We start from the raw sequence: 115413 nt of genomic DNA, 5'->3' as shown, positions 1-115413 counted from the left end.
ATATCCAAACTCATTGATAGCTCGATAAATATATTTGTTAGTGTTGATGTTGTTCATCCGTTTAGAGAGCTCTTACCCCTCCTAACTTCAGATGAACATTCTCCTACATTTTCTTCTTTTGTGGTTGTGTTTTTGATTCACATCCTTATAGTTAAAAAAAAAATCTCTGCAATGTTTCAATTATGTTTTATTGCTTCTACACCCACTTATTTTGATTCTTACTTAGGATAGCCTACTCTTCTTGGAATTAGTCTCTATTATTTATCCTCCAAGTAGATCATTTCCTTTCTCTTAATCTTTATTGCTTTTCCCCATTTCCTCTGCATTTTGCAGACTGCTAGAGTTTATCCTTCATGTCAGTGATTCAATTTTCTGGTCATTTAGTTTTTTATTGCCTCCAATTCAGATGATTTTAATCTTACCATTAATATAGTACTTTCCTTGCCCTCCTTCTAGCCCTTTCATCTTATTTTCTTCTTATGGTTTTCTACTCCTATTTCATAGAAGCTTTGTTTATTGAAGGTGCTAAACAGTTTTCTAAAATTTTCTTCTGGGATTTGCTGAACGTCATTTTTATTGTTACATTCTTCCACTGAATTTTTAAGATGTTATTTCTGTTCCTGTGACTCTCCACGAGGGTTTTAGCTGTCCCTTGTCAGGCTTCACCTTCCCCACTTGGTTCTGCACAAAGAGAGAACTAACTACAGGGCCAGATGAGTGGGTGGATTGCCCAGCTCCACTTTTCATCAATAGATGAAAAACAGTAGAGTAGGTGGCTGTAATAGCTCATGATCCAATTTCCAGTGTCCAGTAGGAACACCGGTTATGATTTTCAGCAGAACTTTTTCTTCATGTAAGATCTTACTTGGAACTCTGACATAAAAAATCTATAGAAGCTTGATTTAAGTGAGGGATAAGGGCTCTGAATATCACTTGTCATATGCTTCTTGCCCTAAGGGAGATTTTCTCTTACTTCTCAGTTCCTGGCTCTCTGACGGGTTCAATTGACGGAATAAATGAGAATTGCAAACCCTCATCAGGTACCACTGTGAAGATTTCTTTGCTCTTTCTTTTTGTCAAAGCATTGACCTTGGGACCTCAGCCCTCTAAAATTCTCCATACCATCTCTCTCTCTCTCTTTTGCCCACCCCCAAACTCCCTGCCCTCCTTTCTGCGATTTGCAGTCTTTGGATGGATGTAGAACATACGGTGTTGTGGGGTGTGGGAAATCAGGCTCCTCAGAATACAGCCTCCTGGTGTTCTGAAATGTCTATCTGATGGCGTGGGTGTTGCAGAACTCCTAAAGGGTAGAAAACAGAGGTTGCTCAAGATTCTTTCTGCCTTCTTTTTAGAAAACAGGGATACTCTATTTCATGGATGAAGCAAGATTTGTCACCATTTTTTTTCTCTGTCTTACTCTATTAGTCCTAAATTTGGTGAAAATTCTTCCCAAATTCAGTTTAAGGTTATCCTTCAGGCAATGTAAGCTGTGGAAGTTTTCTGCACCTTCACAAATATTTTGGTGCAATATTGGGGGTAGGGGTTGGTATGAGGTTGCTTGCTTGTATTTAAAGCTGCAAGTTCCAGGGATCATTTCATGATTCATCTGGGGACCGTAGGATTGACTGCTCCTGACCTATCTATCGAGTGGTCTTGTATTTACACTTAAATTTTTCTTTATTTTAAAATTTCATCCTTTAAGATGTTGACTTCTTTTTGTTTGTAAGATATTCAATAGTGTATCATTATGATTTATATTGGGAGTATATGTTCAGACATTTTTACCAATAGAGGTAGTTGCGATTAAAACATCATGGGGGGGCTTCCCTGGTGGCGCAGTGGTTGAGAGTCCGCCTGCCGATGCAGGGGACACGGGTTCGTGCCCCGGTCCGGGAAGATCCCACATGCCGCGGAGCGGCTGGGCTTGTGAGCCATGGCCGCTGAGCCTGCGCGTCCGGAGCCTGTGCTCCGCAATGGGAGAGGCCACAACTGCGAGAGGCCCGTGTACTGGAAAAAAAAAAAAAAAAAAATCATGGGGAAAAAAACCACAGAGACCACCAGTCTCTAAGATACTCTGGCACACCTGGCCCTGGAGGTTTAAATGTCCCCCTCTGTCCCTTCTTCATCACTCCCTAGGGGCTCAGGTCCAGGAGAAGGCGAAGAGGCCTCCTGGGCAGCAAGCCTCCCCCACTAGACTCCCAGCCTGGCTCTGTCCCCACCCAGGACTCAGACACAGGTGTGAGGGTCCTCTTTCTCTACAGTTTGCTACACCCATGACCTTGCTTTAGGATATTTTGTTCTGTTCCAGAGCCCAACAAAGTCAGCATTTAGCTAATGAGCACCATATTACTGAGAATGTAAAAGACTCCATTGTTTCTCCCACTTTATGGAGGAAGGTGGCTTCCTGAGGTAAATTAAATTGCGGAAGGAGTCATAATAACCAATTGCTTTACAATAAGCAACACTTTATGCCAGTCGGGCATAGGATGGGGCACAGGGAAAATATTACACAGTATATTTTTCTTCAACTTAAGTCTTTTATGGAAAAAAAAAGTGTCTTAAAGCTTTAAAGTATTCAAGCTATGAACTCTGAACAGTTCTAAAATGCTTCCCTGCATTCTTCCTCATCTTCTTTGAATATCTTTGGAAGAGACGCAAGTGTGAGGGAACTGGAAAAAGGAAAACAGTCCTATCAGGATGGTTAAATATGGCTCTTTGCCCTGCTAGGGTAGATAGTTCAGAGGAGATCACAGAATCTGGCAGTGAAAAAAGGGCAAGGATTCCAAAGAGTAGGAAGCCACTAACTAGGAAGGGAGACTTAGAAAATCCTGGCAGGGTGAGGGTAAAAATTCAAACAGCACAGAAGGGAATCAGTGATGTATGTTCCATAACTGTCAAACTCAGATATATGTACAAATATTCATATATAATGTTTACCTTCAAATCAGGTCTTTCATAAAAAAATGGCGGAAAATGCTTCTATATAAGGTGTTCAAACTATCAACCCTAAACAGTTTTCAGAAGGTACCCTGAATCCTCCTTTTCTTATCTTCTTTGAATACTTTTAGAAAAGAAGCCATTTTTTAAGTAAACCACAACTAGGTAAGGCAACTGATGAAATTTTTAAAAACCAGGACAATGAAAGCCTGTCCCATAGACATTTCATAAATATTTATTTAGATACCGATTTGCAAATTAAAACTACAGTGCTCTTTTTGCAGTTTGATTCTTTTCTCTCAACAGTATACTTTGGGCATCTTTCCATATTAGTTCCTGGAAATTGGTAGCATTATTGTTAATTGCTACATTGTGTTAGATTGTAGGGATGCGCTGTAATTTGTTTGACACAACCAATGGATGTTTTAGTGTTTCCATTTGGTTTTCTGTCACAGTCAAAAAACAAACGTCATTTTGTGTCTTTGCACACAAGTGGGAGTCCTTCTGTAAGATAAACTTGTAGGAGTGAAAACACTGGGTCAAAAGCTATACAGAGGGTGGGATTTCAGGATAAAGCCTTAATACTTCTTCAGCAGCTCCAAGTGAGAAGCGGGAAAAGGATCAGGACGCCTCAGCCCTGTCCCTTCATTCCAGGTACTCTTGAACCCACTCCAAACAGGGCTTCACCAAAGGTCTGGGTTTGCGTAACCCCGAGAGCAGACCCTAAGGCAAGTATTTAAGTGCAAGTAGTTTATTTGGGAGGTGATCTCAGGATATACAAGTAGGGGAATGGGTAAGGGAGACAGGAAACAAAGGCTGTGTTATCAAACCATTTCCCACTGTGGGCAGCTGGGGTTCAACCCTGCTGGGAAACACGAGGAAAGAGTATGGAATACATCCCAGAGATACCCCAACCATGGAACACGGAAGCTGGTGTACTTATCCATTATGGCTATGCCCTGTCTTTGGTTGAGAAGTGAATCAAGGGGCATTAAGTATCTGGCTCTTCCAACCTGTCCTGGGTCGAGGTCAAGTGCGTCCCTGTAGCCGGCAGAGAGCTGCAGACGTTTGGAGTAATCGGGCGCTGTGTAGACATGAGTGCCAGGAGGGTGCAGGCAAGGCGATGACAGCGTCTGCTTCATCATTTCTGAGAAAGCGTCACGATTCCCAAACAGAACTAAAAACTCCTACTTAGTGGAAGAAATCAGAAACCCACTGATGTTTGCTAAGATGGACACATGCCCTATTTGGCTTGGCAGCATCTAAAACCCCTTTCTTTGGGGAGAGACTCCTTTATGCTACAGTTCCCGGAGGGAGGCTGAACCCCCTTTCCACCATGAAAGCCCAAATGGGGAATGTTTCTACCCTGCCTGCTGTGTTTGCAACAGATGAGTGGTGCAAAGATTCAGGGACCGTCAGGAACAATTCACGGTGGCAGTAGCTAGGTTAAGAATCCAGCAGCATGATGAGTCTTCAGGAGAGCAGAGCTGGCAAAGTGTAGTAACCAGACTTTTCCCCGTTTCATCCCCAGCCATCCTACCTCCATCGGTTTCTCCCAATTTTCCAAGCCTACTTCTCTAATGCAAACATCAATTCTTGGAGCTCCCCAATGGCTTTCGAATAACACAACAGAAACAGAGTTTATGTTGTTAGCAATAAAGAAGCTTAACTCCTGTCTGTAATCATTTCTCCCCCACCCCGAACATTTTCTCACAAAACTATCCATGCAAACAGACAAATAACTATTTTGAATATTACACACCAGACTACTGGGCAGTGGTCATAGACATCAGGAGGACTCTCCATCAATGGCAAACTGGCTAAAGCCCTATAGCTGATTGCTGGAGTCACGGGTAGGGGGGGAAAAAAAAGATAATGGAGGATATCTAACTGCTCTTAGGGTGGTCCACTGCTTGTTAGATGTCACCTTCCCTAACTAAAGACAGAAGACACCCCGTCACCAACCTCAGCATAGGTGCAGCTTTCTAGGTACTCAGGTGAAATAAAACTGGTGTCCTACAAAGGAATGAAAACCAGGCTTGTATCAGAATTTTTCTCAACAATACAATACAGCAGAAGACAGTGGAGTGAAACTGTCGATGTTTTGAGGAAAGAAAGCTCACAGCCATTTAAAGCAGAGAAGCCAAGTCCCCAGCAGGTACTGATGCACCTATGGAAGAAGTTCCAATGGAAAAAGGACAAGAAATATCTAACACTTAAAACTGTAAAGAAGATATAGCCTGAAGACTGCAAAAAATTTTTTTAAATTAACCAAGAAACTGGAAAAGACACCAGTTACTGCTGAGAATGGAATTGGTGTTCTGGAAAATCAAGTGAGGGAAGCAGCACACATACCCAGAGACCCAAAACAAAACAAAACAAAAAAACCCCCCACATAAATGCAAATCATGGGTACAAGATAAGGTTCATAAAGGGTAGCTCTGGGAGATGTGGTGTGCATACCACAGGAGATCCTTAAGGCAAAAGGCATAGAAGGAGAAAAATAATAATTAAGGAAATAATAAAAGAAAACAATCGGCTATAGAAAAACTTGCAATTTTAGAACTAAAGGCTCATCAACTTTCAGCTTTGCACAAAGAACTCCAAACTCATCATACCCTGGTGAAGTTTCTCAGATTTGAGGTTAAAGAGAAAATCCCACATGTTTCTAGGCACATAGAAATCTTACTTACAAAGGAAAATGACCAGACTGGTATTAAACTTCTCATCTGCAGCAGTGGAAACTTAGAAGGCAGTGAAACAGTGATCCTAGATTTTGAAAGAAAAGGACTACATTCCAAGAATCCTACAACTTGTCATTTATGTGTAAAGACTATTTTTTCTGGATATGCGAGGACTCAGAAATACACTCGTGTTTTCTGGGAGAAAGGACTACGGAAAGTACTCTAGGTTAAATTTAAATCAGAAATAAAGATTGTAAGCTATGGTAAGATGAAAAGTACAAAAACATTTGGGAACAAGAGCACTGTAACCTTTATGGTTGAACCTAAAATCAAATGATGACGAGGGCTTTTGATATCAGTGTTAAATGTTAAGAAAGATGGGAAGGAGTAAAAGCTTTGGATTGAGGTTTACATAGAGGAATGTCAACAAGAGTTTCATTTGGGAGATCTCTGATTAGAGGAATAGAGGTTTAAGTTTCTTTGGAAAAAAATTAAAAGTTAATGCCATTGGAGTTAAATTCTCCTACCAAATGACTACAAAAAAAAAAAAGAGGAAAACGAAGCCAATAAAATGTGTGTATCTCTATGTGCATAAGTGTGTATATGATTGATGGGATAAACAGCAAAATATTAACAATTGATGGTAGGTTTATGGGTAACATTTCTTTTTCAATTTATAAAAACAATGGAACAATTAAATTCTATGTGTGGAGGCAGGACAAGTTTTGCACCCCTTAAGTACGAGGGATCTGTTTTCATTTGCCAGGACACTTTTGGGGACTACCTCTCTCCAGTTCCACACTCCTATTCCCTGATCCACATGGTTGGGTGCAACTGATCCCGGGCAATCAGATGGCTCTGCCCTCCTGGCAGTTGGTTCAGGGATGGGTATAAGATCCATGAATATGTGACTTTATGACTCAGAATGCACATAATAATCTAGCTCTTTTATCTGAAGTAGCATGATGTCATCGTTGCCTAGTTTAGAATGAAGCCATGTCAGAGTAAATCAGTGAGGAGAGAGAAGGAAAGAGAGAACAGACGGAGCTAAGAAGACCGAAAGGGACACACAAAGACAAGCTTGACTCTCTCTACCCTGCCAGTTTACTCCTTAGGCTCCCCAGTTGTTTAAATCCATACTTTTTTTTTTTTTTTTAACTTAAGATAATTAGCGTTGGTTTCTGTCACTGTTAACTAAAAGAAACCTGACTAAGGCAATGTCCCAGCCCCTAAAAGTTCAGGATATGTTACTAACTTGACCTGTCTGGGTTTATTTTAATCAAGAATGCTTTCCCTTGCCAGCATGATATGATTTTAGCCCAAGATAATTTTTTTTTTTTTAATGAAAGCAACGGCCATCCTCATTCTCCTTATGTATAAAAAATCTGAGGGGGCTCCTCCTCTTATCATTATCTTTGTTCTGCCAAAGAGTGTTGTTTTGGGATGGTTCCACTGCCCTCCTCAAGCCCTAAATCTTCATCTGCGTTTCCTAAATTGAGACTCTTGTTCATAGAAAATCTGCCCCCACTCTCACTGTTCCACCTCATAATCCCCTCTCACTTTCTCCCCTGCTCACTAAACTCCAGATACGACGTGGGTTTTTTGGGGTTTTTTCTATCATGATCTCAAAAGTGCCAAACTTTTCCCCGACCCCAGAGCCTTCGTCCTTGCTGTTCCCCCTGCCTGGAACTTTCCTTCTTCTGAGATCCTCTCCTTCCTGCACTTGGCTGCCTCTTCATGTGTCAGCTTGAATATTACTCGTGATATTCCTTCTTCCTATTTCCAGGACAATCTAATCTAAGATCTGACATCAACTTTCATTTTACCTTTTACTTTTCTTTCACAGCATTGATCACAAAGCATAATTACATGGTTAGCTGTATTTCTGCTATCATGTGTCTAATATCTCTTCCTTTCCCTAGACAACAAGTCCTGTGATGGCAGTGGCAGGGTCTGTTTCATTCAGGGCTCTATCCCCAGTATCTAGAACAGTGCCTGACACATAGTTGGCCCTCCCTAGATGGTTGGTGAATGGATGAGTGCAGGCTAATGACCAGCCATTAATACATTGGACAGTTCCTGGAACACAGTCACAAAGAGGCCTGCTTTCAGGAACAGGGCATCTCTTATAAGGCTTGCCAATGAGACGCTGCATAGATTAATGGCCTTTACACTGACTTCAGTCCAACAATAAAAAAAGAATCAGGAAGGAGTGTTTCCAGGAACAGCCTAGAGTCTGGAGAGCAAATGGATGGCATGGACCTGGGGAAGGTTCTGTTTTCCCATCCGTCTCTTGTAGACTTCGGCCAGGACTCACTTGCATCCTCTGTACAGAGTGTTTCAGGGCCACTGTTCAACCAGATTAACTGGGAAATTCCTGGCACAAACTTGTTTTCATACCAGGAGAGGGTATCCATCAAATTCTGAGGATGTATTAGAAACATCTAAGCAGCAAAGTTGGAGAAACTTCCTAACGAAGGTGTTAGACTCTCAGATCAGAAGGGAAGGGAGTGCTTTTAATATTAGAACCAAGGTTTTCCATTTTTTGAGCATTTTACAAATTATTTCTCAAATATAGACTAATGCCAGAGCGAGGGATTTAGACTCAGCAAGGTCTGGGTTTGAATCGAGACCTGCCAGTTACTAGCTATGTGACCCAAAGCAAGTTACTTAACCTCTCTGGGCCTTGGGGTTTTTGTCTTTTTCCTTCCAAAATGGAGGAAGGAATAATATAATATCAGGAATAATATCAGAACCTACCACGTAGGGTTACAGTTCATGAGTGGGCATTAAAACGTCATAATCAAAGCAAAGCACCTAGCATAATCCCGGCACCTAACGATCCCCCAATACTGGTTAGCTATTGTTATCTCATTGTTATTGCTGTTCTTGTAAAAGTAGGTAAAACATCTAGAATGGTGGTTAACTGGCACATAGCAAATAGCAGTTGACTACTGTGATTCTTTGGGGTTCATCAAAGGTGGTATTCAAATAGTTAACTACTCTGGCACCAGCCAATCAGAGGGAGGCTAAGCATTTACCTTTTGGTGGCTGGATTTGTGGGAGGCGAGGGGCAGGCTACCATGGGTCAGGGGAGGGCAGGGATGGCTGTGGTGGGGGGGGTCATTTTAGGGGATCTGGGCAGTGGCTATTTACCAAACAGTTCAGAAATATTTCTGCATTTAACCCACAGGGTGGCAAATCAGCTCACAATCAGCCCTGGAGCTGGGACTGAGTTAGATCTCGCAGGGGATCTCAACCCGCAGGCACTGCTGACTCTCGCCCAGTTAGAAAATCACCTCTGAACACTCACTCACACCTCTAGGGTCATCACCCGTCCAGCCTCTGGACCCTTCTTGGTTCACTACCCGCACAGGAAACATCATCTCCCTCCACACCCAGCGACCTGTAGCCTCAGCGACACCTCCACCATCGCACTTTGGCAGGGACTGGCCTCTCCCTGGAAACACTTCCCAGTCCTCAAGGCTCCCTCCATGTTCCCCTCTCTCCCCGCCCCCCATACCAGGCCGAGTAAGAACCAGCCCCTCCCTCATTTGCGACACAGCAGCCTTCTCACTGCCCTTGTCTGCCATCCCCTAAACCCAGCGTGAGGCCCTCAGGGGCCCTGAATGTTCACCCCATTTCCCACTCTCCAGCAGGGCTGCCAGACCCTCCAATGGTCAGAGGCCTTAGGGCTGGAACTGTCTTCCCACCCCCAGCTGACTCTGATCTGGGAAATGGCTGGTCTCTATTTTGAGCAGAGGGACGTGTCACACCTCGGGGCCAGGACATCTCCCCCCTTGCCAAAACACCACAGTCCTAGAGTGCTTAGCCAAAGACTTTTCAGTTCCGGTCTGCAAAAGCTGTCAGGACCTTTCAAGTTGCTTAAAACCTCTGAGCCTCCAACAAGTAAATCTTATTTTCCCTTTCTTCCCCACCGTTGGCTATATATAGCTCCACATACAATAGCAAACCTTGGAGGGCTGAACCCTTGGACAGGCTTGGTCTATTGTCTTAACACCCTCCCACATGCAGCCACAAGCCACAGCCACCCAACTGGGAACTGCCTGCAGGGAGGGGTCCACAAAGAGAGTGAGGGAACCAGTCCAGCCACTTCAAGCCCCACATGTCCTGGTGCTGCTGCTTCTTTGCTGGGTAATTTTGGAGAGTTGACTTGAGATCTCTGAGCCTCAGTTTTCTAAACCGTCAAAATATTGTAAATTTGCTGGGAGGGTCAAAAGGATTACTGTACATATTTGTCAAGAATCAAACTCAAGCCTGGCGTTATGGTGGTTGCTAAATAAATACTTGCTGTTAGACTTGTGGATGCCAAGTGGTGGGGTGTAGAGGGATGGAGTGGGAGTTTGGGGTTAGCAGATGCAAACTATTATATATAGGATGGATAAACAATGAGGACCTACTGTACAGCACAGGGAACAATATCCAATATCCTGTGCTAAACCATAATGGAAAAGAATATGAAAAAGAATATATGCATGTATAACTGAGTCACTTTGCTATATAGCAGAAATTAATATTTAACACTGTAAATCAACTATACTTCTGTAAAAAAATACTTGCTCTAAGTTATGTTTATCTGGTAACTATTTGAAATCTCTGGCTGCTTGGGCAATTGAGAAAAATGTCTTTTTCTGTCACTCACAAACACAGCACACTCACAGATACATGCTTAGAAAAGGCTATATGCTCCTCATCTTTCTAAATGTTTCACCCTTATCTTTTGATGGGCTATCATTAAGCTCGTTCCTAACATTCATGGACCAAAAGGCAGAGTATTAAGGGAGGTCCGTATACTATGGGCCTATATATTAAACAGCTTTATTGAGGTATAATTAACACAATAAACTCCACAGGATAGGTTCTGACATAGGCATACACCCATGGAACCACAATCACATAGTGAAAACATCTAATACTCCCCAAAGATTTCCGCCCTTTATAGTTCCACCATCCTATACCTCCCGCTCCACCCCCCACCATTCTCAGGCAACCGCTGTTCTGCTTTCTGCCAAAATGGATTAATTTGCCTTTTTCTTAAATTTATTTTTATTATTTATTTATTTTGCGGTACACGGTCCTCTCACTGCTGTGGCCTCTCCTGTTGCGGAGCACAGGCTCCGGACACGCAGGCTCAGTGGCCATGGCTCACGGGCCCAGCCGCTCCGCGGCGTGTGGGATCTTCCCGGACCGGGGCACGAACCCGTGTCCCCTGCATCGGCAGGCGGACTCTCAACCACTGCGCCACCAGGGAAGCCCCTGCCTTTGCTTTTTAGAGTTTTATATAAAAATGGAACTATATAGTATGTACCCCTTTTGTTAGGCTTCTCCAGCCAAGCATAATTATTTTGAAGTTCATCCATGTTGATTCAGGTACCAATAATATTTCGTTCCCTTTTATTGCTGAGTAGTATTCTACTGTACGGATATAACAGATTGTTTATCCATTAAACTGTTTGTGAATATTTGAGTTGTTTCCTGTTCTGGGCTATTTCAAATGAAAGTTCCAGGAATATTCATGTATAAGATTTTGTTTCTATATATGCTTTCTTTTCTCTTGAGTAAATACCTAGTAGTGGAAGGCCTGGATCATATGATTTGTATATGTTTAGCTTTTTTAAGAAACTGCCTAACTCTTTTCCTGCTGGAGTGGCCGTACCATTTCACATCCCCATCAGCAGTGCATGAGTGTTCCATTTCCTTCCCATCTTTGCCAACACTTGGAATGGTCAGGCTTTTTCATTCTAGCCATTCTAACAAATGTGTAATGATAGCTTACTGTGGTTTTGTTTTTTGTTTGTTTGTTTGTTTTTTTGCGATACACGGGCCTCTCACTGTTGTGGCCTCTCCCATTGTGGAACACAGGCTCCGGACGCACAGGCTCAGCGGCCATGGCTCATGGGCCCAGCCGCTCCGCGGCATGTGGGATCTTCCCGGACCGGGGCACGAACCCGTGTCCCCCGCATCGGCAGGCGGACTCTCAACCACTGCACCACCAGGGATGCCCTTACTGTGGTTTTAATTGCATTTCCCTAAAGATTCATGATGTTGAGGATATTTTTCCATGTGTTTGTTTGCCATCCACATATCTTCTTTGGTGAGCTGTCCAAATCTTTGGCCTATTTAAAATAAAATGACCTTGTTTTCTTATTACTGAGTTTTAAGGGTTCGTTTATAGTCTGTACACAAGCCCTTTATCGGGTACATGATTAGCCAAGATTTTACTTTCAGTCCATGGTTTTCTTATTCTCTTAACAGCATCTTTCAAAGAGCAGTTTTAAATCTTCATGAAGTTCAATTGATGAGTTTTTTCTTTTATGAAGTATGCTTTTTGCTCTCATATCTAAGAAACCTTTGCCGAACTCAAGGTCAAAAATATTTCCTCCTAAAAGTTTTATGGTTTTTAGATTTTACTATGATCCATCATTAGTTAGCTTTTAAAAGTAATTCCATTTTGTATATGGTGAGAGGAATGGCTCAAACTTTTTTTTGGGGAGGGCATATGGATAACCAGTTATTTCAGCCTCATTCATTGAGAAGACTACCACCTTCTCCACTGAACTTTGCAACTTCGTGGAGAATCAGTTGTCTTTATATGCATGGGTCTATTTTTGGAGTCTCTGTCTTGTTCCATTGACCTATTTGTCCATCTTGATGCCAATATCACGCTGTTTTAACTATTGCCATCTTAATGTCAGGTAGTGTTAGTGCTCTAGTTTTATTCTTCCTTTTTAAAGTTGTTTTGGCTACTCTAGGTCCTTTACTTTTTATATGAATTAAAAAAAATCAGATTATCAACAAAAAATCCAGCTGGGATTTTGACTGGGAGAGTATTGACTCTATAGAACAATTTGGAGGGAATTGACAGCAACATCGAATCTTTTGAGCCATGAACAACGTATGTTTCTCCATTTAGTTAGGTTTTCTTTAATTTGTCTCAGCACCGTTTTACAGTTTTCTGTCTATGGATCTTGCACATATTATATTCATCCCGAAGTATTTCATAAATTTTGTTGCTATTGTAAATGGTATTTTCGAAAATTTCAATTTCAGTCGTTTATTGCTGTAGATGAAAATACAATTGATTTTTGTATGCTGATCTTGTATCCTGTAACCTTGCTAAAATCACTTATTAGTTCTAGGAGCTTTTTGTATATTCCATTGGATTTTCTACATAGACAATTGTGTCATTGGCCAATAAGAACAGGTTCACTTCTTTCTGAATTGGATAACTTATTTCTCTTGACTTATTGCATTGAGTAGGACCTTCAGTGTAATATTAAATAAAAGTGATGAGAGTGGACATTCCTGTTTGGTTCTTCATCTTAGAGGGGGGAACCATTCAGTCTTTGACATTTAGGTATGATGTTGGATATAGGTCTTTTATAGATCCCCATTATCAGGTTGAGGACGTTCCCTGCTGTTCCTAGGTTGCTGAGTTTCTTTAAAAAATCAGGAATGGATATTGGATTTTTGAATGCCTTTTCTGTATCCACTGCTATGATTTCACGTGTGTTTATGTATCTGTGTGTGTGCATGTGTATGTATGTGTATACGTATTTTTTTAGCTTGTTAATATAGTGAACTATATGCTAGTTAACCAACTATATGAAGGTTAAACAAACCTTCCATTTCTGGGATAAACCCTATTTAGTCATGATATTTTATCCCTTTTATAGATTGTTCGATTCTGCTAAGATTTTGTTTAGAATTTTTACATCTATCTATGTTCATGGGGTATGCCGGTCTGTTGTTTTCTAATAATGAGTTTTTCTGGTGTAGTATTAGAGTGATGCTATCAACATAAAAATAAATTGGCTTCTCCTTGGGTGGGGTCTGTTCTTGGGAGGATATCCTGAGAAAAAGGCCCACATAGACCCTGGAAGACCATCAGGGCCCTTCTGGCAGGTGATTTTGGTATTCCAGTCACCTAGAGTATGATCTAGAAGAGTCCTGGGGATGCATTTTCCCTTGGTTCTTCAACAATTCTTTCTTGCCTCGTGGAGAGCCTTGCAGACAAGGCTCTTTAAAGCCCTAGGCATAGGGCAGGGGCCGTTTTTGCCCAGGTCTAAGGTACACCACCTCCAAGAAGTCTTCTGGAATCCTGACTAGCCATCATCTGGAACCTTTGCCCACTTTGAATCTCACCCCCCTCCCACTGTCCTCTGTGAATCGTGCAGGTAAAGACACTCTCTGAGGAGTGTTCAACTTCTCCTTGCTACCGCCTCCTCCCCAACAGCCTTGAGACACGCACAAGGCTCTCATCTGAAAGCCCAACAATAAAACAAAGCTCTCCTCACTCCTGAAGGCCCTCACCACCCTTGCTTCCTCTCTCCTTTCACAGCCCAACTTCCAGAAAGAACGTAACACCCTCACTCTGTCCACATAGCCTATTCACCTCTCAATAAACATGACCGACTCTCATCCTCATCACTCTTGCCAAGGTCACCAACGAACTCCTTGTTGCCAGTCACTTGGGAGCCCTTCTCTGCTTGACTCTTCAGGGCCTTTGGTGCTGTTAGCTACCTCTCCATCTTGATTCCTCTTCTGTTGGTTTCTCTAACAGCCTGGTCTTCCTCCTGCCTCCCTGGCTTTTGCTTCTTCCACAGACTCCTACATACTGGTGCTCCCCTGAGATCTAGACTCTCTTCTCAGACTGATCACCTAGTTCCAGATGACTTACCCCATCCCCATCAGGAGCTACATACATTTGCTCAGGTTGTAAACTGCTCAGCTCCAGAGAGCCCCATTCACATTGTGGTCATTCTGAAAGGCAATGCCCAGATTTGAAGTATGCACAACATGGCCATGTGGCTTCCCTGCTTGTCCACGGTCCAAACATAACACTTGACATCCTACAGAACAATGGTCTATTACATCTCTTGACTGTGAGGCTTTTGAAGGCTGAATTCACCTCTTAATCATGTCTGAGGGGCCTGGCACACTGTAGATGATTTTAAGGGTGTGTCCACCACCCAATCCCAGCCAGTGTAGATCTCTCCACTGACAAGGGCCACCATGCTATAAGTGTGGGGCTGTACTTCCTTTAGACAATGTGTCCTTTTGGACTAGAGGAAAAGATTGTTTGCTAACCCTCCTCTCACCAGACACTCCCATTCTTTGAGCTGATACCAGCTGTGAATCTTACTCTACCTCTCTGAGCGTCAGTTTGCTCATCCAGAAAATATGGTCTACCTTGTAGTCTAAGGCAAGGATTATTGAGGCAAAGATGTCAAAACCACCCCTGCCTTTGGGCGCCTTCACTCTACCGCAGAGCACCCAGGATGATAGCTCTGGCTAAAACCTACCCCAGGAAAATTGTTTCCTATTGATCATAAAGGGCATCTAAAAGAGAAACGGAGCCAAAACCCTGGGAAGTGTGTTCTGCCTTAGCCCCTGGTAGCTCCCAATGTCAATTCTATTCCTGCTTGTTAGTATTATTTAGTTATTCATTCAACCACTCATTCAACAAATGTTGAGTGCGTGCTACTGCCAGGTGCTGTTGGCAGGCATTGGGAGATGGGGATCACATGTTAGACAGATATGGTCCCTGCCCTCATGACACTGCACTCTGCCACACTTGGAAACGTCTGGGTTTACTTAGGCGTGAACTTGCTAGTACAGGAAATACACAGGCTGATTAGACAAAGAGTAAGGGGTGGGGAACGGGGATGCGGAGAGTAGAGAGATGGCTCTTTAGACAGCGTGTATACAGAAGGGCCCTCTGAAGAGGTGGCATATGAGCTGAGTATTAGAGGCGAGCTTGTAGGGTGGGGAGATCTCTGAGAAAGAATGAAGGAGGTAGAAAGGGCATGCTTGAAGAACTAGAGGAGGCAATGTGGTTTTACAACAAAACAAGGGAAGAGGAGAGTGGCACGAGGTACTATGAGAAAGGCACGAAGGCAACAGAGCAGCCAGCAAAATGAAGTCTGGGTGGGATTCTAAGGATGAGAGGAGGTGTGTCAGGGTTCTGAGCGGGAATGAGTATCCTCTGCTTTAGGGTTTACAAAGATGGGGGATTTCTTACTGTCCAGGGACATTTGCCCACCAGGGGGAGCACCTGGAAGGCAGCCGCGGAGTCCTCCCCTTTCTGCTGGCCAGTTCTCATTCCTCAACCTGGCTCAAGGCACCACAGCCAGGGCTGGCTCAGATCAGGGGCTGGGAATGGATAGAAGTGAACGTTGGCAATTGCTTTGGTAAATGCTTAGCGAGCCTACCGCGTGCCTGGCCTGAATGAAGCGCATTATTACAGTGTATCTTCCCAGGCCTCCATCCGGTAAATACTATTAGTAGGCCATTTTTGGATGGCGACACGGCAATTACAATTTTAAATGTGTATCTTAGCCCAGCAATTCCACTTCTGGGAATTTATCCTCAAGATGTATTTGTCTCTGTTCGTGAAGAGGCTTGGGCAAACATGTTCACTGGAACAGTATTTGTAAACTGGTGCAGAAAACAGAAACAACTTCAATGTCCAGTCCTACAAGGAGAATGGCAAAATAAATCATAGTTCATGTTCTCTTGGGGAACTATTATAAATAATGAGATCTCCCCAGATGCTGTTGTGGGAACATCTCCCAGACACACGGTGAAGTTTCCCACAAAGCTGGTGCAGTACAGTCCTATCATATAAAGCAAAACAGAGCCGTAACCCAAACAAAGCTATGTGTTTTTATTTACTACTATATGTAAGTTTACAGAAAGAGGACTAGAAGTAGGCACAACAAACTTTTAAAAAATAGCTGTCACCTCTGGGGAGGGGTTTGTATTGGTAGCCGGGAATATGTCAAGTATAGCTTTTATTGCCTGTAATGGTTTTAATTTTTCATGTGGTTTTTGTTTCATACAGCATGAATATAAAAAACAGTGCAGGGACTTCCCTGGTGGCACAGTGGTTAAAAATACGCCTGCCAATGCAGGGGACACGGGTTCGAGCCCTGGTCCGGGAAGATCCCACATGCCGTGGAGCAACTAAGCCCCTGAGCCACAACTACTGAGCCTGTGTGCCACAACTACTGAAGCCCACGCGCCTAGACCCCGTGCTCTGCCACAAGAGAAGCCACCGCAATGAGAAGCCCGCACACCACAACAAAGACCCAATGCAGCCAAAACTAAATAAATTTATAAAAAAACTAAAACAAAAGCAACAAAACAAAACAAAACAGTGCAAAGTGTGAGTTTGAAGTCACATAGCTAGGAAGTAGGGGGAGCTGGGCTTCAACTCAGGTTGGTGGCAGCACGGTTTCTTACATAATGGGTTTCTACTGTCCTCACTCACTCATTCACTCACTGCATGTTTACTGAGTGTCTACTGTGGACCTGGCACTCTGCTAGGTACAGGGAAAGAGTAAAGAGCAAAATGATAGATCTGTCTAGTGGAGCTTACTAATTATCTGAAATATTTAAAAAGACAGATTCTACAGATAATTCTTCCCCTTTCCTGAGAGTCCAAACTTTGGTTGTGTTCCTGAATAAGTCTGTCACTTTTTGTAATTTCTAATGTTTCAGTTATTTAGCTCTGAGTCTCAGTTTATTCATGTGCAAAATGGGCCATCATTAACAACCTCACCGAGTTTTTCTGGCCATTAAATGAGGAAAATGCTTAAGCCAGAGCTTCGTACCTGGTGTGTGCTCAATAAACTGAGACATGGTTATCCTTGAGGTCTCAGCCCCTGTGTTAGCAATTTATGGTAAGGTCTCCATCTAGCTTCCGAACCCTCCAAAAGAAAAGAAGTGGAGACAAAGGGGTGGGGTGGGGGAAAGGAAAAACAAGTCATGCTACTTTATCCTAGACATGGATTTTCTCCTGAGCTATGGGCCTTTAAACTCTTGGGCCTGTGGGCCCCATCTCGGCTTTCTCCTGGACTTCGAAACCCTGATTAATTCACCCACCTTCCCATGCAAAAAGCACTTGCTGACTACAAATTCTGTGTCCCCAGGGCCCAGCTCAACGCCTGACACGGAGCTAAAACAACCTGGCCTCAGCCCTTGGCAAGCTCAGAGACTGCTCATGGGTTATTTTATGGTTCCGTCCTCCCGCCACGGATTTCCGGCCCTTTCCGTGGTGCCAATAGAAGGGCGGGTGTGCGGGGCTGAGAGGCCTCCCTACGCCTGGGACAAGCTCTCAGGCACGGAGCTGGGGGCAGGGAAGGACAGGGTGACGCAAACCACTTGGGGGCGTGGCGCAGATGCAGCCCAGCCCCTCCTCGTCACTCCTTAAGCCTTTAGAGGTTAGGATCACTACTAGCTATCCGGGTTGGCTTTAGCTGAAGCGGTTACTCAGTTCCATTGGACTTTCTGATTCCTATATTGGGGTGTGAGACCCGTGGGTGCTTTCTCACCCTTTTGTCTACTGAATTAAAAATCCTTTGATGGCTGGATGGAGTGCATGGAATGGGTCACTCTTGGGTTCCAAGTCAGTCTGGTCCTAGATGACCGACTGACCAACATCTACTACAAGGTCGGATAGGTGCCGGCAAAAAAAAAAAAAAAAAGAAGAAATGCACGCCACTAGAGATTTACAGTCAAGGTCTGAGTCCCCGGACCTTGAGGCCGTGGTGTGGATTATGGATATCCTACATATACAAGTACAAACAAAACGCCTCTGCAACTTTAATACAATCACTGCCATTTATCTTATCCTTGCCGACTTTTTTTCTGTGTGTGCTTCGGTCAGTGGACCACATAGTGAGATCTCCCGTTCCTTACACCTCAGCTGGCCCTCCCTTGCAACTAAAGCGGTTGTACTCCCATGGAACGATGCCCGTGGATGGCTGCGCATCTCCCTCCCAATTAAAAGATCTCTGCCCTTATCTTTCCTCCACCTGGTTTCCATCATGATCTCCAGACATTGTACGTGACTTGGTTTAATGTGGGGTTGAGCCGCACTCAGGTAGGACCTTCGACCTTCGTAGTATCTGCCCCATCTAGCACTTTGTAGGCCAGATTGAGCGCACAGACGCACACAAGTATTTTTGAGATGAAATGCCTGGAAGTGGAGTTGCTTTCTTCAGGGCTTTAGATACGTGCTACCTTCCGGAAAGGCCGGTTGGTATGAGGGTCCTTCGTTCTTGGGGAAGGAAATCCCAGCGACCCCGGGGGAGGAGGAGACAGCGCGCTGGGGGAAGGAGGCCAGGGGCACGGAAAGGGTCTCCTGGAGGCACTCTCAAGCTACATTTCCGACTCTCCTCTCGGCTCTGAAGGATGGGGACCGCGCACCAGCCGACCTTGCCTTCCACCCGCCTTGGCGCGCCTTGGATCACGCCACCATGTATCCCGCTTTCAAGTCTTCTCGGGGCCGCTGCCCCCACCCCCTCACCTCACACTGCTCAGCCCGCAGGCTTGGTTCAGGCCTGGGGCTCCCAGCACCTCCCTTCAGCCTGTGGGTGACCCAGGCAGAGAGAACCCTTGGAACCGCGCACCCTCGGGCGATGGGTGACCAAGCCTCGTGTGGTCCCCTGATGCCCCTCAAGCTGGTGGGTACGAAGAAAGCTGAGGCTCGTGCACCCCTTCTTCTCCCCACCAGATCGGCAGCAGGATCCTGAAAGAGGACTGGGAACAGCGGACAGCCCGAAAGCAAACACTCCTCGTCTGGGGGAAAATAGTCCTGGCGCAGAAAGAGGAGCTTCCCTCTCTTCTCCCATTCACCCACCCACCAACCACAGGACCTTGAACCATGCAAGGGGGAGAAACTGAGTGAGAGGGGAACTGGTGCGCTAGGTCCAGCTTGGAAGCTGAGCTATTAGCTGTGACGGGGGAGGGGGGGAGGGATTAAACTGGACCTTATTCAATCCTTATTTTCTAAATTTACCTGAAGAACACAAATTACTTAACTAAAACAAAACAAACCAGCAAACCCTTACTGCCATGCTTCAGAGGACTCACCCCCAACAGTCATCACAAGAGGATCTTGTTAAAACCTCACATTCCTGGGCTGCACCTCAGGCAGCCGAATCAGGATCATTCAGTGGTGCTCTGGAGTCTGCATTTTTAAAGAACTCTAGGAGAATTATTTCATACCTCCTCCCCAACTGATGGCCCCGTCTTATACTTCATAAAATAAGTTCACGTACACCCAGGAGAATTTCCTCACTTTCCTGCCACCAGAGCCATGTCTCCGTTTCCTAGCATAGTTCTTGGCATGCAACAAGCATCCGATATATATCAATTGAAAGAATGAACGTTCAGAGGGATAATCCCACCCCCTCTTCTCAGGGAGGTGTTAACTTTCCCTATTTCCTCAGGCCAGGGAAATCCCTTTGCTTTCCAGAAGTGGATGTTTAGGCTCCAAAAAACTGATGCATTCAATTGAGAAAACAAACAAACTCTGTATTGCTCTCCCTGGCAGGTGTTGGTGAACCACTACATAGACATCTTGAGAGAGGGCTGAGCCAGATCTCATCAAAATCATAAAGTCAGTGGCTTCCTTTTAAGAATGTTGTTTTTGCATATTTGCATGATGATACCAACACGGCTGGAAACTGGGGGATTCATGCTGGGTTCCAGATGAGGCTGGCAGGACCTTCGTCTGCTTCCTGCTCAACCTGACCTGACCCCCTGGGGAAACAACCTTTGCCTTTGGAGCCCAAAGCAGAGAAGACAGAGAACCAGACACCACTTCTCTGCCAGCCCTGAGCTGCTTTCCCAGCAGATGTGGCCATTTATCTAACAGTGCTTCTCAAACTCTGCCCTGCATCAGAATCACCTGGGAGGCTTGTTCAAATTGCTGGCTCCATCCCAAGTTTCGAATCCAATAGGTCTGAGGTGGGGTCCCCCAGATTTTCATTTCTGACCAGTTCACAGGTGTTGCTGCTGTGACTACACTTCCCATGACTACGAGTTTAGGAACTTTCGTCTATGGCAGTTCTTCCAAATCTGATGGGACATTTGCCACTCAAAGTGTAACCCCCAGTCAAGTAGCATTAGTGTCACCTGGAAACTTATTTGAAATGCAGAATCTGAGCTTCCATCTTAGAACAATTAAATCAGAGTCCTCATTTTAACAAGTCCGAGAAGAACCGACCCGGGGTGTGTGTTAAATATGCTAATTCCTGGTCTTCTCCAGGACCAGCTGAAACAGAATCTCACAGGGTAGGGTGTGGAAATCTGCATCTGTAACAGGGTCCCTAGGGGGTTCTTAGGCAGGGCAGTGGTAGAGAACCATTGCTCTGCACATTAAAATCACCAGGGGAGGTCTTGAAACTACTGAGGCCCTGATTCCCTTAAAACTAACTAAAATCTGAATCTCTGACAATGAGGTCTAGCCTTTGGGATTTTAAAAAGTCCCTCAGGGTTCTAACAGGCAGCATAATTGAGAACCACTGGTCTTGGGTCCCTGCTGGATGTATGGGTTCCCCTTGGCTACCCAAAGTAGTGGTTAGAAGAGCTTTGAGTCAGAGTTGGGTCGGAATCCAAGAGAATGTGTCCTAGCGTTCAAATTATTATGGTTGGCATGGGGTGGGGGCGCGGGTTGGAGGAGCTCCAGGGCCCTTTGTGATCCAATTTCCCTCTTACTAGCCGGCTCTGCAGCCACCTGTGGCTACAATAGGATAGAAACTTGCAGGCTGTTAAGAACGTTAAAATGCAAAGGTGGGCACTTGTTCCGAGAAGCCCCTGTGAACACGCACAGGCCCAGCTGATGGGCATCATAATTTGACAGTCAAGTGTAGTTCCACTGTGTGTGGGTGCCCTTGGGGTGACAGCTAACCCACCAGGGGGGGTGCCCTAGAACATGTGAGGAGGGGGTGTGGCCAACCCAAGGTAGTTCTCTACCCCCAGCTCTCAGCAGGTCTCTTGTGGGTCTGGGACAGTTTTAGAGGCAGGGGATCACCCCACTTCCAGAGGAAGGGCCGTGACCTGCCCGGTGGGGCTTCACAGAGCCTGGTCCTGAAGCCCAGCCCCAGAGACCCCCATCTTGGTCCAGGACACAGGCTTTTCACGGAGCGAGGGCAACTCAGAGGCCCCCGTAGATGCTGAGTAGAGAAAATGAAACTAAACTCAGGCTTATCACCAAACATGATTTTCCTATGGTTGAAAATACAGTTAGAAAGTTGATCAAAGGGTTTTTCGTTTTAATCGTTTACCCGTTTAAATGCCTATGTTAGTTTCCATTGCCCTGTAACCAGTTACTGCAAACTCAGTGGCTTAAAACAACACGAACTATCTCGCGGTTCTATGAGAATTCCGGGTGGGCATGCCTGGATTCTCTGCTCAGGGTCCCCTGGGCTGAACTGACAGTGTCAGTGGGCTCTTACCTGGAGGCTCTGGAGAAGAATTGGGTTCTATGCTCATTTAGGTAGTGGCCGTTGAGGGTCTGAGGGCCCCATTTCCCTGCTGGCTGTCCGTGGGTCTGCTCCCTGCTCCTAGAGCCGCCTGTGTGCTTTCTCACTTGGTCCCCTCCATCCTCAAAGCAGTAACCCCGCATGGAGTACTCCTCACGCTGCAAACTTCTGACTGACTCTTCTACCGCCAGCTGGAGAAAGTCTGCTTTTAAATAAGGGGCATGTGATTTACATTGGACCCACCTGGATAATCTCCCTTTGGCCATCAAGGGAGTGAGGAGGTCAAGTAGGCCGTCATATAATTTGGCCTACCACAATGCCTGTTTTATCTTGAAACTTATTAGTAATTTATTTGGGCACAATAAAGGAGGATTACAGCATGTGATGTATGCTCACATTTTCCTCAAAGACAAAATCTGGAAGAATCTGTGGCAATAACTTAACAAAGACTATCACTGGTTGTTAGAGTTATAAGTCATCTTTACTTTTTCTTTCTGCTTCTCTATATTTTCTGAACCTTTTGCAAGGAGGAAGTGTTAATTTTACAAAAGGGAAAAAGTTATCTTCAAAAGCAAAGACATCTGACTCTATTAGATGTTAAAAGATACTAAATTAACACAAATTTAAGTGGTGTGATACAGGGACAAGCACAGATATGTGGATCAAAGGAACAGAAAAATGTGGTCGAGACGTAAGCTGATACCAATAATCAAATGTATCTCCAAGAAGGCAAAACAAAATGTTGGGGAAGGAAGGAACTGCTGGCTTCCTGGGGATGAGATAAAAATTTGGAGGTGAAATTCCCAATCTTAGACTAAATCAAATTCAAATTGGATTGAAAAGTTAACACGAAAATGATAGACATATTAGGAAATACAACTAAATGTACAACTAAGACCTAAAGCTAAACATAAGGTTAGAAAGATGAAAAAGGGCTTTTGTTTTTAATCATCCACTGGTGTAAATTCCATAATCTCCAAAAATGGTTGATAAATACCTTCAAAGATCTATTTTCTGTAGGGGGTATTCCTCCTAGATGAATGTCTCAAGTATGTAAACTATAAACCACAAATAAAGGTGTTTCCACATTACTCAGGTACGCAGGGGTTCCCACCAGTGTGGATTCTCCCATGTTGCAAACTGTTTAGGTTCTGAGTAAAGGTCTTCCCACACTCCTGACACCCGCAGGATTTCTCACCAGTGTGTGTTTGCAGGTTTGCCCAGGTGGGCTGCTCTGTGAATGCTCTCTGAAGGCCTTTCCACATCACACCGGGTTACGACTTCTCTCTTGCTGTCAAGCTGCTACTGTCCCACTGAGGGACAGCCACGATGCCCTGTTGTAGGCTCATAAACGGGTTGCGCTTTGATGGCCTACTCATTCTATATCTATTGACGACCTACTGTGTATCTAAGCTAGATGCTTTGGGGCAGAAGACTTGCTTGCCGCACCAAGAAGCGTGCAGTGCTGTGGAATTCAGGCCCGTATGAAAGTGTTTAGAATAGGACTCAAGGGGGAGTGGTCATCAAAACTGTGTTGTAGGTCCCTGTGCATTCCTCTGAGGAAAGGATCCCCAGTTTTTGTCAGGAGTCCCTGGTTTATGGAAGATTAGGAATCCCTGCTCTAGGCTGGAAGTTACTAGGATCTGAATGAAGGTGTTTCTTCTCCAAGTTGTGCTGGGATTGGAAGCTGCATCTTGGCACTTCACAGGCTGTTCTTCCTTCGTTCTCAGGCACGTTTGGAGGAGCTGCATGACCGAAGAACTGAGGTCACAGGGTGCTTACACATTGGTCCTGTGTTCACTCTCCTCCCCCACCACGGTGGGACTGACCTTCTCCTCCACTTCCGTCATCCTCACGTCTGGGAGCCCGACTGAGAGCTGTCATCAGGGAAAGGGCCCTGCGTACAGATGGCTTCCTTGAACTTGAATTATGTATGAGCTGCTGCCAAGAAGCCACAGGGACTCACTGGCCCCCCTGACAGTGGAGAGAGTAGTTTTCCATCTGTTCATTTAAAAACTCATTTCCACCCAAATAAGGATATTTAAAGGATATTTAATTCTCCTCTCTCTCTCTCTGCTGCTCCCAAATCTCAGACCTTCTTCCTTGTAACAGAACTGGAGGAAGAGGATCCTGGAAAGGGGGAGTAACTCTCTGAGCATGAAACTTCCTCCCCAAAGTTGTTAGAAGGTCAGGTCACCTGCTTGAGACGAAGTTACTTGTTCTGTGGTGTGATTTTTTTTTTTTTTTGGCTGCACCATGCGGTGTGGGATCTCAGTTCCGTGACTAGAGATCGAACCCGTGCCCCCTGCATTGGGAGCGGGGAGTCTCCTGCGGTGTGATTAAGTAGCCATATGTCTGTTCTCTGGACCCAGATGTTTTCCCTGACCTGGGGCCTGGTGATCCATGGGTGTGCTCTCTCAGGGAGTCTTCTTAGCCAAAGTGGACTGAAGCTGCCTCGGGGACAGGGATGCCCACAAGGCCACCATCTGCTTTTCTGGAAGAGACCTGAGGAGGGTGCTGGATGCAGGCTTCCTCCAACCTACATCCATGAGAGCCCCCCAGAAGGATACCCCAACTGTCTAGGAAGCCTCCTCTTCCTTTTCAGAGAGCAACAGGGCCCGCCATGTTGAATGAAGGGACCATTTGTGCTCTGGAAACCAGGCTCTGGGGTGACACCATTTGAATACTTACTGTGTGCCAGGCCCTGTGCTAGGCGCTGGGACCTGGGGGTGGGACAGAGTCCCTCCCTCACAGCAGATCACTCGCTAGCAGGGGAAGCCGAAAAGGAAGTTAGGGAATTACTCCAAATAAGTTATTAGGGCTGTGATAATGGATTCACACGGAATGGAGGGAGGGGTTTCTGATCCAGGCATAAAGGATGAGGTTGAACAAATAGATTATTTCTGAACAAAGAGATTATTTCCAGTTTTTCATTTACTTACAGGCTTATCAGTCCTTGAAAACGACATCCCTTCAAGCACTCAAACCAGAAAATGCACCCTTCTCACCCCTCTTTCCCTCTCACTCCAGATTCAAGTCCTCTTGCCGAGGTTACTGATGACATTCATGTGGCCAAATCCAGTGGGCACACCAGTCATTTAAAACGGTTGTTGCTCCCTCCTTCTTGAAAGGCTCTCCTCTGGTGACTTCCAGGCCTCCTCACATACCTTCTCAATCCCTTTGGCTGCTTTCTCTCCCTCCGCCAAACCTCTAAACGCTGGAGCAGCCCCAGGCTCTGTCCGAGGCACTGTCCTCTCTCCGTATTCTCTCGCTAGGTGATCTCACCCAGTCAGTGTTTTTGAACAGCACCTACAGCATTTGATGACGCCCAAACACCCCATCTCAGGCCTGACCTCTTCCCTGAGCTCTAAAGGCCTTTCTGACATCCCACTTGGATGTTGAACGACTTCTCCAATGTAAAATATACAAAGCAGAACCCTCACTTTTCTTCTACTGGAAGCTTCTCCCCCATTCATTTCTGGGTATACACCCAAAAGAATTGAAAGCAGGACTCAGATATCTGTCCACCCACATTCATAGCAGCATTCTTCACAACAGCCAGAAGGTAGAAGCAATCCAACTGTCCACTGATGAATGAATGAAAAAAGAAAATGTGGTATATACACAATGGAATATTATTCAGCCTTGAAAACGAAGGAAACTCTGACACGTGCTACGATGAGGATAAAGCTCGAAGACATTATGCTAAGTGAAATAAGTTGGTCACAAAAGGAAAAAACGCTGTACGATTCTGTTTATATGAAGTACCTAGTGTAGTCAAATTCATAAAGACAAAAGGTCGAACAGTGGTTACCAGGGGCCGGGGGAAAGGGAGAATGAGGAATTCGTGTCAACGGATATAGTTTCAGTTTTGAAAGATGAAAAGAATCCTGGAGATGGGTCGTACAACAGTGTGAATGTACTTAATGCCATTGGACTGTCCACTTAAAAATGGTTAAAATGGTAAACTCCATGCTATGTCTACTTTACCACAATAAAAGAAATCTGATCATGGCGCAGCTCTCCCAGCTATAGCCCACTGTGGCTCCTGTCAGAAAGGTAATGTCTAAAATCCTTACTGCAGCCCACGAGGCCAGGCATGGTCGGATCCCAGATATCTATCTCAGCAGAGGAATTTCCTCTCCTCTCCCCACTCTGGCCACACAAATATCTCCAGCACGTGCCTTGGAGACTTTATGCACTTCATGTTCTTTCAGCCCAAATTCTCTTCCCCAGCCCTTCATTCTTCAGGTCTCAGTGTCAACTCTACCGCCCCTGTCACGCAAGGAGCTCCGTTGCCTGGGGTACAGATGGTTCTGTGGAACCCGCCCCCGGCAGGCCAGAGCTGGAAGTTTCCTGTGGGGCAACCAGACCTCAGCTGCTGTCTTCCTCCCCACCCAGAGTCCTCCCCCAACCCAGGAATAGGTGTGGAGTGCAAGGTATCTGTGCCTGAGGCTCCGTCTTGGGCCGCTCAGGCCATTGGAGGGGTGTGTGTGTAGAGGGTTGTACCAGACTCCCACAGCCACTCCGCTTCTTCTCTGAACTGGTTCAATCTGGGATTTGAACAAAGGATCCCGTGGAGCGGGTGTGTTCCTTTCCTCGCCAGGCAGGGAAGGCCAGGGAGGTGGCCCCATCTGACTTTTCAGGACAGGGCACCGCGCCCAACCCTCATTCTGTGGCCTTCTTTCCTGGCTTTAGAAAGATTTCTGAGCACAATATTCCGGGCAGCTCCTCTCAGACCATGACACTGAATTATGGTTTCAAGCACAGAGGTATTTTCCTCTGCATGAGAAATCCTTCTCCTCTCCCTTCTTTGCTGACATCCATGTGTCTGGGGTGTCCATGACTGGTGCTGACCCCACTCCTGGCTCCCCAGCAGCACGTAAACAAGCTACGGTCTAGGCTGTGCAAGCAGAGCTCAGGCCTGCCGGGACTTCTCAGGAGGCCACCCATGTCCTGCTGGCCTGGGGCTGCCAGGGCTCCTCCTCAATGGACATTGGGGTGGGTGGGACACAAGGGATGGTTGAGTGTAGGGTTTGTGCGCCAGCCTCTTCCTATTCTGTGACCTGGCAAACTACCTTACCCCTTTAACCTTCCATTTCGACAGCAGTAAAATAGAGATTCTACAAGTACCTACTCATTTCACAGAAGGACTGATGTAAGAAATAGAAAAGATAATGCATTTAGGAGCATAGCCCAATGCAGTGGCCCTGGCGCCATCACTGAGCTGGCCTCTGTGTGGGAAACGCACACCCTAGCCTGGAAGGCCCTGGGGCCCCAGTGCTGAGGGTCTTTGTGGTCCTCTCTAGCCCAGAGGCCTGGGAGCCCAAGAGTGACAGCAGGGAGCGAAGGGAACGAAGCAGAGCCCCTTTCCCTTCTCCTTCGCCTTCCTTTACCCGGCTGGCGCTCAGCAGGCACTGCTCAGAGAGGCCTGGGCAACCTCCTGGCTTGGGCTGCTCTCTGACCTTCTGATGCAACATAGGGCAGCACACCGCTTCCTCCAGCGATCACCCCTCCCTGGAGACATCCAGTGGCCGACCCCTTGGCCCTGGGCGTCCATCCTCAGATGGCAGCACCTAATGCTTTGCCTGAGTCTCCAGGAAAAACAGGGGTGGGGATGTTTAGGACCCCAAAAGGGAATTCAATCCTCTTTGGCTGGGAGGGGGAGGCAGGGCCATGACTGTGCATGCTTCTCAGTCACAAGGAGGACTCTCCAGCTGAAAGGATGGATGGAGCCCCCCGTATTGGGGAGGCTGGGGTAGGGACAGTGCTGGGGTCACAGGGACAGATGGAGGGGCTTTGGCATTTTTAAGGAAATGTGTGGTGATTTTTGTTTTCAATGAAAGAATCTTTAGAAGTTATACTAATCACCTCTTTGTGTTCTGATGGCATCCTGTAGAGTCCAGGCGTGTGCAATTCTGGGTGCTCAAAGAGCAGCACTTCTAGGGGGAGCAGGGCATCCCAGGCAGCCCAAGCCTATACGAGCCCCTGGGGGCGGGGAGCCAGGCAGAGTGGTGGGAAAGTGGCGGGAGCGTGCAGAAGGCTAAACCTCACCTCTTGGGACGTCTCCGGAGCCCCCCGCAGCCTGACCTCCACCCCTCCAGGTCAGCTCCCTCAACTCCTCTTACCTCCTCCCACATCCAGGAGCTCCTGGGTGTCCCTTCCTCCAGCCCCCACGTGCTCAGATTCCTTCCTGTCACAGAACCACGGTGCTGTCCTTCTGAGTCCACGTGGCTGGGCAGGCAGCACTGCCATTAGCTGACGAATGAGTCTCTTCCCCATGAGAACAGGGCCATGTCTGCTCCCCAAGGCCTAACACTCACATCTGAGGAATGGATGGATGAACGATTGTATCGGATGCCGTGTTAACGGCTGTCTTTCCCCAGACCGGAAGCCCCACCAGGGAGGGGCTGTCTGCTGCGCCACTGCTCTATTCCCGGCGGCACCATCTTTGCGTAGTTGGTCCCCTAAGTGAAATGAGTTCTCAGACAGCCTTGGCAGTGATGTGGGGGAAGGCGGGGCGTCCCAGTCTCCAGGAAAGGGGGCTGCCTGTGGGAAAGACACTAACAAAAGGCTCTCAGCTACAGTGATCCTGAGCAGCTCCAGACAGCGTGATAAGAATAAGGATACTTAATGCTGTGCCGAGTGCTTTACAAGAATCATGTCCCTTCATCCTCGCGACGGACCTATGAAGCTGATGCTATGGTCTTCCCTACAGACCATCCCTCAGGGCTTCTCGCCTAGCTGCTCCTGGTGGAATTTCCGTGGAAGGCACATCACAGCCCCAAGAAACAGAAACCCAACCCTGTAAAATACCCAAGCCAGCACACAGTTCCCATCCACAGCGGCACAGGTTTCTTTGGTTTTATTATTACAGACACACCATGTCTCTACCACAACCGGGGAAGCCTGAGCTCTGGGTGCCCTACCTACCCTCTCTTTTCTACCTGGACAGGTCACACAGACGGGTCCAAGCCACATGTGGGTGCGAGAAATGTTTGACAGAGCAGTTCAACTCATAGCTTATAAGGATGCCATTTCTACTTCTCCAACTGTGAAAGAGCTCTACAGAAACAGTGCCACGACACCCCCGTGATGCTGGATTGCTTGATTCATGTTTTGTGAGCTTCAGAAACTTTGGCTCCCTTTTCCAGAGTAAGTAGCATAGGCAGGAAGTTCCACATTTGGGACAGGTCCTTCCTGGAAGTGAATGTCAGGCAGTGACATCCAGGTCTCTGCATGCAATGGGCTAACAGTGTCGTTTAGGGGGCAAAAATTAAAAGTCTCTCTCTCTCCCTCCTCCCTCCACCCTCCCAAGGCTCAGATCTCATTACGGTGTACATTATGGCCCAGGTACATTGAAGTGTGATATTTGGTTTCTAAAACATTCAGTCTCTTTGGCAAACTGAGAGAAACTGGTGGGGAAATGCTGAAATGCATTCCTCCTGCGGTCCTTCGCACTAATGCTTCATCCTCTCTAATAACCGCTGGTAGACAGGGGCTGAAAGAGAGAGATGTGAAAGGTGAAAAAGTTGCAGGCTTCCCATGTCTGTCTAGGATACTGTCAGAATCACGAGCATGAGGGCCAAGCAGCCTTCTTCTGCCATCCTCTCCTGCACAGAGCAGGTGCTTTCTGGCTTGTGAAACTTCGTATCTTACTAAGTGATGTTCTGAACCGGGATTTTCTACGTCTACCAGCTTGGGGCCACGACCTCATCATGGGCTCCTGCCAAGCCCCTGTGCAATATTCCCAGGTTCTCAAACCTAAAGACTCATATCAACCCTAAAAAGGTTGGCACTCTTATTATCTCCATCTTAGGGAGAAGGAAACTAGGTGTTCTGTGTCTGACCCCAACGGCCATGTTTTATTGCACCATGATGTTTAGCTATAGACAGCAGATGGCAGGTTTGGGCCTGCTTGGGGGTAAGACCCAAACAAGTCTACAAGGACTTCAAACCCAGACCACACTTACCTAGTTTCACAGAGCTCTGGGTAGCCTGAAATAAAACACAAGGTGTCAAGTTTTCTAGTGGATGTAATACCTACACCTGCTCATGGCAGTGGCTTTGCCCATTGCCATCCTTGCTCAGAAAAAAATGGTGGGGATGGGGGCTTCCCTGGTGGTGCAGTGGTTGAGAATCTGCCTGCTAATGCAGGGGACACGGGTTCGAGCCCTGGTCTGGGAGGATCCCACATGCCACGGAGCGACTAGGCCCGTGAGCCACAACTGCTGAGCCTGCGCGTCTGGAGCCTGTGCTCCGCAACAAGAGAGGTCACAATAGTGAGAGGCCCGCACACTGCAATGAAGAGGGGACCCCGCTCGCCACAACTAGAGAAAGCCCTCGCACAGAAATGAAGACCCAATACAGCAAAAATAAATAAATTAATTAATAAACTCCTACCCCCAACATCTTCTTAAAAAAAAAAAAAAATGGTGGGAATGAGGAAGAGGAAGGGGAATGTGGAACTGCTGGGCCCCGGGGAGCCAGTCGTGGCAGCCCCAAGTGATGATGCGCTAGCCCCAACCAAGGGGGCTCTGAGGCGGACATTGCTGGGATGCCCCGAAGTCGGGCTTCCCCCCAGACTATCCACTGGAGCTTGCGGAGCTGGGACCGCACAGGGGGTGGCTCTCAGGAATAGGAACTCTGGGCCAAGAACCCTCCTCAAGGGGCGCGAAGGAGAGCCCTATGTCCAAAAGTAAAGGGACGTATTCCAGCTCCATACCTCTGGTTTAAAGACTACCTCCAGCAGGCTCTTCTGTGGGAATGCAAACCTTCTGTAACATGACCCGTATTCCCAAGGGGCTCCACCTGACCTGAAGGGAGCCTGAGTGGGACCCCTGGGCCCTGGGCAAGCTGGGGAATGGGAGGAAAAGCACAGAAAGTCCGAGAGGTTCTGAGAGGGAGGTGGCGCTGAGGCAAGGAAGGGAGGTGCCCCACACAGACAGGGCCCTGGATCCGGCACCCACACCTCTGCCCAGCAGGGCCCCAGCACTGGCCATGGCGGGCTGCATCACAGAAAACAGAAGAGTGACTCGGAGCCCAGGCTCAGGGCAGGCCAGTCCGCTGTAAGGAAAATTCAAGATGGAGTGCCCTTCTCGGTCATCTGGATTCCAGAGCTGTGTCCGTTCTCACCAGCTACGGCTTCCCCATGCACTGAGGCTCAGACGCCTCGCTTGGAAGGCCTCGGCTGTCGCCCACAAAGGAAGCCGGGGCTGCCTGGGTTCTTTTCTCCAAACTCCACACGGGCCAGGGCTAAGGATGCCCCATGGGAGTGGAGAGAAATTACAGGAGAGCCCTGGGAGGACAGCCAAGGAAGACAGGAGCCCAAGCACAGGACCCAAGGCTGTTCAGGGCCGGGGCCAGCATAGGCAGGCATCTTACCCTGGAGAACGCGGATGCCTGTCTGAAGATTTCAAGCGCAGAGTCTGCGAGCTCGTCCCCCCGTTCCTGAGGTCTGTTGGCTGCAGATAAAAGGAAAGGCAGCTTCAATGAGAGAGAAATAATTAGTGTGTCATTCATAACCACCAGGACTGAGGGGGCACTGTTGGGTTTTCTGGCTTACATTCTCAGACGAAGTCTTCCTTTATAACTTTCCATAACTCGTGGTGGAATTTGGCCCGTGGGGAGAGAGCTCAAAGAAAGGTGAATGCACAGGTTGAGGAGAGAGGCTAGGCTCCAGTGCAGCTTTGCTGGAGGTAAAGAGAGCTCACCCAGGGCGGGATGCTGCAGGAGGGGTGCTTTGACCCGTGTTCACAGCGTTCACATGTAACAAACAACTGGGCTCTGTTCGAACAGGGCTAGGACAGCCGGGCAATTCAGCAAAGAGAAATCTGTCCTTGAGCTGCTGGGTGTAGTGCCTTTGAACCAAGAGTTCCTAAGTTACTTTTCAACCAGACCCAGCAATGCCGTCCACAGATGCTCAGTCCACACATCCCACATCATTCTCATCTTTGCTTACAGCAGGGTTTCTATCGAGCACCAACGGCTGTGTGTCGAGAAGGGCCAGCAGCAGGATGAGCGGGGACGTGGTTCTTTAGGGCCTTACCCGGAGGCTGCAGGACACTGGAGATGGCGTGGACCACGCCATTGGTGGCCATGATGTCAACTTCAGTAACAGGCTCCTTATTGACATTCACCACATTGTTTTTCTGGGAGAAAAAGAGACAGCAATTGTTGAACACCAAGCACGTTTCCCTTATCCATTCTTAAACCCAGCAAATGTTTACTGAGCACTTCCGGATGCCAGACCCTGTGCTAAGTGCTGGGGATACTCTGGTGACTGGAACAGACGCTGTCAGCTACAGACCTTCGGTCTGGGAGACTCAATTTCATCCTTGTGTGGACCCAGCATGTTGCAATTTACAAAATGCTCTTTTGTGTGATTCCCTTATCCTCACAGCAGCGCGTGGTGAGGAGGTCGATATTATGGCCTCCTTTAAGCTGAGCAGGTGGGGCAGCTGGGAACAGAAGCCAGGCGTCCAGCTCCGGGTGAAGGGCTCTTTCCACTTTTCCTCCATGCCTGGCTTCAGAGTTTCTCACAGGGTAAATCTGTCTCAGGCTTTCCTGAACGACCCAAGGGAGAAGGGGGAACTGGAGCCTGAGACCGACAGGACCCTGACATCCCAGACTAGGAGCTGGGAGATTCTCAGGTGACCTGCAGAAGTCAAACAAGTCATGCCATCCCTGCCTGCCTTCCCGTGCTCCCGGGAGAAGCTGGTGAGCACAGGGATGGCTGGAGGCCAGGACAGAGGCACAGGGAGCAGAAGCTGAGCCAGCCACATGCTGCAAGGGTGGTCCCTCCACAGGGTGTCAGTGGCCTTGGCTGGTACAGCCAGGGAGGCCACAGGCAGCTTCGCAGAGCTGGGCTGCCTATCTGTTCCCTCTCTTCAAGGTAGGGACCCTCGGAGGCAGCTCCAAAGTGGAATGTGCAGAGTAAGGGAAGGTTCACAGAACAAGCATCAGAAGAAAAGGCCTCCTGGGTTGGTCTGGTTCATGGTACGGCTCAGTGAACCCCTGGACTTGGGGGGGGATAGAGTGGGAAGGGGACTGGGAATTGATCTTTCAAGGCTTGTAAGTAACCGTCATTTCCTTAAGGAAAGGGAGATTTAATAGCTTCTCCCAGATGCCAATCAGATGCTTTATTCCCCTGAAGATCTGGAAGTTCTTATTCCGGTCTAACCACAATCTCCCTTGATTTCCCTGAAGACTCTTTTTCTTTTCCTTTCCTTTTTTGTTTTTTGCAGTACGCGGGCCTCTCACTGCTGTGGCCTCTCCCGTTGTGGAGCACAGGCTCTGGACGCGCAGGCTCAGCGGCCATGGCTCATGGGCCCAGCCGCTCTGCAGCACGTGGGATCCTACCGGACCGGGGCACGAACCCGTGTCCCCTGCATCGGCAGGCGGACTCTCAACCACTGCGCCACCAAGGAAGCCCCTTCTTTTTTCTTTTCTTTCCTTTTTTCTTCTCTTTTCTTTCAAAATACACTCAGAGATTCAAGATGCTTCTTAAACACAGAGTGTGTGTCTAATGCCATCCTAGGGACGAGATGTGCCCTAAATCCCAGTGGTAGGGCACGGCCAGCCTTTTAATTGTTCAACGTACTCACCGAGCTGACTTCCAACTTGTCGCCTTGGAGAGACTTCAGCCGCACCAGGGCCCCGATGCCTCCGCTAACCAGGATTTCATCGCCAACGTGGTATTTCAGGATGTTGGCAAGCTCCTTGGCGTTGCCTGCAGGTTTGTGGGAAAAGAAAGCAGAGTTAATCCTAAGGCTGGTAACTGGTGTGGTCAGGGAGGGCCCAAAGGAGAAGATGTAAGCAGTCACCCCCGAGATGGAGGACCCCCTGCCCAGGTAATAAGCACTTATTGAGCACCTACTGTGTGCTCTGCCCTCCGACCCACCATGTGCATAATGGTCAGGGAAACAAGGCATATGGCCGTGGCCATGACTCTACCTGTGCACTGGATGGGCTGCTAGGTTAAGTACATGCTTCTGTGATGCTGAGAAGGAGTTAATCTGTACTCTTCTGTGAGTATGACTCATGTTTCCATGACTAAATAGTTGCTTGGAAAGCCAGGGGCCTTTACAGCACTGGCATGTGAGACATCTCATCATCAACATGGCTCCCAACAGTTATAACACAGTAGTGAAATATTTACACATTCTGCCCACAAATGCATATTTTGAGACGGCTGTTTCCTGAAGGGAGAACTTAAAAGAGTCGACAGCTGCGGTCTGGAGGAGCTATGGAGCCGATGAGGTCAGGGCCGAAGGGGAGATCCCTCCACAGCGTCCCTCCTTGTCACGTCTCAGCATTCCTTCCGGCCCACATCAGCTCCTCCACCCACTGCAGAAAGCAGCCAATTACTCGTAAAGGTGCACAGGCAGTCCCCAAATTAAGAGTGGGAGGCAATCTTAAGGCTGCCAGCTGCCCTCTCCTCTGCATCGAGGCTGCCCCTGATACTCATGTTACCAGCCAAATGGCTGGGCATCCCCAGGGCTTATGGACGGCTATTTCCAGCAACTTGAAACTGAGAACAGAGGAAGCTTTAAAGTATTTTGGGGAGTTCACTTGGTTATGGACGAATCCACATGAGTGCCACGGGATGGAGGCACCAGGTACAAAGGGATTTCCAGACATCCACAGCTTGGAGCTGGCAAGAGTTTCCCTTCCACAAAAATACGGCCTGGAGGTACTGAGCCAAGCCAGCCCCCAGGAGGGGAGAGGTCTCCTTCTTCTGAGATCTCTAACATCTGGATCGACCTCTAACACGGGGGACGGGCTCCATGCTCCAGGCGTGCTGGGGTCTAATCCTGCCCACAGGCCTGAGGGAGGGCGTGTAGGGGGAGCTTTGCCCAATCCCTCCCTCAGCTCCCGCACAGATGAAAATGAAAGGCAAGCCAAGCAGGCTTGGGACACCTGGGGAATATTCCGTTCCTCCTGAACAGAGAGAGAATGGCAAGTTTATGTCCAGGATGAATGTCTCCCCTCTCCTCAGGAACATACGTCAGCACCACAGACACAGGCATTCACTTAGCAATAGCGAAAATTAAACAGGACACAAATTTGGTTCACAGCTACCCGAGCTTTTTGTTCTGTACTCCAGAGCGGGAAGGGAGGTGTAGACGATTTGGGTCCCAAGGCTTAGCCAAGATCCTTCCTCCTCCTCCTCAGACTCACCCTTCTGCACTGGGTGGATGCGTCGTTCACAGGCATGCGTCAGAGTAAACACCGCAGGCCCATCCTACCTCCGCACCATCATAGCCATTATCCCATTATTGATGGGGGACATGTGCCCAGCATTGTTGGCAATGCTCATTTAATCCTTATTAACACTCTGAGCAAGGTACTCTTACCACCCCCATTTTACTAATGGGAAAACCGAGGCCCAGGGAGGTTAAGCAACCTGCAAGAGGTCACTCAGCTGGTATACGCCAGAGCCAGGGTTTGGTCTGCTTTCAGGTAATCTGGAAGCCCAAGCTCTTCACCACTAGATTGTCTCTCAAACATACTCAACATAATTGCTCAGGGCCTTGAGGAGCTTCTCGGTAAAGCTTTCATCCCGAGGTACATGTGATGCAGGTAAATGGCTTCATGAGCAGGTTCTCACAGGTCCACAGGGGAAGCCATGCCTTGTTGACTGGGCTGGTGGTCATCTACCCTCAATTCCCTTCTACTCTTCTCTGGCTTGTTCACTGCCCGGGGAAGCTGACCACCGGGAAGTGCATCATCCAGGCTCCCTCACCCTCCTGCGATCAGCTGCCACGCGGCCGCTGAAGGAGGCCAAGGCACCCAGTGGCCTCCTTGCCGTGGTTCTGACAGCAGCTGTTTGTGGCTCTAGCCACGGTGCTATACCCCCCCTCCTAGGGTCTCCCCGGACCGGCCCTCCCCCCACCATCCCCTGCCCCCAGCTCCCCCAGGCCTGGAGCGGTAAACACTGGGTACCATCACCCTTTGCTGGTTCCTTTAACCCTGCCCACACCTCTGCAAATAGTCTTGTCATTAAATTCCTTACAGTCAAACCCTTCATAATGTGCCAACTGTTTCCTGCTGAAACCCTGACCGATACAGTTACTTTAGAGAAGTTGAAAAATGTACTTAGGTTGCTCTTTACCCAAGAGTTTGTTCAGCTCTCCCGGTGGCAAGGCTTGGAAGGCTTCATTGGTAGGGGCGAAGACCGTGTAGACCCCTTCCCGGTTGAGGGTCTCGGTCAGCCCCGCAGACTGGATGGCGGCTACCAGCATGCTGCGGATACATACACGGAAAAGGTCACCTCCCTCTGTGTGTGTGAGAGGGGGTTGTCATTTGCCCAAACACCGCACCGCTGCGGGTAGGTGGAGCCCAGAGCACTGGCATTCACACCCCTTGCTGGTTTCCGTACAGACAGGAAACGATTCCTTTCTGCATCTTCTCTCCATAGATGCTAAGCTCAGTTAAAAGCCAGAAGTCAGTGGCCAGAGGCGGAAGGAGGTAGGGAGAGGTCAGTGCCATGGCTGACCCAGAGACTGACTGAGCCCCAGGGACCGAGGGATGTGATTCCGGGGAGTGGGGGTGGGGCAGAGGGTGGGCGGTCTCCTAGGCTCTCGTGCAGATGGCTGAATTCAGCGACAGGAAATGCTCGATGCCACGGCACCCAGTGGTGAGTGAGCAAGCCAGAAATGGAGAGAGCGAGGCAAGAAAACAAAGGGACATCAGGAGCCTGAGAAGGAAGGAAACTTCAGGGGCAGTAAGCAGACACGACACAGAGTGAGGCTCATCACGCGCGCAAAGCCAGGTGTGCTCAGCTCCCCTGGGACTTTAAAAGGAGAGCAGGATGTTTCCCTTGCCCTTCAGGAATACAGGTGCAGCCCCCTCCCTGTTCCCACGGGTGTGAGGATTACCCTCCCAGAAGCGACCCTTCTTCTCAACCTAAGTTTTCAAGGTGACCCTCGTCCTTTCCGAATCCCTGGCTTGGGAGATCACACGGGCGCAGGGCCAGTGTTCACTGGAGCCTCGAGGAAGTGGGGAGCTCGACAGACAGCTGAGGCCACCGTCCTGCCCCAGCACGGCCACTTGCAGAAGCACCGCCCTGGGATGGGGCCGGTTACCTGAAGCGACTGTCTCCCTTCAGCACGTCCATGACGGTGCCCACTGGGGGGGTCAGCACCCGGTCCATGGTGAACAGGGTCCCGTACCTGCCCCTCTTGTCGTGGGCGGCGATGCAGCTGTTCTCAATGCACAGGCTCTGTACAAAAGAGGGGCAGAGAGAGGCCAGGTTACCCCCCAACCCAAAGCAGGGCCCTCCCGATTTGTTCAGGGCATGTCCTGATGGCTTCATCCACAGAGATCAGTGAATATATACGGGGCTGCAGCGTCAAGACTAGGATAAAAGCATGTGTTTCCTCCAGGAAAGAAGAAAATAAAAATGGCGTTCCTTAAAGAAAGAAGAGCTATAGAGGCCCCAATAAATGTACAGAGAGGGCCCATAATGGGATTATTACGTGACACGAGAGGGCCATTGACAATGATCAAATAAAGAGATCGAGTCTCTTCATTTATTTATTTAACAAACGACAACCGTCTTTAGCCAAATGGTGCTGGCTGGTCCCGAGCCAGGGCTATGTTGTGTTGTACTTCCTATTTGATATTCCAGGGTAACTACTGGGTTTGAAGAGAGAGAAGAAACAGGAGAAGAGGGAAGAGAAGCTTCTGGACCAAGGAGGGCTGAGTGTAGCTCCTGCTTATTGAACACTTTTTTTTTTTTTTTTTTTAACACGAATATAGCTTGCATTTCTTGGAGCTGAGACAAGGAAAGAGCACGATTGAGGACCCAGAACTTACATTACGGTAAACAAAAACTCTCAGTTTTTTGCCGCCCAGAGTTTCTAGGATCTGTCCGTGGTACAGATACTTGGAGGCCAGCTGATCTTTAATCATGTGGCTCAGAAGCAAATTCTTCAATCGGGCATCAACTGGAGGGGTTCCATCTGCAAGAGGAGGTGCGGTCAGGTCCAGACAATGCAGCAGAAAGCCCGTCCCTCCTTCCATTTGGAAATAGAAATTGAGAAATCAAGCAAGGCTGCCAATATTCCTTAACATCTGGCATCTTCTGAGAATTAAAAAAAAAAAAAAAAAGTCTAGATAATCAAGGGTGTTTGGAATTTTGCCCTAAGAGGGAGGGGTAGGCACGGACACAACTTGGCCCTTCTCTGCCTTCCCCATGGCCATGGCTCAGCTGTATCCTCACTCTGACCTCCTGACTATCACATTGGCAACTGACCCCGCAAATAAAAAGACAAGGGAGTGCTCTGCTCTCCCAACAGATGCACACTCTTGAATTCTGAGGACAAGACTGCATCCTCTGCTCTACCAAATGAAATGGCAGGGCCTCTTCACTTTCTGGTGAAGTCACATCTGCTTTTGGCTGAGCTGGGTGGAAGCACGAATGGTCCACGGGGAGCTGTGAATTGGGGAGGGTGCTGTGGAGGTGACAGCGGTGGGGCAGCTGTCCCCAGAGACAAACGCACAGGGATGCCTTCCCCACGATACCTTTGAAGACAGAATTCATGGGGGCCAGGAGAGTCAATCGCTCAGTTCCAGAGAGATGAGTGCCAAGGCCAGCTTGTCTGAAAAGGTCAACGGCTGTGGAAACGTCAGACTCTGCAGCCAACTCAAATAGCGTCTTAGCTATAAGGAAGGAGAAAGTGGGCTCAAAAGTTAGAAGTACTGTTTTCATTTATCATTCGTCCATCCCAGAGCATGACATACGTCAGCAGGCATGTCATCTCTTGAGTCAACAACCCCTCTAAACACTGCTGGGGCACAGCGGGTTTGTGTCATCAGGGGAATGGTCACCCAGAAAACCTCACCGGTTGGGGAAGTGAGGTGAGGCTCAGTTGGGCAGAGGGCCTCTGTCCCAGCCCTTGGTCAGGGTCCTGTCCAATGCTGGGGAGGAAGAAAGCATTTGTCTGTGTCATGGCTTCTGAAGAGTTGACAATGCCAGTGACCACACCCACAGAAAGTGTTCTTCTGGGTTTGTTTTTTCCTATGAAATTCCCTCACTCGTTAGCAGTAGAACTGCCTGGAAATCCAGGATGGGGTAAGGATGCTGAAGGGGACCCAAGCCAAAGTCCATTCAGTCATTTTTCCCTGGGTCAGTGACCCTGGGATCCTTGGGCATGATTGAGAAGGCAAACGCTCTGAAGTCAGCAAATGGCCCTCTGCGCCCAACCAGCGCGGGCAGATCTTCTGAAAGGCTTCCGTGATTGAGTCGCTCCCTCCCCAGACACCTCCAATGGCTCTCCCCTGCCCACAAGGTAACGCCTGGACTCCCAGGCCTGCAGCTCAAGACTCTCCAAAATCTGGCTGCAACCTGCCAGGTGCCCAGGCTGTCTCTCCTGGAAGGCTGTGAGCTGGGTGCAGACAGGGAAGCGGCTCCCAAGATCCCCAAATTCCCCCAGCCGCGCCACCGTGGACGGCACAGGGGACAGCAGACCCGGCAGGCCCGAGGCCCCCGAGGCCTGGATCACCTGAGTCTGGAATGAGCAGCTCGTCGATGAAGTGGATCACACCGTTGGTGGCCACGACGTCTTTGTTGGAGATGATGGGCTTCCCGTTGATGGTGAGCGTGTCCCCGCTGCAGCCCACCTCCAGCGTGGTGCCCTCCAGGGTCTCCAAGGACAGCCCCGCCACGATGGCTTCAGCACACATGGCCGACTTCAGGATGTGGTTGTTTAGTAGGTCTGGGGGCCGAACAGGACACAGGTCAAGTCAGTGCCAGCCGGGCTGACCTGAGGCGCCAGTTCGCCGCCTGCCCTGGCTAGGATTCCATTCTCTCCGAGGCTAATAATCAGACGAGCCTGGGGTACCACGTGGCCTGGATCCTCCTCTTTCTCTCCTCCTCCTAGCCTCTAAAACTAGTTGGGCTCCGTGCAGTCTACCTGAGTTTGAATCCCAGCTCGGCCACTTAGCAGCTGTGGGACCCTGGGCGAGTCACTGAGCCTCTCTGAGTCTCAACTTCCTCATCGGTCAAGTGGAGATAAGCACAGCATTCATCTCCTAGGGCTGATTGTAAGGATGACGTGAAACTCTGAGTGTGAGCACCCAGCACAGCGGCTGACGACAGAGTAAACGCCCAACAAGTGCTCGTGATTAGCTTCTTAGTACCTGAACTTCAGGGTGAATTCTCTTATTTGTATCTGAACTTCCCAGATAGGGGGAAAACTCAAATGAGTTTACCTTGGGATTTTTTTTTTATCTACGACCTTTATGAAAATGTAAAGTGTGGTAGAAAAAGATGAAAACTGTAGCAAATGAAAGTTCTGAATTATTTATACATTTTATTTGTTTTTGTTCATTTTACCCCAAGGGTCTACTTAGTTGTCAGGGCCTGTTAGAGGTTGGGGACGGTGATCAGTAAGACATGGTCTCTGCGGCCCCATTCACTCCACCCGTAAATCATAGAATCGTTTAATTACTTGCCCAAGTGCTGCTTTAGGGACAGGGCAGGGGCTGGGGGCGCTGAGGCTGCAGGAGCAGTGGAGGGGACGTGCCCCAGTCCCAGCCAGGCAGAGCCGTTCCGGGACTGTCACTCACCAGGGTCCCCGGGGCCCTTTGTCTTGCGTGCTCACCACGGAGGCGAGTTCCAATGTGTCCTGAGTGTGGGAACCAAAACCGCACTGTCACAGGCAGGAGGAAGCTCTGAGGCCCCGCAGAAGTGCTGAGGGCCTTGAAGGCCAGTGCTGACCCGATTCAGCCGGTGGGGAAGACAAAGGACGGCAAGACTGCGGTGGGAATGAGGCCTTTGGGGATTTAGTTTCTCAGGGAAGGAAGCTGAAGACCGGGGGTGGGGAGGTGGGTGACCTGCCAGGGCCCCTCGGAGGGTGAGCCAGGCCAGGGCTGGAAGCCAGCCTGCGAACGGGCACTTCTCGTCCATCTGCCGACCCGCTAGCAACCAGGAGGCTGTCAGGTGGACCGTGGCCGCCCGCCCTCCAGCCTGCAGTGGCAGCCCCACACACAGCTCCCTCGCTTTGAGCAAACAGCTTAAAGTGGGAAAAGGCAGATGTGCAAAAGGGATACACTTGGGGTGTTTTTTTCACTTTATAATAAGGTGTTCTGATAGCTACAAAGATAAAAATGTGCCCCGTACAAAACATGTTTTAGGGGGAAAACAGCTCTAACTAAAAAGCTAAAATGCTGAGATGCACCCAAGTCTCATCTCCTCGGAAGCCTTCAGGATCCTCAGGCTGCGGATGCCCATCTCTGCCCTCATCCCTGTGACCTTGGGAGTATCTCTGAGTACTACGCTCAGCACATCAGATCCCCAGTGACCCGTTTTTAAGCCTGTTACACCAACGAGGTTTAAACTTCCTTGACTGTACCATGCTCACTTTTGCGGCCTGGGTTCCTGGCACCACAATATCTGGACATAAGAGATCCCCATCTGTGCTTTCAGAAATGTGCCCTTTCCCAGCCCTGCATAGCTGCAAGGAGAACGTTTTACATTTATGGGGTGTCTGAAATGCATTAGGCATTTCGAAGGTGGGTTTAAATAGATTCAAAAGAAATGAAGTCATCCCTGGATTATATTTGGGAGGAATAAGTGTGATTGGAGGGTTGGAGTGCGCAGGGGACCTGGGGCCTACTCCCCTTTGAAGGGGACCCAGGGACCCGCAAGCAGCATATCAGTGGTCCTGGAGTTGGGGAGCTGGGGTGGCAGAGCCTGGCCTCCCTTCCTAATCTCCCTCACATGCCCTCACATGGTCCTTCCCTCTCCTCCAGCAATAATCGATGCTCCTCCTAACTTATCAGCTCACTGAGAAGGTTAGGAAGGACTCAGCAATGAAGAGTCAAGAGTTGACTGTTTCGGGTTTTTCATTGTAATTTTGGATTATACCTGAGGCCCCCGGCCAGACACAGGAAGAGTTCAAGGGTCAACATGATGATTCCATTTCGAGGATGCCAGCACCTGCCACCCCCTCCCCACACCTCCAAGCTACTGCCCACTCCGGCAGCCTCACTCTAGCTTTGATCATTTGGGCCTTTAACTCTTCCAGACTCTGGCCACAGCTTGCTTTGGACCTCCAGCTCGACCTCCCTCCTCAGCCCAGCTGTGTCCCTAGAAAAAGCCTGCTGGATTCCTCACCCGCCCCTCTGACCAGCGCTCTGCTGTGGCCTCTGCAGAGATACAGTCAGTTGGGCGCAATGGGACAGGACGGCAAGCAGCGTGTCTATCTTGGACAAGAGCAGGCCTTGGCCTTAGTCTGGCCACTCCAATGACGCGGCAGCAGAAGCCCAGGGGTGCTCACCTCTCAGGGCCTCTGGGTCCCCCAGGATCCGGTTCAAGGTCTCAGCAGGGATTTTCTCGAAGGCCTCATTGGTCGGAGCCAAGAGTGTGTACTGGCCGTCACCTTCGAGCAGGGTGTTGAGCCCCGATGCAGCCACAGCAGCCTGTGGGGAGGGGAGAAGATGCAGCGTTCCCTGAAGGCTCTGGGCACGCATGGTCTCACCAGTGCTCCTCTGGAGGGATCCAGACTTCTGTAGAAGCCCTGGATGAAAAGATAGGCTGAACCAAGGCTTACATCTTCCCACGGCCTCCAGGAGCCTTGCCAGCCTGAGCTCCGCCCACTCTGACCACCTCTTAGCTGCTGCCCTGCCTTTCTCCTTTCCACCCCGGGGCTGTTGTCCTGCTGTTCCCTCTGCCCTTCCCCCCTTCTTTGCTTCTCTGATTCCTATTTGTTCCTTGGGCCTTGACGAAAATGTCATTTCTCTAGGTAGTCAACTTGCTGTTGCCCAGCCCCTGCCCCTGCCCCCAGATGAAAATGAGTCTATTAGACACACTTGTACAGCTTGCTGTCCTTCTCACATCGTGCAATTCAATCGTTACTGGCGATAATTATTTGTGTGGGCTCCGTGAGCATAAGGATGACATAACCCCTTCTCTACAGAGCAGGAAAATGATCTTCTAAAAGCATCCGGCTGCTCCCAGGATGAGACACACTCCTCGCAGGGTCTGCAAGGCCCTGTAGGATCGGGCCTCACCAGCCTGGCCACTCCCGCCTCACCTGTTGGCTGCCTAGTACTCTTCACTCAGCCCTGCAGGCCTCCTTCCTGCTCATCCTGCTTCGGAGCCTTACTCTCCATCTCCCTTCTGCCAGCTCAGCTCTTGCCCCTGTGTCTTGTATAACTGGTCATTTCCAATATTCAGGCCTCAGCTGAAAGGTCACCTCTTCCAGACAGACCCTTCCCGGACCAGCTGGTCCCCATGGGCCTCCTCTGCTCACCACTTACTGCCTGACTTCACAGCACTTAGCATGACCTGTGACTGCCTTGTATGTTTCTTGTCTGTGTCCCCCAGAAGAATACCAGTGCCAGTGGGGACAGAGCTTTGTCTTGTTCTCCTCTATTCCTCGGGCACACAGAGCACACCTGGGAAGCAGCAGGTGCTTAACGAGTATGTGTTAGCAGAAGGACAGATGGGCATTCGGAAGAGCCAAAGGGAAGAAAAAAGGAAGGAATATGTACCAAACCTAAACAGTAAGAGGACGTTACTCAGTGGGGACCAGCTGCTATAAATCAAAAGCTGTGCCACCAACTTTGTGGGAACATTGTCCCCCTGCAGACCCCTGACCTTTGAGTGACCCGGAAGGAAAGCATGGGAAGAGCTTAGAGGGCAGGTTCCCTAGGGCCCTCCAGAGCCACTTCCTAAGGACACCTGAGTGCCAGCCCAGCGCGGGGATGTTTGTCTCTCTGTGTTGGCGATCTCCAGGGGAAGAAGCATCCCACGCCCACTTGGTATCCTTTGTGGTCAGGAAGTTCTCCTTGAATCGGGGCAAAAACCCTGACAGGGCAGCCTGTGCTAACTTCCTCTGAGCGGCCGGTGCCAAGAGGAAGGCCCATTTGCCACCCCAGTAGTAAGATAAATGCCTGCTGGGCAGGGGGGCAGGAACAGCATTCTGGGGCCCCAGAGCAGGCAGAACTCAGGCCAGAAGTCTAATCCCAGACTCCGTGTCTGTGTCTATACTTGTGTCCTCTCTGATGGTCAGGGCTCCAAGGAAACAGGGGTATGGCTACATCAGGGGTCCCATGGTGGGGTCGTGTGATCCAGAAGATCATGCAGGCTGAAAGGCCATTTATCTAGTCCCACACGAGAGAACCAGCAACTGGGAGGAAGGGCCCTACCACCGCTGGAACCCACAGTGCATGCCCAGGCAGCCGTCCTGCTGCAGCCACCGCCTCTGAGCTTCCCAGGGGAGTCAAGGAAGGGAAAGTAAATAGGAGACCAGCAGGGGGAAGTTCCCAGCAGGGAATTATGTCTCCTTGGGGTCAAGGTGACAGCCTGATTAGTGGACTCGCCATGTTCATGGGAATTTCAAGGAACTTCCTCCATGTCACCTAAGCGCCCACGAACATGGAGACATCCTCCACCCCTCCCGCAGAAGAAGGCCCTGTTGGGAGGTGGTGGGTCCCCAGCTGGGCCTCCCCCGGGACAGTCCCTCACCCGAAGGGTCTCGAAGGTGTCCTCGATCTCGATGATCTGCTGGATGTTGTTGGAGATGGTGGAGATGACCTTATCAATGAGGTGCACCACACCATTGGTCGCATGGTGGTCGGCTTTCAGCAGCCGAGCACAGTTGACAGTCACAATCTGCCCAGAGAAGGAGCAAGAGTGAGCAGTTAACACCTCGGAGGCACAGCCTCGAAGGCCCAGGCAGGGAAAACACAGGACAGAATGCGGCTTCCACGAGCGGCGGAGAAGCAGGTGCTGGAGGCAGATGACTATGCACAGCTGACCTCACCCGCGGGACACCACCCGAGAAGCCAGCCCCACATGTGGACCGGGCGCGGGCTCAGCGGGGGCACGGGGCAGAGCTGTGGAAGCGGGATGCCCTACCCCGTTGGGATAGTGGTGGATTTGGATGTTGGAATTCTGGTACATGGAGGTGAGGGCCATGCCATGTTTCAGCTCGTCCGTCAGGACCCGTCTGTCCACCATGTGGTAGCGGAGGGCGTTGAGCAGCTCGATGTTAACGTTGCTCACCAGTGAGTCCAGTACTTCCTAGGAGGAGGGTCAGCGCGGCAGTGAGGGGGCTGCAGGCCCCATGTTCAACAGAGGGGTCCCTGCCACCCTGGGAAAGGTTCCCCGGGGACCCCCATTCTGCCAAGGACCCCCACCCGTGAGCATCAACGTCTGTCTGGACACTTAAATGGATGGGGCATTGGAAGCCACCTGGGGAGGCTTATTTTAGCTCAAGTGCCATGGTTTTATCTGAGGGCTTAAGGAAGACATTTCCTGAGACAGTGGGAAATCACTAGAGAGTCTCAGTAAGAGCGTCCCCAGTATGGGTCCCCGGGCAGAAGGAGGTCATCTCACAGCTGGCAAGGAAGCCCAGGCCTCGTTGCTGGGGGCGAAGATGGTGAAGCTGCCAGGCCCTTCCATCTCGGGCCTCAGCTTCTCCGTGCGGTCCGTGTACAGCTGAGAGGTGGTAGCACCAACGACTCCGAGGGTCTCGTACAAGTTGGAGAGCGGCAGGGCTGCAGGGGCAGAGGACAGAGCGGGAATGGCCTGTGGGATGCCCTTCCAACCAGACCATACCCTTGTCTGAGATGGGATGGCACACCCGCTGGAGAAGGCCAGAGAGCCTGCTGTCGGGGAGCCCAAAAGGCTGGTCACGTGCTTCTTAGAACAACTCCACAGGCCAAGTGCCTCCCTACTTGAACTCAACTGATTGGTCATTCTTAATCATTTTTAACTAAAGCAGAGTAAAGCTTTTGTTCATAGACATTTAGATAACACAGGTGGGAACATACACCGGAAACAGATATCCAGTTACAAGCTAGACTTACGGATCTATCTAGCTGTTTTTGAAACTGGTTGCCTAATGGCCTCCACCAGAATGAAACAGATCTTGGAAGTACTTTAGGTATTTATAAGTAATAAAATGTTATTTCCTGAAAGTAGCCGGAAGCTCAGGAGGCCCTTCCCCTCACACAGGGAGCTTCGTGTTCCTTTTAAAGGGCCTGAAACTAAGGCCCAGAGGCTGGGTCCCACCTTCCAGGTCATCTCCTTCCCCATCCCACGTTTCCCACCTGTCCTGCCACTTAAGTCAGGAAGGCCCCAGCTCCAGCCCATGCCGACCACACCCCTTTCGTGACCATGGCACCAACCAAATCACCCCCTTCCTTTTAAGTCTCACTCTCACATTCTCAACTAACGAAATAGCGAAGATTTCAAAGTTAAAACAAACAAAAAAAATCCTCCTCTGTACAGTCCCCAGGGGTGTGTGGGACTAAAGGAAAGGATCTAGGAAATTCTCAGGTACCACGTTGTCTGTGGACCTGCATGGCCATCGTGGGACCCTACGAGCTCCATTGGGATGGCTTCCGACAGAGTGAGGTGGGGTGGCCTGGTGTTCCCAGCCCAGCCGGAGACCAGGCCCACGCCATCCACTCTCCAGCAGGGCTGATGAGAAATGCTGGATGTGTTTAGAATCACTCCCAGCCAGAGACAGCAAGGCCAGAAGCCTGTGCCTGGTGCAGGGGGCACAGGCAGGTCAGGATCGGAGTCTGTTCCCCCAGCGTGTTAGACAGTCGGCTTGTACAGGAAGGAGCAGCGCAGGAAACCCGCTGTTTCCAGCTTCCATCCTCTGGCCCTGTCATGGAGCCCCATCCCTTGGACCCCCATTCCGACTCTGCTGCCCTTCACGTGGGTGCTCCTCTCTCCCTCCTTCCTTTCCATCCGTGCCAACAGGCAAGGCTTATTCACCTGCTGGACAGCCCTTCTCTCCCGGGACCTTCTCATATCCGGGACAGCACTCGTAGCTGATGACTCTGTAACGAGACACACACGTGTGTTAGGCAGGACTTCCCTCCCGCTCCCGTGCCATCAGCCCTCGCTCTGGGAAGGGACACGATGGGGCACATAGCCTGCTCTCAGAGGAGACCACACGCTCGGTCATCTTTGTGCCTTTCGTTGGCAAGAAGCTTGTCACGCCTCTTCAGCTTTGTACAAGGTGCCCAGCAGTCGCCATCACCTACAGCAATGCAACCGGGATACAGTCAGAGGATGGTGGCAGCATATCCGCGGTGGCATTAGAAAACATCCTCACCAAAAATGTATCTCCAACACAATTCATGGGGAACCCAGTGGGCAGCATTCCCGAGAGGCAGCAGGGAGGAGACGAAGGAGCCCTGGGCCATTCTGGCTCTGAGTCTGCCACTAACTAAACCAGACCACGCCAGTCAGTCCCGTCTCCTCTCTGGGCCTCAGTTTCTTCATCTGTAAGATGTATGCATGTAGTGTGCAATGGTCATTGGATTAAACAGCCCATGGTCTTCTGGTTCTCTGACGTACTAACCAAGAAGGGTAGTGTATTGTATATATGATCAAGTTTTTCTCAATCTTCACGATCACACTTTAAAATAAAAACAGAGCCCCTTTTTTTTTTTATCAAGACGCTTGTTCTTCTGTTTCTTTAAATTAAAAACAAAGTTTTTATCAATGAAAACATTATATAGTTTCAAAATCTACATAGGATTCTATAGTAAAATGCTCCCCATCCACCCTCACCCCTCAACCATCTCCTTGTCCTTCCAGGAGGCAACTGGTTGCCAGTTTGTGAGATTCTTTGTATTTGGATGAACAAGTCTGGCCGTTTATGGTTTTAAACTTTGAAGTCATTTGGCAGAAAACCTTAAAGCCTCCTCTTCTAACTCAGACTGGTCCACTGTGGAACACTCACCACCTCCTGGAGGTCTGAAACGCAAAGCTTCAGCTAAAACATCCTGGTGAGACCCAGAAGACTGAGAATTTCCAAGAAGGTCACAAGGAAGGAAGCGTTCTAGGAAAGACTTGCTTCATAGCAAACCCCCTGTCCCGTCGAATGCCACCCCTGCACCAGCGGCGTGAGCACAGCCCCTCCTCGGAAGCCCTGGAACCAGAAGCCAACAGCCCTGTCCTGCCCCTTCCTTTCTTTCACATGGATGTGCCCTTCAGGACAGGAGAGAACTCAGCCTTGAATTGCAGCGGCTTTACCACAGAACCGCTCACCGCGGCCACTCACAGGGTGTGTAATGACATCACCAGAAGAGAAGCAGGCAGATCAGACAGAAGTCTGGACTTTGGAGGGGGGGAAGGTGCTCTCAGTGAGCCCAGGACATTCTGCTCTTACTAATTCCACTGGAGTTGTCTCAGGGAAGCCCGGGTGAGTCATGTGAAGATGAAGCCTGGCTCATCTGTTATCCACGCTTCATCTTCTTTTAACTCATCTTTCAGAGACAGATTCGTTAGGATTCTCAGGCTGCTAGGGAGCTGTGGGTGTCACTGTGCCAGAAATGAGCCCCCAGGACATTTCTGAGGAGTGACACCATGCACATTCTTCTCTGCCCTGCTCTCTCCATCCTCCTGATTTCCTCTTCCCCCTTCTCTCCCAGCCTTCCTCCCAGCCTTTTCCTTTCTAACCTTTCAGCCCTATTTAAAAGGGTTAAACAGGCTGGTGGTCTCAGGACTGATCTTGACCAACCCACGGTTTTCTCTTTGAAAACCAGTCATCTCCTGCAGCAAACGTGAGATCTGACTGACACACAACCTTTCAAAGGCAACAGGATGTAACTAAACAGTATTAGAATCAGGAGACTAGGCTTGTCATCCATCAATACCTAGCAGGGTGGCCTTGAAAGTCCATTTCTCTCTCTGGGTCTCAGCTTCCTGATCTTTTGTAAAATAAGGTGAAGCTAAAGTAGATGACCTCTAAGGTTACTTCCAATTTCACACTCACAATTCCAGCCAATGGGATTATTTCTAGGGGGTAGAGAAGCACTTTTTCAAAGTAGGATATGTCTGCCAGCTTCTCGTAGCTAAACTAGGGAGAGCCGCAAGCCTTGGGCCCATAGGACCGGGAACATGCATGCGTGGAATCTCAGGCTTTCTCTGATAAATGCCAGGGCTCTATGGCTGGGGTTGAGGAAGTGGGATTTGGTCAAGCCCCCCAAAGCTTAGCTTCTTTCTAAAAGTGCCTGGTGACCTTCCCTGGAGTTGGAGAAGCACAGTTGGAGGGGGGATCTTCTCCTTCATCATCTCTGGGGTCCCCCATGCACGTGGTGCTGACACTCCATGCCTTGGAGCCCCCAGCCAAAGACTTTTCTGGCCAAAGACCCTTCTTCCAGGGTGTCAGCGTCTGAGTTCCATCCTACAAAGCCACAAGAGAGCTCAATAGCTCAGGGGGCCTCACCAGGAACTCCCTGAGGACAACAGAAAGTCAGCCCCCCAAGTGTGAACTTACTGGTTCCTGTGGCCACGTGTGTGTGGAGGCGGGGAGAGATGGGGAGAATGACAGGAGAAACGGAGGCTGCCGGGCAGGGGAGCAGGGACAGACGTAAGCAGGGACGTCTCCGCGTGCAGAAGGAAATGCAGAATGGAATCAGAGCTGAAAGGGCTCTGGGGGCAAAGGGGTTTCTTAGGATCACAGCTGGGGAGGGGCAGATCTAGGACTCTTCCCACATTTCAGCAAGTCCAGACACTTTTCTGTTGCTCTTGACAGTGCACACGTTTGGGGGAAAGTGGACTGATTTGGAAAGTCTGACATCAAAAGGACACAGGTGGTCTCTCCGATGTGATCAGAGCTAACCCCTGTCAGCACTCACTGCCCCTTCTCTCCAGGTGGGCTTTCTGTACCTGTGTCCCACAGAGGCTGGACGTGGGGGGACACACCACCCCCTGCAGGGGCTCAGCCCCCTAGCCAAAGGCTTTTTCCTGGTTAGCTTTTCCTAATCCTCTCACCCTGCTGGCCTGTCCCTCCTCTTCCCTTGTGCTACCCATATTCTGGCATCCCCGGCACTCTCTAGGGGCATGGGGTGACCCACGCCTCTCACCCTCAGCCTGGTAGCCTTATGGGTTGAAACGCTTCCACAGCTGGCTGTTACCCTGCTCAACTATCCCAGCAATACCAGGTCTTTTCAGAAGCAGCCTGCCTGGCCCTGGAGAAGCAGAGGGCAGCTGTAAATTGCAGACCAAGAAGACAGCCCATTGAGGTGATCCTGACCAAACCCTTCAGGACTCACACGCCCTTTTCTCAGCCCCGTGTGCCACCTTCCTTGGGCTCTGGCCCTGGGGAGAACACACATGCTGTGGGGAGACGGGCCCCTGGGGCAATCACAGAGTCGTGGTTCTGACGGAGAGGTTCATCTCTCCAGGATGAACGCAGGAAAGGATGGACACAGGGAGCCCCCATCTGTGCCTCCCTGGTTCCCTGGCTTCCCTGCACAGAGAGAACCAATCTGCTGGTCTCTGGATCGGATCTTATCAGCAAAAGCTGCTCTGATTAAAGCCTCCTGGCTTCTCCTTGGCCTGACGCAGTCCAAAACCTTAGAAAAAGTATATCCTCTAGGGTAATGAGACATGAATTTTCTTATTCCAACTTCCCAGGTCAGAAGAGCAATTTGAGGAAGAAAGTCAGAGAAGGTGCCTGACTTAGAAGGGCGTTTGAAAGAGGCAGGGGTGGGGTGCAAGAGGTAGTGTCAATCCAAGGCCTAAAGAATTGAAATAGAGTCTCAAAGCTCTCCTCCATTCCCCTCCAAAGTTTTACTCATGACTGGATAGAGAGAGAAGCATTGGTTTTTCTCTCCCCAAAATAATTTTTCAAGGAGGTAATATAATAAGTTAAAACAATCACTCTCTCCCAAGCATGCTTCACAATGTTGGCCGCTGTGACGGCTGTAAACACCTAGGGATTAAGCTGACTCTGAAGCAGTGCGGTAAGGAATGGAGCCTGAGAGCCAGCTTCCTGTGACCGAAGGTAAACCATCCAGTGTGTCATGATTTCCAAGGGAATCACTGAACAAACACAGACTGACGTGGTCTAGACAGGCGCCTGCCTGGATGGGTTCATTTTCCGCACTCAGCTGAGCTCTCTTAAGCCTCCCAGGAGAAAATGAAAATCTTGAGCCCCCTGGTAAAAAAAGGGCTTGTTTTAACCTGTCTACCACTAAAGACTCCACCACTATCCCATTCACCAGGGCCCAGCTTGGCGAGTAATGAGACGGAACCTTGGGAAAATACACTTAAATTTTTTGGTGACGTCTGTTTGCACATGGTTTGTGAGGGTATTTGGGTGGGGAGGGCTCCTGGATGCTGGCTGTGTCTCCTCAGTTCCCACGCTCTCCACCTGACTAGGGAGGGAGTCCCCTTGCAACAGGGGTTCTCAATGACCACCAAGCTGTGGGTGAGCAACCAGGAAAAGGTTGGTGGCTCTGGGCCAAAGGGCCTCTATTCATCCCGAGGAGGCCTTCTCCCTGGGACTTAGAGTCACAGGTTTTAGGGCTGAAGAGAGAGATCTGGGGTAGTTGACCCAGGCGCTCCAGGGCTGCTCACTTGGGCTCCCCCCATGTCACCAAAACTAGCTTCTGGGCTTGGTTCTCCCCCGCGGGCAGCATGTAGAATAACTGGACCTCTCCCACTTACCAGCGGATGACTTTGAGCAGGTTGCTAAGGCTTTCTGAGCCCCAGTCTTCCCCTCTGTAAATGGGCGAATGATCACACTGATCTTAAGGGATGATTGTGAGAACTGAACAAGCTAACCTATGAAAAGCACTTACCAGCTACTTGATATTAGTTACTAAGCACTCAGTTGCGGAGCTTCTTCCTAAAAAATTCCAGGTATAAACTTCAAATTGAAGTTAGGTTAATAACTTCATTGAAAGCCGTGCCCTGCAGGAGACCACTGATCAAATCACATGTAATAAATTCCCCATAACACAGCTGTGAAAGTTAATAGATAGGGTCCATTGTGGTTAGAACAAATCATCACAAATTTAGTGACTTAAAACCACAAAATTTATCTTACAATTCTGGATGTTAGAGTCAGAATTTGGCCTTACGAGGCTAAAACCAAAGGCTGTATTCCTTCCAGAGGTCCTAGGGGAGAACCTACTCCTTGTCTTCTCCAGTTCTAGAGGCTGCCTGCATTTCTTGGCTTGTGGTCACATCACTCCAACTTCAGTTTTCATTGTCATATCTCCTTCTCTGACTCTGACCCTCCTGCTTTCCTCTTACAAGGACCCTTATGATTATATTAGACTCATCAGATAATTCAGGATAATCACCTGCCCCCCCACCCCCTCCAAGATCCTTAACTTAACCATATCCACAAAGTCTCTTTTCCTTTGTAAGGTAACATATTCACAGGTTCAGGGGTGAGGATGTAGACAGCTTTAGGGGGTCATTATTCTGCCTACCATAGGGTCTTACCCCAAATGGTACATGGGTTCATATAAATACTCAACAGAACAAGATTCCCTGTCAGCTAAGCTGACTCCTAGGAGTCTACAGAATGGGAGAGAACCTTCAGGAAGCACTGCACAACAGAGGTGTTTGGCATATGTCAAACCTGAGTTATTTCAGAGCAGGTTAGCCACGCGGTCCCAGGGGGCTGCACAGGGAATATGAAACAGGGAAGGAGGTGCTGGTGTGGGTCTGAGGATAGCTTGTCACCCCTAGATGGCTTCTCACCATCCTCTTCTTTTTCCTCTTGGGACCGAGGCTGTGGGATACAGGAGAGGGAGGAAAGGAAGGCTCTTCCTCAGCTTCACTGCAGATGTCCCTGGGTGCCCTGCCCGAATGAGATCTACAGGTAACAGCTCTGCCAAATGATGGAAAATCTCGACCATACACCAGCTGGCTTTGGTAGAAGTGAAATGTCTAAACTTGAAGGCAGTGCTGAAGAAGTATTAATATTTCAGCCCTTGGGCAAAGCAATGCTTGCTACTAGAGAAGGGGGAATGTCCTGCCAGCTCATCTTGGCTACTGTGCTTGTGAATTGCGTTGCTTGTGAAACAACGTTAAGCCTTTTGGAATGGGCAGCTGCCACCCCTACCTGCTAGCTCCTGCGCTGGCCCTCCCTGTGCCACACTGAGGATGCCTGAGCTCCTGCTGTGATTCATTACATTCCCATGATGTCAGCTCTGACTTGGCTGTTAAATGGACCTCCCTCTTGCCGGGGCTTCTACAAAGAAGGCCTGTCAGAGGCAGCCAGGCTTCCTGAGCACAATTTCCTGCACCATTGCTTCAGCTGCTGTATGTAAAAATGTTATGGTTACTGATCATCACCGAGGACTGAAATGACCCTCTTTGCTTGATTAGCTGTTGTATCACACTGGTGCTCTTTAGGATCTGAAGTTAAATGAATTTCTAAGTAATAAAATTCACTCAAGTCACTAAATAGGGGCCCACTGGTAACTACTTCCTATAATAAAATCCATGCATCAGGCTTGACAAACAGCACCAAGACTTTTTTCGGTAATACAGAAAAGCTATCGTCTAAAGATGTTGGATGCGGTGGCCTGATGGGAGTGCTGAGTGCTGAATGTGGCCATTCCCCTCCCTCCCTCTGTGGAGGTGGAGTCGGGGCCTCACTGCAGCAGACATTTGGCTCCAGGCTCCTGGGTCTCTGTGTGACCTCACCCGGCAAAGCCTTCATCCCTTGGTCCTGTACTTAGTGCCAATTATCTGCTTTCAAGTTCAAATTCTCCTGTGGGTCCTGGGCCCCCTGGTGACCTTTGCTGTCGTGCATCCCAGTGCACACCTCTGCTCCAGCCTCTTCCCTGGAGTCACGCTAGGAAGATCCCCACTGCCCAGGCTGATCACATGCTGAGAATGCCCTCTTTGCTCCAACCACAACCATGCTTGCGGTTTCCCAGTCTGGTCATCTCCCAAATAAATGCACCAAGGGACCCACTGTCACCAGGATGACATCAACTCCAGCCAGCAGAACCCTCTCCTCTCCTGACCAGCTATGGCACTGAATTCCCGGTGCCCAGATGGCAGCCCCTTCATGGGTCTTAATCCCGGGCACAAGCGAACTACAAGGCTGCTCCTTCTCAGCTCTCTCGGGGACAGTGGAGATGAATCCAACCGCTTCCCCTTTCCCTCCCTGAGTTCTCTGGATTTCTCCCCGGTCAGCTTCACCTTCCTGACACTGCACGCAATGTTCCAGGAAGGGACCTTTTTATCTTGGATCGTGAAGTTTTTTTTTTTTTTATCAACTCATGATTTTCTGTCCCCATTTCCTCTTTTTTTTATTATTATTATTATTATTTTTTTTTTTTGCGGTACACGGGCCTCTCACTGCCGTGGCCTCTCCCGTTGCGGAGCACAGGCTCCGGACGCACAGGCTCAGCGGCCATGGCTCACGGGCCCAGCCGCTCCGTGGCATGTGGGATCCCCCCGGACCGGGGCACGAACCCATGTCCCCTGCATCGGCAGGCAGATTCTCAACCACTGCGCCACCAGGGAAGCCCCCCATTTCCTCTTTTTTAAGCTGCCGAAAGCAACAGAACATCGCAGAGTTGTAAGTGCAGGTCATCCCCTCTGGCTTTGTAAGACCAGCTCAGTGGCTGGGACTGGGCCCTGGGCTCTGCTTGGCCCTGCTCTACACCTCCATTTCCCCACCCACACCTACCTGTCTATTCCTTCCCACAGTGCCTGGGCTCCCCTGTGCTCACTGGTGCTGCACCATTACATCTTAATGACCCCTTATCAAGAACATTTGGCCAACATACAGCTGTGCCGCCTGCACCCGTCCTGGCACATCAGTGGAGAAGCGTGCAGGTACCGAGAGCCAATAAGCCAAGGTGGCTCATCACCCACAACAGCATCAACCTGGGAACTGCTGGGGAATATTCCCAAGCTACTGTTAACTAGTCAGACAAATGCTTCAACACGCGCCACGCTGAAATACCATGGCCAATGCCACCCTGTTACCAGCTTGACATCCTAAGTGGGTCCCATTTCTAGGGAAACCAGAAAGAACAAAAAGGTGGCATCTTGAAACCCAGGGCTCTGAGATGCTTGATACCAGGGCTTTGGTCATCTTCCAAGAAGCAATTATGTGAGGCCTGGCTCTGTGTTTAATTAAGTAATTAATTGCTTATTTTAGTAGATAATATACACACATGGGAAAAGTCAAAGAGTACTGAAGGTTTTCTTCTTTTTTTTTTAACTTGGGTTCCAGGTAAGGACATGTGGTATATTATTTGCATAATCTCTTTTTGTCCACAGCAGCAAGAATTCTAGCTGGGGGTTTGTTTGCTCCCTAAACCTGGGAGGTGGGTCCTCTTAGCTCACTCAACTCTTGCCTTTGTGGCTGGGCTTGGTCAAGTGGGGAACCAATTGTCATGGCCCTGCCCTTGACAGGCTCCCAGGGAGCTACTGGTCTCTCCCCACCTCTGCCCTGATCTACAATTTCCCTGATCCATACTAGAGTTGATAACTGTGTTAAGACACAGTCAGGGTCACAAGTTGGGATATTTATTTCCAGGTACATCTCAAGGAAAGAGCGTTTTCCCTTCCTTCAGTTAGAGGAGACATCTGCTCAAAAGCAAGTCACAAGCAATACATTTAAAAATCCCTAACATGGGGAAGGCTTCAAGATCATGGCTTAGCATCTCTTAATCCTCTCATTACACAGATGAGAAGAAGGTCCGTTCCTCACAAGTGGCTCAGGGAGTTATGCACATCTTCCTGTCTGTAGGAGAGAGCCAGCTTTGAGATCTTTTGATGGTTGGTGCCAAAATAGATTAGCTTTCCCCGGAATTCTGTTAGAACACGCAGACCGCAGGGCAGTTGGGGTGAATGCCGTCTCCCTCCGTGCTGATTGTGTTGACAGAGGCACCAGCAAGGCCTCCCGTAACCACAGGTGTCCACACCCCCCGTGTCTCACTTCCGTTTGAGGGGCTGAGATTTGCAAATAACAGCAGATGGCATTTACTGAGCACTTACTATGCGCCAGGTACCTAATTTAGCCTCTTCTGTGCATTATTTCATTCAATCCTCATAACAATCACATAAGGTAGTCCTACTGTTATTCCCACTTTACAGATGAGGCAACTGAGGATTCCAAAGGTGAAGCCACCTGCCCAGGTAAGTGGCAGAGCCAGCCCTTGAATCAGGGAGTCTGAGCCTGTGTTCTTAATATGCTACGCTGTCTTATTATGTGCATATTTCTAGGCGCTCTAAGTCTTTTGGATTGCAGAGCAGGAACCGGGTATAAGTTCACCAATGGGCTTTCTTTCCCAGAGTCAGAGGCTGATGGCTTCTCCACTGAATATTTGTGTTTGTATCACTTAGTGAGGATTAGGAAGCACACACACACACACACACACACACACACACACACACACGCGCGCACACATACCCACACCATGTTTCATGTTTCTTGCAATCCCAAGTCAGCCCTGAAAAATGTATCCAAGTATTGTCAGGAGCCTTAAAAATGAAAAACAAAATTGGCCAGCCTACAAAAAACACCACTCCCAAGCACACAGTCCCCTGACATGTTTGCACACGCATCTTCATGGCTCCAGAAGGCTGGCCCACGCCCAGCGGCAACTGCAGCCCGTGCACATCGAGGGCAGCCTCCCCAGCGGCTGGCGGTCTCGGGGAGTTCCAGATACTCACGTGGATTTGCCGCAGATCTTTCTCTGGTACCACTGCTTGCAGTTGGTGAAGTACTTCTTGTTGGTGCCGATGAGCTTCTGCACAGCGCACACGTTGGGGCTGAAAACAGAAGCTGCCGTGTTAGCAAGATGGTCAGCATGTCCACCCACCTCCACATCCTTCCCACCACGTGGGCCCTCCTGGGTCACCAGAATGTTCTAGATTTGGAGAAGATACAGTCATTTCGGTCTTGGTTCCAGGGGCTGGCTTGGGGGTTACATTCTGGCCCTCATGACCTAGATTTCCAGCATCCCCCTGAAAATATCCCCCCCCACCGATTTAAAAATTGTCCAAGTATATCTCATACAGTGATGTAATTTCATTTAAGCATTCTTCTTTGACACAGACATTTGGTAAGTGTAACTACAAACATCTTAAAAATTTTAGACTCCGTGTTATAGATGGAGAATATCAGCTAAGTAAAAGTGGTGTGCTTGCTAAGAACAGCAGCTTAGAGAGGCCCCCCAGCCTTCCTCTGCACCTCTCCTCCACACTGAGCCCAAACATCCACAGGCTTTAACCTGGCCTCCCTGTGGGCATTGCTGGTCCCGTGGTCATGAGGTCCGGGCCCCAGCACCTCCCAGGCAACTCCACACACAGACATCCTCTGCGTCCCTAGGCAGTTGCCTGGCTCCCAAACACGGCCTATCTGAAGCGTCCACCCTGGAAACTAGGGGGCACGGCCAGCTGCTGTCAGGACCTTGGAAGGAGATGCTCACTCACTGAACTCAGTCGTTTATTACTTAGGCCCCGGCTTGCATCCCACTCCCCGCAGAAAACCCTCTTCCAGTGCCCCAGGTGACACACTTCCGTCCACCTCTGACCGGTGATACAGCCCTTGTTTGACGCTGGCTACCAAACAGAACCCAAAACTGATCAGGGCGTGTATGTCTTCTCTTCAATTACCCTCCAAAGAACCCTCAGGGCAGGTGTGCTGCCTTGTTCTTCCTTTCACGTTCTAGATGCGGCTGAGCACCGGATCAGGTGCAGAGGGGCTTGGACTGACCTGCTCCCAGGAGCACCCAGCTCAGAAGCATCCTGAGCAACCCTGCGCAAACACCCAGGTTCTGCTGAGAAGTCTGCTTTCCCACAGACGTGGGCTTTTGTCTTTGCGTATTTTACCCAGTGTACCAAGTTCTGACCCAAACCATGCTCAGGCCAAGTGGTGGCAGGGCAGTTACTGGGAGCCCCTGGGGAAGGAGGCAGCTGTGGCTGTGTGGTGACAAGTGGGAGGCAGTCTTCCTGAGCCGGAGGCAGGCAGTTCACCTGGCTGAATCACAAGCCAGAGAAAAGCAAAGCGGAGAGACTACGGGCTTTCACAGAACCTCTATGCCCAGAGAACCTCAGCTATCAGTTCTAAATATCATTTCCTCTGATACCTTACAAATATAATCAATCGTCATCATTTGAGATGCATGGTGTTTTTCGGGAAGACACTGATACCGCGGTGAGGGCAGCACCTGCTGTCCCCGTCACATGGCTACAGGAACTTGGTCAATTCTCAAATACTCAGAGTCAGATTATTGGGTGGGAGAGCACACTGACCCTTTACCTCTCTGCCCTGTCTCTTCTACCACCTGGATGTCACCTCTTGTCCAGTTCGTGGTTCAGCAGGCAAAGGTGAGTGGGCCAAGGAAGCCCAGTAAATATTAGTGAGTTACTGTTAAGAACCTGAGGGTGAGAGAAGCTGAGGCTAGAGAGGAAACCGCAGGCCAGCAGGGAGAACAGCCCTTATCCCCTTGCTCCTGGCTGGGTCTGACCAAATCCCCACAGCCTCCAGAGGATTTTTACAGAAGCCAACTTGCTTCTCAGTTTGCTGCTCGGCATTCATAGGTTACAGCAGTCCCAGATAACCCTGAGAGAGTCCCCGCTGGCCACACTCCAGCCATAGGTGTTGTTTATTGCTGTACAGTTTCAGAAGTTCTTCTGTCTGACCAAGCAGGAAACAATTACTGTTGATGAATTCCCTGCAACTTTCCGTAGGCGTTTGGCAAAATCTTCAGTGTCTCTTGTGGATGTGGCTCCAACATTCCTCCGCGGAGTGAGTTTCCACTGCTGCTGCCCTTTGAGACAGGAGCGGAGGCTGGGGGTCTCTGTGACGCACTCCCTCTCACATCGGGGTGGGAGGGGTGGGCTGTGTACACAGGAAATTTATGCTGAAGTTTAATCAAAATGAGCACCCCATTTCTGGGCCTTCTACCTCAAGCACAACAGCTCTGCTGTTCAACTTGGATTTGAAAATCAACTGCTTCAGAAAATTCAGTCCAGTTTTGGTTGTTGATATTTGGAAGTGTGACTGCATTTTTACTTCTCTTTCAGTACTGTTTTTTTCCTTCCCTATAGCAACACAGATAACAGCTGGGAGTCAAGAGACCACATCATAGTCACTAGTTTCCCAACATATTTCTGTGTTTGGACTAAGTCACTCCACCTCACTAAGCCACAGTTTCTCCATCTGTAAAATGGGAACGCACGCTACAGAGCTCACTGTGTTGCGGTAAGGATGAAAGCAAAAGTGGTGACGGTGATAAAGGGTGAGCAGGGCCTGCTTATTATTTCTTCCTTCACGTCATGTGAAGCACGCATACATTTCCTTTAAAAAAGAGCTTACCTCTCCCTTCCCACCAGATCTCACTTTAAAAGGTGGCGGGAGTTTGAACAAGGTTATCCATTTTGCACAGGGTGCCACCCCCAGGGGCAAAGTCAGGCAGCCCTGTGAGGTTTTCAGGGACAGTTAGATCAGAGTAAACGCAACTGTGTCTGCAACTGTTTGTCACAGTTCACCTGCCTGTGTGTCCAGACTTTATTGGGGGAGGGTGCACACCAGGGACTGCTTAGGCCATCCTGTCCATCACAGATCACTATAGGCCTTTCCAACTGCACTGCAAGCAGCTAATCAAGAGGATTAGCCTGCAGGGGTGGGGGGAGGGTGGGGAGGGAGGAAACTGATCTAACGTCTGAACTTTATAATAAAGAGCGTTTGCATTTAAAAAAGAAAAAGAAAACCTATTTTCCAGCTGGTCTGTGGCTTTTCTGGGCTTTGACAGGAAGGAGGCCTGCTGCAGAGGTGGCTCCTGCTAGAACCCTGTCAACACCATTGGGGAAGCTTCACTGCAGAGCGCACAGAGCCACCATTCCGGGTAACAGTGCTGCAGGGCATGCTATTGGGGCTCTCTCTTGCCTTAGTGCCTAAGAAGATACAGCAGGAACAGAAACCTCCCAGGAGGACCGCAGCACCCAAACAGGACATGCTCCATTGGTAAGAAAGGCAGAGGGACAATGGAGAGCTGGGCAGAGACAATGACAATGCCAGGTGCTCACATTTTGCCTTTATGCCTCTTCTCCCCCTCGTCTTTCTGCCCTGTCCCCTCACCCTTCTGAACCCGGCCTAAGTCAAAGGGGCAGCTTTCACTTCCCGAAAGACCCCGGGACACCCCCTGCGCTCTCCTCTCTCTTCCAGGGTGCTGAGGCTGCAGCATCGCCTGGACGGCTTTCACTCTGCAGAGGGGTCAGACTCACTCCCACCAGTCCCCCCACAGCCCTGGGCACCTGAAAGGCCAAGTAAGGCCGCAAGGCCACACACAGGCAGAGGGTACAAGGATGCAGAGGGGTCAGACTCACTCCCACCAGTCCCCCCACAGCCCTGGGCACCTGAAAGGCCAAGTAAGGCCACAAGGCCACACACAGGCAGAGGGTACAAGGATGACTGCTCCCAAGGAGGGGGCGCTTTGAAGGGCGGGGAGCCAAGGCTTTGTAAAGCCCTATGGAGACAACTCTGATCACTTCCAACGGAGTTTTGATCTGAGTACAGATCTGCCCGGTCACATGGTGGTCTGGGAACCACCTGGGAGCAAATGCCAGACCCAATGGCATTTGGGCTGTGACACGACTATCCACATACAGTTCTACCTAGTTGTGAAAAAGGGAGGCGGTGCACCCAGGTAGGCTGGAAGCTGCAGCAAAGCCTGGCTATGTGTGAAGCGGGAGGGCCTAGTTTGGGATGTAGAAACACTGCCCACCCCTGCCTGCGTCTGGGCCAGGGTCTTTACCAGGTCAGACCTTTTGCCTGGGTTTGCCCCCTAAAACCAACACATCTTCAGTGTCTCAAAGGAATATCTGCAATGATAATGTCCCAAATTTACAAACCCAGCCAGTGTTTTAAGACCGATTCCAATCCCAGCTCCAGTACATACTGAAGGTCCGTGGGGAAGTGGTGTGTCCCCTCCAGACTGTTTCCCCATCTGTACAATGTGTGCGAGGCTCAGCACACTCTCCTGCTCTTCATCTACCCAGGGAGCAGATGCCGCACTGCCCTTGCTGCGCCTGGAGAGCAGTGTCTGGGGCCAGGTCGCGGGTATAGGCCTGGACAGGTGAACAGGAGCCTGGGGGCCTTGGTTGCTGCCAGCTTGTGTGGCCCCAGCGACACATCTGAAGGTGCTGGACTGGAATCTGTGCCCTGCTGGGTGGGCTCCCTCTCTGCCCTGGCCACCTTCCCACGGTGATTCGGGGCAGAGAGCTGCCAAGCGCTCTCCGCTGGGAGAAGCTCAAAGCCCGGGATCCCTCTCACGCTCTTGGCCTGAGTTGGGGTGACGGGTCAGCTCTCCCATCCGCTTCCTCTACACAGTGCCTTCTGCTGACTTTCCTCCATCGTCCCCGCCTCCCTCCCTCCACCTCCTGCAGGGCTGGTCCCTCGGAGCGTCCCACACAGCCTGCTTTAGGCTCGGGCTTTGTCTCCGGCGCCCCCAGCCCCGCTCCGACGGCCCCGACGCCCAGTTCCTCCGCCCCCCATGGGGGCGCCCTCTTACCCGTGCTGCCGACCCCGGAGGCGGCTGTGTTGCAGCACCAGCTGGTAGGGAGATTTGGCGGGGCTCGCTGGCGTGGCGGCGGGGCCCAGGGCCAGTGCCAGGGCGAGGGGCAGTAGCTGCCCGAGGAGCGCCATGGAGCGAGAGGCGTCGCGGAGCGGGCGGTCGAGCGCTGCGGGAGTGCGAGTGCCGTCGCCGCCGGCAGGTTAAGTAAGCGGAGCGCAGGGAGCCGCCCGAGGGGCGGGGAGCGGGCGGAGGGCGGGCTGCGGACGCCCCGCCCAGCCCAAGATAGTTCACAACTAGCCCCTCTCTCCCGTGCTCCCCAGCGTCCACCAACGGGCCTACGGGGCCTCACTCCTTCACTCCCTCCTCGAGGTCTGCAGGGTCCTGAGCCCGAACATGCCTCAGCGGTCTCAGGCCATGCTGATTCCCACAATATTCTACCCATCACACTTGCCTCTGCATTCCACACGCACCCCTCTCCTCCCCCAGCTTGCTAACTTTAAGATGGATAGGGAGTAAATCTTTTGATTGACAGTATATATATATATATATGTATATATGTATATATATGGCAGGTTTTGTTAGACTCCAAGCTACTCTTGGAAACCGTGGAGAAGGGTGGGGTCCGCCACCTTGGTACACGCTCATTGTCTTTTTTTTTTTTTTTTTTACATATTTATTAGAGTATAATTGCTTTACAATGGTGTGTTAGTTTCTGCTTTATAACAAAGTGAATCAGTTATACATATACATATGTTCTCATATCTCTTCCCTCTTGCGTCTACCTCCCTCCCACCCTCCCTATCCCACCCCTCCAGGCGGTCACAAAGCACCGAGCTGATCTCCCTGTGCTATGTGGCTGCTTCCCACTAGCTATCTACCTTATATTTGGTAGTGTATATATGTCCATGCCTCTCTCTCGCTTTGTCACAGCTTACCCTTCCCCCTCCCCATATCCTCAAGTCCATTCTCTAGTAGGTCTGCGTCTTTATTCCTGTCTTACCCCTTGGTTCTTCATGACATTTTTTTTTCTTAAATTCCATATATCTGTGTTAGCATACGGTATTTGTCTTTCTCTTTCTGACTTACTTCACTCTGTATGACAGACTCTAGGTCTATCCACCTCATTACAAATAGCTCAATTTCCTTTCTTTTTATGGCTGAGTAATATTCCATTGTATATATGTGCCACATCTTCTTTATCCATTCATCCGATGATGGACACTTAGGTTGTTTCCATCTCCGGGCTATTGTAAATAGAGCTGCAATGAACATTTTGGTACATGACACTTTTTGAATTATGGTTTTCTCAGGGTATATGCCCAGTAGTGGGATTGCTGGGTCATATGGTGGTTCTATTTGTAATCTTTTAAGGAACCTCCATACTGTTCTCCATAGTGGCTGTACCAATTCACATTCCCACCAGCAGTGCAAAGAGTGTTCCCTTTTCTCCACACCCTCTCCAGCATTTATTGTTTCTAGATTTTTTGATGATGGCCATTCTGACTGGTGTGAGATGATATCTCATTGTAGTTTTGATTTGCATTTCTCTAATGATTAATGATGTTGAGCATTCTTTCATGTGTTTGTTGGCAGGCTGTATATCTTCTTTGGAGAAATGTCTCTGTTCATAAACATCTGTATAGCACTAAGTGTGAGAAAGATGCTGCAAAAAGATAGCAAAGACAAGATTTTTGCCCTGGAGGAGCTCAGAGCAAGTAAACAAATAGTCACCTGGCAGGAAGATAAGTATTCACTCAAGCACCTATTAATCGCCCACCAATTACCTGGCGCTGCTAGCCTGGGGAGACAAAGATGGATGCGTGAGTGAGATCCAGGCTCTTTCTGAAAAAGTTCACAGGCCGGAGACCCGCGGGCCAGAAAACAAGCTGCTATGGGGAGGGGCAGCTGGGGCCTTGCGAGCCTCGAGGAAGCACCGGCCTGACAGGAGGTGGCACCTGCTCTAGGCTGGAAGGGTGAGAAGGAGTTAGCCAGGCAAAGTGAGGGCGTTCTGGGCCCTCAAAGTGTCCGGCTGGCTGAAGCACGGGGAGGCAGAGTCAAGGAGAGAGAGAAGGGAAGGCATGTCACAGGACCCAGACCCAAGCTAAGAGTCCTGCAGATGACGGAGAAGCAGGCCAGGGGCAGGAGCAGGCTAGGAGAGGATAACATAAAATAAGCAAGACTGGAGGCAGGAAGGTCAGGTGACCAGGAGGGGACCAAGAGCTTGCTCCGCGGAAGTGGAGGTGGGCGTGAAGAAGGGTGGCACACCAGGAGGTGTCTAGGAGGTAACAGACTCGGCAGAACATGGAGGCTGTACCCAGAGAGTGGCGGGGGGGCGGGGAGGAGCCAGGGATATCTAAGGTGCTATTGGCAGGGGCATGGAGGGAGGAGCAGATTTGCCGCAAGAGGGTCAGTGGTTTTGGACATACTGACTTTAAGTGCTTGCGACTCATCCAGCTGTCTTGTGGGCAGTTGTATGTAAAGATCTGGGGCTCCATCGAGGATCCTGGGATGGAGATCCAAACATGGGAGTCCGCCTTAGCTGTAGGCAGCTGAAGGCATGGGAGCGGATGGATTCTCTGGTTGGGCGTGTGGAGCAAGAGGTGGGTGATGACAGATGATGGAGAGGAGGCATGGCAGAGAGCAGCCAGCAAGGAGGTGAAGCAGTGCTGACAGAGAGCAGGAGGCAATGGGCAGCCCCAGAAGGAGGGGGCTGTGAGCAGCGAGTACCGCCGCTCACAGACCTGAAGCTTATCTGCTTTGTGGGAAACAGACAGGCGCTGGGGACTTGGCTATGGGAGCAGGAGGGCGAAGCCAGATGATGGTGGTTTGATGAAGTGATGGCGCCATAGAGAGTGTGGACGATTCTTCCAAGAAGATTATCTGAGAAAGGAAGGGGAGAGTCAGTGTGGAAGACAGGGGACACAGTCTACAGAGGCCTCGACATGCTAGGACATTGCTGGAAAGGAGGGAGGGAGGAGGGGATCATCAGAGTGAGGGGAAGGGAAGCAAGAAGAGGCTGGAGCAGAGCAGTTTGGGGCTGGAGGAGGGGCAGAGCGCAGAGGGAGCAAAAGCCATTGAGGGCCTGAGCTGGGAGTGTGGCGGAGGGAGAGGAGAGGGCGGTTCAGGTTTCAGGGAGAGTTCAGTGGTAGCATGGACTAGACTGGGAAACCTGAGGGCATGGAGGGAAGCGGGTTGGGGAGTCAGGGACAACCTCAGGGTCTCTAGCTGGGATGATCAGATGCAGGACGGGCACGATGGGCACGCTGCGCTGGTGAAGGTGCACGTTGGGTTGCCCGTGGGGAGGGAGGCATGACTCCAGGTGCGTTCGTATCATGCCTGACAAGACAGCCACGTTTCCGGGTGGAGATGTGCAGGAGGGTGCTGCCTTTGAAGGTCTGAAGTTCAGGGGAGGTGTGAGCACTGAAGATGCGGATTGGAGTCATCACACTAGCAGGTGGTGGCTAAAGCCCTGGACTTGGGCAGTCTCCCTCTGGCGCGTGTGTTGGAGAACAGGAGGAGGAGATGGCAGGCCCTGGGGAGCACCCATCTGGAGGGATTGAGGGGAAACAGAGCAGGAACCCTGACAGAACCGAGGCCCAGGGAGACCCTGAGAGGCCACAGGAGAGGAGGATTTCAGAGAGCCACCATCACTGCCAGGTGGGGCAGAGGATCCAAGCTGAACCCTATCACTGTGCGGTTCCTAGACTGCGGCTGGCTCTCAGGAAACCAAAGACCACAAGACTACGGAATGTCTTCTGGAACATTCTAATCCCAGCTTGTACCTTCCTCATTGAAGACTAGGGGATGTTCTGGGGTGGTTTTGACCTTGGGGAGAGCCAGGTCCTTCCCTGATCCCCTTGCTTGTTCCTCTCCTCCCATCTCCCCTGGAGGGAGGGTTGGGACAGTCCCTCCCCTGGCTAGCTGTGGGGCGCTGCTTCCCGGGCTGGGACTTCTGCCACTTTGGGGGAGATGATCCCTTTGCCTGTCTCTGTTCAGATGGGGCTCATTCTGCTGGCTGGTGAGGACTGTCAAACACATACTTCAGTCTGGAATGAGTGGACTTTCCTGGAAACAACTTTCTGAGGGAGGAGGATGCCTCTCCAGTGGCTTTAAGTTCAGCATTCAGGCGCCTGGGATTTAGCTCCACTTTATCTATGAGTCCTTTTTCCTCACTGTAGGGTTTATCATTTTCTTTTTTTTCTGGAGCCTCAAGAAGAAAAGCCAGGGGATAGGAAGAACTGTTTTGATGATTTCCACATCAAAAATCTTATCTGCTGGCTTTGTTCTCAGACAGTGCTCGTGCAAAGAAAGAGGTGTCTTTGGCAATGACTACTCAGTGAGTCAAGGTGGACGGCTGCTAAGATCATGAGCTGGAAAGCTGGGCTGAGGTCTAAGAACACAGCAGCCTCCATGGATTGTCTAGTCTAAGCTGCTGTAAAATAACTCCTTTATAAAATCGAGGTGGTCCCGACCAGAGGGGTAGGGTAAGGAATGAAAGGAAGTTTCTGGGAAGGATACATGCTGAGAAGTGAGGAAGTAGCCTTTGGCAACTTTGCTTGATGGTTTAGGTTTAAAGCTTGGGTGCCCAAGCCAGGATCCATCAGGTAGATTGCCAGCCTTGCTGGAGCGATGGCATTGGTAAAACAAAGCTGCTGAGTGCAGGCTCTGAAGGCAGGGGACCTGGGTTCAAATCCCAGTCCTACTACTTACAAGCTGTGTGGCCTTGGGCAAGTTGTTCAACCCCTCTGAGCCTCAGTTGCTACTTTTCCCATAGAGTTGATAACAAAACCTACCTCACAGGACCCTAGGGTAGATTACATGATATAATTCATGCAAAGTGGCCAACAGATACGAGTCACCTCTCCCAGTAATTGCACTATGTAATAGAGATCACTGAAAAGATATGAAAGGTTAGCGCATACAGAAGTGAAATCATGTGAAAATAATCATTTAATTGATTGAAAACAAAACATTTTTCTGTTTCAACAGGACTGCTTGGCATAGGACACTGGGAAGTGCTCAAAGAGATTCAAGCTTGGGCTTGATGTCTCCCCTGGGGATGGAGCATTGGCTGCATCACAGTTTTAGGGAAGATGCCCCGTGTGTGTAAGAGCCTGGGAGCTGTGCCTTCCCCAGCCCAGCTCTCCCTCTAGCAAGATTTATAGGCTCCGGGACAAGTCAGGTAATCTCGTTGAAAAACTTCCCTGATCTGTAAAACTAACATTCGATGACTTGAGTTTTTCCATGAGCTCAGGAAGGAGATTACAGTAATATTTCATTTACTGTTTAGATGTAAAAAAAATTCCAACTCTGTGTCCCACCACTCGCCTCCCTCCAAAACCAGAAAATGCAGAGCCCTGTGAATGTAAACACGTTCTTCCACCACAGATTGCTGCTTTGTGGGAGGGGTGCTTTTCCACGGGAAAAGATGTTGCTGGGGAAAGGAACAGGGGTCCTCCATCCCAGATATCCTGCCACCAACTGGGGCTGGCCCCGCTCACTTTCATTTGGGAAAGATTTCCCTTTTCTTTCCATGTTAGACCAACTAAAGAGAAAGAGAGGCTTGTTTGGAACAATAATTACTAGACTTTTTCAGACACTTTATAAAAGTGACCACTTTCTTATTTTGTGGCTCTTACGAGATCACCAAAAACAGTTTAGTTTTTGAAAATAACCCTGTTGTGCTTGACAGGGTGAGTGAGTAGTTCCAACAAGCTCTCCGCAAAGGAAACACAGAAAGAAACTGGTTCTGGGTCTGTCGGCAGGAGACCTGGCATTTGCCGCTTGACCAACTTCATGCCTCCCTTTTGCCATCCTCCCTGGGTGGTGTTCTGGGTGATGTCAGGCATCAGTGAAGATAGATGACACGGTCAAAATAATTCCCAGAGGACACTTGGGCTTTCTAACCTGCCACCATGTAGTGAATGAGAGAGCTCTTATAATTCAGTTCCCTACTACTCGCCAGGGAGAAAGAAGGGTGGGTTTTGGCATGAGATATCCAATTTTTAAGAGTACTTGAATCAAATTTGGGAGAAATTTTCCATTCCTTGTACAATACACAGCACTTAGAATGGTACTTTACACACTGCAATTATTCCATCCACCCAACAAACAAAGGCAAGCAACATCCCCACTTACTAAAATTAAGGGGTGATTATAGTGCAATTTAGGGGATTCAGATTTGGTTTTTCAAGCATTTTCCATAACCTTGCCACTCAAAATGTGATGTGCAAACAGCAGCATCAACAGCAGCCTGGAACGTATTAGTAATGCAGAATCTTAGATACTGCCCTCTGCCCCCACCCCCACCCCCACCCCGCACTGAATCAGACTCTGCATTTTAAATAAGATTACCAGGTCATCTGTGTGTACCTCAAAGTTTGAGAAGCACAGGCCTACAGGTTTCTGTTAAATAGCTAAAGCTCAGATGAGTTTAAAATAGGATTCAATTTACGTAAAACTTTTCAAGAAACATAGCCATTGACCAAAAAAAAAAAAAAACCACCTGAAAATTTGTACCAAGGACCACATTGGAAATCTTTGCTCTCATGGAAGCCCAGCTCACACTGTGAATGACAGTCAAGATGCCTGGGTGACTGGCAAGTGGCTTTTTCTCTAGGTCCAGCTGTTGGGTATTTGGTGGCTTCCACTCACTGAACTGGGAAAGGAAATTGTGTTCAGTCCAGGTCATCTTCAATTCGTCTCCCCTTTCAAAGCCTGCAAAGGGGGCGTGGGTGGTCTACAGGTTTGTAACAGCAAGAACTTAAAATAAACCTGTAGTTTCAGGCTCTACAATTGATGGAGACAGAACAGCGGTCACAGCCCTAAAATGGCATTAGGTACCCAGTGTTTACCTTCCTAAATGACTTGTATTTTCACAACTTCTCTGAACACTGGCTTTCTTAATCAGGGCTTGCCAAATGCTACTTGTTGGCTAGAACCCAACTTTATTTTCCAGGGAAACTGATTTTTCACAAGAGAGTTGCATTGATTTGGCTCAGATAAAATATCTTACAAGAGAAGAATCCAGAGGCACTTTTGAGGTTGCTTCAATTGCCTGACCTCACATACTCCTATGGAGTGATGCCCACTGTAGGGAACTTACCAGACGATTGTTGGCCTGAGAAGCAAAGCTTACTCATGCCTTTCCTCTGCTCCCGTCAAGTTTTCCTGCATGGAGGGCAAACGCCTCAGAGAAACAACGCCTTCCCAAGTCCACTAATCCTCATACCGCCTCTGTCCAGCTCCTCTCCATTTCTGTATTCTTGCATGGCACTGCCCAAGGCTGGAAAGTCTGCTTCCAGTTTTGCCTCTCTCCCCGCCCCTCCCCCCCCCCCACATGCGATCGGTCACCAAGACCCTACAAGTGTTCTTTCTAAATTGCTCCTAGATGTTTGTTTCCCCATCGACCACTCAAATACCCCAGATCCCCAAGGCCTCACCTCTCACCACCAGCAGCCCACACCCCTCCTCTGACCCGCAGCCATCCATCTATCCCACCACTGCCGGTCTTATCTTCCCCAAACACCACTTTCACCAAAGCACTGCTTTCTTAGGATACTACCAATGGCTTTTATTGTTTATGAGAGAAAATCCAGACTTCTCTGCCTATTTTCTTCTTCTTCTTTTTTTTAAATGAACATCTTTTTTCGCCACTGATTTAAAAAGAAATACATGCACATTGAACAAAGCTTGGAACACACTGAAAAGGCTACATTAGAGCATAGAAGTTATCCACCCTACACCAAATTTGGTTCCTACACCAAAACACTTCCAAGGTGTTGCCCTCCCTCTGTTGCGCCTGGCTTCTAAGTCCTTCGTAGAATTCCTCTTTGTCATCCATCTCGCCTGCTCTCCCATGTGCCCCAGGGTCAGCTCTGGCTCCTGCAGGGCACGTGCTTCCTCTACCCTCCCCACACACAGTTCACACAGCCCACTTCCGCTTCTTCTGTGCAGAGCCCTGGGCTACCTCTTTGCTTCCACTTACCTGTATAATACTCTCCCTTTAAACCCAGCTTTGTTACTGAGAAGCTGTGTGTCCTCAGGCAAATTCCTTAACCTTTTTGGGCTACTGTTCTTTCAGCTGGTCTCCCTTCCATGACCTTCCCACTTCATGGAGATTCTCCTTTGCCATGTCCACCAGCTCTAGCCTTTAGCCCTTGGGTCTGCCATCACAGTTGGCCCATGTATTTATACCTGTGCTTCTTTTATAACCTCATCATAACTCAGCAAGGAACCCAGTTAACATTTACAGATTCATTAATTGACTGTGTTTTGAAAGGTCTAGCCTAAATCCCTGCTGGTGCAATTCACACCTCTTCCAGTGGATTCTAGACAGAGACTGGCACTGCTTTAGGTGGGCTCCACCCTACACCCTGGGTAGACTGACTTGTGCGGTCTTCCGGGTCAGGCAGAGACTCTGATGGGCCTTAAGGAACATTGGTCCTGGCTCGTCTCCCCACCTTCCCTAGCCGGGTGTTCAGTTCCCTAGCAGGAAGGCGTCAGCGTCTCTGGGGCCGGTGTTCCCCAATTCACGGAAGGTTCCCCCATGTTAGCTGAAAAGAAAGGCTCCACTTCCTCAGCTGCAGAGCTGTGCCAGCATCAGAGAGCAGAAAGGGGAAGCTGCTGGCTCTGTAGCAGCCATTCTAAGAGCCACATTAAAAGTGCTCATGACAGCTTCCCTGGTGGCGCAGTGGTTAAGAATCCACCTGCTAATTCAGGGAACACGGGTTTTGAGCCCTGGTCTGGGAAGATCTCACATGCCGTGGAGCAACTAAGCCCGTGCACCACAACTACTGAGCCTGCGCTCTAGAGCCCGTGAACCACAACTACTGAGCCCGCGTGCCACAACTACTGAAGCCCGCACACCTAGAGCCTGTGCTCCGCAACAAGAGAAGCCACCTCAATGAGAAGCCCGCACACCACAACGAAGAGTAGCCCCTGCTCTCTGCAACTAGAGAAAGCCCGCGCGCAGCAACGAAGACCCAACACAGCCAAATATAAATACATTTATTTAAAAAAAAAAAGTGCCCAAGAAATTGCTTCTAACCTGACACCACCCTGCCTCCACCAAAAAGCTCTGGACATTCGAATCCAGGGTATAGAAGGCAATCTGCGTAGGCTGGGGAGCTTGTGAGATGAGAGCCACAAAATTTAGCCTGTTGGTTTTAACACTGTGGAACAAACTCATTCTCCTTTACCCTGGAACGAAAGGGCAAAATTAAACCCATGCGCGTGCCCCATGATACCCACCCCAACTTCTCTGCACCCTCCACTCCCCCTCACCCAGCAGGCAGGCCCAAGGGCACACCTGTCAGCATCAGCTAGTGCAACACCCCTTCCCCAGCCTCTTCCTGCATCTTCCTCCTCATTCTTTCCTTCAGAGGCCTCCTGATGTTTTACTGGACATGAATGGGGTAAATGCTGCAATAAGAGGAGGCACTTAAAGGGACTTGGATGGCTGCTTCTAAGGACAGCCAAAGCAGGGAGGTCTCTGCCTCTGAGGTTCCCCCAGGTGAGGCTGTGTCTAGGAAAGGCTGTGAGCCTGAGAGGGATGCAGGGAAGCAATCAGGGAGGAGAGCGGATGTATGCCTGCACGCGCACACACACAGTCAGAGCCTAGTAAAGGAGAGCTATAGCTTACCAACGGGCAGGTGCTATTCTAAATACTTTGCATGCACTAAGTCATTCCATCCTTAAAGTCATCCTGTGGGTTGGGTATTGTTATTTTTCCTGTTTTACAGATGAGGAAGGAAAGGCCAGGAGAGGTGAAGCAACTTGCCAGAGTAGTGAGGAAGCCAGAAAGCAGAAAAGTCAGGGTTTGAATGCAAACAGCCCAGCTCCCAGCGCCTGCCCTACCTGTATCACTGCTCTACGCCCCTCTCCAGGTAGTGTAGCTGCACATTTTTGGAGAGCCCTGGAACTTTCTCTCCCTCGCACAGCAAGGGAGAGCAAAGCCCTGCAAGTCCCCAGGAGCCACTCTGGAGAATGAGGCAGCCTTGGTGAGGAAAGCAGCCGGCACAGTCACTGCCCCCCTACCCTAGACAGGCAGGGGAACTGAGCTGTTGGAACCACAATTTATTTTCACCAGGAAATCAGTATTCCTTGAACGGATCAGCTAGACTTATTTAGCAATCCTTAACAACTTTGCCATGGCCACTTCCAGCCTGCAAATAGAGTGCTCTGTATCTACTGCTCAGTGAATCCGTGGGGCCCAGTACCTCCCAGGCACAAGGGTCGGGGGTCGGACGATGAGCCCAGGGCCACTGATGCTCCGGCAGCCCCGACTTTCGGCTCCTTCAAATCATCCAGTTGCAGGATCCCCCTCTGATGAATTCTCTAGAATTTGAGTTAAACAAATAAAATTGCTCCTCAGCTAGCCTGGGCAAGAGGGGAATTGTTTCCTTGAACGTGTGGGAAGCACAGCCCTGTCTTTTCCCTGGGGTTTGGGTAGATAGCCGAGGGAATCTGCATCACTGACCCTGGGCTCCCTGCGGCCTGGGACCTCCTAAAGGGAACGTCCCCCGAGCCACACCCCATTCAGGTCTCCTCTGGGCTCCAGGGGCCAATTTACGGTCGCAGCTCACGTGGGATTCTTCAACATACTGCAGCAGGAGCTGGCAAGGCCCCACCATTCCTCCTTAACTATCTAGGAGCCTCTCACAGCCTTCTGTGCTTCCACAGTGACCTCTGTCTGACTCTGGTTGGCAAGATGGGTCACTTTCTTTCCTAATGTATTTCACATTGGTGATGGACTAATCTATACCTGGTGGTCATTGCTTCTCTGAAAGCACCATGAAAGGATGTAAAATAAGTGAAAGGTAATTTTTTCCTGGTAATTGGCACGACCCCACCTGCGACAACACCTTGGCAAGGAGCATTTAAAAAAACTTTCCTTTTATTCCTTTTTAAATTACTGATCAAATATTAAGTATCTATGCCCAAGATTTCTTCAAACGAATGGCATGGACGCTTTTCATTTATTTATTTATTTTTGCAGTACACGGGCCTCTCACTGTTGTGGCCTCTCCCGTTGCGCAGCACAGGCTCCGGACGCGCAGGCTCAGCAGCCACGGCTCACGGGCCCAGCCGCTCCGCGGCACGTGGGATCTTCCTGGACCGGGGCATGAACCCGCGTCCCCTGCATCGGCAGGCGGACTCCCAACCACTGCGCCACCAGGGAAGCCCGGCATGGGCACTTTAATTAACATTTAATACAACAAAACCCCAGGACGATGAAAGAATTAAAATGACCCCCAGTGTCTGTAGAAAAGATTTGCCTACATTAACTGGCACATTTCTGAAGTTACAGTTGAATGAGAGTTTGAGTTAGTCCTGCTGGTCTACATCATTTAGAAAAATACTGCCGACAACGTATGGACAACCAAATTGCTCTGCTTCAGAGAGTGGTTCTGGACGGATTCTAATACAAACACTCCTTAAGCTCATGCTATAAGCCCAGCGTGGATGAGTCAGGCATTCTCTAAACACGAGGCACTGAGTCTGGTTGGGGAGCCAGGCGCACATACGATGAAATAAGTGCCGAATACATGGCTTGATATGAAAGGAACTCCAAAGGGAAGTACCCAACAACTCGGTTGCTGCAGTGGGTGGTGTCGGGGCGGGTAACGGGGAAGAAGAGGGAGGATGGGGGGGTGTAGCGGAGGGTGGGAGGCGTGACGGGGGACCGGGATTCTTCCCAGAAAAGGTGATTCATCATCTGGTTGAAACAGAGGCCAAAGTCAGCAAGGTAGACTGCAACTCATCAAACCAGAAACCGGAGACAGGGTTAGTACCAGAGACATACTTGCTGGTCTGCGTTTCTGGTTCTCGTTAGGGCTTTACAGTTCCCGAGACAGAAGAGCCTGAAAGAATTGCTTTTCTGTGCGTCCACTCTTAATGGCCAAGGAAAACGCCATCTTCCCAAGATCATCCAGGGTTTTTTTCCTCCATTGTTTAGAAATCTACTAAATATCCTAAGGCTTAATTTTTGGTTCCTCTCAAAAACAGACCCGGGTCTTCTATGTGAGCACTTTCCACTCCAAAAGCAACAGGCACTGAAGCAGGCCCCTACGCCTTTTGGGCTCTATTTCATCTTCAGGGCACCATCAGCAACTAATGGCATGTCGTGCTGCTGGCGTGCAAACACGTTCAGGCTCCTTCCAAGCCTTCTACTTGCTTACGTTTTAAAGGGGGCGGGGTAGGCCAAGAAGTGTACGTCTCTGTGTGTGTCTGTATGATGTGCATGCAAACAGCGGACTGTGTGGGTCCAAATCCATGAAGTGCAAATCCTATGGGGCCCTTGAGACAGATGGGGCCGAGTTGTGCTGAGTCGGGGAGGGGTATGAGGCTCATGGCAGAGCTTATAAAGGCTTGGCTTGGTGGTTAAAGTCCAACACAATACGCAACTTCAAAAACATATTTAGATACAAAGTTCATCCAAGACCCCATAAAAAGGCCTTGGTCTGTTTTCAAAGAGTATTGTGACAGTCATGGCCTCTTTTTTAACTTTGGTTCCTATGATTTACACCGGGGACCTGAGCTGATCATTCCAAACCAGTAAATTAACAAATGGAGGAGCAGAAAGGAAGACTGCAGGGTCATAACTGTTTCCAGATGTGGGGTCTGGTACAGTGTCACCCTGGTGACAGTAACCGACGAAAGTCCCTCCTCTCCAGCTAACAGCAGGCGGCTGATGGTCCCAGCAAAATGGCCTCCTCTCTGTGTTTTCATTCCAGGGGACTTGCTCGGCTGGAAGCACGGCCCTTGCTGAGTGTTTAGTGGGCACAGGCCATGGAACTGATTCCAGTCAAACACAAGAACCTCAGTGCAAGGCGTCTCCTGAAAGAATCGTATCCTTATAACGGTAGCCCTAAATGATGGAGAAAGATGGGGGCTGAATTGGGGGCAAACATCACATCACTAGGGAAATGGTACATGTGTAGTCATTAGCCCAGGACCCTGTCCTTACCATTGATGAAATGTCTCCTCTACAGTTCCCGAGAGGAGAGGTGAGAAGGCAGGCTTGCTTCTGACTTCAGGGCACTTACAACCTGAGGCAGGGCACACACCCATGAAACAAAGCCAGGAGTGAATGGGGCCAGATGAGATTTGTCAGGAAAGACATCCTATAGAACATGCCCATGAAAGGACTCATAAAGGACAGCTGGGCCTGCTTTCAGTAGCAAAAAGAGGTGCTCTTAGGAAATGGCAGGTTCTGGCATAGACCAAGTGGCCAGTGTCCGCACATGGGGAACTTCACCATGGACCTCCGATCATGGTCAAGGTATCAGTCAGGTTCCAAGAGGTCCAAGGCCGTGAGGCCAGGCCAACGGAGCCCAGGCTTCTCACATTCTGCTTCCGTCCTCCTCCGCCTTTTGGGAAAGCCTCCTTCTTCTGTTGATTTTTATTTGCCAACCTGCTCATCCAACCACAGGGAAAATCAGCTCTGAAGCATATAAACTGGTTTGACATACATGTGGCCTTGTCCCGCAGACAGATAGGGAGTAAGCTGCCTGTGCGGTCATTGACCAGCTTGGAGCCAAGCATAAGAATGAATTTCACTGCTTTCTAGACCACAAGCAGCACTTAGTTGTGGATTTCCAGGAAAATACCATGCCGAAAGATCACAGACAATTTCCGCTTTCGTGCCTCAAAAGATATATCTGATCTCAGTTGGTTTTGTCAGGGACCAGAGCTTGTTCCCGAGTCATCTGCAGGAGTAAACTGTGTACACTTGAACAGGAAGCCCCGAAGGGTGTGAGGGAGAAGGGGGAGAATGTGGCTCGCCAGGGCCACTATGGGGTAGCAAGCAAGGCTGAATCTGTCTGCTGGTGATGGGACCTGATGGGCCAGTGACAGAGCCAGAGAGTAAATGAATGATCCTACACTCCCGTCCCTGCTGCTGTCTCTCTGCCCTTCTCTGGTCTCGGACATGAAAGGCAGGCTGACACAAGCCACACATTTCATCCATCCCCCAGGCCCCTGGCCTCAGCCCCAGGGCCACTGGGGTGCACACCCCTGGGAGATGAAATGCTCCTCCATAATCCCGATTTTGGAATAATGCATGAAAAGATATTTCAGAGCATGGCTTCCCAGGGATTCATGCCTTAGGGGCCAGCAGATGGGGTTCTGTTAGCCCTTTCCCTGGCTAGACTGGGTTCCATGCACTGCTGTCCAGAGCCAGGGAGGTATGAGAAGAGCTCCAGTGAAGCTCTAGGAGGCCTCCTTTTCTAGTAAGTTCAATGCCCAGTGAGCATTTATTAAAGTGTCAGTAGTGGGTTTTGCATAGTGGAGCAAATATGGGGATAAACATAAAAGATGTAGAAGATCCTTTGTGTTTTCCAGAGCATACCATCATCTGGGAGGGCCAAGAAAAGGGAAGAAAAACACTGGGAAACCTTCATCTCCATGGCCAAATTGACTAAGTCTTTTCTGTTCTCAGAGCCAAGCATGCTCTTTCTTACCTCCAGGCCCTTGAATCCACTGGTCAGAGGCAAGCATGCTGCTTGACTTCCAGTTGCCCATTTGATTTTAGTTTAGACAATGCTTCCTCCTGGAAGCCTTCCCTTCCTTCATGCCCTTTCACTGGGCTTGCATTGGCCTCTTTTCTTTTTTTTTTTTTTTTTACTACTGTGGCATCTGTCAGTGTTGTAACTGTCTGGTGACATCTAGACCGCAAGTTTGGAAAGGGCGGGGGAAATGCCTGCCTCATTCACTACCCTATTCCCAGCATTCATTCATTGATGCATCAACTCATTTATGTCATACCTAGAGTGAGCCAGTGAAATGATTAGAGAAAAGTCGTGCGTCATGAGGGAAGGCCAGTTGGAGGAAGTGCATTGGAAGGTCTTCCTCAAGAAAGTTGGAGAAGGGAAGACAAGAGAGGCACAGAACCTCACTGCATCACACTCCACCCTCCATGAGAGGTCTGGGCTTCCATGGGAATAAAATCTGGGACCCATTAATAAGGGGGAAGGGCATTCACATTCAAGGAGCTCATCCACATGCCAAGACAGTTCCGTTATTAACATCTGCCATTCACCAGAGCTGGCTGCAGGCCAGGCTACTTCTGGGGCTCCCTCATTTGATCTTTCAACAACCCTGCTGAGTGGAGCTGGTTGGCCCCGTTTTTACAGAGGAGGCGCTGAACCTCAGAAGGGGTGGGATTGGGCCAAGACCGCATAATCACGGAGCCAAATTTTAAACTTGATATATAACTTTTTTCTATCATACGTTTAAGTAACTACCAAAGATGCAGAATACTGTATTTTGAGTACGTGCGGGACAGTGGGAGCGAGGAGGCGGCATGGGTGCATCGGTCTGGAGGAGGGGTCGCTCAGGCAGGTCTGCTGTAGAAGAGCGCACGCCTGGAAGCTGAGAAAACTGATTCTGCTAAAAACTCTTGTTTGTCCACACACCCCCTGCAGGGCTTCCTAGAGCCCCAGGGGTATGTGTGTTTCAGTTTAAAGTCTCCATTTGCCCTTGAAGGTCAGCGACCACTAGTGAACAAGGCTGCCCTCCCTCAGCAGGGGCCCAGCATCCCAGAGCAAACCAGATGAAAGAGGCCAAAGGTTTTCTCACTTTTTCCTCGCAGAAGGGTTAAGTTGCAGGCAGGTGCTCTGCTGGCGTGGCATGGCCAAGTCCTACAGACCTTTGCCACTCGAAGACTGTGATTCAGCCCCACCCTACTGAACCAGACTCTGCCACAAACCAGAGGTTCTCAACGTTGGCAGCATCTTAGAATCACTGCTCGCGGGGAGCTTTTCACAAATCCTGTTGCCCGGGGCCACACCTCAGACCATTTAAACCAGAGCTCCGGTCCTGCGGTCCCAGCAGCAGTTTCTCAGCTCCCAGGGTGATCCCGTGTGCAGCCTATGCTGAGAGCCGCTGTCGCGGACGCATCAGCACACCTTCAGCATCCCCTTCACAGCTGCACACTCACCTCCTCTCGCTGGGGCTGCTCTGGCAGCCCCCAGCCCTTTCCCTAGCCAGATCCTCCCAACCTAGCCCTACATACTCTTCCCAACCTTGGCTCCAAAGGCTCCCCCACTTTCCAATCAAACTGGAGGACTTGCTCTTCCCCAAGCACCCCTCAAAGTTTCCCACACGCTCACCCCCTTCGATCTATCTTCTGTACTATTTCTCGCCCCAATCCTACCCATCTGTTGAGGCACATGTGAGATATGATCCCCTCCGCCTGGTGGTGACCTCCCCGCCAAGTTTTATCTGACTTTCTCATGGCCCTTCCTGTTTTCTACTTTGGACTCACACTGGGCATCTTCTTTCCCCTTTCCAAGCCGCCCCCTGAGACTGAAGGCTTCAAGGGCAGACTAGGGTCCCACGTATCCTTGTTTATCCTGGCTCTCGGCTTGGCACACGAGAGCTACTCATACACAACTGCGTCCCCTGCCCTGTTCCTTCCCCAGGCAGAGGGCAGGCCCAGGACAACTCCAGAGCCTGGAAAATTCAGGCAGGGCCTGAGAGCCCCTGTAGCACTGCAGACCATCTCCACCACCGCTGGGGATTATCTGACTTGCCAATTTGTTCCATTAAATTCAAGCTCTTTTAAAATTACTACTCTAAGGGGAGTGGGCAAAACCCACATTAGGCAAGTTGCATTGGTCTCTGCAACATAAAAGTTGCCTAGAAATAAAAAGGTTTCTATCACTTGTAGCAATGTTAATGCAGAACTTCAAATGTGGGCCCTCTCCCTTCTAAATAATAGCCTTACTCTTTGGTGGGACAAGATAGGTTCACTACCACAGCCAGCAGAAACCTGACCACCAAACTTCAAAGGAAACATTCTCCATCTCCCCCTCCGGCCTACCCTGGCTGCCTGGGCCTGGCCTCGATTCAAGCCCCTAATAAATGCTCTTTTGATGCAGAAACTGGCATATTAGCATTTGGGCTTGGACTGCTCTCCTGTTTTCCCTTCATGTTATGGGAATCATTTAGTGATTTGCTCTTATAAAATTCAGGCAGGGAACCAGATATTCAATGTCTAGAAACAGGATGCAGGGAAGACTTCACCTCACATCACTGTCGTCCCCGTGCTTCTGAGCAGGGCTGAGCATGCACTTTCCTCCCCAGGGAATCTGGGATCCAAGCTGCTGCTCCTTTAGTGTTGGTGGCCTTCTTCCCTTCATCTCTTGCCCGTTGCTAGGCACACTTTTGTTGTTGTTTTGAGCTATACTTGACATATGACAATGTATAAGCTTTAGGTGTACAACATGATTTGATATATATTGTGAAACGATCACCACAATAAGTCTATTTAATACCCATCACCACTCATAGTTCCAATTTTTTTTCTTGAGATAAGAACTTTTCGGATCTACTCTCTCAGCAACTTTCAAATATACAATATAGTATTGTTAACTATAGTCACCATGCTGTACGTTAAATCTCCAGGACTTATTTATTTTACAACTGGAAGATTGTACCTTTTGACCCCTTTTACCTCTACCTCTACTCCCCTGTTTGGCAACCACCAATCTATTCTGTTTCTAGGCATTGGTTTTTTTTTTTTTAAAGATTCTACATATAAGCAAGATCATACAGTATTTGTCTTTCTCTGTCTTATTTCACTTAGCATAATGCCCTTGAGGTCCATGCACATTTTCACAAATGGCAGGATTTCGTTCTTTTTTATGGTTGAATAATAATCCATTTTATTATATAAATGTACATACCACATCTTCTTTATCCATTCTTCCATCACTAGACACTTAGGTTGTTTCCATATCTTGGCTACTGTAAATAATGCTGTACGCGGGCCTCTCACTGTTGTGGCCTCTCCCATTGCGGAGCACAGGCTCCGGACGCACAGGCTCAGCAGCCATGGCTCACAGGCCTAGCCGCTCCACGGCATGTGGGATCTTCCCGGACTGGGGCACGAACCCGTGTCCCCTGCATCGGCAGGCGGACTCTCAACCACTGCGCCACCAGGGAAGCCCGCCAGCCCATTTTTTAGACAGGGTCCTGAAACGTATCAGTGTGGGTCACATTCAAAGTTCACTTTGTCTCTGAGATGCAAATTTGTACTGACACGGTTGCAACTGTACAGTAGGATTTACTAAAGAGCCAGCAATTTTTCACATTCTTATCTTCTTAGCAGCAAACCAGAGGTCTCAAGAGATAATTTAGAAAGTGTTGGTTCCTTAGTGCATGTTACTTAAGAGGAAGACTTTTGACAGAGACTGAAATGAGTCAGTCTCTCCCTGCGCCTCACCTAGACATGTGGTATTAAGGCAGCACCCCCCAGGGCCCTAGGCTAGAGCTGGGCAAATTGGGATTACATGTTTAAAGGATTATCTTCAGTGTTAGGCTTGGAATGGGTTGCAGAAGCTGCTGGGAGGTGTCCTGAGGAGATCTTTAGGAACATACAGCCGTCTATTACCCTTGGCTGAGGACAAGCACAGAGAGCAGAGGGGTGGGGAAAGGGACCTTTGAAAGCTGCTTCTAGCCAGGGACTTTGTGAAATGTGCTGCTGGCCTCATCCAGAGCCAGATGAGGCTGCTGTTCTTCTCCAACTTTTGCTTAAGTGCCTGTATCTCAACAAGGGTTTTCAGGACACTGTATAACTTCCACTCTACACAGAAACTTCAGCTCAGAGGGGGAAAAGTTTGAGCTTTTTTCTCTGGGCCAAACACTGAGAAACTTTTGTTTGCATGTGCCTGTTACATTCAGCTCTTCACAGCTAACAGAATCACCAAAGATCTAAATTCTGAACTCCCCCTTGTTTCCAAAAATTTTTAAAGAAAATGCCACCTCAAAGTTCACTAGGCACTTCACTAGAGATTTCTATTTTGAGTTCAAGGTTTCTGATGAGAACTGCAATTTTGCTATTTATCCGGAAAAGCATGAATTAGACCCTTATAGTAAGAAGAGGAAATGGCTTACCAAATACCAGCGTTAATTCCCAAGATTCCGTTTAATTACACAATACTCCACTTCCTCTCTTCTTCAACTAATGTGAACAAGCAGTTGTCTGAAATATTAAATACACAAAACCACAGCAAACGCTAAATGATAAATCCTAAAATTATATACGTGTGCTCTTTATGGGCAAAGAAAAGCATACGGCATTATAGGAAGAAAAGACAAGGGAGAGACTCCTCACCTTCCCCGAGTTCCTTGGAGATTCTAGAAAACCATTGTCCAAGTTCATTTCTGATTTTCAAAACCAAAGGATGATAACAATAGTTAGCTTTTAAATCTTTGGCTACAATCACCCAGAGTAAACTTCTCCTTTATTAACCTAGAGAGAATAATTATCAAATAAAAGATCCTCTGTTATTTCTCAGCCATGATTTGTTTCAAATGCATCTATTCAGTTCCACATTCAACTTTTTACACATGTGAATACTTAGACATTGGATAAGTTTCCTGTTAGCTGTCACTGTGCACTGCTTTTCAATTTTAAAAAAGAGATTTAAAAGATTAACAAATTAAAAAAAAACCTTCAAAGCTTAAAATAAATCCTCTTATTGTATTCCCAACTACTTTATATCTCTTATCACAAGGTAAGATTAAACAATCCTTTTGGCCGTTTTCCCAAACACCCAGACATATTTTATGTGAAGTGTGAGTCATAGCGGCATTGCTTTCAACAGTTTGGGACAGTCTCCTTGGAGTGAAGAATAAATGGCAGTCTTAAGTTATTGGTGATGATGAATTGGGAACTAGACATTTATCCAAGTGAAGAAAAACGAAATAGGAAAATGTTGCCTGCTAATTTTAAATCAAAAGAACTAACTGTCTTATATTAGCTGTGTCAACTAAGAAGTATGGGATGGTGGCAGAGCCTGGAGAGAACAGAAGTTGGAGAGGAGCACTCTTATGAATGAAAGAATTTAAACTCTAGAGCAAAATGTGGACTGGTAAGTTTTTTGTTTTTTTTTTTTTTTCGGTACGCGGGCCTCTCACTGTTGTGGCCTCTCCGGTTGTGGAGCACAGGCTCCAGATGCGCAGGCTCAGCGGCCATGGCTCACGGGCCCAGCCGCTCCGTGGCATGTGGGATCTTCCCAGATCGGGGCTTGAACCCGCGTCCCCTGCATCGGCGGGCGGACTCTCAACCACTGTGCCACCAGGGAAGCCCTGGTAAGAGTTTTAGGGGAAAAAAAAATTTAGTGTCTTTCCTCCATCCAATGTTGTTTTCCGTGTAGTAAAGTTTTATGACGGCAAGTTCAATAAACAGTGAAGTCAGTTACTTCCTAAAATGTCTATTTTGATCCTAATGTTATCGAACCTATGTGTGATGAGGCAAAGATGATTCATGTATTTGTGTCTCTTAGAACCTTTGCCCTTTGACAGCTCCATCTGAGGAGAGTTTCATTTCTGTCCCACCACTTACTGGAACTTTTGTGTTTTTGAATCAAAATATCAGAGCAAGGAAAAAAAGAACCACAGAAGCAGAAGGAAAAGGAGAAAACTACGAAGTCTTCATTGATCTGACTCAGTGTGTCCAAAAGAAATATAATACGAGCTATATTTATAAATATGTAATAAACATATATAAACATGAAATTAAAATTTTTCTAGTAGCCATATCAAAAAAGCAAAAAGAGACAAGCAAAATTAATTTCAAATTAATTTCAAATATATAATTTATAAAGCAATATTTTTAAAATATTATCATTTCAACATGTACTCAATATAAAAAATTATTAATCAGATATTTTACGTATCTTTTTTTTTAATAACAAGTCTTCAAAATCCTCTGTGGATAAAGTACATATCAATTCATAGTAGTTTCATTTCAAGTGCTTACTAGCCACACGTGGTTAGTGGCTGCCGTATTGGACAGTACAAATCAAGATAATAAATTATTGGGAGAGGGGAGTAGAAATGAAGGAAAAAAAGCCCTGCAGGCTGTGGGTTTAGGACTTTATTGCCAGGGAAATGTAGAGAACAGCTTTGGAGCATACACTGAGACCCCTTTTAAATTCTTAAAAGAGTAACAATAAAATATTTGAGTTATTTTGAAATTAATTTGGGTAGATGGACTGTGTTTCTTCAAACTGGACCACGTGGTCCTGGCTTTACAACGGTTAAATCTCCAATCATGGGTGGAGGAGAGGTAAATGAAAATGTAGGGTAGAAAGATGTTGGAGGTTGTGGGCAGAGGCGAGCTATATTATTACCTAGATCTGCAGAAGCAATGCCTGTCCCATGTCTGGCGTGGGTCACAACCAACCCAGGAGGGCACAAAGTCAGCACATCAAGCAGATGCAAGAGAGGATATCAACTGTCATGACCCAGTAGTGCTACAGAGCAATGCTCTTGAAACCCTCGGAGGAGACAGGCATAGCCACGTGGCATAGACCCTGACAGGTGCCATAGTTTGGAGTGGTCACCCTGGGTGCAGAAGCAGGAAACAGGATGAAGGATGCCTGCCATCAACCTGCTGCCTGCAGGTGCTATAGACTAAAAATGCACCACAGGGCTTCCCTGGTGGCGCAGTGGTTGAGAGTCCGCCTGCCGATGCAGGGGACACAGGTTTGTGCCCCGGTCCGGGAAGATCCCACATGCCGCCGAGCGGCTAGGCCCGTGAGCCATGGCCATTGAGCCTGCGCGTCCGGAGCCTGTGCTCCGCAACGGGAGAGGCCACAACAGTGAGAGGCCCACATACCGCAAAAAAAAATAAAAAAATAAAAATGCACCACAATCAGAACCCAAACAGGAGAGACTGACACTCAGGCCTTCAAATGCAGCTGGAGCCCAAGGATCAGGATAGCCCAGAGCGCTGAACTCATTCTATGTCAGACAGGAGTAAAAGTCATCCTGAATCGGCATGTTAGCACCATTCTGGTGGCCCAATCCCATGAGACTCTATGAAAGAAATACCGTGCTGCCCCGTGAGAGTGATCTATTTCCCAAACCGTTTCCTGGAACTGGGATATGGCCCTCAGGATAATGCCATGAATGGGAGTCCTGAAGTTCCTCGGAACATTTGGTCTACCCCACAGAGGTGAAAGGGTCAAAGAGCACCCTAAACAGAAGAAATGAGGACCAGAGTTCATATAGACGGAACCGAGTGTTCCAGCTGGCCCCTGGAATGAGAGGGGACTTAGTAAATTTCAAGCAAGTTACTCCAAAGCATGGGGCTTGGGACACAGACCCCACTTTGTGGGACTAAGGGCATTTGGGAGGAAGCTCTCCTGGAATATGAGAGAATAACGCCAATACAAAGAGAGAAACAGAATGGGGAAACCAAGTGACGGAGACAGTCCTGCTGACCCAGAGCTGTGGAGGCCAGTTCAACCCCTGAGGTCAGCTTTGGCAGCCAACACATTCTCTTTCTGACTTCAGCAAGTTTGCAAGTTGTCTCTGTCACTTTCAACTCAAAGAGCCCTGGACAATGCAGAGTGTTCAATGCTTTCAAGACTAAAGTTGTGGTTTCCATCCTCACGAGGGCCATTCCCTTCCTCCCAGGGCCAGGGCCAGGGCCATCCCTCTCCTCTACAGGTCCAAACATGCACCAGAGGGGCTAAGCAAACAAGGCTGTAGCAAAAGAGCAATAAGAATCACCTCCCTCCCTGGAAAACAGCATGAAAGTATGAAGGACCATCCCCTTAGAAGGATGAGACCCTAGTCTTATGATGAGGTCTTCTCAAAATGCCTCCATAAACAGATGTGTTCCACCCTTCTCCACCCAGCTCGGAGCACCCCTGTGCATTTACAGTAATGCATTTAGAGTAATCTCTGTGATCTGGCCGCAGCCTGCCTGCTGCTTCAGTCTCACGCCAACCACTCCCCACTCCCACTCTGTGCTCTTCAGCCATTCTGGACTTTTTCCTGTTCTTTAACAAGCCACAGGGCCTTGGCACTAGCTGTCTCCTCCTCTGGAATGCTCTTTCTTCTCTCTGACTTCTTTTTGTTCTCAGATCTTACGTGAAAGGAGATGGGTCTTCCTTGACCCCAATTTTTCTTTATCATCCTACTTTCATTCCTTTAACAACTGCTGCTATTTGTTCCGTTGGTTGTTTATTATCTGTTTCCCCATTATATTTAAGCTCTTTGTGGGTGGGAATCTTATTTGTCTTATTCACTACTCCATCCATAGTATCTAAAAGAATATCTGGCACATAGTAGATGCTCAACAAATATTTATCAATTACATAAAACTAAATGCACACAGGCTGTTCTGGTTGACAGATACAGCTTGTCTTCTGGGGAATGTCATCCTCCCAGCTCCTTAGTTAAGTCTAGAGCTGACTTATTTATCTGGCTTAACAAGTCACTGCTGAGCATGCCCTATGCAGTGGCTCCTTTGGAGGTGATAACTGGATGCGGTTCTTAACCTCTGGGAATTAAGGAGTCCTTAACCTCCAGGACTGATGGGAGAGACAGACACACAGACAAATACAAGACAATGTGGTAAATGCTGTGCTCCAGCTTGGGAAACAACGAGGAGAGCATGATCTTTCTGCTGCACAAGACATTCACGCAGTGAAGTCGGGGAAAGCCACAGAGGAAGAGCCTTTGGGATGTGTACATTTTCCCCTCTTGCAACATCTCACAGATATGAACTGTAAAAGAAATTCTCCTCACAGTCTCTCTCCCTAAAGCATGGAAAGATATATATGGCACTAAGTATTCGCAGTTTGTCCTGAAAGAAGGGAGAGCTGGAACACCATGCACTTGAAAGAGCTTGTGATTGTCTGTTCCGTTTGCATGTCAAGCACCAATTAGATTATTTATGCCTCTCAAGTGGATTTTGCATTAACCTGAATATCTGGTTTTGGCAGTGTTTTATAATCTTCTAGATTCACTAATTGCCCCTCCTATCCTGGCTTGGGGTAAGGAGATGTCACAGGAGGTAGAGGGGCCTTGTGCCTATGGAATGATCAGGAGGAGAGCCAGCCAGCAGTGTTCCCACGGGGAGGACAGAGCCCAGGAGTCCGTAAGGTCCCAGGCCTCCATCGCCTTGCCCCAAGGGGGTTCACACCCAGGACCAGCCTCATCGGAGAGCAGGGTGCCACCCTGCTCCTCACCATGGGCGCTGACTCACCTCCGCCCGTTAGACACTCATAGAGAATACAGAATTCCGAATACAAGACAAAAATCCACCTGGAGGGCTTCCCTGGTGGCGCAGTGGTTGAGAGTCCGCCTGCCGATGCAGAGGACGCGGGTTCGTGCCCCGATCCGGGAAGATCCCACATGCCGTGGAGCGGCTGGGTCCGTGAGCCATGGCCGCTGAGCCTGTGCATGCGGAGCCTGTGCTCCGCAACGGGAGAGGCCACAGCAGTGAGAGGCCTGCATACCGTGAAAAAAAAAAAAAAATCCACCTGGAGCACAGGAGGCTCCAGGCCAGGTCCTGAGGACTTTGCACAACCTACTGTCTCAGAAGTTACTCACTTTTGCCTTAGACCCCTTGTCTAAACTTGGTCTAACAAAATGATCAAGGCTCATTGTCAAAATGAGGCATCATCCAACTCCTTATGGTTAAATTATGAATCAGTCACGAAAGGACTTTTCATTAAAAAAAAAAAAGCCTGAAACCCATTTTCTGCTACATTAAACACACACATACAAACAAGCTGGATGATTCAAATAGACAAGACCTTTCCAAACTGCAAACTCATATAATTTATGCACCCTCTAAAAACATAATAAAAAAATCTAACAACAAAGAGATGAGGTGGAGTGATTGGAGCTGGGCACCCTTGGTGGGACACAGGGCACTTCCTGGCTCTGAGGCTGGACACTGGGAGGCATCTGTGGTTTCTGTTTCTTTGGCCCCTAGAGGAGGTGGATCAACCCAAGGTCAGCAGATCCCTCCTTTCTACAGTATTCCCACTGAATCGCAGCAGTCGAAAAAGATGATGAATGTTGGAGCTGGAGGCATTTTGGAAACTCCTCTCTAGACCAATCCCTTCATTTGTAAACAAGGCAAGAGAGCTCCAGAAGGGAGCCCTGCCTCGTCCGAGGTCACACAGCAAGTCCACGCTGGAGTCAGGAACAAGAAGCCACAGTTCCTGACTTCCAGCCACGGGGCTCCCAGTGCACCCGTCATAATACATTGGTGTTGTGAGTTACGGTCCGTGTATATCTGTCCTAGCACCCTAATAAGACTCTAATCTCCACTGGCTGCTTACCGTGCTTTATTCTTTGGATCCCTTGATAGTCCCTTAATTTGAAGCTTCCTTAGAACTTTCATTTTAAAACAACGCTTTGTTAATAGCCTCGCACTGAGCTGTTCCCAACTTCTCATGAAAATAACGAACACAACATTAAAAAGAGTAAGAATCTCATTCTGTGACTTGGGATCAATATTCAACCCAACACCAGACAAGAAATTGGACAAAAAGATGCCATTTTAGGACCACCCATTCTGTGGGTTAGGGAGCCAGCCCCTAAAACCAGGACCACAAGGGCTAGCAGTCCAAAACGCCGGGATGTTGTCCAGAGGGCTCTCTGCCTTCAATGGCACCCTCTCCTCATGTCCTGAGGACAGTGGATGAAGAGGAACTGGGCTCCACAATAGCCCAGGAGGGGAGCCTTCACAGGCATGGCACTATAGCCCCAGCCTACAGATGGCAGAGCCTGGAGGCAGGTGTGCCAGGTACAGTTCTTTCTACCTACTTTATCTTTATAATGTGTCAGAGAGCTAGCTAAAGAGTGATGTAGGAGAAAGAGGATTTCAGCTAACAGATGTTCAGTAAATAAAAACCTGCTGGTCGCCAGGAACAAGGCCAGAAAATTGCGCCACAATCTATGACTCAACTACTGAGCGGGGCTTTTAACAGAAACCCCTGATGACAGAGGCAGCAACAAGCGTGAGGCCCCACAACCTCTCTACTGGAAACTAATGGATCTAGAAAGAGCTTCCAACTGTTGGAGGATGAGTAGAAGGGGAAAAACAACAACAACTAGAAAGTAATCACGGAACATCTGAAAAAAAGCACCCAGGTTTGCAATTAAAAAGTTTTAAATGCAATACCAGAAAAAAACCAAAACAACAAAAACCCTGCATTAGGTCCATAAGAAGCTGAGCTGATACCACAGAAAAATGCATCAGTAGCACGGGACGAGCATGAGACTCAGAGAACGCAGAGGAGAAGGGCAAAGTGATGACAGCGACAGGAAGGAAAAGACAGGTTTTCTCTCTCTCCTCATTGCCATCTTGCCACAACAAAGAGCTATAGAGCTTCCTAAGGAAGAAACTCACACGGTTGGAACAAAAGCAATAATGAAAGATATAACTAAAGAAAACTTTATATTCAGTATGCACATTGAAAGGGCTCATGGTATTGTGAGTAAAAATAAGTTTAAAGGGGGGCTGTGCAGGAAAGACCTAACAAAACAGGCCTAAAGCTGCTATCCTTAGACCTCCAGCTGCTTGCTGGGGTCTGGGAACTTGGCTGGTAAATAGCTCCCTATACTGATATAAATCTTAACCTAAATGGTAAGTAAGAGTGGCTCACTCTGCCTGAACTGTTTTTTACAAACACTGTGGTTTAGGCTGAACACCTGCTTTCCCTCTGGGAGTCTGGAATATTGGTGCATGCTAGGTAGAGTGCCTGCATGATCAGACCCCAGTAAAAAAACTTGAGAACTGAATCTCTAATCGGATTCCCTGGGCAGACACATCACACATGTTGTTCTATTTTCCTTGCTGGGGAAAAGTCAGCTCTGCGTGACCCCTGATGGGAGACAGAGAACATAAAGAAGCCTGTGTTTGTGTTCCTCCAGACTCTGCTTGTGCCTTTTCCCTTATAAGCCAGTTGTATCCTCCTAATACATTGCTGTAATTAGTCTTAGCCATGAGTACACTTCACGTGGACTTTTGTGAGTCATTCTGGTGGATCTCCAAATTTAGCAATGGGACCCCTGATACAAGGGCTTCACTTAAAACACATTCTAGCAAAGTATTTTAATTTTAAGAATAACTTACTTGTACATTATAAGCATCAGGGAAGAAAGACAACTTCTTACAAAGAATATAAAAATTGGCTGGCTTCAGACTTTTCCTTTACCACTCTATATGTGGCAGCCTTCAGAGGGTTTTAAGGGAAGAATGTTGGGACCCAGTAATTTTGTGGCCTTCAGAATAAAGTCAATAGACAGATATTCTTAGATACGTAAGCACTCAAAATAGACTTACACCAGTGACTGAGATCATAAACTTTAAGGGTATGAGAATATGGAATTCTGCATATGCACTATTTTTATGGAGAGCCCTAATTCAAAATCCAGTCTGATTGTTTTATTGGAGAATTCTGCAACTTCAGGCTTAGCCCTTCACTCTTTCCCTCAGCTGTTTTTCTGCTTCTGACATGTTACTGAGACCAAGAAATGATATTTTTGTGCCATATCTTTCACCCCATAATTTAGGAGGAATCTTCTGTTGCAGTTGATGGCCACTTAAACTATTAGGCACTACAGTTCTATTCTTAATGACTGCTAGACATACAAGACAGCAGTAGGTCTCATTTTGTAAGAGTCACTGTACTGAGGGTTGTTGTGTAGAGTAGGATTCTGAACCACATCTGAGCTCCATGGGAAATAATTAGGGGGATCAATGAGTGATGACTGGCCCAGGAAAAAATGGAGCATGGCGGTACATGTGTCACTCGTTTGCTATCCCTAATCACATACTCAGCATATTGTGGTTTAAAAATTAATAAACAAAAAAATCTTAATTTTGTCCACAAAAGAATAGCTGCACAGTTCAATAAAAAAGACCATTTACATTTCAAGAAGTTTGAGTAATAGTTTTCTGTATTTAAAAAATTCACGAGAAAAAAAAAATTACTCCAAGAGTGACTTGGGTCATTTTGTGTGTGTGTGTGTGTGTCTGTGTGTGTGTGTGTGTTTTAATGTACTGGGAAAGTTAATAAACCACTCAAATGCAATTATTATCTGTCATCAAGCCCGTCTTTCAATAGTTTTTCATTTGGACCTTTGTTCCTTCGTTAACTATGCTTTAAAAAACAACTACGTAGTAGTATCTCGGCTATAAAAAAGTAATGCATATTACAAAGTCATTGATGGAATCTACCAAAGGGTTAATCAAGGTTACCTCTGGAAGGTGAACTTTTGATTTTTAATTTTTAAAATTATTTATCCAGGCTATTCTCTGTTTGTGCCCCTGCTCACCATCAGGTCTATTCTCCACTTTTCTCTACCTTGCTCAGTGACCCTGGATCTGTACTGTCTATAGGTCACATTGCCCGGGCACTCTTGCCTTCTGGCTTCTGGTTGGGTTTGGCCAATTGGGGTGATTAGAAGAGATCAGAGGGAGGAAGGAAAGGTGCCTGGGAAAGGTAACATTGGAATAACATTGGCACTCCGTGTTATTTCCCAGCAGTAGAGTGGATCACTCATGTACATATTTTGCTGCTCCTTCCTGCTTTTTGTATATCCTTCCTCATGTATATGAGTAAATTACATCATCTCTAAAGGTTTCACAGTTAGAAACTACCTAAAACTTGTTCACCTATAAGATTTCTATTCCTTCCCATGGGGAAGAAACTGATAAGGTATCAAGAGGTCTGGACTGAGGACTGGAGGCTGAGGTCAGGATGGCACTGCCTGAGTCTGAATTCTGTGGCAGAATAGAGATTATATCTTAAATTTGAACACATAGACACTGGGTGAAGTTCTATGCAAAAACTGTTTAAAGTCATAAAATGTTAGCTTTATAATTACGAGGAAAATTAAGCCACACTTTCTAATATTTAAAGAAAACATTTATGAATTCCACTAATTAGATAAGAAATGGTGAGGTCTTCCTGACAAGTTTGAAAAATCAGACCAAAAAATGAACACACATTTCTTTCTCTTAGAGTTGTTATAAAATAACAGCTATGTCAGTCTACATCTTGGTTTCACTGTCCATGCATGGGTTTATCAGTTTTGTTTTCCTGGGCTGTCAGCAGATATGCGTTCTTCACTTCATTCTTTTCCATCACTGAGTTACCCATTTTGACATCTCAGCAATTTAGTTCACGTTGTGACACGTTTGATTTTAAACAACAGGCTAAAAATCCTATCCAATACTAATGTTTATATAATATTGTTGGGGAGACAGAAGGAAGTCTGAAAAAAAAAATAGTAAAGGAAGAAAGCACAAAGAAAAGGGTTGACAGACGAATTGCATAACGTTTTTAAACCTCTCTGACAAAAATACAAAAACATCATAAGATAAAAAGGTAAACAACAAACCGAGATACATATCTGCAAAGGCATCAAAGGATCAATATCCTTAATGTAATAAGCTTTTCCAAATCAATTTAAAAAAAAAACTGGGTAAAAAGCATAAACAGTAAAAAAAAAAAAAGCATAAGCAGTAAATTTCCAAAAGAATAAATTAAAATTGACAATGAACGAATGAGAAAGTGTAGTTTGATCACTAGAAAAGTGAGAAATTTAAAAAATCCTTGCCTATTTGATAGATGAAAGATTATAATACCCAGTGTTGCGAATGTAACTTTTCTTAAACACAAAGTGCCATAGCTTTCAAAACTCTTTCTAGGGCTTCCCTTGTGGCGCAGTGGTTGAGAATCTGCCTGCCAGTGCAGGGGACAGGTTCGAGCCCTGGTCTGGGAAGATCTCACATGCCGCGGAGAAACTAGGCCCATGAGCCACAACTTCTGAGCCTGTGCTTCTGGAGCCTGTGCCCCGCAACAAGAGAGGCCGCAACAGTGAAAGGCCCGCGCACCGCGATGAAGAGTAGCCCCTGCTTGCCGCAACTAGAGAAAGTCCTAGCACAGAAACGAAGACCCAACACAGCCAAAAGTAAATAAATATTTTTTTTAAAAAAAATCTCTTTCTAGTATGCATGCCCATTCACAGAAATCCTACTACTACCAAATCATGGGAGATGGGCTTAAAGATGTCTGTATTGAGCAATCATCTCAGGATGATAATGGCAAAATGTGGAACAATCCAAAATCAGGGGGTTGGCTAAACAGGCTAAGGTAAGTCTATGGGATGGGATATATGCAGCTGTAAACATCATGTATAGAGGACTACAGACTGAATGGGAAAGCGGTCCTGATCTACTGTTTACTGAAAAATAGGACAAACTAGCTCGCATTCCATGCACAGGTGTGTTGTAGGGTGGTTTGGGGCTGTACAGTCTGGAGCACCCAGCCTGCAACTGAGCCCTGGCAACTGAGCCCTGGCCGCGCCCACCCCCCGAGGTAATCCTGGGCAGATTTCCTGCCCCTCTAAACTGCAGTGCCTTCCTTTGTAAAAACGGTATTAAGCAAAGTACAGACCATACAGGGTCTACAGCCTACGGCCTGAGATCTTCCAGGCAAAGTACTTAGTACGCTGCCTAACTGACGTGTGCTTTAGGTTTTTCTTGTTTTTAAAAATAAATGTTGAAAAATACTCATGGAAAATAGGCAGAACAGACACCAAAACCCCTGGCAGTGGGACTGTAACCAGTTTTTCCTTCTTTTTACTCTTCTAGGGTTTCTGCATCGAATGTGGATTACATTCCATGTTAAAACACACATACTAACATCGCTCTATCAGGTTACCAGGAGTCTCGGGGAAACAGCTGAAACCCATCCTTCTAGGAAGCAAAGAAAGAAGAAATGGCCAAACGAGGGGGAAACCAGCCCCTCACTCTAGGCAACACACTCCAAGCCCGGCCTGCGGGGCGGAGGAGGGCACCTCCCGAGCCTGTCAGGCAGCAGGCCCGGTCATGGCTGTGGTTGCTCGGGTGGGCGAGGGCTGCACACTAGCCCTTTGTCTAAGCAGGCTCTGCTGAGGTCAATGAGAAGCAGATGGCCCTTCCCCTCCTCACACACCTCGGATGCAGGGCCTACTTGAGCCCCCCGGGGCAATCTGCTTTTCATTTTATAAGCAGAGGAAAGCTGCGGAGGAAGGAGGGAGGGAGGCTATAGTTTTCGCGGTGTCAGGGGAGTTGATGCAAGAATAATTCAATTCTCCCTGACTCTGAAAGACAAGGCAGTGCAACCCCACAGGATACCTGTAGCGGCCAAGCTACAACCCACGCTCACCTCTCACTCCCGCCGGGCAGAGGCAAGCCAACCCCGGAACCCGTGGCCTGGACCCCGAGGCTCCAGGCTCTTAGGACCAGCAGAGAAAGGGAGTTCAAAGCTTCTTCAGTCTGCCTTGTGTAAAGGAGCTAGAGAGGAAGGTGGAGGGGCCGGGGAGCAGCAGGCCTCCCACCCTGCAGCCAAGGGAATCATTGTAAACACCAGGGGGTCGCCATCCAGCATGTAGGGCCCCTCCTTTCCTGGGTAGGAGCACAGGCTCTGGCACTGTCCTGTCCAGGATCTCATCCCAGCTCTCTGCTCACTTGCTGCGTTACCTTAGGCGAGCTACCTAAACTCTCTGAGCCTCTGTTTCCCCACCAGACAGATGGGCACGAGACTTGTGTGATGTCACAGGAAGCGGGATGACTGCAGGAGATGATCCATAGGAAGTGTCTACAGAGTGCTTGGCACATAATAAGTGCTCCTTAACTGTTGGCTATTGTCACTGTTTTAAGTGCCAGATTCTGTGTGTCTTCCTTCCCTCCTCTTTGCACCGTGGCGTAATTTACATGGTGACAGTCTTTTATGCATAATTTCTTCTCAGAGCAGCAACTGTTCTCAGTCTTTGCTTCAGGGTGATCTCTGCCTGTGTTCCACATGGGGGGCCCCACCTGCAGACACTAATGATTTATATTGTCTTTGGGATGAGTCCAGATTATTGCATGTGATCGTTGTGTGACAGCCCAGCACGACCCAGCGTTTTCCCTCATCTGGCAGTTGTGCAGCAGGGACAAAAGTCTTGAGAGCCAGAGAATGACTGTAGATAATCCCAGTAACGAAGTGCCACCCTAAAGCCCTAAGATAAGGGAGAGGAGGATGACAAGAAACCCCGGAGCAGAGGGTTTCAAAGGCAAGTCTACGAAGAAGGGGGTAGAGTGGTCCCCAGAGGAAGGGGAGCAAACAGAGCGTTTGAACAGGTGTGAAGGTGGCTGAGATTTGAGAAGACATCAGAGAAGGAACAGAGTTTCAAAATACACAGGAAGAGGAAACTGCTGAGTGGCCTTTTGGGGGTGGTGGCAGAAAAGACCCTAAGAGAAAGCCATCGTCAGCATGAAAGTCTGGAAAAACAAGAATCGTAAGATGCTTACATGATGGACAGACAAATGATAGGTGTCGGGAAAGAAGAGAGCGAGGATTCGGTGCAGATGGCATGGTAATTGAGATTTTCAGAAAGAGATGACAAGTAAACTGCATCAAACATCTCCAAATCAGGTGGGGCTGCATTTGACTGGCAGCTTTCCCTGAATGTGCTAATTACACTCATTTGTTCTCAAATAAATTAGCTTATTTGTCAGGAGGGCTGAGGTACTAGGGTCTGAGAGAGTGTCTTCCCTCAGTAAGCAGGTGGGTAGTTCTGTTTCAATGACAGAAAATTCATGAATATAGAGCAACACAGTCACTTTTTAATGAAGGTTTTTGGATTGGGTCCTCAGCTATATCTCACAGCAGAAACTGGATCAGAAGCCTGGTTAAGATGAAAACCACCTCAGTGTCCACCAACAGATGAATGGAAAAGGCAAATGTAATCTATACATACAATCGGGTATTATTCAGCCATAAAAAGGAGGAAAACCCTGCTATTTTTGCAACATGGATGGACCTTGGGTGCATTACGCTAAGTGAAGCAGGTCAGACAGAGAAAGGCAAATACTATGACAAATACTATGATCTCACTTACATGTGGAATCTTAAAAAAATAAAAAAGAAAACCAAGTTCATAGATATACCAAACAGAATGGTGGTTGCCAGAGGCAGGGAGTTGGGGGTGGGTGAAATGGGTGCAGGCAGACAAAAGGTACAAACTTCCAGTTATGAAAAAAAAAGTCTTGGGCTTCCCTGGTGGTGCAGTGGTTGAGAGTCCGCCTGCCGATGCAGGGGACACGGGTTTGTGCCCCGGTCTGGGAAGATCCCACAAGCCGCGGAGCGGCTAGGCCCGTGAGCCATGGCCGCTGAGCCTGCGCGTCCGGAGCCTGTGCTCCGCAACAGGAGAGGCCACAACAGTGAGAGGCCCGCGTACTGCAAAAAAAAAAAAAAAAAAAAGAGAGTAGATCTGAAAAGTTCTGATCATAAGAAAAAAATTTGTAACTGTGTGTGGTGACGAATGTCAGCTAGACTTATCGTGGTGCTCATTTCACAATATACACAAATATTGAATCATTATGTGGTACACCTGAAACTAATATAATGTATGTTCATTATACCTCAATTTAAAAAAGACAGAGAAGGTGGCAGCAAGATTAACAGTGATACCCTCCTTTGTATCAGGCAGGGATAGGCTAGGTTATGTGGCAGTAACAAAGAACTCCAAATCTCAGGGGCTTTTAACAACAAAGGCTTATTTCTCATGCCCACTGTGGGTTGGCTGAAGCTTTGCTCTGCATCCCCCTCACTCAGGGACCCAGGCTGATGGAGCCACCATCTCAGATCTTGCCAGTCACTGTGGCAGAGGAAAAGAGAGACAAAACACACACACTGGCTCGTAAAACTTCTGCTCAGAACAACATACATCACACCTGCTCACATTTCACTGGCTAAAGTAAGTCACATGGCCGTGCTGAATCAGCCAGGAGCTGGGGAGGTACAATCCTACCATGTGCTGGTAGAAAAGGAGAAGAAAGAGAAGGGAATGAAAGAGTACATGTGTGAGCTGCCCTAACTACCCCAACCATGCATTCCACAACTTACCCACCTGCCTGTCACGTGGCTGTCCCTCCTGGCAGCCCGCACCCCTCTCAATGATTCTCAGACATCTCTGCCCACCTGGGCACCACAATCTTCAAGTCACATTTTGAAAGAGATGATTGGTAACAGTGTTTCCAACCTGACTTCATAATCATAAAATAAGGGAAACACAGAGCAGAACGTCTGGGAGGACCTAGCCCAGAGCCCCTCTCTTTACAGGTGGAGAAACAGGGAGTCAAAAGAGCAACCACGTGTGGGAGACAGAATTCTAAGACGGCCCCCAAGATTGCCACCCCCTGGTGTGCACACTGCAGGATCTCCCCCCTGGAGGGTGAGTGGACCTGTAAACAGGATGGGATATCACTCTAATGATTATGTTACTTTACATGGCAAAAAGGATTTTTTAGATGTAATTAAGACCCCCTGAGTTAACCAAAAGGGAGGTTATCCTGGGTAGGCCTGACAATCTGAATGCCTGTAAAAGGGACGCAGCAGCAACAGGCACTCTCCTGCTGGCCTGGAAGAAAGCAAACAGCCATGCTGTGAACAGCCTATGGAGGGGGCCACCTGGCTAGGACCTGGGGCAGCCTCTAAGTCAGCAAGGAAACGGGGACTTCAGGCCTACACCTGCAGGACCTGAATTGCGCCAAGACCCTGAACGAGCTTGGAAAAGGTCCCTGAGCTCCAAATGAGAACACAACCCCAGCCAGCACCTTGATTTCAGCCTGGTGAGATCCTGAGCTGAGAACCCAGCTAACCTAGGCATGACCCATGAAAACTGTGAGATTGAAAAAAATTATGTAAGCCACTAAGTTTGAACTAATTTGTTATGCAGCAACGGCACACTAATATACCATGGCATTGGCGGGTTATGCAACTTCCATCCCCCGGGCTTCTCTGCTGAACTCCACCACCCACTGGGCATGCCTTTGCAGCTGGGAAGGCAATCAGACTTCACCCATGAAGCCATTAGGAAAACAAGCTCAAATCAACACCCATCATTCTCTCTTTTCTCACAGTCTTTGCTCCATTCAAACCATCTCACACATTAATGACAAGGGAATCTTTCAGAAACACTGCTTTCTCCCATGCCCTTCCCTTCTCCCAAACCAGCAGCAACTCCATTCTCTTGCCTGGGAACATCAATTCTGGGCTTCTATTCCCAGTATTCAAGGCCTTCCAGCTCTTTCTCTTGCTCTCACTGAACACAGACTCTCTAATCTAGGTCTTGAGGGTATCTGCATGGCCCGTCCTACCTGCCCGGACTGCCACCCTCTGTGCCCTTCCCTAGCCTGCTCCCAGAGGCATGACACTTGTCCCCTGGTCTCTGTTCATCTGACGGGTCTTTAATATCTCCCTTCCCCCACCACCACCAGTGAAAGAAAATCACCCACAGTGAGTCCTGCTCACTGTACTCTCATTCTCCGACTGTTCCATAACACCTGGCACAAATACAAGGCATTTCTGCACTTGACTCCATCCAATAATAAACCGTCACAAGTATCACATCATTTAAATCTCTTCCTGCCAAGATTTCAAGCTCTCTAAGGGAAATAACTATGGTCACTCCAGGTGCTACATCCGGAATCGGAAAAGGCATTTGTAGTCATAGCTAACTGGAAACAACCCAAATATCTATCATCGGGTGAAGAGATTAACAAATTTTTATTGCCATTCAATGGAATACTGCTCAGATTAAAAAAGGGAATAAATTATCAACGACATGCTATCATGTGGGTGAATCTCAAAAACATTATGCTATACCATTTATAATAATACTATATTATCTATTTATATAAAAACCTAGAAAAAGCACGGCGAATCTACATTGACAAAAAGCAGATAAGTGGGTGCCTGGGGCAGGGGTCGGGGGAGAGTAACAAAGAGGCACAAGGGAACTATTTAGGGTGATGGGAACGTTCTGTATCTTGATTGTGGTGGTAGCTACATGAATGTATAGATCTGCCAAAACTCATCAAACTGTATACTTAAAATGGATGCATTTTAAGTCAAATTATGCCTCAAAGTTGACTTTAAAAAATTCTTTGTATATTCCGAGTCAACTCAGACTTTGTTGGACACATCACAGGGCATACCTTTCGGAAGTGGAGATCTGCACATGATTTGTAAAGAGGAAGCCTAGGAAAACGCCTTACAGATGCCTGTTCAGGCACCGGTCCCTAGAACATGGGTTAAAGGTGTCTCTCCCACATAGATGAGCTCCTAGGCTGACAGCAAAGTGTCGCTTAAATGGTGACTTAACCAACTTAAAGAGGCATTTGCTCAGCAACGGAAGCCCAGAAGGAGAGGGAGAGGAGGACAGAAAAGGGCATGTGTTCAGCAAGAGAGGCCCAGGTTTGGAGGTTCAAAGGGCATCTGTCCTCCCTGCAGCTCTCCCCATGTGGTGCAGCTGGGCAGGGCTCTTGCAGAGGCCTCACCCTGACCTAAAGGAAGAACTTCGGGGACCAGCTCCACCCCCCTGCTCTGAATCCACATGCCCCAGACACTAGCCTGGTTATAGTCTGACTTGCAAAGGAGCCGGGTCCTGGAAAGGGGCATAGGGCTTCCCACCAAAGAAAGGCATCCCTGTCCGCACCAAGTGCCAGAGGGCCACTGCCCGGGTCATGCTGTCTCATGTGGCCTTTGGATAGCCAGCCACGACCCCTTCTTCCTGCTGTCACTCAGGACACCTCCCGCAAGATGAGGCTTGGCAAAGGCAGCAGCTGGAGTGGGAGGAGAAAATAGCAGGGCTCCAGCCCTGGAGAGAGCCAGAGAGAAAGAAAGCAATCCCTTGTTTGGTAGGAAAGAGCTCGCAACTAGCACGCTGACTGTAAAGAACTGGAAACCAAGTTCTGAGGTAAGAAAAGAAAGGGAGTGTGCTCAAGGGCTAGTGCCGTGGGAAAAGCGGAGTGAAGAGCAGAGAGGCTTGGGAGCCAGGGAGCTAGGAGGCAGGAAGAGGAAGGAAGAGGCTCTAAGTTCAGCCGTGGCCACGAGCAGCAGCAGAGATGGAAAGGGGAAGAGAGGGCACTAGAGGAAAGGAAGGGGAGACAGCTCTGCTGGCTAGTGCTGGGGGTGGGGGGACACAGGGCCTGTTTACACACAGGGTTGCCGGGCGGTCCCGCCACCTGACCAAACCCCGGATGCTCCCCTTTTCGCCCAAATTCCTTGACACTCCCTTGCATCAGAGCCCCCAGCCCCACTCATCAGCACTGCCCTGACCACTGTCCACAACCCAGTGCCTGGACTCTGCTCTCCTCCCACAGGCCAGGACTTACCTGCCCCTCCTGGGTACGCTGCTGGAACTACCCTCCCGCCGCCCCCTTGCTGAACCACGTGGAGACGTGCTCAGTCGCGGAGGAGCGACTCCACATGTGTTAAGTGTGTACTATCCTAGGCATGTTCATTCCAACTCTCATAACAACCCTCCAAGGGAAGCAGTCCCATCTCCACTTGGCTGTCAGAGAACCGGGGGCTCAGAGGGTTGACCTAATTAGCCCAAGTCCAAACAGCTGGTGAGGGGCCGGTGGGGATTGAAACCTCCTTCCAGCTCCTCTCTACTGCTCCCAGGTGGACTCAACTACAAATCCATTCAACTCATTTCCCTGATTAAAATCCTCCACTGACTCCCCAGTGCTTACAGCAGTGTTTTTCAATGTTTGTTTTTTGTGGTCACAGTCTACTTTCTCCAAACAGTGTTTACACGGACACTCACCTACCACCTAGACAACGGCAGGGCTGAGTCGGTGTGCGCGGGGCTGAGGCCCAGCACCCCGCCTGCTTTCCTAGCTGCCACCTCCACCTGAAGTCTCAGCAGCGTGCCAGTTTAAGACTGAAACTCCTGATCTGAGCCCTGGCCTCTTCCTGTGACGAGTGGTGGGACCATCCTCTCAGGCACCTGAGGGCTAGCTTCTCCCCATGTGCTCCCTCACCCTCCATAAGATCCAGCAAGCCGTCTGAGGTGCCTTCTCCATCTCTCTTGAGCTGACGTCCTGCTCTCCATCTTCTCTGTGAGCACCAAGCACCCAAGTCCAAGCGATTATAGTCTCTTACCTGGAATAAGAGTGGCACAGCTTCCCCACTTCCACCCTTGCATCCCCAAAGTTTGGTCCACTCCCCACACAGCGGCCAGAGTGAGCCAAAACAAAACTCCCCGCCAAAGTAGAAGGCCACCCTGACATAGGAACTTCCTGACATTTAAATGGCATTGTCACTCCCCTCTACCCTCAATCAAATATGGCCATGTATTTCCTTCTTACTTTTATTTAAAAAAAAAAAATTTATATATATATATATATATATATATTTTTTTTTTTTTTTTTTTTTTTTTTTTTTTTTGCGGTGTGTGGGCCTCTCACTGTTGTGGCCTCTCCCGTTGCGGAGCACAGGCTCCGGACGCACAGGCTCAGCGGCCATGGCTCACGGGCCCAGCTGCTCCGTGGCATGTGGGATCCTCCCGGACCGGGGCACGAACCCGTGTCCCCTGCATCGGCAGGCAGACTCTCAACCACTGCGCCACCAGGGAAGCTTTTTTATAATCTTGAGTTGAAACTATCAACCAAAAAGTAATGTGAGAGTCAAAAGAATGGGATGTGACCTGTTCTCGAATTGTTGCATGACCACTGAGTTTCACCAGCCACAGAGCAGAGTTCATAGAATCTGCTCTTTCTCTTGCCTGCAGCTGTTACGGAAATAATTTGTGTAAAATATTCAAAATTAATTACAAAGAACATATACATCTGAAGCACTCTTTTGTTTCACTGACATGAAATAATAAATATGGATATATGGACATCTGGTTGACAATATGATGTTCTAAGATCTAAAACAAATCTGATGATGTCATTAAATACCTATCTTTCTACTTTTACTTGTATTTAGAACAAGGTCCCTCTCAGAATCTATATTTATACACGGAGTTGGCCACATGGTCACACAAATCATAAGAAAATTTGGAGCAGATGTTATTGGGTAGCTGGAATTCCGTTAAGACTGCATTTTAATGGAAAAATGACACAGAGCAGACTTCCTACATGTTTCGCAGACAGAGTAATGCAGCTACTTGAAAGGGCTATTTATATTCTAGATAGGTTGACTTTTAATCAACAAATGTGATTGCTTATTGTCTGCTCTTGGGTGAGTCAGACAGTGGGGTATGCAGGCATTTCCGGGCAGGAGGGGAGTTGGGCCACTGCAAGAAGGTTTTACGGTACTTTCTCTGTCAGGGTGTCTTGGGCTGTTTCTCCTCTTGCTGGCTGGTGGAGACGTTCTAGGGCCTTTTCACAGTAGTCTTCCATGGCCCTGCAGCCTCAGAAACTTGTTTGAGAGGGAAGTGATAAACGTGAGCTAAACCTGAAACCCCACCAAGTACAGAAAACAACTCTTTGGCTGTGTACATTTCAAAGATTTTTGAAATCCTCTGTTTTGTTGGTGTTTACTCCTCTGAGTCTGTTTCATCTGAAGTCTATGTTTTGAACCTTGTTTGGAATAATTTTCCAGGTGTGATTTTCTAGGGTTGCAACATGTCCTTCTGAAGACAAATGGCTGTGCTTCTGAGATGCACTAGGTGATTTTCCGCTTCATGTGGCCTCTGGCTCCCCTGCTTTTATTCCTCCCTTTCAAGTTACTGACTGGAGCATCACAGAGCTGTAGTCCAGATTTTCTACTTTTTTCTGTAACTTGGAAAATGAAGAGGTAAAGCTACAGTGTTCAACATGGGAGGTCTGGTGGATAAGTGGATTGGAAAATGACTTCACTCAAACAATGACTCAGATTTTCTGATATAGAATAAGGTGGTTTAACTCTGCTTATCCCAAGTTAGGTTAGGTGTTCTGAATAACTGCAAACACCATCCTCAGTTGGGCAGCTATCTGTGATTTCAGGGGAGAGATGGGGTAGGTGGGCAGAAGAAGAAGGACGGTACCAAGTGCTCCCTGGGTGCACGGTGGGGTTTCAGAATGGGTGGTGGCTGAACGTGCCTCTCTCCCTGCACTGAGCACCTGGGGGCCGAGGCCTCGCCATTAGTGTTTTCACAGGAAGACCCTGGGGTTGGAAAGGCAGCCACAGACGCAGCACCTGCCTTGTGCCACCTGAGTAGCCTGGGTTCAGCCTGGCAGACTGAAGGACAGACGAAGAGACAAAAATGCCATAAATCAGAAAATCTTTTCTGGTTGAGGTAATTACAAGGATCACCAAAAACAGAGTAGATGTTAATAACTTGTTTTATATAGAGAGACTTGCACATGCCTATTACGATTCACGCCGAAGCTAGACCATGCTGCCCTTGTCATTTTATTGCCTCAAATATTTACTGAACGCTTACTATGTACTAAGCATTTATGCTCAGTGACATGTGGCATCCCAATTAAGCAGATTTCCACGTTGTTTTCATCAGCACAGTGTAGTATTTATAATATATTTCTGGATGAAAAAAAGTAGTTTGAATCACAGAAGGACACACACACTATAAGAACATTCAAAAATATAAAATGTTAGCGATAGCTCTTTGGGTAATCGGATAATGGGCTATTTTTATGTTTATACAGCATTATAAAAATATATATACCACTACCCAGGATATGTCTAACTCCAGCTACCAGGAAAAAGTCCTCCCAACAATGAATCATCTGACAACTAGCAAGGACAGCATGTTATTTGTTGCCGTGACGACACAAATCTTTACCAACTGGTCACTTACTGCCCTTGCCTTTGGAAGATGGTTGCTCTAGATTTCTACCTCTTAGGAAGCTCCCACACTTAGGTCCTCTTAGATTTTTTCATAGTTCCTTTGCAGTACATAGTTCCTAGGCGGACAAGTATGGTTCAAATCCCGGAGAACTCATATGTCAGGACCTAATTTGTTTTGACATACTGTATATGTAAGAAACCTGAATTGACGTCAGTTTCAAAGCCAACACGAAAACCAGACCTTCCACCAGAAAACTGCATCACGCTATTGCTTTTAATCTTTTTACTTGGGCCAAGTTTAGACAAGAGACATCCACTCCAGGTAATTCCAAAGGCACCGAGGTGTACAGAGACACCTGTAGCTGGAACCCTGAAGACTCCAATGAGTAGCACTGGGGATGCACCACTGGTGAGTGATGGCAATGCACTTTCTTCTTATAAATACTGATTGTGTTAAGTAAGCATTTTTGGATTTCATAGAAAGGTTTCTATCTTAACATATTTGCAGAATTCACAAGAAAAACATTTGGTGAATTAGGGATGACCAAAGGTCATCTTACTGCAGGGAAATAGGTGTGTACTTGTCCTAAATGAAATTTGATGGTGTTATGAGTCATGGATACACCCCAAAGTCACGTGACACTTTCGTAATTATCCACAGTGTGAGAAATCCTGTCTCACTGCTGCTATAAAGTTCAAGGCACAAAGTGTATGAATATTATTTTTGCTTTGCAGTCAACCAGTGGAAAATACCAGTTTTCAATTTGGACCAGCCAAAGCATATCTCTAAATTATGCTTTATCGCCGCATAAATTTTCTTAACTTGTTTGCTAAACAGGGTAACATTGCCATGGATACTTTCCACTGCCCTATAACTTCCCTTACACATTCTGACACTTTCTTTCAAAGCTACCACATATGATACCAACTGAACACGTTAGCATGTCATTTGTTCTCAGCATGGATGGGAAATCCAGAGAAAAAGCAGTATAAAAATATGACGAAGAGAGAGGAAGCATAAAATAAGGGGAATGAGAGGGGTGGAGACCCACAGCGTGACTAAGAAAATGTACTAGGGTCACTTAAGCCTTTCAGAGCTCAGGGAGCCTCCATGTTTTCTCTAATCAAGATCACTTCCTATGAGAAGGGATGGAACGGATGGAGATGGAGAAGTATGTTTAATTGAGCTAGCTGACACAGGGAGCGAGGAGGAGAGCTGTGGCCCACAGACAGGATGGGAGACAGCCTTCTCTCTACTCACTGAGGGAGGAGCTACGCACCACCCACCCCTTGCTACCCCACGGTGCCCCATGCAGAGGGCCCGTGCTCAGCTGTCAGCTTCTCCACACACCTGAGCTGTGTGGAATGGAAATGTCTGCCCTGCAGTCGCTTCGGAAACCCTGGCTGGGAACGGACCATTCTAGATTCTGTGTTGGGCTCATCAGAGAGGCCGACAGGACTATCGATATCCATTCAGACACCTCCTGCTGGCCTGTGACAGAGAGACTGCAGGTGAGCACAGCCCAGGAAAGACAAGTGTCACTGTCACCTTGCTGCCTGTCTCTCCTCTTCACCGTCTCTGAAATCTGTCCACTTCTCTCCACGTCCGCAGCCAGCTAAGGCCCAGCTGCTAACACTGCAGCGTCCTCCTACCTGCCCTTCCTGGGTCCTTGTTGGCCATCCTCCTAACCAGACTCCTCACTGAGCCAGGGTCCTCTTCTCGAAGCACAAACACCATCACGGCTCTACTCTGCTTAAACCTTTCCGCGGTTTAAGACAACCCGAAGCCTCTCACGTGGTCTACAAAGGCTTCCCCGCTCCTCCCCACCGCCTCCGCCATGGGCTCCTCTCACCCGTGCGTCCCTCTTCCTCCTCCGGGACACACTGGGCGTCTTCGTGTGGGGTCATGGCACATGCTACGCCCTGCGCCCAGGCGCCCTCCCTTCTCTGCCCCTGGTGTGGCCCCAGCGCCAGCCCCCTCCCATCCCCGGCCCTTCTTCCAGATCTTGGCTCAGGCATTATTTCCTCACAGAAGCCCGCCCTGACCCTCAGTCTAGGCCAGGCTCCCTTGTTATCTGCTGTAACAGAACCGTGTTCCTTTCCTTCATAGCACATACTGCAGTTTGGAGAGACATTAAGCAACTAATCACACTGCTGGGACTATGGCTCTTCCCCTGGCGTATCAGCTCCACGAGAGGAGGAACTGCTTTTGATTCACCTCTTTATCCTTAGCTCCCAGGACAGGGCCTGGCACTCAGTAGGTGCTCGATAAATATATGTATTCTCTCAACTGATACCCACTAACCTAGTCATACACCTGCTTCTCAACCTCCACAACCAGCAGTGCTGAGCAGATGACTTTTCCCTTTGTTATGCCTGTCTCTCTCCTTTTACATTTTACCTCCAAAGAGCTGACTTTGTAAAAAAAATTTAAAAACGAAGACAGATGCCTTCTTTTACAGACGACTCTCTTGATAAATCACGTTTAGAACAGAGAGTAGGAGAAATAACAGGGTCTTACTTCTTAACGTCTATTTGCTGTCTCGAGTTGACAATTTCTGTCTGACCTTTAACTGTCTGTCAGCAGGATGAGACCGCCTGCCCACACCAGATCACAGACAATTCAAAATGCGCCCAGGTCAGAAGCCAAAACCTTGTCAACAAAGGTCCCTCTTCCAATAACGCCACCTAGAGCTGCCTGTCCTCTCTGCCTGCGCAGCCTGAGGCCGTCACACAACTCCAAACCAAGTACAAGCAAACAGGTCCCAAGGTGCTGTCCTCAGCCATCTGCTTCTCAGGAGCCACAGTGTTGGGACAATACAGGTCTTCTTAGTAACAGCGAGAGACATGAAAGCTTAAAGCCACACCTGGCCATAATGAATATTACTGTAAATAGTCCTAAGTGATGTTAATGCACAAGAAGGAATCCCAGAGGATCTCAGCTTAGAACATGCCTAGCAGATAAGCAGGCCGAAAGAGTAAGTATTTCTGTTCTTGGACTGATTATAGGGAGCACATGTTGACCTCATACCTTCCTTCACAGAGCATTTGGGGAAGTGGGTGTGAGTCAGGAACCCACCTTTTGATTACTTAATTTGGAAACAGAGAGATACAGTGAGTGGCCCAAGCTCTCAGAGTGGGCCAGAGGCCAAAGAACTCACTCTGATCACATCCAGTTCGGGGTTCCTTTGCTCAGTCCAAAATCACAAAAGGGTCTTACAAGGTGTGGCCCAGGGACCACCTGCATCAAAACAACTCCAGAGAGTGTGTGGAGAACACTTTGACTCAGAACCCTCTGGGGATAGCACACAGACATATACACGGTCAACAACCTTATCAAGAATTCTGATGTCCACTAACGTTTGAGAACCACAAAGCTCAACTTAAATTTCTGCCTTGACAGCGTACATCATTTCCAAGTTTATTCTTCAATCTGAATTTGTGACTTTTTGGGATATGGAGGAAGAAGGATGTAGAATGACACCCATGGTGTTCTTAAATTTCCTGTTTGAAGTCACTGGTACTTGGGTTGAATAAAGGGACTTCTACATTATGAGGACTTGGGAGAGGAGTGTATTGCTAAAATTAGAGGAATCATTTTAAATGAGGGATGGGCCTTCCTCTCAGTGCCCCCTGGTGGAACTAATCCAACCCACTGCTTACACTTAGAGTCTGAAAAGACTTTTCACAGCCTAGGGGATCAAGCAGTGGAATCCAGGGCCTGCCAACTGGAGGAAGACAGAAGTGATTCCCCTTGCTTTGGGCTGGGACACTGAAAAGCTGCACCCCAAGAGTAGAGGGAAAGAGAAGTAGGTAAGCTTTTGCAGGGACTATATAGCGCATCTCATTCTTGGATTGAGCTTTTCTGAGTTCATCCTGGCTTGCTGGGATGCTTAGGGATCTAGCAAAAGCAAACATAATTCCTCTCTGGAATTATAACCTCATCTTAGTACTCTATTTCTACAAAAAAATTTTGTAAATACAATGTCCAACACAAGATTAAAAACAACCAGAGCCACTCAAAGACAACATGAGAGAAAAACAATAAAGAGAAGAAACAGAACTGAAAAGGCTTTAGACGTTAGAGTCACCACACAAACTTTAAGGTAACTCTGCTATATATATTCAAAGAGCTAAAAGACAAGCTTGAGAATTTTTGTCCGATAACTAAAAATTATTTTGAAGAAAGAACCAAATTTAAGTTTTGGAAATTAAACATACAATAACTGAAATCAATAACTTAATGAGTGGGTTTAACAGTAGATTAGATATAACTGAAAAGAAAATTGGTAAGACAGGTTAGAATACTGTACTTAAATTGTGATTTGTAGACCAGCAGCACTGACATAACCTAGGAGTGCTTTTTTTTTTTTAAATACAGGCACACCTTGGAGATATTGCAGGTTCAGTTCCAGACCACCACAATAAAGCGAGCAAGTTAACACAAATTTTTTGGTTCCCCAGGGCATATAGAAGTTATGTTTATACTATACCATTGTCTACTGAGTATGCAACAGCATTATATCTAAAAATATAATATATATACCTTAGTTTAAAAATACTTTATTATTAAAAAAATTCTGACCATCTGACACTGCCACAAAACTTCAATTTGTAAAAAATGCAGTATTTGCAAAGCATAACAAAGTGAAGTACAATAAAATGAGGTATGCCTGTAGACTTTTTTCTTAGAATGGTTTTAGATTTCAGAAAAGTTGCAATGGTAGTACAGAGTTTGCATATAAACCACACCCAATTATTAACATGGTACATTTATTACAATTAATGAACCAATATCGATATGTTCCTACTTTTTTCCATTTGGTAATTAGTTTGCTTAATGCAGATTTAATGAAGTTATAGCCTGATGGAGAAAGAACATGGGCTCTAGAATCACATAGACCCGAATGTGAATCTGGGTCCTGCTCATAACCAGCATGATGATACATTCCTACTGACTAAAACTCATACTTTATTTATACTTCCTTAGTTTTTACTTATTATCCTTTTAATGTCTGGGAGCTTTTTTAGATGTGTGGAATCTAAGCCCCCACTACAGACCTAGTTAATCAGAATCTATATTTTTAAAAGATCCCCAGGTCATTTTAAAGACATTTAAATTTGAGAACTGTTGGTTAGAAAAAGGAAAAATTTCAGAATGAAGCATGAATAATAAATAAATAATATAGAAGAGAGTGTAAGAGGAAGAGTAAAGACAATAAATACAGACAATGAGATGCAAGTCTTACATAAGAGAAATTGCAGTCTCCAAAGGAGATTACAGAGAGAATGGATCAGAAACAATAGTTTAAGAGACCATGGCTAAGAGTTTTCTAAAACTGATAAAAGATATCAAGCCACAGATTCTAGAAGCTCTAGGAACCCAAAACAGGAATGAAAGAAAATCCACAAATGGGGGGGGACCTTCAAGATGGTGGAGGAGTAAGTAAGACCTGGAGATCACCTTCCTCCCCACAAATACATCAAAAATACATCTACATGTGGAACAGCTACTACAGAACACCTACTGAAGGCTGGCAGAAGACCTCAGACCTCCCAAAAGGCAAGAAAATCCCCATGTACCTGGGTAGGGCAAAAGAAAAAAGAAAAAACAGAGACAAAAGAATAGGGACAGGACCTGCACCTTGCGGAGGGAGCTGTGAAGGAGGAAAAGTTTCCACACACTAGGGAGCCCCTTCACTGGCGGAGACGGGGTTGGGCGGGAGGAAGCTTCGGAGCCACGGAGGAGAGCACAGCGACAGGGGTGCAGAGGGCAAAGCAGAGAGATTCCCACACAGAGGATCAATGCCGACCAGCACTCACCAGCCTGAGAGACTCGTCTGCTCACCTGCCGGGGTGGGTGGGGTCTGGGAGATGAGGCTCAGGCTTCGGAGGTCAGAACCCAGGGAGAGGACTGGGGTTGGCTGCGTGAACACAGCCTGAAGAGGGCTAGTGCACCACAGCTAGCCGGGAGGGATCCTGGGAAAAAGTCTGGACCTGCCAAACAGTCAAGAGACCATTTTTTCAGGGTGCACGAGGAGAGGGGATTCCTCCCCCGTCTGCCCACATAAAGCAGAGCACCGCCTAAATGAGCTCCAGAGACGGGCGTGAGCCACAGCTATGAGCATGGACCCCAGAGACAGGCATGAAACGCTAACGCTGCTGCTGCAGCCACCAAGAATCCTGTGCAAGCACAGGTCACTATTCATACTTACCCTCCCAGAAGCCTGTGCAGCCCGCCGCTGCCAGAGTCCCGTGATCCAGGGACAAGTTCCCCAGGAGAACACACAGACATGGTGCACCTCAAGCTGCTGCAACATCATGCTGGCCTCTGCCACCACAGGCTCGCCCCACATTCCAATTATAACTACCGTACCCCTTCCTCCCCCTGGCCTGAATGAGCAAGAGCCCCCTAATCAGCCTTTGCTTTAACCCCATCCTGTCTGGGTGGGAACAAATGCCTGAGGGCGACCTACATGCAGAGGCAGGGCCAAAACCAAAGCTGAACCCCAGGAGCTGTGTGAACAAAGAAGAGAAAGGGAAATTTCTCCGTGCAGCCTCAGGAGCAGCAGATTAAATCCCCACAACCAACTTGATGTACCCTGCATCTGTGGAATACCTGAATAGACAACGAACCATCCCAAAATTGAGGCGATAGACTTTTGGAGCAACTGTAGACTTGGGGTTTGCTGTCGGCAACTGATTTGTTTCTGATTTTTACATTTATCTTAGTATCGTTTTTAACACTTGTTATCACTGGTGGATTTGTTTACTGCTTTGGCTGCTCTCGTTTTTTAAAAATTATTTTTTAAATCTTAATAATTTTTAAAAATTTATTACTATTTTTTTATTTCTTTTTTCTCCCTTTTCTTCTGAGCCATCTGGCTGACAGGGTCTTGGTGCTCCAGGATGGTGTCAGGCCTGAGCCTCTAAGGTGGGAGAGCCAAGTTCAGGACACTGGACCACCAGAGACCTCCCAGTCCCATGCAATATCAATCGGCAAGAGCTCTTCCAGAAATCTCTGTCTCAACACTAAGACCCAGGACATATTTAAGACCCAGTTCCACCCAACAACCAGCAAGCTCCAGTGCTGGACACCCCATACCAAACAACTAGCAAGACAGGAACACAACACCACCCATTAGCAGAGAGGCTGCCTAAAATCATACTAAGTTCACAGACACCCCCAAACACACCACCAGATGTGGACCTGCCCACCAGAAAGACAAGATTCAGCTCCACCCACCAGAATACAGGTACCAGTCCCATCCACCAGGAAGCCTACACAAGCCACTGAACCAACCTCACCCACAGGGGGCAGACACCAAAAACAACGGGAACTATGAACCGGCAGCCTGCGAAAAGAAGACCCCAAACACAGTAAGCTAAACAAAATGAGAAGACAGAGAAATATGCAGCAGATGAAGGAGCAAGGTAAAACCCCACTAGACCAAACACATGAAGAGGAAATAGGCAGTCTACCTGAAAAAGAATTCAGAATAATGATAGTAAAGATGATCCAAAATCTTGGAAATAGAATGGAGAAAATACAAGAAACGTTTAACAAGGACCTAGAAGAACTAAAGAGCAAACAATGATGAACAACACAATAAATGAAATTAAAAATTCTCTAGAAGGAAGCAATAGCAGAATAACTGAGGCAGAAGAATGGATAAGTGACCTGGAAGATAAAATAGTGAAAGTAACTACTGCAGAGCAGAAAAAAGAATGAAAAGAACTGAGGACAGTCTCAGAGACTTCTGGGACAACATTAAATGCACAAACATTCAGATTAAAGGGGTCCCAGAAGAAGAAGAGAAAAAGAAAGGGACTGAGAAATATTTGAAGAGATTATAGCTGAAAACTTCCCTAACATGGGAAAGGAAACAGTCGATCAAGTCCAGGAAGCGGAGAGAGTCCCATACAGGATAAATCCAAGGAGAAACATGCCAAGACACGTATTAATCAAACTATCAAAAGTTAAATACAAAGAAAAAATATTAAAAGCAGCAAGGGAAAAGCAACAAATAACATACAAGGGAATCCCCATAAGGTTAACAGCTGATCTTTCAGCAGAAACTCTGCAAGCCAGAAGGGAGTGGCAGGACATATTTAAAGTAATGAACGGGAAAAACCTACAACCAAGATTACTCTACCCAGCAAGGATCTCATTCAGATTTGATGGAGAAATTAAAACCTTCACAGATAAGCAAAAGTTAAGAGAATTCAGCACTACAAAACCAGCTTTACAACAAATGCTAAAGGAACTTCTCTAGGCAGGAAACAGAAGAGAAGGAAAAATCTAACAAAAACAAACCCAAAACAATTAAGAAAATGGTAACAGGAACATACATATAATTACGTTAAATGTAAATGGATTAAATGCTCCAACCAAAAGACACAAACTGGTTGAATGGATACAGAAACAAGACCCGTATATATGCTATCTGAAGGAGACCCACTTCTGATCTAGGGACACATACAGACTGAAAGTGAGGGCATGGAAAAAGATATTCAATGCAAATGGAAATCAAAAGAAAGCTGGAGTAGTAATTCTCATATCAGACAAAATAGACTTTAAAATAAAAACTATTACAAGAGACAAAGAAGGACACTACATAATGATCAAGGAATCAATCCAAGAAGAAGATATAACAACTGTAAATATTTATGCACCCAACATAGGAGCACGTCAATACATAAGGCAAATGCTAACAGCCATGTAAGGGGAAATCGACAGTAACACAATCATAGTAAGGGATGTTAACACCCCACTTTCACCGTTGGACAGATCATCCAAAATGGAAATAAATAAGGAAACACAAGCTTTAAATAATACATTAAATAAGATGGACGTAATTGATATTTACAGGACATTCCATCCAAAACCAACAGAATACACTTTCCTCTCAAGTGCTCATGTAACATTCTCCAGGGTAGATCATATCTTGGGTCACAAAACAAACCTTGGTAAATTTAAGAAAACTGAAATCATATCATGTATCTTTCCTGACCACAATGCTATGAGACTAGATATCAATTACAGGAAAAAAACTGTAAAAAATACAAACACATGGAGGCTAAACAATACACTACTTAATAACCAAGTGATCACTGAAGAAATCAAAATGGAAATCAGAAAATACCTAGAAACAAATGACAATGGAGAGACGACGACGCAAAACCTATGGGATGCGCAGAAGCAGTTCTAAGAGAGAAGTTTAATAGCAATACAATCCTACCTTAAGAAACAGGAAACATCTCAAATAAACAACCTAACCTTACACCTAAAGCAATTAGAGAAAGAAGAACAAAAAAACCCCAAAGTTAGCAGAAGGAAAGAAATCATAAAGATCAGATCAGAAATGAAGAAAATGATAGCAAAGATCAATAAAACTAAAAGCTGGTTCTTTGAGAAGATAAACAAAATTGATAAACCACTAGCCAGACACATCAAGAAAAAAAGGGAAAAGACTAAAATCAACAGAATTAGAAATGAAATAGGAGAAGTAACAACTGACACTGCAGAAATATAAAGAATCATGAGGGATTCCTACAAGCAACCATATGCCAATAAAATGGACAACCTGGAAGAAATGGACAAATTCTTAGAAAAGCACAACCTTCCAAGACTGAACCAGGAAGAGGCAGAAAATACAAACAGACCAATCACAAGCACTGAAATGGAAACTGTGATTAAAAATCTTCCAACAAACAAAAGCCCAGGACCAGATGCCTTCACAGGTGAATTCTATCACACATTTAGACAAGAGCTAACACCTATCCTTCTCAAACTCTTCCAAAATATAGCAGAGGGAGGAACACTCCCAGACTCATTCTACTAGGCCACCATCACCCTGATACCAAAACCAGACAAAGATGTCACAAAAAAAGAAAACTACAGGCCAATATCACTGATAAACATAGATGCAAAGATGCTCAACAAAATCCTAGCAAACAGAACCCAACAGCACATTAAAAGGAACATACACCATGCTCAAGTGGGGTTTATTCCAGGAATGCAAGGATTCTTCAATATACGCAAATCAATCAATGTGATACACCATATTAACAAATTGAAGGATAAAAACCATATCTCAATAGAGCAGAAAGAGCTTTCGACAAGATTCAACACCCATTTATGATAAAAACCCTCCAGAAAGTAGGCATAGAGGGAACTTACCTCAACATAATAAAGGCCACATATGACAAACCCACAGCCAACATCATTCTCAATGGTGAAAAGCTGAAACCATTTCCTCTAAGATCAGGAACAAGACAAGGATGTCCACTCTCACCACTACTATTCAACAGAGTTTGGAAGTTTTAGCCATAGCAATCAGAGAAGAAAAAGAAATAAAAGGAATCCAAATCGGAAAAGAAGTAAAGCTATCACTGTTTGCAGATGACATGATACTATACATAGAGAATCCTAAAGATGCTACCAGAAAGCTACTAGAGCTAATCAATGAATTTGGTAAAGTAACAGGATACAAAATTAATGCACAGAAGTCTCTTGCATTCCTATACACTAATGATGAAAAATCTGAAAGAGAAATTAAGGAAACACTCCCATTTACCAATGCAACAAAAAGAATAAAATACCTAGGAATAAACCTACCTCAGGAGACAAAAGACCTGCATGCAGAAAATTATAAGACACTGATGAAAGAAATTAAAGATGATACAAATAGATGGAGCGATATACCATGTTCTTGGACTGGAAGAATCAACATTGTGAAAATGACTCTACTACCCAAAGCCATCTACAGATTCAATGCAATCCCTATCAAACTACCAATGGCATTTTTCACAGAACTAGAACAAAAAATTTCACAATTTGTATGGAAACACAAAAGACCCCGAATAGCCAAAGCAATTTGAGAAAGAAAAACAGAGCTGGAGGAATCAGGCTCCCTGACTTCAGACTATACTACAAAGCTACAGTGATCAAGACAGTATGGTACTGGCACAAAAACAGAAAGATAGATCAATGGAACAGGATAGAAATCCGGAGACAAACCCACACACATATGGTCACCTTATCATTGATAAAGGAAGCAAGAATATACAATGGAGAAAAGACAGCCTCTTCAACAAGTGGTGCTGGGAAAACTGAACAGCTACATGTAAAAGAATGAAATTAGAACACTCCCTAACACCATACACAAAAATAAACTCAAAATGGATTAAAGACCTAAATGTAAGGTCAGAGACTATAAAACTCTTAGAGGAAAACATAGACAGAACACTCTATGACATAAATCACAGCAAGATCCTTTTTGACCCATCTCCTAGAGAAAGGGAAATAAAAACAAAAATAAACAAATGGGACCTAATGAAACTTAAAAGCTTTCTCACAGCAAAGGAAACCATAAACAAGACAAAAAGACGACCCTCAGAATGGGAGAAAATATTTGCAAATGAAGCAACTGACAAAGGATTAATCTCCAAAATATACAAGTAGCTCATGCAGCTCAAGATCAAAAAAACAAACAACCCAATCCAAAAATGGGCAGAAGACCTAATAGACATTTCTCCAAAGAACATATACGGATTGCCAACAAACACATGAAATGATGCTCAACATCACTAGTCATCAGAGAAATGCAAATCAAAACTACAATGAGGTATCACCTCACACCAGTCAGAATGGCCATCATCAAAAAGTCTACAAACAGTAAATGCTGGAGAGGGTGTGGAGAAAAGGGAACCCTCTTGCACTGTTGGTGGGAGTGTAAATTGATACAGCCACTATGGAGAACAGTATGGAGGTTCCTTAAAAAACTAAACATAGAACTACCATATGACCCAGCAATCCCAGTACTGGGCATATACCCTGGAGAAACCACGATTCAAAAAGAGTCATGTACCACAAGGTTCACTGCAGCACTATTCACAATAGCCAGGACATGGAAGCAACCTAAGTGTCCAATGACAGATGAATGGATAAAGAAGATGTGGCACATATATACAATGGAATATTACTCAGCCATAAAAAGAAACGAAATTGAGTTATTGTAGTGAGGTGGATGGACCTAGAGTCTGTCATACAGAGTGAAGTAAGTCAGAAAGAGAAAAACAAATACCATATGCTAACACATATATATGGAATCTAAAAAAAAAAAAAAAGGTTCTGACGAACCTAGGGGAAGGACAGGAATAAAGACACAGACATAGAGAACGGACTTGAGGACATGGGGAGGGGGAAGGGTAAGCTGTGACAAAATGAGACAGTAGCATTGACATATATATACTACCAAATATGAAATAGATAGATATTAAATAGATAGATAGTGGGAAGCAGCTGCATCTCACAGGGAGATCAGCTCAGTGCTTTGTGACCACCTAGAGGTGTGGGATAGGGAGGGTGGGAGGGAGACACAAGAGGGAGGGGATTTGGGGATATATGTATACATATAGCTGATTCACTTTGTTATATAGCAGAAACTAATATAACATTGTAAAGCAATTATACTCCAATAAAGATGTTAAAAAAAAAAAGGAAAATCTACACACAGATACATCATAATAAACCTGTTGACAACCAAAGACAAAAACAAATAAAATCAGATGACCTTCAATGGAGTCCCTACTGGACTTAAAGCTGACTTCTAAAGAGAAATAATGGGAGTCAAAAGACACTGGAGTGGTATCTTCAGAGGGCTGAAAAATACAATGGTAACTTAGAATTCTATACCCAGGAAAAACATTCTTCAGAAATTGTGACATGATAAAATTCAGACAAATAAAAAATGAGGCAAGTTTTTCTCCAACTACTTTGCACTATAAGAAATATTAAAAAGTCTGTTTCAGGTAGAAGGATAATGATCCCAGATGGGAGTCTGGAGATGCAGAAAGAAACAAAGAACAATGAAAATGGAAAATATGTGAATAAATCTAAATGACGTTCAACTGCATATAATAATAATGATGTATTGTGTGTTTACAAGATAAAATATTAAAATACAAACAATAGCAGAGAGTTAAAGTATTAAATAAAACCACTGGAGCGTCCAGAAAGCAACAAAAACACCAATTAAAACTGGATTTGGATAATGCACGCTGTAATCTCTAGAATAAGTATTAAAAGAATGACTACAAATCATACAAGTTTATGGAGGGGTAAATGCCATATAGAAATAATTAGTCAAAAGGAGGTCAAGAATGGGAAGAAATAATATAGAATAGGCAATCATACAAGTTTATGGAGGGGTAAATGCCATATAGAAATAATTAGTCAAAAGGAGGTCAAGAATGGGAAGAAATAATATAGAATAGGCAAGGAAAATAGAACACACTGAGTAAGATGGTAGATTTAATTGAAAATGTATCAGTTTTTACATTAAGTGAATTGGTCTAGGTAGTAAAAAGTCTGCCTCCGTTTGGGGATGTTTGACTGCTGACAGTTCTTCAGTCTCTGCCTTCCCTCTTCCCTTCTGTTCTACATCTGTTAAGAAAAACATGGGTACTTCCTCCTAAGGCACCAGTGGGAGATTCAAGCCACACAAGCCCTGTTGTTTGAAGGCATCCCAATCCCAACCCAGTCTCCTAACTACAGTCTCTTTTCCTTGCTCTCAAGCCATTTCAGGCCTGCTTGAGAGGTCTCACCTGTTCTCCCAGACAGACTGTTACGTAAATAATAAATCTTTTCATACCCTCTTGGTGTGTATGTATGTTGTCATCGTCTCAACATCCAAACCAAAATTTGGGTAAGGGTCTATCTTGCTTCTTCAGGGTGGTTAAAACAGTTTTACATGTCCTAATTAAAAGACCAAGATTACAAGACGATTAAAACTACAAACCCAAACAGATGCCATTTACAAG

The 115413-nt window shown here is 47.7% G+C and overlaps 1 protein-coding gene across 3 annotated transcripts; it reads right to left on the bottom strand.

Annotated features, from left to right (window-relative positions):
* Positions 1–28751: 28751 nt before the first annotated feature.
* On the bottom strand, positions 28752–80461 carry TGFBI (transforming growth factor beta induced). Of its 3 annotated transcripts, XM_029218567.1 has the most exons (18): positions 80319–80461; positions 80099–80186; positions 56349–56447; positions 46665–46729; positions 45273–45433; positions 44793–44957; positions 44400–44546; positions 42208–42349; positions 39430–39642; positions 38450–38587; positions 37742–37887; positions 37009–37145; positions 36036–36166; positions 33526–33650; positions 31968–32070; positions 31304–31383; positions 29893–29917; positions 28770–29420 (listed from the first exon to the last, which is right to left on the bottom strand). In XM_029218567.1, the coding sequence occupies exons 5-18, from the start codon at positions 45336–45338 to the stop codon at positions 29380–29382; spliced, it is 1659 nt and encodes a 552-aa protein (XP_029074400.1). In that variant the 5' UTR covers positions 45339–45433; positions 46665–46729; positions 56349–56447; positions 80099–80186; positions 80319–80461; the 3' UTR covers positions 28770–29379. The 3 variants fall into 3 exon arrangements, with proteins under 3 accessions (XP_029074398.1, XP_029074400.1, XP_029074399.1); XM_029218565.1 differs by lacking the exons at positions 80099–80186; positions 80319–80461 and adding an exon at positions 61193–61375 and having other exon boundaries at positions 28752–29420; XM_029218566.1 differs by lacking the exons at positions 80099–80186; positions 80319–80461 and adding an exon at positions 78227–78285.
* Between the last annotated feature and the right edge of the window lie 34952 nt (positions 80462–115413).

Source organism: Monodon monoceros, unplaced genomic scaffold, assembly GCF_005190385.1.
Source record: "Monodon monoceros isolate NGI ecotype Baffin Bay Population unplaced genomic scaffold, NGI_Narwhal_1 Super_Scaffold_12, whole genome shotgun sequence".
Taxonomy (NCBI): Eukaryota; Metazoa; Chordata; class Mammalia; order Artiodactyla; family Monodontidae; genus Monodon; species Monodon monoceros.
This window is presented reverse-complemented; position numbering and strand designations above follow the sequence as displayed.

Coding starts and splice junctions, on each gene's coding strand:
- TGFBI (XM_029218565.1), bottom strand. CDS start 61,326: ATGGCGCTCCTCGGGCAGCTACTGCCCCTCGCCCTGGCACTGGCCCTG. Junction 39,643..42,207: donor GGACCCAGAGGCCCTGAGAG/GTGAGCACCCCT, acceptor TTCGGCCCCCAG/ACCTACTAAACAACCACATC. Junction 37,888..38,449: donor CATGAATTCTGTCTTCAAAG/GTATCGTGGGGA, acceptor CTCCTCTTGCAG/ATGGAACCCCTCCAGTTGAT.